We start from the raw sequence: 105,928 nt of genomic DNA on the forward strand, positions 1-105,928 counted from the left end.
AGATATACTATGTTCTTGGATTGGAAGAAACAACATTGTGAAAATGACTATGCTACCCAAAGCAATCTACAGGTTCAGTGCAATCCCTACCAAACTACCAATGGCATTTTTCACAGAACTAGACAAAAAATTTCACAATTTGTAATGGAAACACAAAAGACCCCAAGTAGCCAAAGCAATCTTGAGAAAGAAAAATGGAGGTGGAGAAGTCAGGTTCCCTTGGCTTCAGACTATACTACAAAGCTACATTAATCAAGACAGTATGGTACTGGCACAAAAACAGAAACATAGATCAATGGAACAGGATAGAAAGCCCAAGAGATAAACCCATGCACATATGGTCACCTTATCGTTGCTAAAGGAGGCAAGAACATGCAATGGAGAAAAGACAGCCTCTTCAATAAGTGGTGCTGGGAAAACTGGACAGCTACATGTAAAAGAATGAAATTAGAACACTCCCTAACACCATACACAAAAATAAACTGAAAATGGATTAAAGACCTAAAGGCCAGACACTATAAAACTCTTAGAGGAAAACATAGGCAGAACACCCTATGACATAAATCACAGCAAGATCCTTTTTGACCCACCTCCTAGAGAAATGGAAATAAAAACAGAAATAAATAAATGGTACCTAATGAAACTTAAAAGCTTTTTCACAGCAAAGGAAACCATAAACAAGATGAAAAGACAACCCTCAGAATGGGAGAAAATATTTGCAAATGAAGCAACTGACAAAGGATTAATCTCCAAAATATACAAGCAGCTGATGCATCTCAATATCAAAAATACAATCCAATACAAAAATGGGCAGAAGACCTAAACAGACATTTCTCCAAAGAAGATACACAGATTACCAACAAACACATGAAAGGATGCTCGACATCACTAATCATTAGAGAAACGCAAATCAAAACTACAATGAGGTATCACCACACACCAGTCAGAATGGCCATCATCAAAAAATCTACAAACAATAAATGCTGGAGAGGGTGTGGAGAAAAGGGAACCCTCTCGAACTGTTGGTGGGAATGTAAATTGATACAGCCACTATGGAGAACAGTATGGAGATTCCTTTAAAAAATTAAAAATAGAATTACCATACAACCCAGCAATCCCACTACTGGGCATATACCCTGAGAAAACCATAATTCAAAAAGAGTCACGTACCACAATGCTCACTGCAGCACTATTTACAGTAGCCAGGACATGGAAGCAACCTAAGTGTCCATCAACAGATGAATGGATAAAGAAGATGTGGCACATATATACAATGGAATATTACTCAGCCATACAAAGAAACGAAATTGAGTTATTTGTAGTGAGGTGGATGGACCTAGAGTCTGTCATTCAGAGTGAAGTAAGTCAGAAAGAGATAAACAAATACCATATTCTAACACATATATATATGGAATCTAAAAAAAAATGGTTTTGATGAACCTAGGGGCAGGACAGGAATAAAGACGCAGACGTAGAGAATGGACTTGAGGAGACGGGGAGGGGGAAGGGTAAACTGGGACGAAGTGAGAGAGTGGCATGAACATATATACACTACCAAATGTAAAACAGATAGCTAGTGGGAAGCAGCAGCATAGCACAGGGAGATCAGCTCGGTGCCTTGTGCACCTACAGGGGTGGGATAGGGAGGGTGGGAGGGAGACACAAGAGGGAAGGGCTATGGGGATTACGTATATGTATAGCTGCTTCAGGTTGTTATACAGCAGAAACTAACACACCATTGTAAAGCAATTATACTCCAATAAAGATGTTTAAAAAAAAAAGAGCGGACAGTGCTTCCAAGAGAACCTAGGCTCGCCTGTAAGATTGTAAATCCCCAGTCACCAAACTGTGTATAAGGGCTACTCCGTACCAAAAAATTTCAGCGCCTGCAGAAGATTGGCCTAACTCTGAAGGTCCCTCGGCCTCGAGTTATGATTCTTAGAGTCTGATTTTTGGTCCGTGCGATCCACGTATCAACACGCAGGGACGTACTCCCGGCGTGCAACCGGAGCGCCAGCAGACGCCAGCTCTCAATAACATTGATCCCAGGCTGCCTCAGGCTGAGTGGCGAGACCCCCGACACGCCTCCTCGGCCCCACCCCTCGGCCCCCGACGCCCTGGGGGGCGGGGCACGCAGACGCCGTGCGCTGCCATTGGCCCGCGCCGGCAGGGGAAATGGGGCCTGACTAGTCCGCGTCCCTCCTGTGTTGTCATTCGGCGGCGGCTAGAGGACGCGGTCAAGATGGCGGTGGTGGCTGGGTTGACGCGGAGACCCCTTGAGCAGGTCGGCAGCGGCTCTCGGGCCCATGACCCTGCGCGATCCCTGCCCAGTCTGCGTCCCCTCTGAGCGTCCTCTCTCTCTCTCTCTCTCTCTCTCTCTCTCTCTCTCTCTCTCCCCGCCAGGTCTCCGGGCTGCTGAGGAGGCGCTTCCACCGGACCGCGCCGGCTGCTCTGCAGGTAACTGGCCTGGAAGCTAGCCGGGCCGGCGAGGCCCCTCGTCCCGGAGCGGAGGCTGGGGCCGCATGTCACCCGCGCGAGGCCCAGGGGAATCAGATGTCCGATCTGAGGGAACTAGACTTGACGCTTCTTCCCAAACCCTCCCCCTTAAAATTTTTTATTGTGGTAAAATATACATAACAAAAATTACCCTTTTAAACTGTATATGCAGTGGGACTAAGTACATTCACCACGTTGTCCATTCACCACCAGAACTTTATCATCATCCCAAACAGAAACTGTACCCATTGAACAATAACTCCATTTCCCATTAGCCCGTGGTAACCTCTATTGTACGTTCTGTGCCTATTAATTTATTTATTCTAGGGACCTCCTATAAATGGAATCATACAGCATTTGTCCTTTTATGTCTGGCTTATTTCACTTAGCATGTTTTCAAGGTTCATCCATGTTGTAGCATGTGTCAGAATTTCATTCTTTTTTAAGGCTGAATGATATTCCGTTGTAGGCATACACCACATTTTGCTTATCCATTCACCTTTTTTTTTTTTTTTTTTTTTTTTTTTTTGCTGTACTTGGGCCTCTCCTGTTGCGGAGCACAGGCTCCGGACGCGCAGGCTCAGCGGCTATGGCTCACGGGCCCAGCCACTCCGCGGCATGTGGGATCTTCCTGGACCGGGGCACGAACCCGTGTCCCCTTCATCGGCAGGCGGACTCTCAACCACTGCGCCACCAGGGAAGCCCTGATTTTTTTTTTTTTAACATCTTTATTGGAGTAAAATTGCTTTACAATGGTGTGTTAGTTTCTGCTTTATAACAAAGTGAATCAGCTATACATATATCCCCATATCTCCTCCCTTTTGCGTCTCCTTCCCACCCTCCCTATCCTTTACGTGCCTTCATAATACAGAGTTCAGACTGTCTCTCATGGTCCAAAGGTTTTTCACCTGGCTTTATACCAACTTTTTTTTTTTTTTTGCGGTACGCGGGCCTCTCACTGTTGTGGCCTCTCCCGTTGCGGAGCACAGGCTCCGGACGCGCAGGCTCAGCGGCCATGGCTCACGGGCCCAGCCGCTCCGCGGCATGTGGGATCTTCCCGGACCGGGGCACAAACCCGTGTCCCCTGCATCGGCAGGCGGACTCTCAACAACTGCGCCACCAGGGAAGCCCTATCCATTCATCTTTGATGGACATTTGGATTGCTTCCACCTGTTGGATTTGTGAATAATGCTGCTGTGAACATTGGTGTGCGATTATCTGAGTCCCTGCTTTTCAGTTCTTTTGGGTCTATATCTAGAAGTGGAATTGTTGTATTATATGGTAATTCTGTGTTTTGAGGAATTGCCCTCTCTTCCCCTTTTTGTTACTGGAGGATTCTACCATCCTGTGTAGTAAAATAACTCCTACATCCTGAAGGCAAACTGTTTGGCAGTGCCTGGCACCTAGTGAGCACTCAATATGTAGTATTATTTAGGCTTCCTTGACTGTTCTCTGCCCCACAGTATACCAGATGTGGAAATAAAATTGCCTAGTACACTTTTCTATTTAGGAAGCCACCTATGAGCTGGTCTGGCCAGCAAGCAGATTTCTTAAGCTTAGGTGCACATCAATAAAGTGTTCAGTATACTTCTCATTTACACATCCAATCAAAGACTGGCTATGAGTGATAGAAGTGTTACTTTCTGAAGTTTTTGAACTTTTGAAGAGAAGCCTGTTCTAGTGATAGTTTTTACATTGTGTGCTGTGGGCAGCCTAGGTCAAGAGAGACAATCTCAATAGTATCCTAAGTAATGCTGTAGCTTATTGACTGCTTTCCTATACCTGTGACAGGTGACAGTTCGTGAGGCTATAAATCAAGGTATGGATGAGGAGCTGGAAAGAGATGATAAGGTCTTTCTACTTGGGGAAGAAGTTGCCCAATATGATGGGGCATATAAGGTAACCAAGATACATGAAAGCTATACAGAACTGAGGTGGCCATTTGCCCCCAGGACAATTAAAGGTAATGGGGTCATTGCTTAATTGTAGGTTAGTCGAGGCCTGTGGAAGAAATATGGAGATAAGAGGATCATAGACACTCCCATATCTGAGGTAAGCCTTTCATCAGGAAGCAGACCTTTGAGGGGCATGTCTATTAAAGTGTACTGTTCTAACTTTTGTGGATTTTTACTTATGTTTGCGTTTTACGTTCTAGATGGGTTTTGCTGGAATTGCTGTAGGTGCAGCTATGGTATGTAGTCCTCTTTATGAATCTTATCCAAAGAGACCACTTTCAACATGACTGTTTAAAAACATTGCTTGAATGTTGGGGGAGCGAAGTGGTGATTTGCCACTCTAAATTGCTGCTTCTAGTCTTTTTAACATCTATGTTTTTGATTTGACAGGCTGGGTTGCGGCCCATTTGTGAATTTATGACCTTCAACTTCTCTATGCAAGCCATCGACCAGGTTATAAACTCAGCTGCCAAGACCTACTACATGTCAGGGGGCCGTCAGCCTGTGCCCATAGTCTTCAGGGGGCCCAATGGCGCCTCAGCAGGCGTAGCTGCCCAACACTCACAATGCTTTGCTGCCTGGTATGGGCACTGCCCAGGCTTAAAGGTGGTCAGCCCCTGGAGTTCAGAGGATGCAAAAGGACTTATTAAATCAGCCATTCGGGATAACAATCCAGGTCAGTAGCGTGACGTGTTGTGGGTCTCTTTTGAACATTAAAGAACAAAAATGAAATATCTGCATGGAAGGAACCATTAAAGACTTCTAGTTAGGCTTAGATATATCATATAAAATGTTAGTGATTTACAGATATAGTAAAGATAGGAAAAAATGTGGTGTTCTTCTTATTTCTGACTATAATGGGGCCAATTAGATACCGGAGAAATTTGCTGCATACCTATAACACCGATTTAACCCCGTAGATAAAATCAGGATCACCCAGACTGCAGATGTCTGTACTTAAACCATCCTCAAGGCTACTGCACACGATAGGTATGAGGCTTCCTAATCAGCACAGTGAAACTTTTCACAATATGAATGATAGTGTTGCATATACATTTTTAGTTGTATAGTTACTTTCGTTTAAATATTTATATTTTGCAGTGGTGGTGCTGGAGAATGAATTGATGTATGGAGTTCCTTTTGAACTTCCCCCAGAGGCTCAGTCAAAAGATTTTCTGATTCCTATTGGAAAAGCTAAAATAGAAAGGCAAGGTAAGAGAAATTAGTATACATGTAAACATTATTTGTAATCCGTGCCCTCTATTTATGTTGGTCAAATTCAGTCTAGAAGTCACTGCCCTTTACTTTGACTAGGAAATTATAGGATGAGTTCAAGTTTAAAATGTGTCATGCCCTGATTGCACATATATTTGTTCTTTTCTAAATCTTGGTCCAGTAGATTTATATTTCATTTCTAGGAAGGCTGCCACATTCCTCATCTCGCTGGAATGTAGTTGAGTTTAAGATTCTAAAATGAAGAAGAACCATAGCTGGCTGCAGAGCAGGACAGTGTCTTTGGTTTCAACCTGACCTCTTATCTGTGACCACTTCGTTTCAGGGACACATGTAACCATAGTTTCCCATTCAAGACCCGTGAGCCACTGCTTAGAAGCTGCGACGGTGCTATCTAAAGAGGGAATTGAATGTGAGGTGAGTGGACATTCACTTGTTCTTAAAGAATCAGGGGACTTCCCTGGTGGCACAGTGGTTAAGAATCCGCCTGCCAATTCAGGGGACACAGGTTCGAGCCCTGGTTCGCGAAGATCCCACATGCCGCAGAGAACTAAACCCGTGCGCCACAACTACTGAGCCTGTGCTCTGGAGCCCGCGAGCCACAGCTACTGAGCCCATGTGCCACAACTACTGAAGCCCGTGCACCTAGAGCCCGTGCTCCACAACAAGAGAAGCCACCGCAGTGAGAAGCCTGTGCACCACAACGAAGTGTAGCCCCCGCTTGTTGCAACTAGAGAAAGCCCACACGCAGCAATAAAAACCCAACGCAGCCAAAAATAAATAAATTAAAATAAATAAATTTATTAAAAAAAAAGAATCAGAAAGGTCCCTTTAAGACCCAGAAAGAGGCGTTTGAGTTCTGTAACAAGTTAATTAGGTATAAAATCTTGCTTTGTCACTTAGTTCTGCATCTGCTTAAAGCTGGGAACCTACTTGCTTTTCAAATACCCAGCTGCCTACCACCTAGGGTCTGGATCTTTTTAGTATGTGTTTTGTCAAGTTAAGATCCAACCTTGGAGCTGGAGTTTGGGAGAAGGGAAAACTTAGAAGTCATCGAGTCTAACCCTTTCATAACCAGGAGGTACCACTTCCTAGTTACACTTGGGCATGTTACGTACTCTAAATCTCTGTCATCAGCTATAAAATGAGGATAATACATTTACTGTCCCGTCAGGGTGGTTGTAGAATTATACTTAGTGTAGTGCCTGGTACAGGGTAAGTAGTCACATGTTAGTTATTATTTTGATGAGGAGGAAGTTAAGGCCAAGGGATAAGTGAGTTCTGTAAGTGAACAAAGCTGCCTGTAGTAGAGATAAAGATTTTTGTTTTACCCTTTTGACATTTTGTTCATGAATGGGCAGATTATGTTTCCCTAGACCCAAAGATTAAAAGGAAACAAGAAAGGAAGTGGCATTTTGGGGATAAGACTATATTTGTGAGGAAGTGGCTCTGTAAAGCTATTTATTATCTGTTTAGGTGATAAATATGCGAACCATCAGACCAATGGACCTTGAAACAATAGAAGCCAGTGTCATGAAGACCAATCACCTTGTAACTGTGGAAGGAGGCTGGCCACAGTTTGGAGTAGGAGCTGAAATCTGTGCCAGGATCATGGAAGGTATTTCAGAGAAACTGATTCCAGAATAGTTAAACCGTAATAAACACTGTTACAGGACAAAACAACCAAAAGCTAGGGGTGGTCAAATGACTTGAATTTTCAACTTGTCAGCTTGGTATTTTTCCTTTGGGTGAATGTTTAAGAAAGCAAGACCAGAAACAATTCTCTGTAATTATCATTCCTTTCAGATTTCAGATTTCCTTCTTCAGATTTTCCTTTTCTGGACAGCCATACCTGCTATGCTGAGGTGGTGGTGCTCAGCTGGTTTTTCATGCCTCTCTCATTTGTGCTTCCTTCCCTCTTAGGCCCCGCATTCAATTTTCTGGATGCTCCTGTAGTTCGTGTCACTGGTGCCGATGTCCCTATGCCTTATGCAAAGGTTCTAGAAGACAACTCTGTACCTCAGGTTAAAGACATCATATTTGCAATAAAGAAGACACTAAATATCTAGCTTGGACTTGAATTTCAAGTCATTGGGATTTCCTTAAAATACTTAATGACATTTCATCTGGATTGTCCTATAAGACCTTTTGATTTGTAAAGTTATGTCTAAAGCAACAACACACATGTTTTTGTACTGGGAAGAAGTTTAAATATGTCTGTGGAAAAACTCTCCACTCTCCTGCCTAGGTTCCACGCTTTTTTTGTCTGTTACAATAGCCATGTTCTTTAAATAAGATTAATGTAAAATTTTACCCTCTCACTAGAAGGACAAGGTATAAATGTGGCAAGAGTCCTGATATCTCCAAAAAAAGATAACTTATATGTAAAAATAAAAGCATATAATCTACATTTACTGTTAGACTGTTTTGATAAGGAATAAAGGAATTCCTAACTATTCCTAACTATGACTAATTGTATTTTTATATTCTTGAGATAATAAATGTGGGATAGAAGTCTTAAAATTCTGTTAAGAAATTACTGCCATCAGGAACTAATCAGTAATAATTAATCTCCTAGACCGCATCACTTACTTAAAACAGGAACTTGCCCCCCGACTCTTCAAATGCCTAATTCTAGTAGGTTCTCTTTAAAGTTAAACCAAAATCTGTGTCAGGTATTTTTCCCACTGCCAACGAACACACGTTCTGCCATACACTGCCCTCTTCAGAAGTTGAGATGGAAAAGATAGGTTTAAATTAATTATAGAAGCATACAAGTGGTACCTAATTAAAACAAGAAGACAGGATTGTTAGCTCTTATTAATTAAGAGGGAAAATACGACACAAAAGAAAATAGAGATAGAATAGGTAGGGAGGAAACTTTAGAAATACTGTGTGAATCTTTTCTTTATATTTACCAAAGTTACTACAAAAAGTTCTCATTTAAAATATCTAGCCAAGCTACAAATAACACATTTTCTAGACATGGTTTATTTTAATAAAAAATACAGCTGAACATTTATCACAGATTACATGAAACTATACACAATGACATTCTCTCTGCATAGTAACCAACACTGATGTGTGTAACTTGAATTTTTAGATGGATTATTTATAATCCTTTAAAGTGCAATTTGTTTAAGGGTTTAAGCAAATCATAGGATAAAGGATCTTTCTAATAAATGAGTAACATTAAAAAGATATATTTGGATAAATCTTTGGAAAATCAGAACTGATTTTGCCAGATGTACTTGTGTTGTAATAATAACCCACCCCCACAAATGCCAAACTTGACTTAATTGCTGAGGGTTAAGAAGATCGTCTAATTGGCAAGAGCTTTTTCTGATGTCAACATTTTTTTGTCTGTTCGATACATACTAAAAGGAACTAAGAGTCTAGAGTAGTTCCTTTAGCAGCCCTGAGTTCTATAACCACAATGGAGTTCCTGTTTGAACTTCAGAGACTGTTAGGAACTTTCCCCATTCTACTTGAAGGGAAAATGAAGAACTCAGTTGCTTCTCTGACTCAGCGACATAACTATGCTTTGGGCTACAGTGTTAATGTCTAGGATGAAATTAAGGTAGCAAAAATGGGAGTTATCTAAGAGATAACCAGAAAACGCTTTAGAATAGAGAAATGAACTATGAGAGGAACATTTCTAGGAGCTGTCTGATGGTATAGGAGGGATTGCAACACGAAGGCCATTCACCACTGTCACTGTATATTGTCATTGTTTTTGTTTTTTGTCCACTTCCTTCTGTTGGTGGAAATAATTGATTCCAATATGCTGCTGCCACCAAAAGATGACCATTAGAGGAAGAGCAAGACTCCTTTACAACAGTAACAAAGGAGCAAACTATTTCTTAAGGCAGCAATGCCAGCCTGACTTTATTCTACTTGAAGACTATTTCCCTCTTGAAAAGCCTCTTACATGAGCATCTGCGAAGTCGTATGTGACTGTACTGGCTCAGCAATTATTCATCCAGATAGAGGGTACTTTAGGGGTTGGAGGTGGAAGGAAAAACAAAACAACTTTTCCCTCCAAGTGTAAACACAAAGCTTTAGCCGATCTTAGGAGCGCTATGATCACAGGTTTCGGCTTTCCTCAAAGTTCCTTTTTGGAAATTCTGGATGGAGCTGAGTAAGGCCCCTCGGCTCACGCCATTCACAGCCTGGGGCGGAAGCTGTGTGGGCGCCTCTGTGCTCGCAGGAGGCAAGGGAGCTGCTGGTGGCGGAGGCGCAGGTGGAGGAGGTGGGGGTAACGCGGACATCCCTGTGGAGGAAAGGGCACAGTCAGTATCTCCACACACCCTGTACCCGTGCTACCGCTCAGTCCTGGGCAGAAAGGACTTTGGTGAGACTGCAAATGTTTTCCCTCAAATGGGCCAATACACCTTGTACTGTGTGATTTTTTTTTTAATACTTGAACAAGAAACATAGAAGCATTAAAGGGGAATTAATTAAAAGTTGCCATTTCTCCCAAGTAATAGTCATGTGAGAAAAGACGGAACAAATATCACAGATTACATGAAACTATACATAGTGACATTCTCTGCATAGATGAGGCTCTACTTCCACTTCCAAACTTTAATCATGGTCCCAAAAGAAAAGTTCCATTAGCTACTTTTTCCAGGTTCCAGGCAGCTCCACCTATTCCTGAGCTAGCAACTAAAGATAGACATCTGTATGCATAGAGCTGGGCTACTGGAATATCAGTTACTAGTAAGGGATGAACGGTTCTTTAGCTGCTCCAACACACACAATATTTGAAGGACGTGATTTAACATAAAATGACAAATCACTTAGGATTCTCGGCAAGTAACCACTGTCTGCTGGGTTATGGGCTCCCCAGGGGCATCCGTCTTGAATAATCATTTCCTATTAGGTTGCATGAAAAAAACATAAAACGCTAATGTTAGCAATGCACAGCAAGGCGCAGAGGCCTTTCTCTCTCCAGCAATGGTATTCTCAGGGAGGAATCTTCCTCAAGCACCTGTGTTTCCACTGTGGCCCAACCCAGGGACAGGATGGAAATGCCCTAACCCTACATCTTTGCTGAAGTGTCAGGGGAGACTGGAATGCCGAGCTGTACCCTGGTGGGCAAGGAGAAGGAAACTGGACAGGTATCTGAAACCTCCCTTAGCTTTCAGAAACACGAACACTGGGTGCTCGAATTTTATAGTTCTGAATCAATGAATGAATTGTCCTCTTGGGACAAAATAAACACTAGGTAGAGAAAACACCCTGCTGGGACTTCCCTGGCTGTCCAGTGGTTAAGACTCCATGCTTCAGTGCAGGGGGGCGTGGGTTTGATCCCTGGTCCGGGGAACTAAGATCCTGCATGCCACAACTAAGAGCCCACATGCCATGTGGCATGGCCACAAAAAAAAAAAAAAGCCCTGCTTTAAAGAACTTGCCTGTGTCACAGCCGCCCCATTTCCTGTGACCCTTGCAGCTCCCCGTGACTCCACATCTCTTTCTAGTCTTACCCTCTACCCCACCCCAGTGCTACCACAGAAGACATTCTGCTAGACGGCTCCCCTACCACCTCCCTCAAACTGCTACTGAGCTGTGGTGATACTAGGTAAACATACCAACCGCTACTTGAGTTTATATGGATGAGTGGTCAGGATCATCCATAAAATACTTCAGTAAGTGCAACCATTTTACCAACTGTGATAGGCAATAGTTAAAGCATTGTATATCATAGAAAACCACTTACCTTCCTTTACATCTTTACCCAAACCTAAGGCAGCTGAAATTAAAGAATCATACAGATGCACACACTCATGCTCTGCAATCTTGGAATTCTCAAATAATCATATAGCAATACAAATAAACATTAAATACAGACAAATGAACAAAATGTAATTTTCACTGGTTCTGTACAATAACAACTAATGAATGAAGTTCTATTATGTTCTATGCCAAGGTGGATTATGGGGAAATGTTCCTGGCTTTAAGTTACAGGGTTACAGAGATAAAAAGAACTTCAAACCTGAAATGACTGTTGAGATGAAAAGAGCAGGGAGAGTAAGTGTGTGACATGAGCATTCCTCTGAAGGGGGTTCTTGGAAAGTGACCCGTAAAATACCGGGAGGAGGGGAGACGGCCTCTGAAGCCTCTTGGAACTCAACTGCAGAGCCCGGAGGACTGAGTGGGCGCCAGTGCCCTCCCAGCTGCCCCCTCCCCTTCCCAGCACTCTCACCCAATGGCCAGAAAAGGTCAGCAGAATCTGGACTTGACATGTACGGCCCAACACATACCCGAATGAGTGCCCGCATGTCTGCCTCCCAGCTTTGTGCTTTGACCCTGGCAGAAAAGTCAGTGCGGGTTATAGACGAGAAGACAGGGCTGCAGTAGCACTTTGTTCCACTAAAGGCATGGAATTGGCCATCCAGAGACTGCAAGTCTTCTAGCCTAGGATTCTCGGAGGCTAGAGATGGGCCTCAGGAACTGGACTTGGGTACAGGCTGCTATCTTGGCACAAAACTAAACTGCTTGGCCCTCGTGAGGAACCATCCCTCGACTTTGGCCTCATTACTAGGCACTCAAAATTAAAAGTGCAAATTCACTACCACAGAGTTTGGAAATTGGGGGGTGGTATTCCGTAAATGGATCTTCATCTTCCAAGTAAAGGCTGAAATTGTCTGAATGAATCGCTTTGAATATGTAGGCAGCATAAATAAATACACTGTCCAAAGTGCCACAGGGTAGCCTGTGACTATAATACGATGCTGAGGGCTGTGAGAAAGGAGACTATGCCCATCCAAGAGGAAAGAGCAGGTCACCTGCGGTCCCCTCACAGAGGGCCCAACCAGTCGTAAAGGGCGCGGTGTCCCATGAGGTCCACCTTTCCTCATTGGGCCTGCAACAACTAGGGCAGATCCTGATACGTATGATTAGGGCCAGGAGCAGCTCAGAACCCTCTGGAAGGGGAGAGGAGGTCCAGGTCTGAAGGTCAACACTGGAGGAGGCAAGAACACAGACCCAGGGGCTCACAGTCTCTGATTACAGGCCCCATCGATTTTTTTTTTTTAAGTTTTTCCTTTTTGCCTCTTCTGTCATCCACAAAATTCCTTTAAAGGTTCACTGGAGCTTAAGCTACAACACGTTGGTAATGATGTGGGAAGGGGGAATGTTAACAAGGGGCCAAATTCGGACTTGGCTCTTTTTCCTGGAGCAAACCTGGGAACAACTGCCTAATGCCCGGGCCCCCCACTCCCCAAATATGAGGGGGCGCCCCCCCAAAGGCCTCCTATCACCCTCATCCCCAGGCCGCAGACAAAACCAGATTCCGTGTCAGACTGATTGCCAAAAGAATTCACCCAGCTTTGAAAAACATTGGCCTGCAACACCCCAGGATGACGGATGCTCCGAAACAGCTTACCTCCCGTGATCACCAGGTCAGCCCTGATCTCTCCAATCTTACCTTCTCTTAGACAAAAACCCCAAGAGCCAACTACTCTACCCTCCCCAGAACCTCAGATGGGAGCCTGGAAATCCAGCAGAGGCCCTGGAACAGGCCACAGACTGTTGCAGCAAGAGCACAGGTTAGATCTGAGTAGGAATGTCTTGCCAGAAACATCCTCCCCAGCCCCACCAAAAGGACGTTTGAGGGTCCCCTTGCCTTGGGCCAACTCTGACAGTGGGCAGTCTACTAGTGTCTGCGGCCTGGGTTCCTTTGTGGTCTCCATACACATCAGGGGAGGCCACATGGCCGCCAGACCAACACCACACCTACCAGCTACCCTCGAGAGGGAGTGGAGGGCAGCGACCCCTGGAAGCAGGCAGGCCCCAGCTCTCTGGAACCGCCTTGGCCTCTTACCTCAGAAAGATGCGGAGGCTGTACTCATGTCCCAGCTCAAGCATTGTTAAGGATGCTTAAAAAAGAACTGTTTTTCCCTATTGTCAGTTATACAAGCCGTAAGTTGCTTCCCTGTGACCAAGAATGCAACTGCCCAGTGCCTTTTCCCCTTTGTCAGAGGAACAAGGAACCGACACGTTTGCAGCAACAGGGCTGTGAGGTGCTAGTTTCCAAAATTAAAAGATACCGAAATGCCATGCAGTTGATTTACAGGTTTTAGAGCTCTATTTTAAAACTAAAATCAGAGTGAAAATGAAGATTTTGAAGGTCATGATGAAAATGAAATGAATGTAAATGAAGTCACTTGGGTGCTTTTTAAAGATGCTGTATTTCATTTAAATATTCAGATAAGGAAATCGTCTCGAATCTGCTTTCCCATTTGTTCATCACTTCAGTGAGCTAGACACACTGGGTCCCATTTCACATACAGAAACAGAGCATCTTTAAAGTTAGAAAAATCAGTATAGCTTACTTTACCGAAAATTCACGTTCAAAATGGTGCATGCTCTACTGAAAACAGCAAAGAGAGAGAGAGAGAGAGAGGACACAAGTCATTATTCAGATTTTAGTGTCATTTAATCAAATAGTAAGAGACAGTAAAATATTAGTCTGAATCACATGCTGATTATTCTCACTGCCAAACTAGGATATACTTAAGTTAACCACAAGAAGCACTGGTTTGTAAACATGACTGTGACCCTTTTAGAACATGGCAAACACACTAACAGAGTAACTAATGAGTCACTTTCCTCTTCATTCTTTTTTTTTTTTCTTTCTTTCGTCTGAGATATTTTTAGTTACTCACAAGCACAGCACCCACTTAAGAAGACCCATCACAGTTTTACCTCCCCTGAAAAGCGGATGGGTACTGGGAGAGTACCTAGTGTACTAAATAAGGACAGTTTATCAAGAGGGGAGAAAAATTAGAACTCATCACTTCCCCTAGCAAGTCTTCTATGGTCTAAAATAGAGATCTGTCTTTTTAAAGTTGGGAAAAGCAAGAGCACAGGGAAGTCTAAGGTGGGGCCCCTGGGCAGGAGCATGGGGCCTCTCCCCTGAAGGCAGCGGGCTCCAGAGGCTGAATAGGGCAGTGAGCAGCATTAGCTGACCTAAGGCTAGAAAACCATTAAAAAAAAAAAAAAAAAAGGTGGGAATTCCCTGGCGGTCCAGTGGTTAGGACTCAGCACTTTCACTGCCAGGCCAGTTTGGGGAACTAAGATCTCACAAGGCCCGAGGCGCAACTCAAAAAAAAAAGGCAGGGCCTCCCTGGTGGCGCAGTGGTTGAGAGTCCGCCTGCCGATGCAGGGGATGCGGGTTCGTGCCCCGGTCCGGGAGGATCCCATATGCTGCGGAGCTGGGCCCGTGGGCCATGGCCGCTGGGCCTGCGCGTCCGGAGCCTGTGCTCCGCAGCGGGAGAGGCCACAGCAGTGAGAGGCCCGCGTACCGCAAAAAAAAAAAAAAGGCAAACATTTCTTCTTGTCTTCTTTTTAACTGACTGGATTCCAGGTTAATTGTGAAAGATAACCCTTTCCCTGACGGTGAATCCCAGCGTTCCAAACCAATGTGCCCCACTGCCCAGAGGAGAATCCCTTCAGCGAGGCCCACATGGGGCAGGGCAGGCTGACCACTGCCGACCTGGGGGGGCTCTGGGGGGATGCTGGGGACACTGCCTGCCCCACCCCCAGCAGCTGAGTACCCTGGAGAGGAGCTCACACACTTGGGCTTGGAAGCGGGGAGGAAGGCTGTGAGCCGGCAGGAGAGCAGAAGCAACACACTGTTCGGAGGACTACAGGGCAGACCTGTGTATCCTAAAGACGGAAACTGCTTTGTGTTTGTGTAGTTTTGAGAAAAAGAGGCAGTTCTTCGGGCCAGAGCCATCAATTTTGAGCCTAGAATGGGTTTCAGACTTTGACCTGGCTAGATAAATTCTGGAAGCTCCAACATTCTAAATGAATTCATCTCCTCTTGTGCCTTACTTATTCCTTTTCTTTGTAATTTATTTTTTTTAACTGTAGTTGACGTACAATATTATATACAATATTATATAAGTTACAGGTGTACAATATAATGATTCACAATTTTTAAAGGTTATAGTCCATTTATAGTTATTATAAAATATTGGCTATATTTCCTGTGTTGTACAATATGTCCTGGTAGCTTATTTTATGCATCATAGTTTGCGCCTTATTTATTCTTAACCCTCCTTCCTGTTATTCAAGTTCTCAGTCACTCTGTGCCCACAAGGCCCTGTTTTCCCTCCTCCAGCTCTCCAGATATGAAACTTCCCTCTCTCTCCAGTCATGCTCACAGACTGGGTTTCTACAAACTGCCAGCTCTCTCTTCAAAAGTATTGCTTAAAATGATAAACTTCAAGCAAGGAGGGCTAGAATTCTCTTGCAAGGCGTTCATAGCTTACTTGACAGTACTTTACTGCTTATAAAGCCCTGTTGTGTACATTATCTACCTCATAAAGACCAGACATTCTCTTAAAAGACAGCTTCAAAGTATGGAAATTACTTGTCCAAGGCCACCTGGAAAGTGGTGGAGCTACGACCCAAGCCTGGGGTTTCTAACTGTTCTCTTGGAGCTCTTTTCACGCCAGCCAAGCAGAGCATTTAGCAGCACAGGCCCTGTATGCACCTGAGAAAGCAGGCGCTCAGGAGAAATCAAGTAGATGGGCAAAGACAGAACCAAGTTTAAATCTTGGCTCTAGTATCCCCCACTTGTGTGACCTTGGTCAAAGTCCTTTAATGCCACTAGTGCCTCAATTTATTTGTCTGTAAAATGGAGCTATAAGTATAATCCCTGCTCATTGGATAGGGAGGTATTCATGAGGATTAAATAAAACAGTAACTATAAATCACTTAGAACAGTGCCTAGCACAGAATAAGCACTCAAAAGATGTTAAACACAATTATTAACAACAACAACAGTAATAATTTGGGTCTCCTGCTTACTAAGCTTTCCCCAAATACTCTTCTGCAAATCTTTTGTTTAAACACACACACACACACACACACACACACACACACACACACACACACACACACACACACACACAGATGGCAAGGCAACAGGTTTGTCTCCTCCCAAAGGGAGGGTAGGAGCAAATATCTGTGTGTCAATTAGGACCGTCTAAACCACTCAGCTCCATGAATACAGAGTGTAAACACTGGTTGGTGACACTGACCATGACATAAGTCAAGATAGTATTTTAAAGTTCTTGAAAGAATGATCTTCTAGAGGCAGGAAACAGAAACCTTAGCAAAAAAAGAAAGTGCTAGGAATATTCTCACTGGAAAAAAAAAAAAAAAGAGTTTTAGAGAATCCCACCCTACCTGATGGAATTGCCAGCAGACTTAAGGAAATATTTCTCCCATCAATTTGGTAAGGATTTCAAGAAGAGGCCCACGGCAGGGAAGTACAGTAAGAAACAGGAGAGGCCCCAGTCCTTACACAAATGCTGGAAAGGGCTCATGAGAGTAAGACCCCTTCGCTTAGAAACATCTGTCACTTCTGCCCCGTCTGAAAGCAACTGAGCTGAAAACCACCCTCACCTACCATGAATGTGCTTAAAATTGATGCTTTCAGGAAGAAAGGCAATGCTGTCAAACTGAACTTGCCTCAGTTGATCTACTGCTGAACAAACAAACAAACCCCACCAAAGGGTGGGGTCCACAGTGGGTTTAGAGGATGCTTGATTAGAACTGTGAGATAGTCTCCTCTGACTCCCACGCTTTTGCCTTCTACAGAGGACATAACCCAAACCCAGACACGGAAAGTGACTCACTCAAGGTCTCTCAGTAACTAACAGTGTCCTGAGAGCTTACTGTGTATCAGGCACTGTTCTAACTCCATGGGCATGGAACTCTCTGGATCCTTGTAATAAACCCACTAGGCAGGCACTGTTATTATCCTCCTTTACAAATAGGAAACTGATGCCGAAAGCTCAGCCTCTCTGTACACCACTGCCAAATCAAATCCCGGGGACAGAGTTTTGGATGAAGTAGAAAAGGATGGCTTTATTACTTTGCCAGGCAAATGGGGACACAGCAGGCTCCTGCCTGGAGAAACTATGTGTCCCCACCCCAGAGGATCTGATGAAGGGTTTGATAACAACAGGTCCAAGGGTGGAGTCTCTGACAAGATCAGGGCGTGTGCACTTGCACTTCCTTAATCTCATCTCAGGTGGTTTCCTGGCTGCTCCTCCCGTGATTAGCAACTCTTCCAATCTGCCCTTTGGAACTCAGGGAAGGTCATGGAGCCTGAAGTCTTGCCTACAAGAAACAGAGGACAAAAGGGCCTCCGAGCCCGGGAGTCCCACAGGGCCTCACTCGGTTTCAAAACCTGAAGCCCAGGGAGGTCAAGTATCTTCTCCAAGGTCCCAGAACTAGTGAGTGGTGATCCTCAAGTTTAGGTTCCACAGCCCAAGGTGTAGTTTCCAAGGGCTCCCAGATCCAGTTGTGTCTGAGATGCTACCTTTAGCAGGAATTGCTTTTCTAAACTAGCCCTTGAAAATGAAGAATTTTCCTTCATTTCTTGAGAAAATTGCATTTTATCATAAAGCTGGAAGACACTATGCTTGACTTAGTTCCCAGATAGACCATAAATGTGGCCTAGAAGACATAAATTGGAGTAAATGTGATTCCAGCAATAAGACAGGCAGCGTGCAGAGAGGCGGCAACATAGATGATGAGAAGCCTGGCGTCCTGTCCTGGAAGGAAAAGGACCAGTCTAAGCAGGGGCTTCCAAGCCAGAAGTTGCCACCCGTAGGCTGAGAGCCTTGCCCTCACCCAGCAGAGACCCTGAAGGCAGACCAAGTCCAAGGAAATCCACCCATAAGGATTTACTGAGCATCTCCCATGGGTATGGTAGCATGAGACTATCACTTGTTTGTAGCTCCCTGATGCCTTGTACAGAACAGAAGCTCGAGATGTCCCTTTGTTGGTGGACTAGTTTTTTCAGGTGGAGATTCTCTATTTAAGAAGGGGAACTACTGGGAGAAAAAGATTACCACGGGTGGACCCCAAGGAAAGCACTTGCTTGAATTGTATCTATCATTTTGGAGCTCCTGAGAGGTGCTGGCAATGTGAGGCCACCTCAGCTGGGGCCTTGTCTGCCTGCTCATCTCTGTGACCCAGAGCTTAGCACAGTGCTGGGCACACAGCAGCTCTCAATAAATGCATCTCCAGTAGCTGAATGAATAAACTCACCATGGGTGCCTCACTTAGGGCCTGAAATGCTAGGTTGATAGGCAAATACTAGCTATTATTTTTATGAGACGCGTTACAATAAATAACCAGCAGAGGTCAGAGTACAGGCTCTGGGGCTGAATCAATAATTTTATCAATAAAACATTAAAGGACATAAAGGAAAAGAGGGAGGCAGTACTTGCTGGGAACCTTCCACTTCTGCCAGGCATCGTGCTTGTGGCCTCACATATGTTTCCCTCTGAAACTTTACAACTCCCCTTCAGGATAGGGAACTATCCACCCAACTGCTCCCTCTCGCCTCAGATGAAGTTTTTTCCAACCTTGAGTCCAATTACAAAAGATTCCTCTTTTTCTTCTTTTTCTAAAAGTTACCTCATGTCATGCAAACCTGCTACTGTATGAGAATCCTCCCACTGAGAACTCAGGTCAATTAGAGGATTCATCAAAAATAATCCATATAGACTGAATTCTCCAAGGTGTTTAAAAATGAGCACTGGCAGGTAACTTCCCACATCCAATGCACACAGCAAAGTGCTCTGAGCTACCGGATAGACACCTCATTTGTTAAAGGAGGCTTCATGGATTCTCACTATTAATTCTCTCCAGTTTCCTTAATATGTCTAAGTGGTGTGAAATTAATATCCTATCTTCTAGAAAATGCCTCAGCGTGATCTGGGCAGTGGCTCCCCCGAAATTTCTGATCAGCTTATACAGGTCACCTCTACACAAGACAGAGAAGTCTATTTTCTATATTGATCAATATTTGGAAGCTTTCTTGTAAAATCTGCTGACAAAGTCAGACAGGAAATAGAATATTATCCCTCATCAGCCAGGTACTTTGCTATTAAAATAGGCCCTGGGCCCAGAACACTCGACAGCAAACTACCAGTAACCAGGCTCAGCCAGCAAGGAGAGACACCCACCAGACAGATGCGAGGCCTTCAAACCAGTCCCCTTACATTTGACTGTTATTTTGGGGGGTTTTTGGGGAAGGTCAGTTAGAAGCATTTGAGGGCTGTCGGGTAGTGCTCTTGGTAGCTCCTGGGCACCACTTTAAGCCTTAATGAATATGGTGTCATCAACTCATAAATCAACCCCAGCCCATGACTCTCCCTCCAGACAGCTGCAGCAGCTCTTCCAAGCACAGCCAGCCGACAAGCTCTGAGTGGCAGAACCGACTTCTCTGACATCCAGAACATCTGGTTCAGTTAAGAAGTGAAAGGAGATAGTAGTGCCCCAGTGTGTTTTTTATGAGGCTTGCAAAATGGTTAGGAGAGAGCTATTAGTTCAAAAAAGAAAGAAGAAAGATAGCATTATGAGGCCACTCCACAGAATTAGAGATAATTTTTATAAGTATTCCCTGAAATAAACTTTTTACATTTTTCAAACAGAACTCCCAGTATCTATCTGATTTAAGTCACAAAGGCAAAACAAAGGCTAGCTAGCCACAGAAAAATATTCAGGTGATGAAATGCAGAGCAGAATAAAGCACAAATAGTTATCAGGAAATCAGAAGCTCGGCGGGTAGTTCACTCCCATAGCCAGGCATTTCACCAGTTGTGCTCTGTGACAAAGCCGACACTGTGACTGGGCTCCCTGAGGAGAGAGCCCTGGCAGGACCGGGCCCCTGGGCAGCAGCGCGATTGTTTTGTTCAGCTGAGTGCGTACCCAGACAGGCTGTGATCTGAGGAGCCTGCGTGAGGCTTTTCAGCAGAGAGAGCGAGCTGGAGGTGGGGGCACTGAGCAGCCCTGAGGCCGACCATCCCGCTCCCCGTGAAATCCGACTTTAGAGACCTGGACCCTTGTCTCTCCCAAGTGACACTGCTAATCTGCACTCCCACTGGTTTCTCTGGAGGAGGCTGGTCCCCTCTGACCCCTGAAATGTTTGGGCCAAGGTGAGAAGAGAAAGCCCCACCCTCCTCTCGGGCTGGTGCAGAAGGGAAGGCAGGTTACTCCGCCTCCTCACTAACCTGCTATGGAGGGTGGAGTCGGCGATGACGGGGATGTGAGAGGTGAGCTGGCCCCAGATCCTGCTAAGAGAAAACACAGAGAGACCCTCATGGGGACCAAAGGAAGACATCTGGAGCTTGGCCGGAGCCGGCACCCACCACTGTCTGAGATTCTGCACTTGGCTGAGTGTGTGAGCCTTGTGGGAAAAAGCGAGGTGGGGCAGAGAATTCAGGGACGGGACCCCTGACCACAGGCGTCCAACCCGCTTCCTTCCCCGGGCCTCGTTGCCTCCCACTGCTCCCCACAGCCTGCCTGGTTTGCAACCAGCTTTGTGCAATCCAATGGCTTATGCAACTGGCTGCAGTGTCTCTTCCTGACCCAAGCCCTGTCCTTGGGTAATGAAGGACAAATGACAGTGCCACAGCAGTAGAGGTGACAGAGAGGTGCAGAGCAACCTGGTGGAGGCCTCTCCAAAAGAAGCGAGAGTTCCCCACCACATCCACCCAGGAATACTCTCTGGAGGAGTTCCATTTTACCAGCAGGCATATTCAATGGATTAGGATCCGCCTACTCAGTGTGTGGATTTCCCAGGCCTTTTCTTACCTGAAATTCAGTAAATACCATGATTTACATTTAAATAATGTGCATATTCCCATACGTTGCATGTTTTTTCTGGACCTAGTAACCTTTTTATATTTCAAATATTGCCAAATTCCCAGCATCTCCTCCATTGCTCAGAAATCCCCAGAATACGTCCTCCTGGCTTGACATGGAAGTAGCTCAATGAGCAGATGGAAGCTCCCACATGAGCCCCCTCCCTCACATGGCAGTCCTATCAAGGGATTACTAAAGCTCCTGGAGGGCTGAGGCCATGCCCCCTGAGAAGCCACTAGCTGTCCTGGGGCAGCCTCCCACTACCTCCCGCACACCCACAGGACGTGGGGGGCACAGCACGGACACTGAGCATGAGGAGAAATGTCCTAATGAAGCCACACCTCCCTCCAGCTGAATACCCTTCCACCATCTGCAATATCCTCTCGCCTCCCTGTAAAAGGGAGAGGCGTTTCACTGAAAAAGATGGTGAAATTCAACCCATCCTGATATCATACTGCTTGTAGTGCTAACACAGATTTTAAGGGGAAGAAGGTTTGAATTTGGGATTCCAGTGGGGTCTGGAGATGATCTATATATTTCCATCAACTGCTACTTTGCTTTCCTAAACTCCCTGAGGTGGTGTCTGGGAGTCCTTGGCATCCCATCCAGCTGCATCTGGCAAAGAGCCTTGCAGGCAGGCAGGGCCTCAGGAAGGTGGAGTACACCAAGCCAGGCTTTCTCTGCTTTATAAAGAAGTAGATGGGGCTTCCCTGGTGGCACAGTGGTCGAGAGTCCGCCTGCCGATGCAGGGGACACGGGTTCGTGCCCTGGTCTGGGAAGATCCCACGTGCCGCGGAGCGGCTGGGCCCGTGAGCCATGGCCGCTGAGCCTGCGCGTCCGGAGCCTGTGCTCCGCAACGGGAGAGGCCACAACAGTGAGAGGCCCACGTACCACAAAAAAAAAAAAAAAAAAGAAGTAGATGCTGGACAGAGTGCCTGCCAGGGTGACAGGCTAGTTGGAGACATGAGTCTCAGCCTAGTGATGACAATGACTGGCCTATGTCCATCCCATCAACAATGGAGAAAACAGACCTCCAACTCTGAAATTACCCGCCGGCCACAACAGCCTCCAGCCCCTTCTCCTCTCCCAGCCTCCATCCCCAAGGAGCCTGCCTTGGTCCTCACAGGGACCTTCAGGGCCTGGAGCCTCCCCTCCTTCTCTTCCCTCCTAGCTCTTCCCTCCAGAGCCCGTCTCTGGGTTGGCTCCCCAAGCAGTGGTGCTGGCATGATTCCCACCCTCCCTCTGGAGTCTATAATCTTCTCCCATCCCAACTCTTCCAATTTCAGCTCTACTCACACTGCCTGCATTCTCTGGCTATGGCTAGACCAGCCTTCAGGTCTTGCGAACCCCTCACTTCTTCTCTTGCCCCTGGAAGATGTCTTCCTCACTGACTTCCCTGAGAAGACCTGAGAAGGCATGAGCTGTGAACACCCTCAATTTCCTCCCCTCCTTCCACTTTTAAACACCTCTACTCTTCACCTACCCCTCCTGGCTCCTGACACCAGGAAGGGATGGATGGGTTTCCTCCAAGGCTGAGACTGACGGCTGGGCTCTTGATGCTAACCCTTTGACCCCCAGCCCCCTCACTCCCCCCAACAATCACTCTCTCTTTTGCATCTTCAACTTCTCCGTCTCTACTTGGTCCTTATCCTGCCTGGAAGTATATGCAGCTATCCCTCAACCTAAAAAAACCATCCCCTTCCTTTGGCCCTCCAGGGCTAAACCAAACCTGCCCCTGTTAGGATGAAACCTTCCCTTCTGTATGTGGAACTCTACTTCACAGACCATAAGGCAGAAAAACTAGAAGGTCCCAAGGGATCACTTGATCTGATTTCCAAAGATGGGGACATTAGGGCCCAAAGCCAGCAGGGCTGGGCAAGGGGCATCCAGGAGTGACAGCAAGGATAACCAACTCATGACACTGCACTCTGTGCCATCTTGGCCCTCCTGGAATGTCGCTTTTTGCGATCCCCACACACTACAGAGGCCTTTCCTTGATGCAGGAGGGCATATCCTTCTGCCACGTGGGGACCAAGCAGAGGGCAGGATTTAGGGCCATTTCAGTTCCTATAGGCTCTGCTGATAAACAGGAGGCCTTGCATTGTAAGTTGGGTGGGTTTTTCTTCCAGGGCTGATGCTGCTGTCAGCGAGGAGGCTGGTTACCCAGTAAACTCTGAGGTGCCTTCTAGCACTTGAGTCCTGTGAGCCTCTGAATGCTGGGGCAATCCTTCCCTGGGGACAGAGTTCTTTTGTTCTCTGCAATGGTCACCACACTGCCCAGGAGAACCCAAGAACCCTTGACTCCTGGTCCTAACCTTTGGGACCTGGGCCCCATTATAACCTATAACCACTTACCTGAATTATTGGAGTTGCTGTATTTTGCTGAATGCTCTTCACTATTTTCAAGAGCAGATCGTTTTGACTTCTTTAAAAATAAAAAATAGAGGAGGAAAAGCAAAGAATAAACATACCAGAATAAAAACATTTTCCAGGCACAGTTAGACTAGCTACACACAAAGTCATATTTGGCCTCATAACTTAATACAGTGAAGAAGCCACAAGCCAAAACTAAAGGGAGAAATAAAACCAAGAATGCTGAGTTTACTCTCTCAGGCCAATCATTCCCCGCAATTACATTAAGGCCATAATCAGCCCAGCAAGCCAGGAAGCTCTATGGTCCATTTCTCTGCTGATATTATATGGCTTTTCTTTCAGAAGCTGCAAACCAGTCATCTGGAAACGGTTTTAGCTTTCATGGAGATAAAGCACAGAATCTGTCATTAACTAAATGGGCATCATTAACCTAGAACTTTCTTCACATGTAGTCAGGAATTCGCAAGAAAGAATTCAGAGAGACACCGGACTTACCTTTCGAGCTAAGATCTTCCTCTTTTTTCTTTCTTCTTCGGATCCATGGTGAGACTGAGCTCTCGTCAGTCTTCGATGCTGGTGGATCTTTAAGAGACCACAATTCACCACAACTGTAAGCATATCCTACACTAATGAAAATCTCTAACATGTTTTGCCAAATCAAATCATTTGGATGAAAAATCTGTCCTTGCTCAGCCTGTCTGCCTCCAAGCTTGGGTCTGGATGTCTGGGAGAAGAGTGTGCCAGCAGATGAAGACCTTTCTCTCTCCCCGAGTTCCTTCCTGCCTTTCTCTCTCTTACGGAAAATGAGTGTGGTCCCCAGTGCCTTTAGAGCATGGAGCGTGTGTGCCCCACCACCACCCAGTCTGTCCCAATCATAAAGGATGACTGATCTTTGTGGACATGTTTGTTTCCCCCACAGGCTGAGCTCCTTGAGGGTAGGACTGTGAAGTACTCGGCTGTCTCGCAGCATTGAACATGGAGCCTGGTCCAGAGCAAGTATGCAAGAACTGTTTATGGAATGAACACTCAGTTAAGTAAATCACTGTGATCACCACAGCAGAGGATGGGGACACTAAAAGATCAAAAGGCAATGAGGAACTATTAGCAATTTACCTGTTTCTGTTCTTCAATTAGCCTCTTTTCTATACATTCTTTGGCAATTCTCAATGCCTCTTTTAACTTTGTGGGGATCTGAAAGAAGACAAAGTACATAATCTATTGAGTAAAATAGATGGAGAGTCTCTCAAGTCCCAGTTTGAATAAAAAACAGTTGCTAGTCAAGGAAGAGGACACCTGGAATGAAATCAGTTACAAGCTGTCCACTTGACTCCTATCCTGGCCACTTTTGGTATCCCCAAACACACTCACCTCATTAGCATGTTTTAGCAATAAATATATAAAACTAACACATAAATAAGCATGATGTATGTTTCAAGTATTTCAAGTTATTCTCAAGGAACCCCAAATTACCAAAACAATCCTGAAAAAGAAGATGGAAACTGGAGGCCTCACGCTCCCTGATTTTAAAATGTATCACAAAGCTACAGAAAACAGTGTGATACTGGCAATAAAGACAGACACACAGACCAATGGAACAGAGAGCCCAGAAATTAACCCTCATGCCAAAAGCACACACTGAGAAAAGGACAGTTTCTTCAATAAATGTTGCTGGTAAAACTGGATATCTACATGCAAAAGAATGAAGCTGGACCCCTACCTTACACTGTATGCAAAAATTAACTCAAAATTGGATTAAAGACCTAAACCTAAGACCTAAAAACATAAAACTCTTAGAAGAAAACATAGGGAGAAAGCTTTGTGATAATGGATTTGGCAATAATTTCTTGGACAGGACACCAAAAGCACAGGCAACAAAAGCCAAAATAGACAAATGGGACTGCATCAAGCTTAAATCAAGCTTAAAACTTCTGAACATCAAAGGAAACTATCAACAGAGTGAAAAGGCAACCTACGGAATAGGAGAAAATAAATGGAAATCATACATCTGATAAGGGGTTAACATCCAGAATATGTAAAGAACTACAACTCAAAAACAAAAACATAAGTAATCAATTAAAAAATGGACTTGTCACCAAAAATGGATTATGACACAATAAACCTGAAAAAAGAAAATAAAGAGCAGAAAATCAAAGGAAAAAAATGGCAAAGGACCTAAACAGACACTTCTCCAATGAAGATACACAAATGGCCAACAAGCGTATGGAAAGATGATCAATATCTCCAATCATGAGAGAAATGCAAACCAAAACCACAATGAGATAACACCTCACATATTAGGATGGTAACTATCAAAAAAACAGAAAATAACAAATGTTGGTGAGGATGGAAAAAATTGTACACTAATGGTGGGAATGTAAAATGGCACAGCAGCTATGGAAAATAGTATAGAAGTTCCTCAAAAAAATCTAAAAATAGAATTACCAGTAGATGATCCAGCAATCCTACTTCTGGGTATATATCCAAAAGAACTGAAAGCAGGATATCAAAGCATGCCCCATGTTCACTGAAGAATTATTCACAATAGCCAAGGGATGGAAGAAACCCACATGTCCATCGATAGATGAATGGATAAATAAAATGTGGTATATATACACAGGGGAATATTATTCAGCCTTAAAAAGTAAAGAAATACTGTCACATGCTTATAACATGGATGAACCTTGAGGACATTACACTGGGTGAGATAAGCCTGTCACAAAAGGACAAATCCTGTACGATTCCGCTTATATGAGATATCTAAAAGGTAAAATGTGTTTGCCAAAGGGCTGCGGGTGGAAAAATTGGGAGTTGTACTTAAGATGGTTCTCGAGTTTCGGTTTGCAAGATGAAAAAGTTCCAAAGATCTTTTACACGACAATGTGAATACACTTCACACCACTGAGCTGTACACTTAAAAATGGCTAAGAGGATACATTTTACATGATGTTTTTATCATAATTAAAAACAAAAAAATATATAAAGCTTACTGGAACACACACACACAAATTCAAGTAATTATAATATTTTATAACTTCAGAGGGATTTTCTCTGTGAAAGACTTATTTCCTCCCTCCCTCCCTCCCTCCCTTCCTTTCTTTCTTAAGACTTATTTTCTGAATTTCACAAGATTAAGTTTTTTCTTACTGGAAGATGCTGTTAACAAAAGCTTAGTGTGGTTCTAAGCTTGTCATTTCTTAATTTATTAGTTTTTCAAACCACGAGGAGTTCAGGCCTAGAAAACAGACACCCAGACCATGTTCGACTTTTTGTCTCTGTTATTCTTTTAAAAATTTAAGTTTAGGGGACTTCACTGGTCTGCCTTCCAGTGCAGAGGACGCAGGTTCGATCCCTGGTCGGGGAACTACCATCCCACATGCTGCGGGGCAACTACTGAGCCCGCGTGCCTCAACTAGAGAGCCTGCATGCCACAAACTACAGAGCCCACGCGCTCTGGAACCTGTGTGCCACAACTAGAGAGAAGCCTGCACACCACAACGAAGAGCCTGCGCGCCACAACTAAGATCCGACGCAGCCAAAACCAAATAAATAAATAAAATGAATATTAAAAAAAAATTTAAGTTTAAAAAAGTTTTGAGTAGGTAATACACAGTGATATGGTTCAAAACTCAGAAGGCATAAAAAGGGTATATCCACAGTAAAAAACATCCGACCTAGTCCCCCACCATGGAGGCAACCGACATCACCAGTCTCTTGTGTATCTTTCCAGAAAGAAAACAGACATACAAGAGATTAACACTGGTTTTTAAGATCACAGTGTCTTTGCTGCAGGCTCTCTGGCTTGGAGGAAGAACAAGGGGTGATGATAACCCCTGGGCTGGACTACTAGGGTTGAGGAGAGCATATTTATTTACAAGGCTGAATGCGTTTCCTGAAGAGTTTCAGTAACAAAGACATGAATTGAAAAGTTTTTTTTTTTCCTACATCAGATCCAAAGAAGCTATTATTGTCTCAGAACTCCTCTAACTGGCAAAACAGGACAGAGGAAAGCTTCTCCCTTGCCTATAAATCTTCTGACCCCACCCTGTTTGGGGTTTTCTTTCTTTTTTCCCCCTGCTAAATGTAATTTCTTCGTAAGAGTTTTACAGGTTTGGGGGGAATAGAGAGAGGAGAAAGAGAAATACCCTTCATCTCACTACCCAAAACAATGCTAACAGTGAGCGCCCAGCCCTGAACTAGGCGTTCTCAGGGATCATCTCAGTTGTCCAGTGACAACAGACAAGTTTTACTCACCAATTCTACACAACGAGTAAACGTAGACCCAAAGAATAGGTCCTTGCCCATATATCAGTGGCTCTCAAATGAGAGTGATTTTGCCCCCGTCCCCTCCCTAGGGGACAGTTGGCTGCATCTGGAAGCAGTTTTCACGGTCACACAGTTGTGGGGTGGAATGACAGTACTACTTGTATCTAGTGGGTACAGGCCAGGGGTGCTGCTCAACATCCCACAATGCACAGCAGAGCCCCGGCAACAAGGAACAGCTACCTGGCCCAAAGTGTCAAAGGTCAGGGCTGAGAAACCCTGCCTTAGATAAATGGCTGGTATCATGAAAGCAAAGCAAGGCATCAACCTGGTTTGGGGGAGTTCCAAAGCCCCTGCTCTTTTTTTTTTTTTTCCTTTTTTTAAATTGGGATATAGTTGTTTTTACAATGTTGGGTTAGTTTCTACTGTTTAGCGAAGTGGAGTTCCCTGTGCTGTACAGCAGGTTCTCATTAGTTATCTATCTTCTACATATTAGTGTATACATGTCAATCCCAATCTCCTAACTCATGCCACCCCGCTTCCTCCCTTGATGTCCATACGTTTGTTCCAAAGCCCCTGCTCTTTGCATAACACCACATAACACTGCCACTTCCCAGGATACTTCCTTCCAGTCCTTATTCTAGACAGAGGGTTTTTTTTTTTTTACACACTGTATTTTATATCCTGTTTTTTCCCCTTAGCCCAAATAATAATCATTTTCCAGGCTACTACAATCTTTATAAATTTTACTTTTATTAGATAAAACGCATTTAATCCAATACATGTACTTAAATTATTAAGCTATTCCCTCATTATAGGATATTTAGATTATTTGCAATTTTTCTTTATTAAAATAAAGAAGGCTGCTGGCCATTCCCGTTCCACAAGGATTAAGCTGCAACCCACTGCAATTGCCCCCCGAAGGTTCACCCTGGGGGGAATTCAGGGTGGAGAAAAACAGGAAGCATTCTGTGCTTTGGATATACAGGACCCTAGAGAGTTAAGATGCCTATCTAAGGAAAAATTCCAATGATCCCAAATTCTTGGCATCTTTCATACATAGAAAAACACTAAAATCATTAACTTCAGGTGTCTGTCTTCTGTGATTAGCAGTAATCTTTTTTTTTTTTTTTTTTTTTCCTCCTTTGCGGCATGTGGGCCTCTCACTGTCGTGGCCTCTCCCGTTGCGGAGCACAGGCTCCGGACGCGCAGGCTCAGCGGCCATGGCTCACGGGCCCAGCCGCTCCGCGGCATGTGGGATCCTCCCGGTCCGGGGCATGAACCCGTGTGCCCTGCATCGGCAGGTGAACTCTCAACCACTGCGCCACCAGGGAAGCCCTAGCAGTAATCTTTTTACGCTTGACTACATGTTTTTTTCCAGCAAAAAGTTCATATATATCCTGGCCCCTCCCCTGCCTCTTCGTAGTTCCTTAGAGCTATCTAAGAGGCTGTCTCCCGGCTACTGTCCTCAGTAAGGTCCCCAAATAAAAACGCTCTTAAGTGTGCATTCTTCCAGTCCACACTTATAAATACTGTACCTTCTTTTTTTGATTAAAAAAAGCGCTAACTTTCCAAGTACACATTCATGTCACAAACCAAGAAATGATATAATTTGCTTTACCTTAAACTGTGGCTTTTCGGAAGTAGTGAGCAGAACATCACTGAATAATCTGTAAAGAAAAGAAACAAACAAAAATATCTTTCTTAAACCAGGTGCACTCCCAGAACAGGATCAAAGCAGAATGAGACAGCTTTCGCCCATCAAGTCCCCCGCAACATCCCCCAGCCCCAGGCCAACCCACAATCTCGTGTTTATCAAACTCAAAGGAGTTTCCAGGCCACCCAAGGTGACCTCCAGAAACCCACCACTCCCCACCATCTCAGAGCTCTCCAGGGGGACTGGGTCAGCCGTGTAAGGGGGGTGATTTCCCCACTGAGGGGTGAGAGTCTTCTCATGCTACATAGTAAATTAACATTTTGAAAAGAAATTTGCACATTGTTTATTGTATTTATATTATTTTGCAAATAATATATGCAGTAGATATTTCTAAACAGAATAATTGGCTTTCCTTTTTTTTTTTTTTTTTTTGCCCCAGAGGAGGACAACATTTATTCTAGAGCTCAATATAATAAAGACATGAGAGTAAGTAAAAAGGGAATTGTTCTGATTGGAATCCAACGAGAAAATAATTTTCTTCTAAGAAAAGTAGTGTTTCTCATGCTCTCTTAAAAAGAAATAGCAGCTCTGGGAGAATATCAATTCTCTCTTCAAAAGTGTGTTTTTTGTTTTTATAAAGGGAGCTATTTATTATTTTTTTTAATAAATTTATTTTATTTATTTATTTTTTGCTGTGTTGGGTCTTCATTGCTGCGTGTGGGCTTTCTCTAGTTGTGGCAAGCAGGGGCTACTCTTTATTGAGGTGCGCGGGCTTCTCATTGCGGTGGCTTTTCTTGTTGCAGAGCACGGGCTCTAGGCTCACGGGCTTCAGTAGTTGTGGCACGCGGGCTCAGTAGTTGTGGCTCGCAGGCTCTAGAGCACAGGCTCAGCAGTCGTGGCACACAGGCCTAGTTGCTCCGCGGCATGAAGGATCTTCCCGGACCAGGGCTCGAACCCGTGTCCCCTGCATTGGCAGGCGGATTCTCAACCGCTGTGCCACCAGGGAGGCCCAAAAGTGTGTTATTAAAAACAATAGCATGAGGAATTCTGAACTGTTTTGGCTAAAACAGGTCAGAGAATTTAAATGGTTGTCTGGGCAGTGCCCAAAAGGCTCTAAGTAAGTCTTTCCTTGAACGGTCCCCCTTTTTAAAAAACAGGAACTACATCACAAGTAGACGTGACAGGGTTAACTTTTCCTCACAGCACTCCCTGGGTGGCCTGGAGGTGGAGACAGAACTCTCCCCTTCAAGGCCGAGGGTCCACTTATTTCCAGACAACACATTTTGAACTGAACAGAGTTCACACCTCTCCAAGTGCTGTCTCAAGGCTGAAGCCCACATGGTAGAAAGACTTAAGTGAAGAAAAATTATCTGGATTCACTTTAGAACTGGAAGACTGAGAGAAAAACGTAAGAGCTTTGGAGCAAGGGGTGCGACTACAAACCCAAGTAAATTAACGTGGATACAAGCTGTTCCCTAACTACAAATGCATATGTTCTAAAAGTGTGTGTGAAAATTGTTTTGTTTCCCTGACTAGATCTATTTTTCCTTGTTTACACTGTTATTAATGGTGGCTGGTTCAGGCGGCGAGGCACCAGTGTCAGTCAAACATTAGGAAGTCACATCCATGTGGCGGGGTCTTGGGCCGCTCTGTCCATCACAGCCTCCTCAGGGCCTAGGACGGCTTCGGAGCTGGAGTAGACTTTCCCTAACACAAGGAATCTGAAGTTATCACCGCCTCCTCTGACCTTGGGCTGTACGTACCTCAAGCTGTCCCGCTTTATTTCCCCATACAATTGTTTCCCAAATACATCTGTTTACAGAGCAGTGGGTAAGTCGCAAGGCACAGAGTATAAGCTGAATCAATAGGAAGCATAACTAACATTTAACAAGCTCTGCTTTAGTAACTGGCACTGTACTAGGAATCATCGCAATGAATCCTCCCAACAGCCCTCTGAGGTGGGGGCTATTATTGTCCCCATTTACAGATGAGGAAACTCAGCTTCCAGAGGTTAGGAAACCTGCCCAAGGTCACCCAGGTAGAAGTGGTAAGGCTGGGCCCACCCCCAGGTCTGTCTAACCTCAGAAACATGCTTCTTAACCACCCTGCTGCCTTTCCATGAAGGAACAGAAAACATACCTAAAGGAAAGGCCACAAAGCACTATTTCACCCACCTCACTTGACTATTCATAACGCTGTTTAAAGGAGAATGTCTCCTGAGCTCTACGCCCCAGCACAGTGCCTGGTACATGTCAGACGTTAGATACGTGTTACCCAGTGAGTAAATGAACAAACAAGTGCAGGGGAGGCCAGAGCCACGCTGCCCTCCTCCGAGAGGCCAGACCCTCCCCAGACAGCGGCTAGTGAAGCAGCCACAGCCGTGGGCCACGCGGTGCACTGAAACAGGGTGGCCCCCCTTCAGTACCTCCCAAGCGGGAAGTCCACATATACAACGCCAACATGGACAGGGAGAGACACACGTGAAGACGACACTGATGTGAAGAGAGAGCAGTCAGGCTATGGTGCAGAGAGGTCACAAGGAAAGGTCAGGACATCATGCGGCAAGTGACCGTCAGCAAGCAGGTCATGGTGACTCTGCGGGGACGCTGTTGAGTCTCTACCAGGACCAGACACTTGGGCTAGTGGTCCACACAGTTAGGAGGGTTACAGCCAAGGTGTGGGATTAACTTACGGCATCTGTAAGAGCCGGGAGACGGTGGGCATGCCATTTTTACAGGCTTCACAAGACAGCGTAGACTCCAACACGGCCACTTGAAATGAACAGATACACATTTTAGTTCCACAGAACATGCTGGCAAATCCACTTGGTGATGAAAAGTTTGACACCGCTTTGCAACAGCTGTCTGCGGGCTGATCAGGACAGTGTCAAAACTCTTCACGCACAGACAGATGGCATACGTGCCGGGGAGGGGGATGCTGGCAACACTGACACTACTGACGCCTCAAAAGAAATGGTTCAGGAACCACATGCTGACAGAAAGCTAAATATATTCCAGAGATAAGTGGAGGAGGGATTCAAGATATCATCCACAAATATGTTTGCTCTCTGAAGAGAGAAGTAAACACTACACAGAAGTAAACTTCTGAACTTGAGCGACATTTCTCTGCTTGCCTGCTTTTAGTCAAAACCATCACACGAAATGCCAACTGTTAGTATCGCACCATCCCACACCTTGGATGATGTAAACAAAAGCAGCCAGATTTTTCTACTTGCAGGTAACTGTTCAGTTTCAGCTGTTCTGTTCAAACTCAACCCAAAGAAGTCTCGGGGCCCATTCTCTGGAACCACCTCATTTGATACAAAACTAACACTGGTGGAGGGTTGCCCCGCATGCCTGGAGGGCACAGTGGTCCAAGACCTGCCCTGCCCTCCCCTCCCTCTGCTCTGGCAGTGAGTTCTGAGCTGGCTGTGGATGGGGATGAAAGGGTCCCCGGATGACTCTGCATCCGTCCCCACATCCCTTCTTCTTACAGGTGCCCACCCATCCCCGCACTCGCTTCAGCCCCCTGAGTAATGCTAGACGAGCTCCTGGATCCAAGGTGCCAGGTATCTGCATTCCTGTCTGCCTTTCCTAGGCCTGGGCTTGCCAGGCTCTCCTCTACCATGTGTCTAGCCTGTGGCTGTCCTCGCAGGTCTCTCTCCAGCCTTGGTCTGACTCCTGACACCAGCCTGAGTCCGTAAGACTGGCTGCAACTTTCCTGCTCCTGGCTCCTGCTTCTGTATCAGACTCAGTCTGGCCATACTTCTCTCTTCACATCCTGTTGCTTCCAAAATTCTAATGCATGTTATAAAATGTCCCCTGAGGTTTCAGATAGCCTGACAAATAGAAAAGCTATCTGAATTTTCAGGGAAATGCATTTAAGGAAGTCACTCAAATTACTTTTAGACGAGTAAGACTTTCTGGCTGTGGAACGTAGCAACTTCCTCTGGGTCTTCCCTGGACTCTGGAAAGAGGGTGAGTAGCTCTGCACATTACAAGGGCCCAGAAGGCCCCTCCACACCCCATACTGACCCACAGCCATAGACGGTGCAGGAGGGAAGGAGTCTACAGGCACTGAGTCTGGCGGTCGTCCGTAAGTCATTTCATACAGTAAGTGGCCAAAGCAGTGGACGTCCACACTCTCCAATGTCTGCAGAAGAAAAGACAGCAGCGGCATATTTGGCCTTTGCTTTGGCTTTGTGAATCCCAAGCCTCCTGCCCTGGGCTTCCACTAAGAAATATGGCCCGGGGGCAACCCCACTCACAACTGGTAGTGATGACCCAATTCCAAAGACTTTTGTAAAAGCTCACAAAACATTGCTCTGACCAAAGGTCTTGGTCCTACCCTTCATGGTATTCCAGTCACTGGTTCCATGCCCTCCTTGTCCCAGCTACCACCTCAACTAGCCTCTCGGAGAAACAGCAGTGCTGTGGGAGAACAGCGCCAACAGGCATGCCTACCCCAACTGTACCTGTCACTGCTTAGTGCATATCTCTTACAGTGGCAGATCATGCATCCTGCCATGGGGATAATTTATACCTAAATATAAACCTGCTGTTTCATGACTTTCAGCAACTTACATTGATTTTCCTGAATTGTGAGAAATAAGATCGGTAGAAGGAAGGAAGGCCCAACAAGGAATTCTCAAGGTCCAGCAGCCGGCAAGTGTCCCCTTCCAACATCACGTTGGAAGCATGAAGATGCCCATAAGGGAATCCCTTGTCATGGAGAAACTTTAGTACCTATTAAAAAATAGATAGAGGTCACATTCCCCCCCGCCCCAACTCGTTCAGATACAAGACAGGTTAAACTTTGCTTTTTCAGTCAATATATTTTGAAATAAAACCAAACCGGTCACTGGGGAGATTCCTAGAAAAAAAATTAAACAAGATAGCTGTGTTATCTTGGCACCAAGATGAAGATCAACCGAAAATAACACAAAAGTTGGTACTCACACAATAAAGTTCTTAAATCAGACACTAACTTAGGAATTTCCAACAGCTAAGCTTTTGGAACTTTGTTGATCTAAATTACTGCCTTAGTCTCAAATGTTTGCTTTTTGGGATACAATATGACAATGTCACCAGTTTATAAGCCATCAGACAACTTAAACTACTTTGGATATTGCCTGAGAACTTTCCCAAAAGAGTATGGTGAGGCTGGGTGAAATTCCAATGCAACTTAAACCAAAATTAAATAACTCTTACCTCTAATATTTGCCGCCCATATGTTTTTATTTGCTGAAGTTCAAGGCCTTGAATCTTCTTAGGGTTGCAGTACTTCCTTAGGAATGGGTCTTTTGGTTTTGCCTTTGGAAAGGAACAAAGAGCACATAAGAAGGCAGGAGACTGGTCGAATTCTACACACGGCCTCCCTGAACAGGCAGCACGCTAAGAGGCTGGGGGACACCAGATGAGTCCAGCTGGCAGGATGTGGGCTCTTAAATACAGCAGTCTGCACAGTTAATAGAAAGAGGCTGACCTGGGTTCCAGCCTTTCTCTAGTCCAGTGAAGATGCAGAAGTCTTGTATACTGTTAGAATTCTTCAGTATTGCTTTTTTTAACATACAGAAGTGTTAATTATAGTTATCATGTTGTATACTACATCTCTAGTACTTATTTATATTACTTATCTTACAGCTGTGAGTTTATACATTTTGACAGCCTTCTTCCACTTCCCCCTCACCGCCCCCCTCCCCACCTCTGGGGACCACAAATCTGATCTCTTTTTCTATGAGTTTGTAAAGCTTCTCAGTATATTTAAGAAAATTTTTTTTACAGCTTTATTGAGATAGTTCAACATTGCTTTGTTAAGTCAAAGTCATAAACTTTAAAATTGACCTAAGAGCAGCCTACAATGTAATGGATATAATCATGTAGTGTTCAACCTTCCCTCATGTGGAGAAAGGAATGCTCTTTAGCCAAACTGGGTAGTTTCTATTGCTAAGATAAAAATTAATTCCAGGGGCTTCCCTGGTGGCGCAGTGGTTGAGAGTCCGCCTGCCGATGCAGGGGACGCGGGTTCGTGCCCCTGTCCGGGAGGATCCCACATGCCGCGGAGCGGCTGGGCCCGTGAGCCATGGCCGCTGAGCCTGCGCGTCCGGAGCCTGTGCTCCGCAACTGGAGAGGCCACAACAGTGAGAGGCCCGCGTAATGCAAAAAAAAAAAAAAAAAATTAATTCCAAATAAAATTAAAATTAAATCCTCAGGGCCTAGCTTCTGGAAGCCTAGGGATCAAGCATTAATAACAGGTTCTTAAGGGACTTGAGAACTTCTTTATGACCATGAATTTGCACCACAAGTACCTTGTAGATCAGGTCCTTCAAAGTTCCTTTTTCATTAAACATTCTAATTAGCAATGCTGAGGATTCGTTAGCTGTGGCAAAGGTAACACGATAGATGTAAGGGTGCTGCCGAAACAAAAAAGAAATTCACATTTATCTGCATCAGCATCTACGCTCCTTTTAGATCCAGGATCTGGTTATGCAGAGTCAAGTACCAGGTGGATAGTTTAATTGCACATAAGTGCAGAATATTCCCGGAACACATGGCATTTTCAAGTTATTAGAGGTCAATCAGTAATTCATTTTTTAGATGAGAGAAGGAAGGTAAACTATAGTGACAATGGGTAAATGATGAGCTAAGCTCTCCAAGTGAAGGTGTCTGCTTTGGTACGAGTAGTCTCACAGTTCAGACAAAAGTGTGGTGCAAGAGAGAGAGAGTCTGCATTTTTGGAATGGTGGTTTTAATATTCTGCCTCTGTAAATTGGTAAGAAATACAGCCAAATCCTAGAACAGCCAAGTGGGAACCAGGATAAATGTGTCTTCACTCACAGCTTTGCCTAACATTCCACACTGCTGTTTAGTGACAAGCCTGGGAGTGTAACAGCCAGGAAAAAAGCAACAGCAGCCATCTTTCGGCATTATGGCCCTTTTTCAGGGCAGCTAGCATGAATCTTCCTGTCCCTCTACTGGAGTGTGCAATGGATGTCGACAAAGTGGGGTGGGGAGTAAGACAAATTATTTAATGACTGAAAGAAAAGTCCTCACATGACCTGGAGTTTTGGTTACATGGACCAATTGGCTTCAGGTATTACAGTGTCCATTAGCTCAAAGGAGTACCATGAGTATTTAAACCCTTGGGAGCTGGGCTGTGCAAGGACTTGATGAGCAGGGATTGAGTGGGTCGGGGGATGGAAGGGTGTGCCCAGGGAAATATAGTAAATTGATCATGAAGTTTCTCCTGATTATCACATCAAAGTGATTGCTGCTGATATTTTAATGGCTTTATTAAATATAATTCACATCCCATTATAAAGTGAACTCAATGGTTTTCAGTACACTCAGAACTGTGCAACTATCACACAATCTAATTTTAGAACATTTTCATCACCTCAAAATGAAACCCAATGAATACAATAAAAATCCTTGAGTCCATATTGATTTAAATAGACAAAGAAGAGAGAAGAGGAAGCTAGTCCTTACAGTAGAATGCCAACTAATAAATAGAAGAGGAATGATGGAATTAGAAAATCTCTGTGAATGCTAAAACTAGTAGATTTGATAAAAACAGTCTATTTATATAGTCTCAAAAAAATCTCCTTCAATTACTTATTAATTCTAGTTATTTATCTTATAAAAATAATTAAGGAAGGGTACAAATGTTTAGCCAAAATTGTTCACTATGGCTTTTTTTTTTTTAATAAGAGCAAAAAACTAGAAGTGATCCAAATGTCTAATAGATTAGCTGAGTGAACTGAGTTAGAGCCAAGGATAATTCTAACGCAGCCAGTAATAATGATATTATGCTATATTTATTCACAATAAAAGATGTTCATGGTATACCATTAACAACAACAAAAAATCAGGTTTTAAAACAATATCTATATCATTTTTCAAATATAATCATATAAAATTCTAGAAAAGTAACAACTGGACATTCTGGTTCATACTTCTGGTTGGTTGGAATTATGGGTAAGTTTTATTTTACTTTTGCTTTTCTGTGTTTTCTGAGTTTCTGTAATTAATATGCACCATCTTTTAATTTATTTATTTACTTTTGCTTGTTTGTTTGTTTGTTTTGGCCACGTCACATGGCATGCAGGATCTTAGTTCCCCCAACCAGGGACTGAACCCATACCCCCTGCAGCGGAAGTGCGGAGTCTTAACCACTGGACCGCCAGAGAAGTCCTGCACTATCTTCTTTTTAAAAAGCACATCCATTAAAAGAAATTTAGAATTGGGTGCTCACAGCCTGTGTGACACAACTAATCAAACTCAAAGACCACAGCATTTGTTTTTTGGCCAGGCATCACACCTCATTAAAAGCTTGGTTTTGCTAGCCTGACAAGACACTCTATCTTCAAGAATGAACTTGCCAGGACTTCCCTCGTGGCGCAGTGGTTAAGAATTCCCCCTGCCAATGCAGGGGACACAGGTTTGATGCCTGGTCTGGGAAGATCCCACATGCCACGGAGCAACTAAGCCCGTGCACCACAACTACTGAACCTGCACTCTAGAGCCCGTGAGCTGCAACTACTGAAGCCCGCACACCCTAGAGCCCGCATGCTGCAACTACTGAGCTCACGTGTTCCAACTACTGAAGCCCTCATGCCTAGAGCCCATGCTCCGCAACAAGAGAAGCCACCACAATGAGAAGCCCGCGCACTGCAATGAAGGGCAGACCCTGCTCGCCACAACTAGAGAAAGCCCGCGTGCAGCAATGAAGACCCAACACAGCCAAAAAAAAAAAAACTTTAAAAAAAAAAAAAAAGAAGGAACTTGCCAACCCAACTGGACAGGTCAGACTAATTGTGCTCATTCAAGGGTCCCACATCCTCATGCAAAAAACAGATAAAGAACATCAACACTAACTCAATTTTCTGGCCAGATTACTCTTTTCCTTAAAAATTTCTGCATATATTTTGAAATATACTCATGACATTCTTTCCACTGAAAGCCTTCGATTAGAATCCTTCATCCAGTTTACCTAAAACTGTATCAGTTCTGTTTTCTCAGGCTGGAAACAGCTCTTTCAATTCACTGATACAAACGTCCTTAACAAGAACAAGAGGCTCAGAGAAGTGGCTGCTTTCCTATTCTGGTATTTGCTTAAAACACAAAAACTACATTTACATTACCACATGTGTCATGGATTGTCTAGAGGTCATGAATGTCATTTAAATGGCCTCTGATCTATGGGAGTAGCCCTGAGCGCTCTCAGTCTGAAATGAAATCCACTGTACCTCTCCATTCTCAAGCCTAGACTATTTCCAGCTCTTCTGTCCATGGTCACTCATGAGAAAACATGAGAAAACACTGTGAATCTCTCATCAGCACCAAGAATAATAGAAGGACTTGTACTCACCAAACAGGATGGCAGAAGTTTGATTAGACACTGAAAATCTTTATCTGACAGATACTTGTCAGGACCAAGGTCAGCCTGCAAACATGGGAAGAAATATCAGGGTGCTGTCTTGGTCATCAAAAGAAAAACTCCTTTTAAGTCTTTCCTTTTTTCTTTTTTTCATGTTTCTTTCTTTTTTTTTTTGGCAGTGCCACATGGCTTGCGGGATCTTAGTTCCCCGACCAGAGATTGAGCCTGCGCCCCCTGCAATGGAAGCGCGAGAGTCCTAACCACTAACCAAAGAATTCTCGAGTCTTTCCCTTTTTTTAATCTGTCCAAATATATAACTGCAAACCAAAGATGAAAACCACATTAATTCTTGCTGTCTCACGGCCTTTCTGGAGAGATAGCATATAAACATACAAATACTAGGACTTAACTGTAATCTTACCTAATTCCATTAATCAAGTGTATCACTAGAACTCTCAAAGTGATAGATAAAACAAAGTATTACCCAAGTATTTTCTTTAAAACAAACTGCCAAACTGTCAACCCTAAAGAGGTTACAGAGAACTATTTTAAACTGTTTGTATTTTTTTCCAAATGTTTACTAGTTGATCAAATATAATCACATTGATACTACCAACTGCATAAAAAAGTGACTTAAAATGACTCTCCTTTGATGTGTGACTAAGGAGGCCTTTACATCACTCAGGAGCACAATACAATTTTGTAATTCTCTTGTCAATATCTGCTTTCATAAACCCATCTGAAGTCCTTGAAATGAGCCTGAAGCAAAAAAAGCTAGCTTACCCAGCTTAACACTAGCCGTTCCTTTGGCTGATTTTTAATCTTCATCAAGAAATATTTCTTCCTTATCCTCCAACCTGTCATAAAAGCAGAGATGTGTTTATAGCTACATGATTTTACACCGATATGTTCTGGTGACCAAGTAATTAATAAAAATTAATTTTGGAAATATTATTCATAGCTATACAGGCACCATTAAACAACTATTTGGTAATACTGACATGGTAAAAGCTGAACTAAAAAAAAAAAAAAAAGAAAAAAGAAATTACTCTACTCATGGAAAAGGGAAAACAGCACTTCAGTTTAGATTTAGTGAAAAAGATAAAACAAGAATGAATGATGGTTCTGACACTATTAGTTACTACCACCCAAATCTTCAGATGGAGCTTTAACCAAGATTCATTAAGTAATCAAAGTTAAGGACTGCATCCTAAAACTGTACGGAGGCAAAAAGAAAAAGAAATCACTTGCATTTCTTATGCCTTTCACCTGCATAAAAACTTTCTTGGGATACTTATAAGGAAGCATGACAAAGAACCCAGTTCTCTGATCTTTCTTAACAGAATGGGCATGCCAGTTTCTCACCTATGTCTTTCAATGGTTCCACCACCTCCCACTTTGGTTCTGATCGGAAGAACATGGAAACCTGTTGTAAGGCAATCTCTGCAAAGATATTTTAGAAACTCATTAGTCAAACATTATCAGGAAAGTGCCATACGCTTAAGATATTATTCTTGCAAATGAAATTCTTATGGTCTATGACCTTCTTGAAAAACTTAATTATAAAAAAATGAACACAGACTAAATAAAATGTGGGATTCTAGATTGGATCCTGGAATAGAATAAGATCATTAATGGAAAAGCTAGTGAAATCTGAATAAAACTATAGTTAATAGTAATGTACCAATGCTAATTCCTTAGTTTTGACAAATGTGCCATGCTTACATAAGATGTTAACATTAGGGGAAAATGGGTGAGGGGTATATGGAAACTCTGTACTATCACTGCCATTTTTTCTGTAAATCTAAAATTATTCCAAAATAAAAAGTTTATTAAAGAAAAGAAAGTAATTACTAATGGAATAATTACTTATTCTAGAAGATCTGAAATATGCAAACTAGTTGGCTTAACCCAAGAATTCAATATACGCAACAGACAACAACCCGAGCACAAAACTCAAAGCGTATTGTAAGCTCAGCTTGGAATAGCATTAAATGTTGCTCCAAAAAAAAAAAAAAAAAAATGTTGCTCCAAGTGATATTTATCCCACCTTCATTCCTCATGAAATTATAGCTTTCACCAACAAAGAAGCGATTAGCCTTAAATATATACATACTGGAAATAAAAGCCAGTGTTTTAGAAAAACATCCATGTACAGCAACAATATGGTTCTATGGTGGGAAATTACCGTATGCCTGTTTACTGGAAAAAAATCCACCCTTCTTTGTGTTTATTTATCATGAGAACGTTTCCCCCTTCTAAGAAGACAATGAAAAGAGGAAGTTCTTTAAAGTTCACTGTATAAAGAAATTATCAGAATAACTGTGTTTTTACATTTCCTGCAAAAAGCAACATCTATAATTTGCTATTTTCCCTCAATGTAGTGAGTGAATAAAGCCACACTGGATCCCTGAAAGCAAACAGCAATCCTGCAATTTCATTGTGGAACTGCTCCTCTGCCTAGCATTAGTTACATCCCAGGCACGAGGGATGTAGCAGAAATGTTTTCCATGTGTCAAAATGACCTAGTCCGGAATTAACTATGCCGAGAGCTAGGCAAACAATATCATTTTGATATATTTTACAGTGTATTATGAATTGAGATTTGGGGAAGAAAACAATCTTACTGACTCAATATGTAAAGTGTCAGTGTTGTCCACACATAAGAGAACATGAGATGACAGACATAGAACAGACTCCATTTACATTTGTTTTCACTACTCCAATGTGACAACGCATTTGGAGAGGTTCGGAGTGGCAGAAGCAGATGAATTTTTATAACCGACACTGGGAACTCTGAACCTCCTCTCTAAGTAATGCGGATATAAAATGCTTTTAGTATTTCCAAAATAACTTGAACATAAACTACTTAAAAAGATATTCTTTTACGTGAAAATCATAACAACTTTGAGGAGGATTATGAAAAATAATTTTCTAAATGGGATACAATGTCATTCTCAGAGACTGTAAAGGACAGTTGGTTCAAAACTAACAGTGACTCATAATTCCCCACAATATCATTATTCCACAATGTTTACTGTATGCTACTATACATTATACATTGTTTTAGGAGTGGGGGAAACAGCTGTGAGCAAGTGGAAAATGGCAGATTTGTTACTGGCAAATTAAGGACCAGAAAATAGCTTTTTTTACCTCTGGGGTCAGGGAATTGTAGACAGGACATTTTCTTTCCTCTGAACTATGATTTATTGTCAGTAAATCACATGACTACCATGCTCCCGATATTAATCCCTTCTCTCCCCAGATTCAGGTAACACACTTCAAACCTAAACATCTACTCCTCTGCTAAGAAGCCTTTATTGGGGCCCCATTTCCTTCCCAAATCAAAACCAAGCTTCTAGCTCTGGCTCTACCTTACCCTTCTGTCTCCATGCCCCACAGTGTATGAGCCTCACACTCTTCACTGAGATTTGCCTGCCAAGGCCCCTGAAGACTGGTCTACCTCCACCCCTTGGCATTTTCTATTCCTACCCAGCCATCCTTTGAGGCTTAGCCCAACTTTGCTGCTCCCCTAGCCAGGACTCCCTCCCTTCTTCCCTCCTCTGCACACTTTGGTGCTACATCTGTCCCTCTCCTATGGGATTCTGTCTCACATTAGGGCTACTGTCTTCCACTAGACTGTGAACTCTGGCTGGAAAGAAATATCTTAACAGGGCAGAGCCCACAGCCATACGAAAATACTTCTTACTCTCTGGGAGCACTGGCCCTTGCCTCTTGGCCTGGCTAACTTCTACTCACCCCGCAGATCTCTATGTAGGTATCACCTCTTCTGGGAAGCCTTCCTCCATCTTCAGATCTGGATCATCTGCACCCTGACCCTCACCCTCAAGGTGCTGCCATGTTTTTAACCTGCCATGGTCTTCACCTGTCAATCTCCCTGCAGAAGTGCCATGGGGTGGGCATGGGATTAGGAGACCAGTCCTCGGTGCTGTATTCGTAGCACCTGGCACATAGTAGGTACTCAATAAATAGTTGATGAAGTAAGAACTAAGGGATCAACACATGTTCAATGGATGTGGACACTCTCTCCCATCAGAACATGAAATCCATGAAAAGGAAGGCATTTGCCCTCCATTTCTCTAGCACTGACACATGGGAAAAGCTGCATGCTCAGTAGTTGCTGATAAACAAGCCCCAGACAGGAAATGCAAAGCGATGCTTTCAAGTCCATCCCGTGCCTCCCACAGAGCTCAGACTTCTCAGCTCAGAACGTACCAGCTGCCCCCACTGTGTGCAGCCTTTGACGTCCTAGATCCCAGCCCCGTGGGATGAGTAAAGGGAATAAACACTGACTCCTCCAATCCCACAACTGGGCTCCAGATCCCCCAAACTACTACAGCATGTGATATTGCAGTGGCCTGCACAGCGGATGTGGGCCTCCAGCCTCTCTGAAGCATCCTGCTCTTGTTCTGAATATAACCTCATCTTCCCTCCCACCCTCCCCTCCTGCCCAATCCCTCTCTCACTCCCTCCTTCCCTTCATCTTGGAGTTCTCTACTATCTGACCTGTTCATAGGATTCCTGGGCATTTAGGACTAGAAGAGAGCTTCAACACTACCTGGTCCACTGTCCCCACTCCCACCTCCTGTGTTATAGGTCGGGACCTCAAGGCCTATGACAGAGTGGAAATGCTGCTAATAACAAAGCTGGGACCAGGATGCAGATCTCTTGATTTCTGGTCCAAGAGACTTCTGCGTGGACATTAAAAGCTTCCTTACGGGGCTTCCCTGGTGGTGCAGTGGTTGGGGGTCCGCCTGCCGAGGCAGGGGACACGGGTTCGTGCCCCGGTCCGGGAAGATCCCACATGCCACGGAGCGGCTGGGCCCATGAGCCATGGCCGCTGAGCCTGCACGTCCAGAGCCTGTGCTCCGCAACAGGAGAGGCCACAACAGTGAGAGGCCTGCATACAAAAAAAAAAAAAAAAAGCTTCCTTACAGAGTCGTTTACGGGGGAAAGACAGCTACAGTGCAGTGAAGCACCTTGCTAACAAGATGAATAAGGTGGTGTGTGTGTGCGTGCATGCATGTGTTTCCCAACACAAACCCCTCATGACCGGGAGACACCTGTTTTCCCTGTACAGTAGCTGTCCTCAATTAGACTTCCTAATTCAAATGAACACCTCAAAACCTGCCCTCAACAAAGCACCAAGGACCTATATTTCCCTCTGTGAATCTGGTCATAAGGAAAACATAAGAAAAAGAAAAAAGGGACCAGCAATCCCAAGCTGGGGACCCAGGGAGGAGAGGAGGCAGCTGCTGATGTCCTCCGAGCTCCTAGACACCCATCCCCTGGGGAACGGGTGGTATCAACAGTTCCCCTCCAACAAAGCACCTTCGGGCTCAGTCAGAGCAACAGGCAGGAATGTGAGCATGGTGATTTCGGCCACATTTGAATGCAGAACTCAAATCCTGCTGCAGTGAAGCTGGGTGGTGAGCACAGACCATTTGGAAGCTGATGAGAGGTAGAGACGTTATCCATATTAAAGGGAAACTGGCTCTGCTTAGGGAAGTGCCAGAAGTTTGAGGTGTGCAGGGAGCCACGCTGTAAGTTTTGGGAAACCTGAACAAGTCTGTCTGGCTTTTTGGGGAATGGCTCAGTTAAGATGGTGTGGAGGAGGTGGCCTGGGTTTCCCTTTCCTGAGGCTGCTGGTGAGTCAGCATAGAGGAAAGACAAGTTCTGACATTTCATGCAAAGGGGGAAATAAATCAGCACTTCTCTGAAAACAGCATCCATCCCTTACTTTTTCATCAGGACTGTGCCCTCTAAATAGCAGCAGCTTCTTGAGCATTTGAGTTCTGGCAGGAGTCTCTGACAATTTTCTTATACTCCTGCCCACATCTGCTTTGGACTCCTGACTGTCTGCCATGCTGGGAGAGGGGAAAAATCAGGACAAGAGCAGCATGTGAGAGAGGTACAACAGAAGGAAATACAGGGACCAGACAACCTTCCAGGGGTTGAGGAGCATTTCAACTGGGAAACATTCAGACACTGGACACTCGTACAATCATACAAACGTGCAACCCTAGGTAAGGCGCTTCTTGGGGGGGCCACTCATGTATAAAACGAGAGGGTTCTACTGGAACTCATCAGTGAGTTCGGTAAAGTTGCAGGATACAAAATTAATATACAGAAGCTGGTTGCATTTCTGTATACTAACAACACACTATCAGAAAGAAAAAGTAAGAAAACAATTCCATTTACAATCACATCAAAAAGAATAAAATACCTAGGAATAAGTCCAATTAAAGAGGTAAAAGACCTGTACTTCGAAAACTCTAAGACCCTAATGAAAGCAATTGAAGAGGACATAAACAGATGGAAAGATATACCATGTTCTTGGATTGGAAGAATTAATATTGCTTAAATGACTGTACTACCCAAGGCAATCTACAGATTCAGTGCAATCCCTATCAAATACCACTGCATTTTTCACAGAGCTAGAAGAAATAATTCTAAATTTGTATGGAAACACAAAAGATCTTGAATAGCCAAAACAATCTTGAGAAAGAAGAACAAGCTGGAAGTATCATGCTCCTGATTTCAAAGTATGCTACAGAGTTACAGTAATCAAAACAGTATGGTATTGGCATGCACGTGCATACATGCACATGCACACACAGAGAACAAAGGAACAGAATAGAGAACCCAGAAATGAACCCATACTTCTATGAGCAGTTAATCTATGACAAAGGAGGCAAGAATACACTATGGAAAAAGGCAGCCTCTTCAATAAATGGTACTGGGAAAACTAGACAGCTACATGCAATAGAACCAAACTGGCTACTCTCTCACATCATATACAAAAATAAACTAAAAAATGGATTAAAGACGTAAACGTAAGACCTAAAACCATAAAACTCCTAGAAGAAAACATAGGTGGTAAGCTCTTTGACACTGGCCTTAGCGATATTTTTTTGGATATGTCTCCTCAGGCAAGGGAAAAACAAAAAGCAAAAACCAACAAATGGGACCTAATCAAACTTAAAAGCTTTTGCACAGCAAAGGAAACCATCAACAAAACAAAAAGGCCACCTACTGAATGGGAGAACATATTTGCACACAGTATGGCTGACAAGTGGTTAATATCCAAAATATACAAAGAACTCATACAACCCAACATCAAAAAACCAAACAACCCTATTAAAAAATGGGCAGAGTACTTGAATAGACATTTTTCCAAAGACAACATACAGATGGCCAACAGGCATACAAAAAGATGCTCAACACTATTAACCATCATGGAAATGCAAATCAAAACCACAATGAGGTATCACCTCATACCCATCAGAAGGGCTATCATCAAAAAGACCACAAATAAAAACCAAGTGTTGGTAAAGATGTGGAGAAAAGAGAACCCTTGTGCACTGCTGGTGAGAATGTAACGTGGTGCAGCCACTATGGAAAATGATATGGAGGTTCCTCAAAAAATTAAAAGTAGAAGTACCATATGATTCAGCAATTCCACTCCTGGGTATATATCAGAAGAAAATGAAAATGAAAATTAGAAAAAAATATATGCACCCCCATGTTCATTATGGCATTATTTACAATAGCCAAGATATGGAAGCAATCTAAGTGTCACAAGGGAATATTAATCAGCCACAAAAAAGAATGAAATCTTGCCATTTGCAACCACGTGGATGGATACAGTCAATAACTACATAATATCTTTGTATGGTGACATATCATAAGTTGACATCATCAACTTTTCATGATGATTATTTGAAATGTATAGAAACATCAAATCACAGTGTTGTGTAACAGGAACTAACGTAGTGTTGTAGGTCAATTATTCTTCAAAAACAAACAAACTCATAGAAAAAGAGATCAGATCTGTGGTTACCAGAGGTGGGGGCGAGGGGATAGGGGGATGGGGAATTGAATGAAGGTGGCCAAAAGGTAAAAACTTCCACTTATAAGATAAATAAGTACTAGGGATGTAACACACAACATGATAAATATAATTAACACTGCTGTACATTACATATGAAAGTTAACAAGAGAGTAAATCCTAAGAGTTCTCATCACAAGGAAAAAATGTTTTTCTATTTAATTTTGCATCTGTATGAGATGAGAGATGTTCACTAAACTTATTGTAATAATCATTTCACAATGTATGTAAGTCAAATCATTATGCTGTACACCTTAAACTTACACAGTGCTGTATATCAATTATATCTCAATAAAACTGGAAGGAAAACAACAACAAAAAAATAACATTAAAAAATAAAACGAGGGCTTCCCTGTTGGCGCAGTGGTTGAGAGTCCGCCTGCCGATGCAGGGGACACGGGTTCGTGCCCCGGTCTGGGAAGATCCCACATGCCACGGAGTGGCTGGGCTCATGAACCATGGCTGCTGAGCCTGCGTGTCCGGAGCCTGTGCTCCGCAACGGGAGGGCCACAACAGTGAGAGGCCCGCGTACTGCAAAAATGAGTGAGTGAGTGAGTGAGTGAGTGAGTAAGTGAGTGAGTGAGTGAGTGAGTGAGTAAGTAAATAAATAAATAAATAAATATATAAAATAAAACGAGAGGGTTAGTTTTGATACGTCTGCTCCAAGATCCCTCCTAGCTCTGACCCCCGGCAACTCAAGGTACTTCTGGTATAAGCTGCCTGAGAACAGGGAGCACATCTTCTTCACACCTGCACCCCAACACCCAGCCCTGCACCCAGCACGTGGCATAGGCAGAGCAGACAGTCAAGGTTTATGGAATGAATGGCATCATCACATGTGCACTACACCTTGATGCTTGCCCTAAGAGAACATTAGCAGACACCCTCAGGAAAAAATGTGGACAAACCAGTGAAGAGGGCTGGGTTGGGACTGATTTGATAAAAGTCAATCCAGGGACTTCCCTGGTGGCGCAGTGGTTAAGAATCCACCTGCCAATGCAGGGGACACAGGTTCGAGCCCTGCTTTGGGAAGATCCCACATGCCATGGAGCAACTAGGCCTGTGCGCCACAACTACTGAGCCTGAGCTCTAGGGCCCGCGAGCCACAACTACTGAAGCCCGCATGACTGGAGCCCGTGCTCCACAACAAGAGAAGCCACCACAATGAGAAGCCCGCGCACTGCAATGAAGACCCACTCAGCCAAAAATAAACAAATAAACTTAAAAAAAAAAAAAAGTCAATCCAGAAGGCCCATGATCTGATAATTCTGAGAACAAGCGAGGTAAATAAAGCATGGTGAAATGAAAGCCAAGCGAGATATACTCTGAAAGAATGCGAGCTGTCATGGGAGCCCCTTTTCTCCTATGTGAACCAAGAAACAAGTGGGGGAAGGATGCAAGCCTTGTAACAATTCATTGTTACTTACAGTAAATGTGAGTTTGAAATTAACTTTCCTTCACTTGATTGCATTCTAGAAATGCATTTTTCTTACAGGCACTTCCATTAGAAGATGGCAGGTACGTTCTAGGACAAGGCTTCTCAGACTTTAATATGCATGCAAACCACATGGCAACCTTGTTAAAACCACATCCTGATTCTAGGTTTAGGCTGGGGCCTAAATCCTGAGTTACTGACAAGCTTCCAGTGATGCCAGTGCTGCTGTCAGAGGACCGCACTGTAAGTAGCAAGTTCTAACAGTGGTTTTCAAACTCAGCAGGCAATTAGAATCTCTAGGGGAGACTTACAAATTAGGAACCCAATCCACAGAGATTCTGATTTAATTGGCATGAATGCAGCCTGGGCATCAGGATTTTTTAAAGCTCCCCTGGTGGATTATATTATGCAGAAAAGTTTGGTGCCTGACAAGTAGTCCTCTATTTCCCTCTATCTGACACAGAAATAAAAATGTCTCCCTCCAATTACTTCAAAAGCAGCCCCTCTATCTGACACAGAAATAAAAGTGTCTCCCTCCAATTACTTCAAAAGCAGCGTTCTGAGGACCTAAAATGGAGCCTGTAAACAATCTATTCTTTTAGCAAGGAAATCAGCTTATTAATAATACCCAGAGTTCCACTTAGACTCTAAGCATGGTTTAGCTTTAAAAAACCAGTTGAATTCTAGTCACTGGTTCAGTTCTACAACAGTTTCTATTGTTCTCTTCAAGGCCACGCCAGAGTGCATTAAATATTTAATCACTCATTCTGCTGACAACGGGCTTACATTACTGATGCTACCTTTGTGTGTGACTGGCATCCTTTCCAACTCAGGCCCCTGGCTGCCACCCACCCTGACCCAGGGAAGGTTTGGAAGAGAACTACCTCTTCTTTAGGCTTTGCACAGAGTGGATTTCAGCAAGCAACAGGGAAGACACAGAAAGAACACTTCTGGATCACTGTTGTGTTTAAAGTAATTCCCAGAAAAACCAGGCATAGTATATACTGTAAACACAAAAACAGAGCCAAATATAAATCAAATTGAGATTACTGTATAGATTATTGTGGACTATTTACTCTGTTTTGTCAGGGAAGATAATAAAGACAAGACTCTGTACACAGACAATAAGTTCTCCTCCATATTTTTCTAAACAGACATCACAAACATTTTAGAACAATTTTCTTCTTATATATCTAAGGTAAAAATATAATCAGGTAATTATTAGTAAATGAATAACACCCTGTAACAGATGTACACATCTCCCCATTTGGAAGGAGAATTTCTCCCACGTATATTATCTCCAGCAAAGAAAAGTGCCTCTTTTGTCCCAGGACTGTAGCTGATAGATCCCTCTACTTACCAGTATAGCTTGCAGAATAGTTGTTTGGATCTAAAAACTTCTTAACCAGCTCACAATTAGACAAGATATGATTTGTGGTGATAACGTTCAGATAGTTCTGAAGACCTTTCTGCCTCTCAGCTATGAACTCACGATCCATGTTACCAATCAATTTTTTGGGAGGAAGAGGTAGACTTAGGCCTGCAATCTTTAATTTAAAAAAAACAGTATTATACTCATGTCATCCCCAAATAAGATACATTATCAGAATCCTGAGCCATCATATTTCATTAGGTCTAAGGCATTTTAGGATGCATCCTAATTTGTCATACTATAAAAATGTGAAAAACCATAACAACTGAGAATTGATAAAATGCTTTATTCAGCGTAGCAACTTTAAAACTTAATTTTGTAATGTGGTTTTTTTAATCAAACATATACATGAACATAATTTCAAGAGTCAAACAGTTCTTTTTTTATTATTACTAGCAGTCCCACAGTGCTCCTACTACCACCTCCCAAACAGGTGACATATCCATTCCCCACTCCCCAGAGGCAGCCACATTCAACTCTTTCAGATGATCTTCTGGAATAGGGGAATGTTCACATTGTTATGTCTTGATTTTTCACTTTTAGGCATTATCTGTAAGTTTCTAATTATGGAAGATTAGGATTAAGTTCTCTTTCACAATCCTAATCTCATTCCATACACGTTCTATTACTACTCCTTCCAAAATAGTGATGTTATAATTTTATTTAGTGCAGTATTCATATTTACATTAGGTAAATGATATTCACAACTGAGCCAAAGAGCATGGTTATTATTCCTTTCTGTCAATTAGTAGTCTTTTTAAGTTTTCTATTCAACTCCAAACTCTCCGCCTAAGCCTTTTCTCAACACATTCAGATACAAAGATGTATCAATTTTATCTTCTTAAGGAGTACCTTCCAGAACCCACCAACCTGCTCCAAGCAGGACTGGTGGTCCCTATACCTGCTGCAAAGCTGGCATCCTGGGACATCCCTTCACCATCATGCTGAAGAAGCTTTTGCCCTTTCTCCTGCTGAACCCCATTTCTATATCCATACCTGCCCTTTTCTTAGATAATTCCCTGACTTTGTGTGGAGATACCCTCTGTCAGCTTCCTAAAAAGGGAGCAAGGGAGATAAATTTTTTGAAACCTTGCATGTTAAAAAAGTCTTTATTCTACCCTCACACTTGATTGATAATGAGTCTTGATATGGAATTCTAAGTTGGAAATACATTTCTTCCTCAGAATTTTTAGGAACTACATTATTGTCTTTTAGTTTCTGGTGCTGCTGTTAAAGGTTCAAGCAGTAGATTCTTCATTCTGGTTTTTTTCTCTCCCTGGAAGCTTTTAGGATCTTCTCTTTGACCTCAGTTTGTGAATTCCATGTGCCTTTATGTGGCTCTATTTTCATTCTCTGTGCCGAGTACTCGGCCCTTTCAATCTAGAAACTAATATCCTTACATTCTTTGGTATTTTCTTGTATTAGGTCATTATTTCTTCCTCTCCATTCCCTTTGCTTTCTTTTTCTAGAACTCCTGTTTTCCAATGTTGGACTTTCTGGACTGGTCCTCTATTCTTATATTTTCCCTCCCATTTTCCACCTATGTTAAACATTTTCTCCCTGGGATATTTCCTCTGTCTTTCAGCCCTTTTAAAGAGTTTTCATTCCTACTATTATATTTTTTACTTCTAAATACTTTTCTTTCCTTAATAGCATCCTGATGTAATGTAATACAATTTTTTATCTCTCTGAGATTATAAAAGACAATTTTTCTAAGAACCTGTGACCTCACTCTCTTTAGCTCTTTCCTCTTAGGCTGGACAGATCCTCCCAAAAGAATCTTCCAGTCTCCTGCCTGGAGGGTCTACGCCTGACTGCCAGTATTCTGGGAGCTGAAAGGAAGAAGAGGGCTTGGCTGGGGGCAGGGGTGGGGAGTAGTCAGGGTCTCCTGTTTGTTATGTAAATTTTCCAACTATGCCTGCATTCTCCAGTCCAAAGACTGTTCTACCCTCTCTAGGGAATAAACTCAGTTTTTCTACTGGAGGGAGAAGAGCAGCCATAAGTTGCTCAGATGGGGAGATTTGGTGATCTGACTGCTTAAACATACTTTCAACTCCTGATTTTAGCTTGACCTCAGCCCAGGCTGCAGGCAGCAGCTGGTGCTGTCAATTGCTAAATCTTTTGGAGGTTCTGTGGTATAAATTGGGACCCCAATGGGTTAGCCACCCTCACTGCCATCTCAGAATTCTGCCTTCCCATATCTGCTTAATTAGTTAGCTCTCATCCATTGGATTTTCAGTTTCAAATGTTTTTGTTGTAGTTTTCTCCTCTCCTATTCTATTTGTCCCTGAGGGTGTGTGTGTGCATGTGCATGTGTGTGTGTGTGTGTGTGTGTGTGTGTGTATAAGATCAATTTACTGTTGTTTTAGAGTGGCTTCAGGAGAGAGGAAAAGTAAATGCGGGTGCTCAATCTATCATTTTCCAGATCATTTAAAACTTTATGAGTCCCGGGCTTCCCTGGTGGCGCAGTGGTTAAGAATCCACCTGCCAATGCAGGGGACAAGGGTTCGATCCCTAGTCCGGGAAGATCCCACACAACTAAGCCCGTGCACCACAACTACTGAGCCTGTGCTCTAGAGCCTGCGAGCCACAACTACTGAAGCCAAGGTGCCTAGAGCCTGAGCTCTGCCACAAGAGAAGCCATCGTGATGAGAAGCCCGTGCACCGCAACGAAGAGTAGCCCCCACTCACCACAACTAGAGAAAGCCCGCGCACGGGAACGAAGACCCAATGCAGCCGAAAATAAATTAATTAAATAAATTAAAAAAAACAAAGTTAGCATATCACTCAATTATAAATGTAGGCCATAAACCTGGTATTATTAGCAATATCTGACTTTTGCCACTAAAAGAAATCACAAATATTTAAATATTAAATTATAGTGGCTGAAGATATCTTGAAATTAAAAAAACAAACAACAAAAAAACTTTATAAGTCCTTTTTCTTTTTTGGCCACACCGAGCGGCATTCAGGATCGTAGATCCCCAACCAGGGATCGAACCTGGGCCCCTGGCAGTGAAAGCACGGAGTCCTAACCACTGGACTGCCAGGTAATTCCCTATGAATCTATTTTTTAAACTTAAAAAAACAAAGTGTCAGATTGGTATCTTAATTTAATGAGCAAAACTGCTTTCAAAGAGCACTGCTAGCCTACACTTGTACGTAGATTACAGCTGTCCAAGTGGCATGTGTATTGACCAAGGGGAAGGTCTAAAGAGAAGGGCATCTTGAATTCAGACAAGCATGTCATCTAAATCATCCATGTGGATGAACCTAACTTAGCCTGTTCCACTCTGTTGTATTTTTCAAACAATGCTGAAGACCTTGAACTTGATATTGGGCAAGATGAAAAGGTTGGTTGACAATTCTAAATTGCCTATTTCTCCAACATATTTACGAAAATATGTCAGAACATACTTAGAGTGAATTTTCCACCATGGCAAAATTCATTGCCAGATGACACACTTCAATTTCAGGTTGTTTTCCTCACTCATACAATTAGGCTTTACCTAACAGCAGTTCCTTTATTAGCTAAATACAAAGCATACTTATGAAGAAAGCACATCACTCAGCTAGCACACATCCAAGCTAATCGTTTTATTATTATTATTGTTCAGGAGCATTATGTAATACAGGGGAATCAAAGGTAATATATTACTGAAAACATAACTGATTTCTTTTAAAAACTCCCTTATTAAGTTGTAGGATATAATCTCATTTGTGTGTGTATGTATGTGTGTGTGTATAAGCCCAGGCATATAGTTATATTATGCACCAAAAATGTCTAAAAGGACTCACACTACCTGCTTGAGAATAGCTACCTCTGGGAGTGGGTTGGTGAAATAATTTTTATTTCTACACTATGAAATGTTAACATTTCTCATTTACTACTTTTTTCAATTAAAAAAAAGAAAGAAAGAAAAAACCCTTTTCCTCATCAAAGTGATCATATACACAAGAAGGATTTTTTAAAAATTACTATCGGCCAATATCAGCCCATTTTCCTGCACTACCTGCCCAAGAGCAGACCCAGCTGAACCTCACACATCACTTGGAATGGACAGTCACATCTGACAACATTGGATTCAAACCCCAACAGGGCTATTTTTTTTTTGGGGGGGTGCTATTTTTCATTCATGAATTTGATAAGCTATCTGTTTCAAACTTTGTGGCCTCCAAGCTTGAACCAATCTTTTTTTTCATGCTTCATTTCTCTTTAGGAAAATGTATTGATCTGCCCAGACATCCCATCAGCTCTTCCAAATCAACAGGTGAAACAGAGTTCTTTGCCAACAGCTGTGATTAGAGTGTCCCTGCCATGTCAGTCTGCTAGACAGATGGGAGGTGTTTTCCTGCCCTGGTTTAAGATCTCACAATAAATATTCCTAAAAGTATTAAAACTATGCTGTGTGTGTTACTTTAAAATCTTGCCTTTGAGGGACTTCCCTGGTGGTCCAGTGGTTAAGACTCCATGCTCCCAATTCAGGGGCCCGGGGTTCGATCCCTGGTCAGGGAACTAGATCCCGCATGCTGCAGCTAAGAGCCCAAATGCCACAACTAAAAAGATCCCGCATGCCATAATGAAGATCCCACATGTGGCAACTAGAAGATCCTGCATGCCGCAACAAAGATCCCGTGTGCCGCAATTAAGACCCGGTGCAGCCAAATAAATAAATTTTTTTTTAAAGTTCACTAAAAAATAAATAAATTAAAAAAACTAAACTAAAATAAAATCTTGCCTTTGAAAGGAGATTAACATTCAAGAGAAACTTCTCTTTCAGCTTCCTCCCAGAATTTCTCAAATGCTTACCAGTCACAGAATATAAAATTCAGAACTCTCATGGCTAATTAGAAAGGAGGGAGAGAGAGTACTAGCACATAAAGTGATGAAGCCACTATGTCAGTGATTTCCTAGACACCTCCACAGGGATGGCTTCAAGCCAATCATCCCATTTTTTATTGTTCCCTCTTCAACGTACCCTATGTATTCCCTTCTTGAGTTCCTTGTATAAAGGAAAAGAGAACAAGAAGGCCAGCAGAAAAGTCCCCAAAGTTCCTCCATTCATAACACCTGCAGAGTGACAAAGCAAAGGGGGGATGACAGCCAAACTGGGGTCTGAAGCCCATAATCTGACCCATGCTAGCCTAACAGAAGCTTCTAAATTCCATGACAAACTCTATCAGTTTCAAGAAAACTAGCTTTTTGTCTGGAGGAAAAACCTCCTAACTCTGAATCTACTAGTCTCTCATTTCTGTTATCAGACCTTAACGATCTGTAAATTGTCTTCAACTACATTCTAGGGAGTGTTCTAGGGAGTTCTAAGCTCTCAACAGACCCTAATTTGTCCCCATTTCCCCCCAGTGTTCAGTAGTCTCTCCTACGTCAACAATGGGCAGTACAACCAAATCACAAAACATTTGTGCTACAACAGACCTGAGAAGTCATCTGGTTCAGCCCCTTGGCTTCAGACGGCGAGAGTGAGGAGAGAGAGAGGAAGTAACTCAGCCCAGGTCTCAGGGCTGGTAAGGGGCAGAGGCTGGGTCCCATGCCAAGTCTGAGGGTTCCCTGCCAGTTCCCATCACTGCAGCTCCTTCTTCTTTTTCTGTGTCGCATGCTATCTCCCTAGATGGTCACCAATTTGATGGTGCCTTTAAACTAAGGTGGTGATTTTTCTTCACTGTTACCACAAGATATGCTCACTACAAAAAGTTGGGAAAGTACAGCTTTTTTTCTGTTTTTCCACTTATATAGCTTGCATGTGTTTACTTGTACCAAACTTGGAAAGTACAGAACAGTATAAAGAATCAGAAAAAAACATAACCCATAATCCTGCCACCTGGGGATCCCCATTGTTAACATTTTGGCATATTTCCTTCCAACCTTTTTTCCTAAACATTTCAATGTAATTATTATATTGCATGTATAATTTTACATCCTGCTTTTTTTTTTTTTTTTTTTTTTTGCTTAGGTATGTTTCCTATTGGACTCGGACAACTCTGAATATGTGTATTATATTTCTCTTTTTTCAGCAGGAACTCATTTATCTGTCAGAAGGGTAATCAGACACTGGAATTCATGGTCACAATTTTATTCTGTGGTTTTGGAACCTTTTTGGTCTGTTTTATGGAGGTTGTTTTGAAATTATTTTGTTGCCAAAAAGCTGTATGTGCTTTCTTCTGTTTGTTTACTTGGATCCAGAAAAACCTCCCACTGAAGTGCTGTCTGGCCATATCCTGCCCAGCACAAGCCAACATCAATACATGTACATATTTGCATTTGAAATAAGATGCACAGTGAAAGTGCCCATTTTAAAAAGGAAAATTACACTGATGCAAAAATAAAATTCTATTATATTAAAAAGGCTATAATTGAATAGTCATGGAGATTCAACTTTATATCCCCAAAGAAAGAACAAATAGGAGATAAAATCCTCCTCCCCACCCCCCATTCTTGGGGGCTAGGCCTAGGCAATTTCAATTTCAGAAGTATTTTTCCCATGATTCTTACTCAGCCATGGCTGAACGGCATTGTACAAAATCACTCCCCCTTCTGGGACTTCCCTGGTGGCGCAGTGGTTAAGAATCCGCCTGCCGGGCTTCCTTGGTGGCGCAGTGGTTGAGAGTCCGCCTGCCGATGCAGGGGACACGGGTTCGTGCCCCGGTCTGGGAGGATCCCACATGCCGCGGAGCGGCTTGGCCCATGAGCCATGGCCATTGAGCCTGCGTGTCCGGAGCCTGTGCTCCGCAACGGGAGAGGCCACAACAGTGAGAGGCCCACATACCGCAAAAAAAAAAAAAAAAAAAAAAAAAAAAAAAAAAAAGAATCCGCCTGCCAATGCAGGGGACATGGGTTTGAGCCCTGGTCCGGGAAGATCCCACATGCTGTGGAGCAACTAAGCCCGCAAGCTACAACTACTGAGCCGATGTGCCACAACTACTGAAGCCCGTGCGCCTAAAGCCCATGCACCGCAACAAAGAGAAGCCCCCACTTGCCACAACTAGACAAAGCCCATGCACAGCAACAAAGACCCAATGCAGTCAAAAATTTTTAAATTAAATAAATTTATTTTTTTTTAAATGTAGACAGACAACATGTGTGAAATGCAGGACCATATGTCAATTACAAGAAGGTCTGCAGATACTCAGGCCAGTTCTACTGGAAGGAAAATAAGGCATTCATGCTTTCAGCAGTGTTGTAAATAATGTGAAAGTCTGGACTCTACAAATGCTATTTTTCCAAAGTCTGGTCAATAAAAAATGGCCTTTTGAAGGAAACAAAGCATTACGCTGCCCCCCAGGCAGCAGTCCTCCTGACCTTTGTGGACAGGATCAGAGGTCACTCAGAATGAGTGATGATGATAGCCAGTTCACCTCCCAGCTGGGCTGGTCGTAAGCCAAGCACGCTGGCTCAAGGGTTTATGCTACCAATTAAAGCTGAGATATGATACAAGCCCAGTGGTCTTCAATAACCCATGGCCCCTGAAGGCCAATCTACCAGGTGAAGACATGGGTGGTACTGCCAGTACCTATGGTGCTAACACTTCTCTAGGACCCTTTGAACATTACCAGCACTAGCTTTGTTTCCAGCTCATCCCTCTTTCCATTATGGCCACCAAGTTACATTTAAATCAAAGGGATTTAGAAATACATATTTAAGAGAAAAAAGTTACACTGAGGGACTTCCCTGGTGGCGCAGTGGTTAAGAATCTGCCTGCCAATGCAGGGGACATGGGTTCTATCCCTTGTCCAGGAAGATCCCACATGCCGTGGAGCAACCAAGCCCATGCGCCACAACTACTGAGCCCGCGTGCCACAACTACTGAAGCCCGCATGCCCTAGAGCCCGTGCCCCGCAACGAGTAGTCACTGCAATGAGAAGCCCGCGCACCGCAACGAAGAGTAACCCCCGCGCACAGCAACGAAGACCCAATGCAGCCAAAAAATAAATTTAAAAAGTAAAAAAAAAAAAAAAAAAAGTTACACTGAAAAAGGCTGAGTCTCTAGTTACTGCTGAGTGTTGTTGATCTGCAATGCTGACTATGCAGCCTTGTTTAAGAGAGTCTGGGAGTCCCAGCTCTCAGTGAACAACTCTAGCAACCCATTTAGTCATTCCTAACCTGCGAAAAGGAGATAACACACAGCATCCCATGATTGTGGTAAGGACGCAGTCTGGCACAAAGGTACCTAGCTGCAAGGTGACAATTATAAATGATGTTTATTCCCCAAAGTTTATTTTTAGAGTCACACATCATCTGTTTAAAGTATGAGCATATCTCCTTTGTTAGGGAAATTTGCTAATTTCTTGTTCCTAATATTGTTGTTTCCAACCAGTTTCTAAGATACCCCAAGCAATAAATGTGTGTCATTGGTGTTTTAAAATAATTACCTGCAAGCTGTTGTTCAGCAAATCAAAGTCACTGTATCTCCTAACAATCTGTAAGAAATAAAAGTGGTGTTTTGATTCAGCAAAGACCATCAATTTTCATTTCCCTATTTAATATTTATTGGCATTTTAGAGCCAAGGCACTTGCATTAAGGGTAGCAGGGCTTATATACCTGGTGCTTAACTTGCTTAACTCAGCAGCCCCAGAAAACAGACCAAGCAGTGCCCCCCGAGTTGGCTGGGCCATGGGAAACTGGTTAACGCTAGCCAAACTCGCAAGATGCCAACAGGTAAGAAAGAATGATGATGTATTTGTTTCCAGGGTGAATAGCCCTTTCAGTATTTTTTTTTTTTTATTAACCAGGCACCTAGAAAGATGAATTAATGATTTACAAAAAAAAAAAAAGTTTTAGTGAACATGAAATTAAAGTTAAAGCATGTGGACAGTCTTGAGGCCATTTCATCCTTGCCCTGGATAAAACTTGCCCCATTTGAGATCCAACCAGTCTAGAGATTGGACGCATCTGCAGGCAGAGAGGCCACACCGCTCTCTGATTCCCCGTTTCCCCTCTTGGCCAACAGTCCACATCCACTGTGTATGCATTCTTTCTTAGTTATGTTGATGCCATTGATTAGGCCATAGCCAAATTCCACTAGCTCTTCAGTCTCCGGGGAAGGAAGTTATTTTGCTTTCAAAAAGTTTTTTCAATCTTTATTGATGATTCTCAAATATTAGTGTGCATAAGAATTACTTGGAGATCACCTAGGAATTCAGGAATTTAAGGAGGTTAAGTATCTACATTTTTGTTAAGTATCTATCCCCCAGGACTCTAAAGCATTGGATCTAGAAAACTACATCAAGGGTTGATTTTTCTGGTAGGATATTGTCCTTGGGCCTGTTTGACAAATATACATCAGAAAGTTAAACATGAGGCCATCCCTGATAAGTGCAAAGGAGCAAAAGGTAGTACAATAGTTAACCACAGAGAATGTGCAAATTCCAAACCTGTTTTGTCAGGGATATAAGCGTGACCTTGGACCAGTTACTTACCTTTTGAATGTAAAATGGGGCTAATACTATCACACAGAACTGGCTTTAAAGGGCTAAGTGAATTAATGTGCCTAACAATAAATGCTCAACTGATGTTAAATATTATAATTATTCCAACAAAAAGCAGTTTGAATTTTCAGGCAAAGAAAAGACCAAGTATGGGTCACTGAGGTCAAAGACTGCTTAAGGTGAGAGGTAAGGTTCAACCTGGGCTATGAAGGACAAGGTAAGATTTTTGGAAGGCAGGAGGGTCATTATAATTACTAAAGCAGGAAAGAAATGGTCCCTGTACAGAATTCAGCCACCCTCTGCAAGTCAACTGGGATGGGAAGCACCTCTAGATCTATATAGTAAGTTCTGCCTCTCTGAGGCCACCTGTGAGGAAAGCAGGCCCTGGGGCTGTAAGCAGATCCTTACCTCTGGTCAGTGTGGGAACTAGCACTAGAAATTGTCCATGACTGGACTTGGGAGTCCATGAAATGCACAATGTCCAGGGCACTGTCTCACCCTTCTACCTGGTGGACTGAACGTTAACCTGCCTCACCCAAGCCATGGCTTCAGGTGAGGAGGTTTGAATTACTAGGAACAAAGCAAGTAATTTGCCTACCCCACTTACTCTGTGTCCAGCTGGAGAACAAATTCCTACTCTCTGTAGTAACATACACGAATTAAACCAAACAACTGGGAACATAAAAGACTTTTATAATACATGTGTTAGAGCTAAACGTTTATATCTAAAAGACATACGATTAATATAGTTTTTCCAGATTTTTAGATGCCCCAAGTCAGAATTTTGTTTAAACATTTTTCTAATGACAAAAAAAAAAAAAAAAAAATGCTTACCTGCCAGCTATTTTCTACAGAAATTCCTCTTTGTACCCGAATGATATATTCCTAAAAAAGAAGGGGAAAAGAGCCTCAATTATAAAACACCCAAATCATGCAGCTATATGGATGGACCTAGAGATTATCATACTAAGTGAAGTAAGTCAGACAGAGAAAAACAAATATCATAAGATATCACTTATATGTGGAATCTAAAAAAAAAAATTATACAAATGGACTTATTTACAAAACAGAAATAGACTCAGATATAGAAAATAAACTTATGGTTACCAAAGGGGAAAGTGGGGGCTGGGGGGGAGGAAATTAGGAGTAAATAAATTAGGAGTAAATAAATTAGGAGTTTGGGATTAAAATATACACATTACTATATATAAAATAGATAACTAACAAGGACCTACTGTACAGCACAGGGAACTCTACTCAATATCTTGTAATAACCTACAATGGAAAGGAATCTAAAAAAGAATACATATCTGAATCACTCTGCTGTACACCTGAAATTAATACAACATTGTAAATCAACTATATTTTAATAAAAACAAATTTTTAATAAGAAACAAAACAGAACAAAAAAACCACCCAAATCAGAGGATCAAAAATATTAAGTGAAAGAATCAGATAAAGTAGACTTCAGAGCAAAGACTACTAGAAACAGAGAGGGACATAAAGATACAAGGGTAATCTCGCAGCAAGACATAACAATCTTAAATGTGCGTGCACCAAATACCAGAGCTGCAAAATATGTGAAGCAAAAACTGATAGAACTGGAAGAAAAAATAAATGAATCCATGATTACAGTTGGAGACTTCAACACCCCTCTCTCAGCAATTGATAGAACAACTAAAGAGAAAACCAGTAAGGATATAGACAAATTCAACAATACCATTATTGATGAAAAATTAATCAATAAGATTCATAATCTTACTGAATATTAATTAATAATTAATAACCAATTAATCTAAGAAAGAAATGAAAACTTTTATTCGAGCCAACCAGGAGACAGTCTTTCAGAAAGCTCTGAGGACTGTTCTGCCTGTTAGAGGTCAAAGCACAGTTATATAAGTTTTTAAGACAAACGGTTATACATCAAATGGAATATCAACAGTTTACACAATCGAGATCTGCACGTACAAAGCAAGTCGTGGGTCATGGTGACCCTTTACGAGATTAAGAAGGAATGTTATCTCCTAAGGAAGTCTAGTTAATGCAGCCACACAATACATACTAAAGGGGAGGGAGGAAGCCTCAATGGGCTGAGAAAAATTTTATGCTTGAATTTTTCTTGTCTTGCCATAAAATATGTATTTTATTTCATTACCATCAACGAACAGATTAATCAGCATTTATAGAACACTCTATCCAACAATAGCACTCCATCCAATAATATTCTGCTATTCAAGAGGATATACAGATGGCATTTAAGCACAGGAAAAGATATTCAACATTACTAGTCATCAAGCAAATGTAAATTAAGACCACAATGAGATATCACTATATCTCTATGAGAATGGCTGAAACAAAAAATAATGATAACACCAAATGCAGGCTAGGATAACAGAGAAACTGGATCACTCATAAATTAATGGTGGGAATTTTAAATGGTACAGACACTCTGGAACACAGTTTGGCAGTTTCTTAAAAAACTAAAACATGCAACTATCATATGACCCAGCAACTGCACTCCTGGACATTTATTCCAGAGAAACAATAACTTATGTCCATACAATAACTCACACATGAAAGTTCACAGCAGCTTTATTGGTAATAGCCCAAAAGTAGAAACAAGCCAGATGTCCTTAAGCAGGTAAATGGTCAAACTTTGCTACATCCACACCAGGGAATATGACTCAGCAACAAAAAGGAATAAACTATTGATACATGCAACAAATTGGATGAATCTCCAGACAATTATGCTGAGTGAAAAAGCCAATACCAAAAGATTATAAACTACATGTCTCCATTTCTACAACATTCATGAAATGACAAAATTATAGATATGGAGAACAGCCTAGTGGTTGCCAAGAGTTAAGGCTGGGGTAGGAGGGTGTGGGTGGAAGGGAAACTAGTGTGGCTATAGAAGGGCAAATGAAGTGCTATGGTTTGAAGCTCTCTGTCCCCCCAAAATTCATGTGTTGAAATACTAACCCCCAAAGATGATGGTATTAGGAGGTGGGACCTTTGGGAGGTACTTAGGTCATGAGAGTGAAGCCCTCATGAATGGGATTAGTGCCTTATAAAAGAGGCTTCAGGGCTTCCCTGGTGGTGCAGTGGTTGCGAGTCCGCCTGCCAATGCAGGGGACACGGGTTCGTGCCCCGGTCTGGGAAGATCCCACATGCTGCGGAGCGGCTAGGCCCGTGAGCCATGGCTGCTGAGCCTGAGCGTCCAGAGCCTGTGCTGCGCAACGGGAGAGGCCACAACAGTGAGAGGCCCACGTACTGCAAAAAAAAAAAAAAAAAAGGTTTCAGAGGGGCCCTTGCCTCTTCCACCATGTGAGGATAGTCTGAGACGGTGCTACTAGCTATGAACCCGGAGGAGGACCATCACCAGAAGGCAACCATGCTGGCACCTTAGTCTCGGACTTCCAGCCTCTAGAACTATGAGAAATAAATTTCTGTTGTGTATAGGCCACTCGGTTTATGGCATTTGGTTATAGAAGCCTGAATGGACTAAGACATGAGGGATGTCTGAACCAATGGAAATGTTCTTGATTATGTATCTTGATTACATCAATGTTAATGTCTTGGTCGTGATACTGTACCAAGTTTTTCAAGATACTACCAATGAAAAAACTGGATAATGAATACATGGGATCTCTCTGCAACGCTTTTTATAACTGTATGAGAATCTACAATTATCTCAAATAAAAAATTTTAACCTTAGGCATTCAAAACTAGTATGGTAGAGTCAGAAGACTAAGATCCATGATTTTTACCACTCAAAGTTTGCATTTTATATGCATGGTCAACTAGAAAAGGCCATGGTTAAGAAAACAAGTAAAAAGGTAGAATAGATAAGCAGTGATGGCATTTTCCAAAGAAACCAAATCTAGTGACCCCCTAAGCTGCCTGATCATTGAAATCTTCCTGCTCCTGGAGAGGGAAGACAAGAGAGGGTGTTAAAAATACACATTCATAGGCCTTGCACCGGACTTGCTGAATCAGAACTCCTAGGGCAGAAACCAGGAATTAGAAGTTTTAATAGCCTCCCCAGGTAATTCTTACTAATCAAATAAGAAGGAAACAGAGACCTCGTCCAGCCTTCTGCTTATACACACAGGGAGTTATGATGAAGGCACAGATGAAATCATATAAAAAACATTAACTTGTTTTCCTCAAATGCTCAGAATTCTTTTAACATCTTTGGATGGTATGATTCAGGTATTACTCATAGTCACTACTCAACAAGTGCTTATCAACACAGTACTCAACAAATCCTTTCTACTGAATTAATTCTGATTTAAATAGGTTATTTAGAAAATAAAGCCAAATAAGCATTGTTAACTTGGTAACTGAATTTTAAAATAGATCTTATTTTCACTACCATTCATTTCCATTCTGTTTATTATTTTTTTATTTTTTACTTATTCTTAATAAATTTATTTAGTTATTTATTTTTATTTTTGGCTGTGTTGGGTCTTCGTTGCTGCGCACTGGCTCTAGGCACGCAGACTTCAGTAATTGTGGCGCGCGGGCTCAGTAATTGCGGCTCACGGTCTCTAGAGCACAGGCTCAGTAGCTGTGGTGCACGGGCTTAGTTGCTCGCCACATGTGGGATCTTCCCAGGCCAGGACTCGAACCCGTTTCCCTTCCATTGGCAGGTGGATTCTTAACCACTGCACCATCAGGGAAGCCCCCTCCATTCTGTTTAGTTTGCAAAGGTTGATAAAGTCCACATACGCAGGAATTTCTCCTGCTCTGGACTATGTTAAGAACAGTACATTCAACAATATCCACTCAATTTACGAGTGAATCAACTATGTACCTGGCACCCTGCTTAGCTGGTTTCATGTGGGGTTATAAAATAAATATTTCAAAATTAACTTGTGTACTACGGCAAATCTCTCAAGCAATATGCCAGTGCAATTATTTCTGAATACACAAAGATAAAACACTAAAAATATCTGATATTCTTGTATTTGGGGATCAGTCCATTAGCTTTGAAATTTTCTTCTTTTCTCAGGGTTGTCTTACTGGCAAATTGTCTGGGCTTTTACATTCTTATAGTAGAGCTAAAATCAGCACATATAATTGAGTACTTCCAAACAACTACACATAGACAAGCTGATGTTGAAGTCAGGGAGGAACTGTTACTTCTCAAAAATCACTTCAAGCATCCATTGCTTCACTATGATTTATAAGAGGAATAATATTAATTTTTAAAATTCCAGTTCAATGTTGAGCACTTGGTAGGTGCTAACACTGCTGTCCTGCTTTATATACTTTGGGTTTAAAGCTTAGACCTGTGTTTTACAAAGATGTTGCAGCCAACTGTAAACATCAATTAAGCACCTATCATGTTCCAATCCCTGTGCTTTGTTCATGCTGGGGGTATAATTCTAAACAGGAAAGGTACAGTCTGACTCCATTCCTTCCCTCTGTATATGCACAGTTTAGGGAGTTGGGGTTTTTTACCTTGGCTATAATACGGCACACAATAATGTTGGGGAAAAGCATTTGGCAAAAGGGAAGCAGTAACTACAAGACGGTGCCTGGGTCCTGATTTCAGACTATGATATCCCAAACTGACATCCTAATTAATGTTTCTGCCGAGACACTCTTTATGTTTATATCAGTGTTTCTCCAAAGAGGGTGGTTCTGCCCCAGAGGAGACCTGGCAATGTCTGGAGACATCTTTGGTTGTCACAGGATGAGGGAGTGCTATGTGCATCTGATAGCTAGAGGTCAGAGATGCTGATAAACACCTACGATGCACAGGACAGCCTTACAAGGAAGGACTACCTGGCTCCAAACGTCAACGGTGCTGAGGCTGAGAAACCCAATTCCAGGTGCATCGAGTAAAACAGGTCATTCCAGTCTATGGAGGCTGGGGATGCAGGGTGGTGGAGGGGTTACTTCTGTCATCATCTGCCCCCGGCTGCAGCCTACTGGTACTCCACACACCACACCGTTGAGAATATGTGCACACCCACCTAGAGGGCTCGCTTAATTACTGGTGGCCTCAAAAACCCCATTGTGTTTCTTCTGTAAAGACACATTAAGACACGTTAAGGCTCCAGTGTTGCTCTCAGGTCCCATCTGCCGTGTGGTTGCAGATACAGAAAGACAATGGGAAATAGGTACGGTGATTTTGCTCAGAAATACTTTCATTCCACTTGAATGGAGCAAGTTCATCCCTAACTACAAAACATTTTCATTTTTTTCGTTTGCTTGATACCACCACCCAGCCTGACCAAAAGTAAATACTTTCACCTCAAATCTCCAATTTGTCAAGTAAACATAGTACAGCTGTTCTACTGCTTGCAACCAGGCTGAAGCTGATTAAAGCAGAGAGAGGAGTACCCTGGAGACCAGTAGAAACGCGACATTTGAAGTCAGGCTTCCACCTCCAGAGTCGGAGTCACCAGCCCAGAATCCTCCGGTGAATCATTCCCATCTTTGCCACCCTCTCTGATGTGGAACAGAACCTGCAGTCTATGTAAGAGACAATAAACCACCAGGCATAGAAGGGAGAGCTAGGACCCCTGTAGGGCGGCTCTGCGTCACACAGACCTATGCCGGCTGCCCATCCCTGCCATCTGCTGCCACGTGCCCAAAGGGCCTTCTTCCCACTCCTCTTCACGACACCACACCCTATCTTGGCGGAGCAGGGTGGGCATTTTCGGCTAGTCAGGGTGGTTGGGACCGAAGTTGTTCAAAGTGGAAAGGCACTGGGACCATGTGATTTCTGACTTAAGTAAAGGAAGAGAAGAGAGAATTAACGTAAAATAAGCACTGATCTTGTGCCAGGAACTTTCCTAGGCCCCTTAACACTTCTCATCCAATCCTCACAGCTGCCTGGAGGGTAGATCTCAGCAAAATTAAGTGAGCTGTCCAGGGTTGCACAGCTAGGAAGCAGCTGACTGGGAACCGGAACCCCAGTCACTGATTCCTAGGACCCTCCAACCTGCCAGACATGGCTGGCAACCCCCAGGGACCTGGGGACGCCCCAAGCCTGGCTCCTTCTGCAACCCTGAAAGATGGGGGTCCTCACCAGTCTGGGGAACTCAGGTGGACTCATTCTGAGGGTGCAGGGGTAGGGACTGTCATTTCCACAACTGTTGATTAATGCTTCCAGTGCAGGCCATTTCCCCAGTAAGCATCCTCACTGACATTTTGTATCTTCCGAGTTTCTGAAAAGACACTTAAGATTTCACTGCACTGTAGCTGGCAGGCATTCAAAGATGCCTCAGTGTGATCAGATTTTAGAAAAACTAGGGAGGAAAACTTATTTTGAATCTTTCTGGCCCCAAGTCACTTTAGTGAGGGCACAAACACAGACCTCTTGGAAAGAAATGTGTAAAAGAAGCTAAAGCCAAAACTTAAGCCAACCTCCAAACCCACCTAACCCACGGCATTCTTCTCTCTTCCCTTTTGGCACAGCTATCAGATTTACTGAGACTCAGAGTACGGAGAGACAGGGCAGCTGTCTGGAGGTATTTTACCTGTCAGCATTCCCACATCTCTACCTCTAAAGCAGAGGGTTTCAACCCTCCTACATTCTAGAATTACCCAGAGAACTTAAAAAAAAACAAACAAAAAAACAACAACCATGCTTTGACCCTACCTGCCAGAGATTCTGATTTAACTTGTCTGGGCTGAGGCACAGGCATTAGTAGGTCTTAAAAGTTCCCCAGGTGATTCTAATGTGCTGCCAGAGGCAAGAATCACGGTTCTAAAACCTCTTAAATAGGAAGCAGCTTCACACTACAAAAAGAAACACCCTGTCCTGAGAGGAAGGAAACCAGTGAACCAAGCACCCACCACAACTCACAGCATCATCTCCGCCTTCCCTCAGCCCTCCAGGCCTCTTCGTAGGCACTCTCCTTTCTTCTTCGGTGTAGGAGGTACCTAACCTGAGCCCTCTAGGGTTTCCCGAATGGTCCCACGGTGGTGGACCCACTCACAAGATCCGCCAACGTCACCTTCTGGTGAACAAGGAAGAACAATAACTCTCATTTGCAGCCAGGGAGGGGCACTGAGTCTCTGAAAGCATAGATGCCTTGACTGGAGAGCAGTGGCTCTGGGATAGGAGGCCAGATCTGTGCGTCTCCAGCGCCCATGAGCCACACCACTCCCAGTTCGCTGCCAGACCTGCATCCTCCTGGCACTTTCCCTTCATAGGGAGGCCCGCAGAGAAGGCTGAGCACAAGTGACCTTGCCAGACACCCAACACTATGCTACTTCCCCACGCAGGAAACTTCTAGGGCTCCCACTGGCCACGGGATAAAACCCAAGCTCCTTAGCCTAGCTTCCATGCTCTTCCATCGCCTGCCTGAACTGTCCAAACCCTTTCTTTCTTCTTAATCCCTCCTCTACCCAGTCAGACCCTGCGTACCCTCAACACCCCTCACTTACTCCTCTCCCTTTGCTTTCCTACCTAATCAAAACCTGGGAAGGTCAGCTTTTTAACCATGTTACGGCTATCTTTGTCCCATGTCTGCCTATGTTTGAGGGGTGGGGTGGGGGCCGGGTTTCCTCTCCAACTGAACTAAGTTCTTCAAGGGCTAGAACACACATTTCTTCATATTCCAAATAGCCCAGCACAAGATCAAGCCAACGGGCAGAAGTGCAGCAAATGTTCAGTGATGGGTATTTGTTAACTGACCGCCTGCACCTTCGGGAAGGAGGCAGCATGTTGCTATCTTCATGTGCACCTATATGCAGGTAAAGTCTAACAGCACTCTCCAGAAAATCCCCACGGGTCTCCCACGCCCTCAGATTTTATAAAATCAATACTCAAACCCACGGTACCACACGGCACAAGAGCTGCGGCCTCTGGGCAGTGGGTGGCACCACCCTGCTGGACAGCAAGCTTTCTGAGGAAATTCTCATGGTTGCAGGACTTCTGCTCAGCCCACTGGCCACCTGCCTGGCTGCTTACAATCCTTAATATTCCACTTAGAATTAATGATTACTCCTTGCTCTGCTGAATATTCATTACTTATCGTTGTTTCATCTGCAGATTTTCAGGGATGGAACATGCCTTTGCTTTATTTTAATTGCTGTGCAAGTCAATAATGTACAAAACCTGCCCCCAAATGAATGAAAGCGTTAAGGGTTTTAAAAGGCATCTGAAGAATCACCACTATCTTAACCTGAGTTTTGGCAACTCAGGTTAAGTTTTTTATTTATTTATTTTTAATTTTGGCTGTGTTGGGTCTTCGTTTCTGTGCGAGGGCTTTCTCCAGTTGCGGCAAGCAGGGGCCACTCTTCATCGCGGTGCGCAGCCTCTCTTGTTGCAGAGCGCAGAGCTCCAGACACGCAGGCTCAGTAGTTGTGGCTCACGGGCCTAGGTGCTCCGCAGCATGTGGGATCCTCCCACACCAGGGCTCGAACCCGTGTCCCCTGCATTGGCAGGTAGATTCTAAAACACTGCGCCACCAGGGAAGCCCTCAGGTTAAGTTTTGAGTGAAGCCAAGTGTATCTCCTTTTCAACCAAGTGAGATAAATTTCATTTAAAACCTAACTGACTGAATCACAGAACCCTGTGCTTTAACATTATGCAAAACAAATTCTCTAGTTTCCACTCTGCGTTCACAGAAGGGGCAAGGAACACATCACAAACATGCTCTGATACCCACAGTGAGATTCAGCGGCTGTATTGCGCATGCCTCCTTCTCCAGGCCTTTTGAAGTCCACGCTCTCCTCTGTGGGACGGTCTCCTGCCCTGCCAGGGGAGCTGGCCTCCACTCTGACTTCAAAGACAGCCAGTGTTCTAGCCAGAAGAAATACTGCAAAGCGGCACTCCAAAATCCCTTGACCTGAGACACGACTACGGAATGGATGCGGCATTTTAAACGGCAGTTTCTGTAGCATTCTATAGTACAGAGACCCCTAAATGATGCCAAAGCAATTACATAATTTGCTAAGATGGGAACCCATGAATTCCATCTTACGTCAAAGCAAAGAAAATAAACCCTGGAAAATCTGAGGCTCAATTAAATAGTAATTAAAAATGAAATACAACCTTCGCTTGTTCAATAATCCTCACGTCTTGGGCCGACGCCCTGAAAGGGCAGAAACAGACACAGTGAACATAATCTCAGAGAACCACACCCGACATATTTAACTGGCTAGAAAAGACAAATACATAAACTCTCATCTGGCTGGCAATCAGGACTTTTATGTGGGTTCTGGTATCTAAGGCGGCCAACTCTTCATCCTAACACCCTGAGCTGGTTCCAACCTAAGTACCCGCCAGGACTGACGTGCTCCTCTTCCTTGGGCTAATTCTCTATCTACCCCCGTTTGCCGCTGCCCGGGGACAGGCCACCCAGAGTCCTTTTGGAGCCCGCAGCAGGAGCTGGCCACTACGTGGAGATCGGCTACGATGTGTGCCCCTTCCCCGCGTCACAACCACAAGGCCCCAGGGAAAGGGTAACGGCTCTCTGCCACTTACTAGTTTTGTGACCTAATTCCTCTGAGCCTCAGTTTACTCATCTGCAAAACCATACCTTTCCAACAGGGTTGTGGCAAGTATTAGGCAGGGTCGTGTACTCAAAACTTCCAGCACAAAGGCTAGCTTTGTAACTTAGTTTTCTTTTCTGCCAAGAAAATAGTGAAGGCAAGGTGTCTGCAGGTGAATCAGCACACACAAGCCAGCAGCACCAAGAGCACCGAGGAGAAAGAAGCAGCAGCCGTTTTCTCTGAACGCGGGAAACAATGTTATCAGTCTCTGATTGCTAACAAGGAGTACCATCCTTCCAGCCTCTATGGTCTCAGCTTCTATGCCCAGTTTTAAAGGGGGCTAATTGAAAAGCCTCTCCTGCTAAGATAACTTGGATATCAGCAATAAGAGGATTGGACAAGCTATTTATGGTTTATCTACATAGTGGAAGAATACACAAGCCTTTAAAAGGATGTATTGGGACCTCCCTGGAGGTCCAATGGTTAAGACTTCGCCTTCCGGTGCAGGGGATGAGGGTTCAAATCCTGACTGGGGAGCTAAGATCCCACATGCCTCACGATTCGCGCGACCAAAAAACCAAAACAAAAGCAATATTGTAACAAATTCAATGAAGACTTTAAAGGGACTTCCCTGGTGGCACAGTGGATGAGACTCCACGCTCCCAATGCAGGGGGCCTGGGTTCGATCCCTGGTCAGGCAGCTGGATCCCACATGCATGCTGGGGCTGGGGGTTTGCATGCCACAACTAAGGGGCCAGTCTGCCACAACTAAGACCTGGAGCAGCCAAATAGATAAATAAATCTTAAAAAAAAAAAAAATGGTCCACATCAAAAAAAAATCTTAAAAAAAAAAGGATGTATTAAAATGATTTTTCAATACATGGGAAAAGGTATATATTATAATGTTAACTACTAAAAAAGGATTAAAAATTCTGTGATAACATTGATCGGAAGAGGGAACTACACCAAATGTTAACAGTTGTTGTCTCCGGAGGTGAAATTACATGTGACTTAAGTTCTCTTAGCTATGGTTTTCTATTTTTCACTTTATCCTCAATGAGCATATATTACATTTGCAATCAGGAAAAACAATTTTTTAAGAAGTTCCTTGGTTTGTCACACATGTAGTTTAAAACATGCTACTTTAAAATAAGGAATCCCCAGACTTCCCTAGCAGAACAGTGATTAAGAATCCACCTGCCAATACAGGGGTCACAGGTTCGAGCCCTGGTCTGGGAAGATCCCACATGCCGCAGAGCAACTAAGCCCATGCACCACAACTACTGAGCCTGCGTGCCACAACTACTGAGGCCTGTGCACCTAGAGACCGTGCTCCACAACGAGAAGCCACCGCAATGAGAAGCCCACGCACCGCAATGAAGAGTAGCCCCGCTCACTGCCACTAGAGAAAGCCCGCGCACAGCAACAAACACCCAACACAGCCAAAAGTAAATAAATAAATAAATAAATAAAATTTTAATAAATAAAATAAGGAATCCTGAGTGATAAGGATTGAAATTATCTGAGCTTAGATAAGAGCACAGTATGTTAATGCTAAATGCAAGCTAGCATCTTTTTTCCTTTGGCAAGGGATCTTTTGGTCATTTTACAACTCATCAACACTTTTACTGTGCTGGGAAGACTGGAAAAACAGAAGATGAAAGTCAAATAAACGAACTCTTCTACCTGTATCAGGGATGCTAAAACATTTGGTGGGAAAAAAGCTTGAAACTATAAGTTGAAGTCAAGCTAGGCGAGTCCCTACTGGTTTCAGTAATTTATAGTAGAACTGGCCACCATCTCTAAGGAAAATGGAGGGCTGACTACACATAAATCTATTCTACCTGGCCTAAAATTGTCACTGTGCTCTTCCCTGAGACACGAGTTCCAGTTCATAACTAACCACATACGTGACTATTCACACCATGCTGCCATTTATCTCTTCAGAGCTGAAGGTAATAATTGCTGTTTATGGAGCACTTACTCTATGACTTCTGTTCCTCACCTTATTCCATCTCCCAGCAATGCGTGGAGGTAGATATCACTATTCCTCTTTTATAAGAATCCCAAGGCTCAGAGAGGGCAGATGCCCTGAACAAGGACACTTAGCTAGTAAGTGCTGAGAACAGACTCCACCCCAGGCCTGACTGACCCAGGGGCAGAGCAGTTCCTCGGTTCTACGGCCTTGGGCAGAACGCTTTCTCACCATCTACCCTCTCATTCTGAGGAACTGAGGTTGGCTGAACAGGCAGAACCAGTCCATCAAGTCAGGAAGAGGCTGGGAGAGAGTGGAGGCAAAGTAAGGAGAACCCAGGCCTGGGTGATCTGAGTTAATACAGCTGTGGGGCTCGCACAGAGCCTCCCAGCCCAGTCTCCTGACTTCAGTGCCCTGCACTTTGCAACCTAACCTCCTACTACACGTACACAGACTGTTGTCTACGTACATCTGGGCTGGATGTTACCTGGGCACTGCACAGAGACCATGTACAAATAAGAAAACTATTTTAAACAAGCCCCACTATGAACACTAGGCAGGTTCTGAAGCAGAAAGAAGCATTTTTATATGAACATGCCTAAAGTGGACACAGATTTACAGAGTACCCAGCAATCTGAATGGCAGTTGCACCAAAATAGAACAGGGTCTTTGACTAGGCCGTTCTGTTTCTACACTACGCTCCTATTAAACTCTAACAACAGCTGCACCATAAGTGAACCTCTTTCCTGTGCTCTACTGTTAAAAACCATGGCAGCTCTGGATCTCAATGGTCACAAAGCCCTGCTGGATGCAGACCGAAAGGTTCTACTCTCTAGCTCAGCCTTCCCCAATCAGGTCAGCGGTTTGAAGAAAATAATGACCTAAGGCTGTGAGGTCCAATATGGCAGCCACTATGCACATGTGGCCTGTGTGACTTAGGAACTGAATTTTAAATTTTATCAAATTTAAGTAGTCCAGTGGCTACAGTACCATTATAGACTACTTATTTGCAGATATAAACAGGTATTTATGAAAATGTAAGCATACTAAGCATAGTGTTAAAACTTGCTTTTTTCCCACTTAATATAACGTGAATTTTTTCCATTTTAGTAACTGTGCCTCTGGATATTTTTATGCTACATCTACATCTGTGCTGTCCAGTATAGTAGCCACAAGCAGTGTGTGGCTGTTGAGCACCTGAAATGAGGCTAATCCTGAAAGATACACACCAGATTTCAAAAGCTTCATATGACAAAGAGAATGTAAAATGCATTAATAATCTTTATATTGATTATATATAATCAATGACAGTATTTCAGATATAGTGGGTTAAGTAGGCTATATTATTTACATTAATTCCACCTGTTTCTCTATACATTTTTAATGTGGGCTACTAGAAATTTTTAATTTACACACATGGTTTGCATTATACTTCCACTGGACAGCACTGCCCTAAGGCCTCCACTATATGTAATGAATTAACTCCACTCCTAGCAGCCAGAATGGAAGAACAAGAAAATAGTCACCCAACTCAGTATCTGGTTCTGCGGCTCAGGGAAGGCCCGCTAACTTGTCCTTGGCTAGGCCTAGGCTTTATGGAGCCATCATACTGGTGTGGCCGTAATAAAAGATCAGGTTGGCTATGGCTCCCGACTGGTATCTCTTTCATTCAAAGCCCACTAGCATCATACAAACCTTCGTTCTGCTGCCGCCAGTCCTATGGCCTGGAGCAAGTTACGTACCCTCTTTGCACTTTACTTTCTTCCAACTGAAAAATGGGAATAATAACAAACTCAATTCAGAGTGGTTATGAGAATCAAATGAGAATCTAGAAAAGTCTGGCAATTTCTTATAAAGTTAAATATTCACTTAGCATATGACTAAGCAATTCCATTCCTAGATATTTACCCAGGAGAAATGAAAGTATGTCTACACAAAGACTTGTATGTTCACAGCAGCTCTATTCATAATCAGCCCCAACCTGGAAACAACCCAAAAGTCTTCCAGCTGGTGAATGGATAACAAACTGTAGTACATTCATACAGTAGAATACTACTCAGCAATAAAAAGAAACATGCAACAGCATGGAGGAAGCTCAAAGCTTTATGCTAAGTGAAAGAAGCCAGACACAAAAGACTATATCCTACAAGATTCCATTTATATATGACATTCTAGAAAAGGTGAAACAATAGTAAAAGAAAGCAGATCAGTAGTTGCCAGGAATCAGAGGGAAAGTACTGACTGCAAAGAGGACCAAGGAGATATTTGGAGTGATGAAAACGTTACACAGTGGTTACATTTACATTTGTCAAAACTTATCAAATAAGTAATGTAAAGCACTTAGCACAGGGAAGGGTATATAATAAGTGCTTAAACAATGTTAGCTGTAAGCATGACAAGTATTGTCTAAAACCAAACTTAGACTCATGATCTTCCTGGGAAGACCAGGTACCCCTTGCTTACCTTGTACTATTTTTCTAATCATTTCTAGTGCCTCTTTTTCCCTCCCGGCCCCTACCTAGCAGACTTTTCCTCTGATGTGCTCCTCCTTCTCTTTCTACCTTCTCTCCCTTCTGCCACTGACCTGAGATGTGGCCTTTCTAACTGCACTGCTTCGTTATCACCCTGGACTCTCTTCTCCCCTTCCCTCACCCTTTTTACTGAACCTCGAACACCACCAGCAAACTAAGCGTCCTAAAATACCACTTTCTGCCACATATATGCTCAAGCCCCCTCACTGCCGTTCAGATCCCTTAGCCTGGCATCCAAGGGGCCCCACAATTGGCTCTAGTCTCCCTTTTCCATCTTTTTTTTTTTTTTTTTGCTGTGTTGAGTCTTCGTTGCTGCGTACAGGTTTTCTCTAGTCGTGGCGAGCAGGGGCTACTTTTCGTTGCGGTGCGTGGGCTTCTCATCGCAGTGGTTTTTCTTGATGCGGAGCGTGGGCTCTAGGTGCAGGCTCAGTAGTTGTGGCACATGGGCTTAGTTGCTCCAGGGCATGTGGAATCTTCCTGGACCAGGGCTCAAACCCACGTCCCCTGCATTGGCAGGCACATTCCCAACCATTGCGCCACCAGGGAAGTCCCCCTTTTCCATCTTTTACTCCACACCAGAATCCTCCACAGTAAATCCTTGTGGGATGAATGAACAAATGAAGGCAGGGACCAAGTCTATCTTGCTTAGACCTACATCCCAAGTGCCTAGGATAGTGCCAGGAACGCAGGGGCATACTCACAGCAGTATCAGCTGAATGAACTAATGACCTCCTGCAGCCTGCAAATGCATCCTGACCTCAGAGAACATAGCTGCTCATTCTTTAGTTTTTTTAAACTGAGATGCTTATGGTGGATTAGTAAGAGTTTGGAACAAGATGAACAGCTAGGGGCTCTGGAAAGTGTTGCAGTATTTATGTGTTAAAGGCTATAAGTCTTCTGTTTCTATTTCTACTTAAAAAAAAAAATCTGTCAATAAATAATTATTTAAATATTTTTTTCCTTTAACTCAAAACAGGCAAAGAGCCTCCAAGTGTACATGCAAGAAGTATGGGAGGCACCAGAGATCAGATGAGGGTGTTCATCGTTTAGTTGGTTTATCATGGTTTCGACCATTACACAGCTTTTAAAATTATTTTGTTCTTAGTCATATATGTTTTCATTTACACCCATAATGGACCATGACTAAAGGCAGGCTTAAGGAATGCCAATGGCAAAATATGAGTTAGTAAGAAATTAGTGAGAAATACAGGAAGTGTGAATCATCATAAAAATGGTTATTCTGCAAATTGTCTGAAAAAGCTCTTTATCGGTGCCTTAAGTTGTATTCACCTTATCACAATTCTTACTGTCTGTAAGATTTCAGAAACCAGTATAATTCTGATCCCAAACATTAATATAATTTTCAAAAATGTGCTAATCTGAATAAAATATTTTTTAAATTTAAAATCACTTCCAGAGGAGGTTTTCACAATTCATTATTACTATGAAAATAGTTTGCAGGGCTTCCCTGGTGGCGCAGTGGTTGAGAGTCCGCCTGCCGATGCAGGGGACACGGGTTCGTGCCCCGGTCCGGGAAGATCCCACATGCCGCGGAGTGGCTGGGCCTGTGAGCCATGGCTGCTGAGCCTGCGCGTCCAGAGCCTGTGCTCCGCAATGGGAGAGGCCACAAAAGTAAGAGGCCCGTGTACCGAAAAAAAAAAAAAAAAAAAGAGTTTGCAAGTTAAAAAAGGCCTGGGGAGGGGCTTCCCCGGTGGCGCAGTGGATAAGACTCCACACTCCCAATGCAGGGGGCCCGGGTTTGATCCCTGGTCAGGGAACTAGATCCCAAATGCGTGCCACAACTAAGAGTTCGCATGCCGCAACTAAGGAGCTGGCAATCCACAACTAAGGAGCCCGCCTGCTGCAACTAAGGAGCCTGCCTGCCACAGCCAAATAAATAAATAAATAAATAAATAAATAAATAAAAAATATATATCAGTTAAAAAGGCCTGGGGACAACAGAAACTAACACAGCACTGTGAAGCAATTATACTCCAATAAAGATGTATTTTTTTAAAAAAGGCCTGGGGAGTGCTGATTTAGAACAAGTTCTCTGAAAGGCTCTGTTAAGCCTTTCCTAGTTCCCCCAGGAGGACCTGGGTGGAGCCACGCCCACTTTGCCCTCCCTGCTCCAGGGCAGACTGGCACCTTCTTTCTTTTTTTTTAAATTTTATTGAAGTACAGTTGATTTACAATGTTGTGTTAATTTCCGCTGTACAGCAAAGTGACTCAGTCATACACATATATATTCTTTTTCTTATTCTTTTCCATATTCTTTTCCATTATGGTTTATCACAAGATATTGAATATAGTTCCCTGTGCTATACAGTAGGACCTTGTTGTTTATCCATCCTATATATAATAGTTTACATCTACTAATCCCAAAGTCCCAATCCTCTCGGACTGGCACTTTCAATACCTTACTTCTTCTTTGGTTTAGAGGTCTGCCACCTCTACCAGGATATAAGCTCCTTATTTCATTCATCTTTTTACTTTAATACACAGCACAGTGCTTGGCACGCAGAAGACTCTTCATAAATGCTCATTAATGTTCCCAACATCTTAGAGGCTTTCTGACACAGCAGAAACTGTGTGCTTCATTCATAGAGCAGATTTCATCCAAGCCCAGGATATGCACCCACAGCCTGACTGCACTCCTCTTAGGGGAAAGGAAGACAGCTGGGCCACATAGAATATAAATGAATTTCTCAGGAAGCAGTGTTCTGAAAGATGGCAGCTGTCCCCTACCCCCACAAATGTCAATTAGCATGGTCACTTGTCAGAGGAAGTGGCAGGAAAAAGAACAACGCAGAGGGCGATTTTATTTTTCACTCTGCTGCCAGAGGTCAAGTGGTGCGAACTGACGTTGGGATTCCTTTGGCGATGAACAAAAGCTGGGATGTGAGGAGATGAAATGGGCATTGGCCAGGGGTCTCCTCCCTTCAGGCCTGGCCTCCGGGAGCTCCTCTGCCAGGCCCGCAGCTGAGCCCGTGACCTGTCGACTTGCCTCTTCCACCTCTTCTGCCACCTTTGAACACCAACAGCCAGCTCTGCTGCCAGGCAGGCCTGGTGAGGAGACCCTGTGCTATATCTAAGAGCCTGGCTGTCACAGCGTGTCCCTCCAGGGTAAAAGCGGAAAACAAGGAGGGGTGACAGGGCAGTGGGAGTGTTCTTTGAGATGTCACTGGGTTTTTTGCTATTTGTTAGCAGTCACAGTTGACAGTGAGACAAACTTTTAAATAAATAATTTTCCTTTTTCCATTCAACACCTAAAAAGTACTAGTGCCTAAAAAGTTACTAGTGCTCTAGAAAATACAGAGGTAATAAACTACAACAAAAACAGTGAGATCTGTGTGCTGAGCTCTGTTCAGAAAGCCCCGTGTGTCTGAGCTCAGTTAATCCTCACAGCAGCCCTAGCATCCTCTTACTATCCCCACTTCACAGATGAAGAAACTGAGGCTGGAGAGATTAAGCCAGATCATTAAGGCACTGCCCCCTCCTCAAGTTACTTACAGTTTCACGTGTGTTGGAAAGGGAGGGTATAAATAGAAAACAGGGAATAAGAAATAATCAGTGTGTAAAATGCTTGCAACTTTTGGACAAATAAAACTGAATGGGAATTTCAGAGGAAGGAAATCACACTCAGCTTGGTAGGTAAGACAGTAGGTAGCAGTCCACAGGAAGGGTTTCCTGAGCTGCGCCTTGAATAAATGCATTCATTCAACAAACTCACGCATTCAACAATACTTACCGAATGCTTACTATCTATGTGGCAGGAACATGGTTTGAAACTGAATCAAAATAGCAATAATAGACATGAAAGGCTGGATTTCAGATTAAAAAAAAAAAAACACCTCAAAGAGAAAGGCATTCACATGGGCAGAACAAGAGGTCCATGTGGCCCTTTCCATCTAAGGACTGGGAAGGGTCAGAGGTGTGCCCTCCAAGCACAGACCCACTTCTCCACCCTCAAAAGCCTGAGAGCGCCAAGAGCAGGGCCTCTCCCCACTGCATCCCTAGAGCTGACCACACTGCCTGGAAAGAACCGGAGCTCGAGAAGGACCCATGAGACAAATGAGCGCAAGGCTGCTATTGAGTGTGGTTATCTACCTGGTCACGGGCAGAGATGCCCAGAGCATGACAATGGGCCCCCAAACACTCCCTGTGCTCTGCTGGGTCAGTGGGTGCCATCGCACTGGCCAGACCCTTACCCTGACATTAGAGGTCTGATGTGAGCAGGCCCGCCTCGGGCTTCATTCCCCTCTGCTTCTGCAAAGAGCAAAGCCTGCAGGACTGAAGTCCCTGCCCAGAAATCACTTGTCCCCTGGGGAAGGGCAGGCTCAAAGGAAGGATGGATGAACAACACTCCTTCCCTTTCACATCTCCAGGTGGTCCTCAGACATTTTTTGATTCAGGACTGTCCCACAGCAATCCTCCATTCATTCCCTCCTCCCAGCACCCCAAAAAAGTCTCAGCTGAATTAATGAGGAGAAATGGCCTGTTTCTGACGAGCTATGTCAAAGAAATGTGGGCAGCCTTGTTTGGATATCATAAACAGAAGTGCTGTGATAAGAGGCAGATCCAAGGCCCGGGCTTTCCAGCACAGCGCCCTTTGCCCTTCCCCTGTGCACTCTGTCTACTAAGTCACCTGGCATGCACACCTACATGCCCCAGGCAGGCTGTGACTGAAAGCACCTTCACACTAACAGGACATAATTCATCTACTGTTCTAGATACAGCTGACCCTTGAACAACAGGGGTTTGAACTGTGCAGGTCCACTTACACGGGGATTTTTTTCAGTAAATGTGTACTGTGGTACTACACCACCCGTGGTTGGTTGAGTCCTCCAATACAGAGGGCTGGCTATAAAGTCACATGCAGATTTTCCACCACAAGGAGGGCTGGTGCCCTAACCCCTGTGTAGTTCAAGGGTCAACTGCAGTGGGTTTTCTTAAAGTAGGCTGTATGTAGGAATTCCCTGGCAGTCCAATGGTTAGGACTCCAAGCTTTCACTGCCAAGGGCACGGGTTCCCTGGCCAGGGAACTAAGATCCCACAAGCCGTGGGGCGTGGCAAAAAAAAAAAAGTAAGGGTATATGTGGTAGTGCAGTACATTTTTTAAGATGCACATCTCTCACCAATCGAAATAAGTAACTCTCCAAGTTTACAGTTTTCAAGATTATTCCAGTGATTCCAGCCTGAAGATCCACAGCCCAAGAGCAGGCTTCAGGTCAGTGAGGTTCTGAGAGGTCATATAAACGTGTGTATGACTGTTTATGGAGAATTTGTCCCTCTGATGAGATCCTTAAATGAGCTGGACCCAAAGAGCTAAAGGACTCAGAATATATCCCGAAGTTAGCATCCTGCAATGTTATAAAACTTTCCAGGGTGAGGGTTAAGGGGTTGGGGGCTTCTTTTCAGGGTAACAAAAATGTTCTAAAATTGAGTATGGCGACAGATATACAATTCTGTGAATATACTAAAAGCCATTGAGTTGTATACCATAAATGGGTAAACTGTATGGTATGTGAATTATATAAAGCTGTTACACAAACAACTTTCCAGGAAGACTCCTGTTACTCTGCAATGGATTCCCCAAGCTAACATTATGTTAATAAATACCTGTTAGCCACCAAAATGTAACTACTGGATTATTTGAAGACAACGATGACAACAGAATTCCCTTTTGCTTTCAACTGTACTCTTTTAGTAAGCAGGAAGAAACATGTGATATCTTGATGTTTAGCTAGAAATGGCCAAATTTACCTCAAATTTGGTGGTCAGAAAGTCAGCCAGAGACAAAATGGCCAACCTGCATAGACTCTTCCCCCTGCTGAGGTCGGAGTATTTACCCAAGGTGAAGTACTTGTTGCTTAGCCCTGAGTCAAAAGTTCCAAAATGAAGAAACGGGGCCCCAACATCACCTCTGAAGAAGAGGCACACCTTAACTTCCCCAAACCATGTGCACGTCACCCATGAAAGAAGTCACGGACAAGGATGACTTCCAGGCTCAGGGGAGAACAACGGGAAAAGCCTTATCGCTCTCCCTCCACAACGCCCCGCACACTTAAGCACTTATGAATTCTAAAACAACGTCTGGGTCCAGCTCTGCCCTTTTCAGGGTGGGACTGAAAGGAGCTTCATTTCATGTGAAACTGCCCGGAAACTGCTAGCACTACCTGCCTGCAGTGGAGAACAGAGGGTTTGTTTAACTTGCCCCAAATGAACCCATTTAGGCATCCAATCAACAACCTGTATTTTGAACAATCTCAAGATCACAACCCACATGGAAGCTGTGTACACATGGGTGGCTGTTTCCACTATTCCCCCGGGGGAGCAAAGCAAATTATCTTTTCACATAAAATAAACCTTAGCCCCAGAATCCTGCATTTCCTTCTAGTAACTACAGCCAGTTTCTTATTTGTATTCCCACAACAAGAAACCTTTCTAGTGGGATACTCCTCGAAAGAGGTGACGTAGGAGAATTGAGTCCTCAGCCCCTAAATCAAGCTGCGAAAAAATTGACTTCTTCAATAGGAAGAGAATGAAGAAGAGACTGACTCTACAAATTAACGAATTACCAGTCTCTAAGCTTCCAACTCAGTTTTCCAACTGTACCCATCATGGGTTTCAAGGACAAGCGGAGAAAAATATATAACCAAGTGGAAGACCAGCGATTAGATTCCCAGAAAATCACTACTGTTATCTTCTTACAATGTGTGCAAGTGCTGCAAGTTAACTATCATACTGTCTCTACTTGTCTAGGCACACATCTTCAAAAAAACTTTCAAAATATTCAGTATAAATTGGAATTTGAAAGAAATCTCCAAATAGCATCTCCAAAGGAAGCCGAGATGGATTCTGATATTGAGCACTGGATTGCCTTAAAATCTCAGGATCTCTAAGGCAACGACGTCTTCTGTGTTGGCATCCCATTTGAACAGGTATTCTAGTGATACGTGAATAGAGTTTAAAAGACTATTAAAAAAGGTCACTGATGGCGAGGCTGAAGCTCATTAAACCAAGCCACAAAAGGAACTTTAAAGTATCTATGTTATGACAGGTAAAGATTCTGGTTGACTTGTATACACCTTGGAAGACAGAAGATCTCAGGATCCCATAGAACAAAGCTCCATGAAAGCAGAAGCGGTTGAGTTCACCACCAGATCTCCAGCTTGTGCCTGGCACCCAACTAGGTGCTCAGTACATTTCTGTTGAAGGAATGAGTATTGTTGAATAAACAAACTGCAGGAATGCAGTTTCCAAAATCAAAGGTTCAAGGTGAGATCCATTTTCAGTAGAGATCTTAACATGAAATATTATCTTTTCCACAGACTTTTAAAATACTCTGTTATGCCTCAAATACTACTGAAATTATCTTTTGTTTCTCAAGAACAAAATGCACCAAACACAGAATCAATGGGCCCTGATTCAGATGAACCTCCGAGAACCTTTTTCCTTCCTAAAAAGGAGGAAATGGAGATTAAGAGCTATGGCACTACAGCACAGTCACCAACAAAAACCAGATATGCATATTTGATAACAACCTTCTCCAAAACTGGCAGCTTCCTCTGGTTTCTGTTTCAGCTAAGCAAGCATTTTTCTTCAGTCTACTGACTTTAAAAGTTTTCCCTTTCGTTTACTCAAGAAGTTACATATTTCCTTGTCTTCATTCTTAATGCTCCCAAAGTTTCCCACAATTTACCTGTGCGACTTTTTACCAGAATCCCTTTTGTCAGGAAAATCCTTCCCTTTCCACCCTCCGACTCCCCTTGCTGAAACCATCCCTAAATACTGTCCTTTCTTATTTTATGGAAGCTTCATTTCCTTGCAGCAGAGGCCTGGTCTATTTCCTGAAGCTAAATTATTTGGGCTCCATAAAAGTGATAATAAAATCATTCAAACCACATTCAGGCACAGAATCACCTACCAACCTGCACCTTCCGCCAGTTGCTTATCCTAATATGCCTTTCTGGTGGTGACCTTGTGTTCCCTTCATCCTTCTGGCATCTGTATTTTCCAATCCACAGAATTTTCCCCTCCCAAGTCCATAAATCCTAAATCATAGGTAACAAAAAATTTCCTGCTATAAATCCTGTTTCCCAAGACTAAACAACCTTGATAAGTGAAAGCAACCACGGACAGAAATGAGCTTACTTGCAATAAAAAAGCATTAATGTGTTTAATCCTTTGCATATATGGCGCCATAAAGTGAATAGATGGAAGAAAGAAGGAATGCACTTTACAAATACTTCATAAAGATTATTTCATGTGATCTTTGTAACAACTGTGGAAGACAGGCAGGGCAGGCATTTATTACCCCCATTTACAGATGACAAAACTAAACATCAAAAAAGGTTAAGTGACTTGCCCAACCAATGATATCACATGACTAGCATCAGCCCAAACCCATATTAAGGTCCTGCCTCTTCCAACCCAAAGGATGTCCACTATGTACCCTCTCTACAGGTTTCTGTCCTACAGCCAAGGAGCAACTTCCTAGAGATTAGGCATTTGAAAGGGAGGACGGTCCTCTGACTTTGGGGATACCATTTCCCTTCAGCTAACAAGCCAGAAAGCCATCTTCAACCTTGCCAACAGAAAACAATGCCTTTTTCTTCTTAGACCACTCTTAACAACTACTCTTTCCAAAACAATTTCCAACAGTTCCTGTACTAAACGGACTTACTCTTAAGGCACTAATAGTCCAAAAAGTTTGCATCACATATCATTTTCTCAATAAAGTTCAGGGCTGATGCAATACTTTCCACTCTTAGATTTTACAGCTAAAATGACAAGAACACAAAACAGTCAAAAATTATGCAAGACAATGCTGCATTTTTTTTACTCCACCACAACTACCTCTATGTGTCTCCTGTGAGTCACTGTCTGTGTTCAGTCATCACTATAGGAACTGCCATTCTCTACCCTAAATTATTTTACTTTATTTCTTAAAGAAAATCTCTGCAATAAAAGTGGAATCCTACTACATCTTTCACCACCTTGCTGCAGCACTCACCCCTTAACGCAGAACCTCAGATGTCATATTGCTCCAATTTTTATCACTACCATTTTACACAAACAGAAAAAAAGATGAAGTAAGGTTATAATTCATTTATTTATTCATTCAACAAACACATGAAATCCTATCAGACGCCAGGAACTGGGACCCAAAAATGAACACAAAAGTGTCCCTCCTCTCACAGCCTGGTAGAGACTAAACTAAAGAAGTAAATACAGAATAAACTGATCAAGGTTAAGGTGGAGGTGAGCACATGGCTTGGGGCAGTGGCCATCATGAAATGCTTTCTGGAAGAAGTGGTTTGTGAGCATTTACAAGCATCTCTCTCTGGACTTTCAGTACCAAATAAGCCTAAAAGACTCAACCCCACTCCTTGGTAATATTTACTGGTCAATAGTCAAGTAAAAAAATCTAATTAAATAGCAGAATTTATTCTTGACCCCCAGCCCTAAATTTCAACCCTTAACCCCTCCCTATTCCCTTAGGCACAGAGGCATTAACAAATTCTGTCCTATATGGTGCCTTCTCACAAGTCTGTAGAATTAAAGATATGCACAAGGAAAGAAAATGTACTTTAAAAATGTATGATCATTTTCCTAACTGGAAATGAACACTTTGAACAATCCAAGCCCTACAAAGCATGGCTGTCGGAAGAGGAAACTGAGGTTAAAAAAAGTCCCACTTTAATACAACAGAATAAAAGGTCTCTTTGAAGTCGCCAGACCAGCTTGAGCAAAAAGAGAAACAGAAGGCTATTGTGGGGCTTTAGCCTCCAGATGATGAACCCCAAACGCCCTGCAATGGTAAACAAACAAGCCTCTGAGCCAGAATCTGATTTGGGAACCTAACAAAACATTACAATTTAAGGAATCTCTCTCTCCCCATTCATTATTTCCCAAACAAAGTCCCACTGGCTGGCAGCTCCTGTGTTTTTGCTGGTTTGTGGGTTTACTGCTTGTAAATTATATTGTGCTTTTCAAAAAAAGGTACAGGTAAATGAAAACAACCACGGTTTTAAAGAGCCATAAAAGACACTATATGTAACAGAAATCAACTCTGCCTGTGTTTACTATGAGGACCTATTACTCCTTTATGCTACTCCAGTGGATTTTAAACTCAAATGACTGCTACCACTGCCTGCTAAAGAGCAAGTTAGAGGAGGGAAGGAGCAATTTCAAACACCTGCCTCAGCAGGGGCCCAGATTGCCTCCCTCACCATCTCCCCGTGCCTCGGTCAAACAGCTGACCTGGAAATGGGGCTGCAGACCCCGGCCACTGCTATCCCAAGTGGGCTCTAAAGTCACACTTCCATTTGGCCCGGCACACCCCCATCCCCACCACTGAGATCACCAGCCTAAAGGAGGGAAACTCAGCGGCCCCAAAGAGGAGGAGATGGCTGGCGGAGGGCAGAAATGGGTAAGAGGGTCTTGAGTGGTCACTTTACTCCGCCGGCCCGACGTGGGCCCGGGAATCCAACACCTCCCCCAACTCGGAGTCCCTTTCCAGGGCACCGACGAGCCCCTCCCACTCCTTGGCCCAAGGGGCTGCGGTTCCCACCCTCGACCCCTCCGGACTTCAGCGACCGCTTGGGCCCCGGGGACCCTGGCCCAGGAACGACGCTATGCCAGAGCCGTCTCGGCCTGGGCCGCCGACCCCTGCCCCGGGCCCCACCCGGCCGCCCGCAACCCTCTCAGGGCCCGGGGCCGCCCCGCGCCGCCAGCCCGCCCGCCCGGTGGGCCGCGCACCGTGTGGGACTGCAGGCTCTGGCTCGCCTCGATGGCTGCTGTCAGCGGCACCGTGTCGTCCAGCAGGACCTTGCCGGCCGGCGGCTTCTCCATGAAGGCCATCCCGGAACGCCCGTCCACCACCGCCTCGGGACCAGGGGCAGGAACCAGAGGCGCCGACTCCCGTCGCCCGCCGGGATCCGCCGCCGCCGCCGCTGTCAACACGCGCCGCCCCACGCGCCGCCGCCGCCCGCCGGGCCCTCGGGGTCCTAGCGCCGATCTTCCCCCTCCGCCGCTGCTGTCAACACTGGCAGCCCTTTGCGCCGCCGCCTCCCGCGGGTTCCTAGCGCCAAACTGTCGCAGTCACCGCTGCCCTGGACCCGCGCCTCCACGTGGCCGCACCGCAGACCCGGTACCCTTAGCACCGGGCCTCAGATCTCGGGGCAATTCACCCTAAGCCATCATCACCTCCAGAGGTCCTCAGAGCCGGAAACACCGCGTCTGGGGCCCTGCGGTCAGGAACCCTCAGGCACAAAGATCCCAAGCCTCTCGCTGATGGGCTTTTCGCATTAGGCCCTCAGAAGCTGGACTCTCAGTCTCTAGACCTTTACAACTGGACCTTTCCCACTCAGGCCTCCCAGGTCCAAGGACCCTAAGACCCAGAAAAAAAGGGGCTTCAGGATGTGACCCTCAGTCTGTGCCCTACAGACCCAGAAACTTTCTAAAACAAACCCCTCAGATTCAGGTTTTATGGGGAACGCATGAACCTGGCTCTTCAGACCCAAGAACCTAACAGCTGGGCCCTCAGGATTGGACCCCCGAGTTGGAGCCCTAAGACTCCAGCACCCTCAGACCCAGAGCTCTTTGAACTGGGGACCCTAAAAATTGGGTATTGGTCTACAAACTCCCAACCTCTACCCTTTGCCCCAGCTCTTAGCTCAGCCCACAAGGCCTTCAAACTTGAGAACTCTCAGCCTCAGGCTTGCGGTGGTCAGTCCCACTGTACTGGCTCCAAGAACTTCAAACCCAGAGCCAGAGAACTCTGCCACCAACTTCTCAGCCCCAAACTTACCCCATCTGCCTGAACCCAAGGCCATAATCCTGGCCCACCCACAGTGCTGTCTCCCAGGGCAGTGTCCAGGACAGTGGAGAGAGTTAGACTTGGAATTAGATGACCAGGATCTTCAGGGCTCCAGGACTTACCACCTGTGTGACCTTGAATTTGTTACCCAACTTCTCTGAGCCCCAGTCCCCATCTGCAAAATGGAGATAATACTTTTTGGAAGGGTTGATATGAGGAATGCAATAGGATGAGAAGGGGCTCAGCACATAATAAAACCTCAGACAATATTAGTTTCTTCCTTCCCCTACAGTTCAGAATGGAAGTTTCTAACTCTTAAATTTATCTTCCCTAACTTTCTACATTTCAGACAAGAGGACAAAATTTCTTGGAAACACCACCACCACAATGTGACATCACAGCACAAGCCCAGACAGTATCTAAAGGGTACCCTCCCCAGATCTCAAGCTTAAGGGGATTGTTGGGCAACTCCAAGTGGCCAAGTAGCCATGACACACTGACTTAGAGGCCAAGACTCAGTGGAGAGAGAGATATGAAGAGGGAAACATGGAACTTCATGATTACATCCTAAAATAATCAAAATTCTTCTGCATTCCATGTTTGTCCCAGTGTGTTTAAAAGCAGCAGTCTATTAAAACAAAACTATATATCACTTAGGGAGGGTTCAACTTTTTACTTCCATTTCTTTAAGGCAAATGGGTTATTTCATCACCAGAATCACAGAAACCAAAATTCTGCTTTAATCATTATTCCTATCACGTGGGCTGATCAAGACAAGGCTCTTCTCGCATACCGCTGGTAGGAGTATAAACTGGTCCAACCTTTCCAAAAGGCATTTATGCATTCAACAATTATTTACTGAGTACTTAAGCATGTAATAGGCCTGGCACTAGGACTGGGATTTGACAACACATATCAAGGGCTTTGAAAATGTTCTCACGCAGTAATCCCACCTCCAGGAGAGTATCCTAAGGAAACAATCAAGACAAGTGCAAATATATAGCACTCAAGGATAAATATCTAACAATAGGAGATTGGACAAATCATGGTACAATCATAAACAGAATATTTTGCGATGATTAAAAATGAGATTATCAAAGGATGTTGAATGATGTTGGGAAATGCTCTAGATATAACAGTAAGTAGAAAAAAGCAATATATACATTTTATGATCCCAAGATTTATTAAAAATATATTTTAGGAAAAACACCAGAAGGAAGCCCACCGAAGTATTAACTGAGGGTCTCTAGCAAGTGGAATCATGATGCTTTCTATTTTTTTGTTTTCTTGCACTTTTCAAAATGTCTCCAGTGAAGATATTTGTATGATTAGGAGAAAAATAATGGTATTATATAACTGAGTTGCAAAGGTCATCAAGTGACAGCCTGTTGTCTTCCTTACTATGAAAACGAAACTGAGAAACCAGATATTTGATGAAATGAAGCCACAGACTCTCAATCTAGCCTTTCTCATTCTCTAGAAATTCTTGAATAAAGTAAGCCTCTCAGAATAAATACTAAATAGATCCTCTGGAGACCTGTCCCCAATCCTATGACAGTCTCGCTATCCATTTGGCTTTTGAAGTGGTTCATACTGAAGGTGGGGCAACTCCCCAGTCCAGAGCTGATCTGAATCAAATCAACTTTGCTTCCAGTCTCATGCTGGGTAAAGCAAATGAGGTATGCAGTACCTTAGTTATCGCCACATACACTACTCAGGGCTGGCAGGGGGAAAAAAAATTTACATTCTTGTATGTTGCCAAATGTTTAGATGGCCCACAGGTTGTTTATCTAACAGCTTGACATTTGGCCAGACTGACTGAAGATAATGAGTTTTAGTGAGGTTGCTTCTAGACCTGGAAACTGCTCTACAAATCAAGACATAGAAGCTTGTGAAAAACTCAGTGCTTCCTTAGCAGCATCCCCTCCCAACTCAGAATGACTTTAAATATTCATCATCTGGATAAATCAAACAACGCATATTTGATCTTTCTTACTTCCCTTACGTGTTATTTTCCATCACATCGCAGAGGAATTTTGATCAGGGTTTATAAGGTCATATGAACTGTGGCCTACCTAAGAGCCACCCTAAAAACTGATTATAGCCTAGAAATCGACTGCTTGTGGAGCCTTCTATTAATCCTGTTCTATTTATGTAGTGTCCACACTTGTCTTGGGTTTTCTTACGATTTTGCTCCAACTCAAAATTTCTCTGAAGATGTCGAGAATTCTAGTCTCTGCTGTGTTTGTAATCCATATAAAGAAAAGCCAAGAACAAAGGAAGTGAAACATCTGGGACACTGGAGATGCTCAACTGCAGCCCAAGAGTAATTCCACAGCACTTGCATTCTGTTCAAATAGAACCAGTTAATAAATTATGCCAGTACATGAGGCATTCAGAGTGGCACAACTGCTCAGAGTGACTGTCAACCTTTGGTGGAGTATGTTTTAATATAAAAACTTAATAGATGTAATTTAGTAGCAATTTTCTTTGGGAGTAAATGGGTCTCTTCATCATACTCTGAGAACACAGAAGAAAAATGACTAATAATTCAGCACAAAATGAAAACCTGTGGTTACCTAAGAGGTACGAATGTGCATTTAGCAGTTTCTTCTTTTTCTAGCTGAATACACAAGATGAATGGTGGCTGTGGTGAGGCTTTCTCCCTGCTGCTACTTAAGATTTGCTGCTCAGAAAAAGAAATGAGTGGCACTTCACCAATATGGAAATGTTTCTAATAGAATATAAAAATCTGTTAAGCAATTTTCCAGTACATTAGACTGAAATTGCTTAAGATGGGTATATATTTCTGTGGCAATCAAACATTACATAAATTGCAGTCTTATAATGCCCCTATGTGGAAAGTGCTAGTACAATTTGGCCTCATATTTTAGTCAGTACTTTTGTACCCACTTCCACTTGTAACCAAAGCCACTTCGCAATTACCTGGGAGAGGACTTCCTGACTTGAGGGTCACCCATGCTTTCATTATGAAGAGTCATTCTTTCTGGCAACTTGTACAGAGCTGAAAATGAAAAAGCCAACCAGCTAGTTTTTGTTAGTCAGCTTTAACAGAGCACGAGAGGTCTGAGAAGCTTGGCTCTGAGTAAAAATAACAAGTCATTGTGTACAGAGAAGTATCCCTAACTTCTTGCCTGCTTCTCTATTCCAACTTTTTATTGGTTTACAAAGATCATTGGTTTACAAAGAAGACCATGACATCTACTGAGGACAAAAAAAAAAAAAAAAAAAAAAAAAGGAAATGCACATATTGAGAAGCTACTTTAAGTTACAGAGTACTAATCAGCTATCCGCCAGACCTGACATACATCCCTCCCCACCATACTTGACTTGTACATGATTTTTCATTTTTAGAATAACTCTTTCAGTAATTCTGCTCTGAAGACAAATAATCACTGAATGTCAGCTTAGAAAAAGTGTAGGCAATAGGTATGGGTAGAAGCCATCAAGTAACAGCAAAGAGGAAAACACTACAACTGTAGCAAGGGACTAAGATCTAGAACATTCTGAATATAAACAGAATTATATAGAATGGTGGTTCCAAATACTTTACTGCCACATAACAAGACATAATTATAGAAACTGAAAGTGTTCCAGTATGGGAACATTTTAAGACCCACAGTGTGATGGAAAAAATGCCCTGGAGCCAGGCAGGGCTGTTTGAATCCCAGCTCTACTGCATACTACCTGTACAACCTTGGGCAAGTCACACCACATCAGTCTGTTTCCTTGCCTATAAAATGGAACATTAACTTCATACAACTGTTTAAAGGACTAGATTAATGTAGAAAATTGGCTTATCATTGAAAGAATGGTAGCTTATAGTATTAATGATTACATCACACTCTACTTATGAACCCATGCTTCAGGACTGCTACTAAGTCCCAGAGAATGAGTTCTGCAGGAGTATAGTCTTAGCTTCAAGTCTCTATTTTGTGACTCAAGTTCCCCATTTTGTTTTTCAAAGTCACATCAAATTTTAGGCATGTATAGTGTTTCACCTATAAATACACCTCCTTCAGGTGTATCTAAACCTACACATGCTGCCCATTTTGAAACTCATGATAATGGCATCCTTGCTTCTCACTCTGATTTTGGCATTTTCATCTCACCAACAAACTAGAGTATGGTACAGTATTAAAGTTTAAAATACTCACTTTATTTATACACATCACTGCCCTCTAGTGACTAGAATAATTCCTTCTAGTAATCTAACCGATCCCCTTGATGTAAAAAAATAAATAAAAAATCTAGTTACTCATCCACCAGCAGGAAGAAAAAATCTTTTTCCAGGAAATGTTGGTTGATGCAACCAATTAAACCTGATCTTACCTTCCTGATCAAAGCATCTAGCTGTGGTCTGAGCCACCATCTAAAGCTACAGAGCACAGGTGGACCACCTGTATGTTCTACCATAGATTCTTGTCTTAATAGTGTTGGCTATGTAGGGCATGACGTTAGTAATAGCACATTAGGCACATTTCCTCTCTAATACCCCTCAACTCTTAAGAACTTGGCCTCCACAGTGTTCCTTAAATTTTTTACCTTATAATTTTTTAAATAAAAGCATATATTATTTATATAAGGGGGCACCCCACAGTATTTTCAAGGGAGAGAGAAAAAAATCTGGATTATTAAAATAGGAGCTTTGCATTCAAGATCTATTCCAAGTTTAGAATACCAATAGAGATTGGCTGACATCCTGAAAGACTGGTCTGTTCTCTAACTTTTGACCAGTTAGCACCAAACTCAGGAAAACCTCTAACCTTATTCACAGAAGAGAATGGGCAATAGTAGTAGCTACTGTTTATAAGCTAGACCTTGTGCTTAACTATTTGTATCTGTCACCTCCAACAATCCCACGTGGTAGGTGTTTTTATCCCTTTTTTTTTTTTTTTTTTTTTGCTATACGTGGGCCTCTCACTGCTGTGGCCTCTCCCGCTGCAGAGCACAGGCCCCGGACCACAGGCTCCGGACGCGCAGGCTCAGCGGCCATGGCTCACGGGCCCAGGTGCTCCGCGGCATGTGGGACCCACCCAGACCGGGGCACGAACCCGCGTCCCCTGCATCAGCAGGCGGACCCTCAACCACTGCACCACCAGGGAAGCCCCTTTATCCGTTTTATACGTGAGACCAAGAGAACTTATATAACTGAGTCCAAATCTGCACATAAGCTCTCCTCCGATAACAGGAAAACCATCTGAAGGGCAAGTGACACTGAACAAATTACCATCTTGGTGTAAACAGTAACAAATTACAATAAACTCTGACCCAGAAACTGCTGAAGAACAGAATCTAAGAATATTTACTAGTAAAAGATAGGTGTTCAAAGATGACCTATCTTCTATAGTTGCCTTCAATTATTAAATGCTAGCTAGTTATAAATTCAGTGAGAAACTTATTCTACACAGATATAGGTAGGTTTCTCTTATCCAAATGCAAATCTACTCAGGTTTGAAATCCTAAAAGTAGAACATTAAGCTAAATGATAACTCTCCCAATATATATATACTTTTTTAATGGCACTCATGGGAGCCTGGACACAATGTCCAACCTTAGAATCACCTATGATTTTCTTTTTTTTAATTAATTAATTTATTTATGGCTGCATTGGGTCTTCATTGCTGCGCGCAGGCTTTCTCTAGTTGCGGAGAGCGGGGGCTACTCTTCGTTGTGGTGCTTGGGCTTCTCACTGCGGTGGCATTCCTTGTTGCGGAGCACGGGCTCTAGGTGTGGGCTTCAGTAGTTGTGGCATGCGGGCTCAGTAGTTCACAGGCTCTATAGCGCAGGCTCAGTTGTGGCGCACAGACCTACTTGCTCCGTGGCATGTGGGATCTTCCTGAACCAGGGCTCGAACCCGTGAACCCTGCACTGGCAGGTGGATTCTTAACCACTGTGCCACCAAGGAAGCCCACCTCTGATTTCCTCTAGTCACTTTTTCTTTGGTTTTTTTTTTTGGTAGTACCCGGGCTCAGGAGTTGTGTCTCGTGGGCTCCAGAGCACAAGCTCAGCAGTTGTGGTGCACAGGCCCAGCCGCTCTGTGGCATGTGGAATCCTCCCGGACCAGGGCTCGAACACGTGTCCCCTGCACTGGCAGGTGGATTCTCAACAAGTACGCCACCAGGGAAGTCCCTTCTTTGGTTTTTTTTTGGCTGTATCACACAGCTTGCGGGATCTTAGCTCCCCGACCAGGGACTGAACTCGCACCCATGGCAGTGAAAGCCCAGAGTCCTAACCACCGGACCATCAGGGAATTCCCTATTTTTTCAGTTTTAAAAACCTAGACAGATGATAAATATACTTAAGCCTGTGTGATGCATAAGGCCAAAGCGTAAGTGGACAACAGAACACCCCTCTACCAGCTCCCCTCCACCAATGTGGGTTTATGGGTCCATCAGCCCCTCCTTGGTGAAGAACAGCAATCCCTGTTTTCCTCAGAGGCTGTTCAATAATAGTAATACTGATGCCTGAACTTGCATCTTTAAAGACATATTTCAGGATGTGGGAGCTTCTGGGACCATAACTTTAACCCAGCCTTCCATAACAGTCTTTTTACTTTCTAGTACAAAACATGACACCGCAATAATAGCAAGGAACCGCTTCAGCTTTTTCACTTCTGCAGAAGCTGTAACAACTTCCCCAACATATAAAGGGGCTGGAAAGTTAATTTCCTGGGAAAGAAATACACAGCCTGGCCCTGGCATTTTAGTACCTAGGAGAGCTGAAATAAGTCCATTGATCAAAACTCCATGTACAATCGTCTTTCCAAATCTGGTGTGTTTTGCAAAATCTTCATCTAAATGCAAAGGATTGACATCCCCTGTTAATTCTGAGAAGATAGCCACATCCCTCTGTGTGAAGGCCCTACTGAGTTCAGCCCGGTCTCCAACTCTGATGTGCACATGCTGTAAGTGCTGCCTGTTTAGCACTGCTTGGTTCAGGCAGATACTCCTCTGAAGCCTACCCCACCAAAGGCGATGGCTAGAAATTACTGGGAGCATCTTCAGAGGTCTCAAATTCCATCAACAGGAGCTTTTAGGCTGCTTCAGTCTTCAAATATTATGCTGGTGCCAAAATGTACTTTTGAGAGCGAGGAATACTTCTGAAATTGAAGACTATTCAATTCAATACTAGTTCTCTACTGTTACCAGATAATGCAAGGAGAAATGGAGAAACCTATAAGAGAAAGAAAAAGTTTAAGGCAGTATCAGGAGAAAACTGCACTGCAACACAGGACAATGTAGAAACGTGCCCTATTCTATAGGATAAGCCAAACTGAGGTAGTAGCACTTTAAAGAGCATCCTGAGAGCTAGCCTTAGATAAATAAGTGGTCATGATAAACTCAGAAAGAGCATCCCAATACATTAGGCGCTAGGCATTAAGCAACAAAAGTTAAGACTTTTCCACAGGTGTTCCAAGTTTTATCCCCAGTCCTCCCCCATACAATTTAAAACCTACGTGCTTTGTCTCACGTTTCTGTAATTAATGAAGCCCCGAATTTTCCCCTCCCAGCTGGATGATGTTAACCACACTAGATTTATGCAAGCGCAAAAATGAGACACATATTAATAAGTAGTTTGGTCTACTACTCAGCCTCATTTGGAATATGTGAAGGAATGGTCTTTACCTGAATCACTCTGAAAGCACATTTCTTGCCTTTATAGGATCCTAACAGGGTCAAAGCGCTCCACAATTTGACAAGACCACTATGGAAAGATCGAGAAAGCAGAAGTAAAGATTTGTCCCTGCAACATCTCCCTAGTACTTTTGTTTGTTATAGTCCAGAAAGTAGTTTCTACCAGAAAACCTATTTAAAATAAGAAAACTTTAAAAATAAAAGCACAGTATGTCAAAGGCAAAGAAAAAAATGAACCTCAATCAGGAATGTTTCTAAAATATACACTTCTGAGTTTGCAACCCTGACTATCAATTGGGAAACACTACAGTTGTAAGCAAATAACAAGTTTGGCTCTCTAGGGTGTAAGTTCCTGGTGGATGAATGTTCATATTCTCCCCAATTTAAACTTCCAAAAGCTCGTCGGAGTTCACAATGACAAAGTGCTTCTCATTCTCAGAAGAGAGCACCTTTGCTCTTTTTTTGCCATCCGTCTCTTTGCTCTGTTAAACCACAAGTGTTCCACTGTCTGTCGTACCTGCTGCATATTCTCAAGATGGCTGACAAGGTCTTCTCTTCGTAGGTTAGAATGTCCAAGGGTAAAGCAGCACCAACCTAAGTATGGAATAATGCTGTCAGCAGACTATTATCATCATTACTCTTGAACTCTAATAACTAATTCTGTCAACTGCTTTTCTTCTCCAAAAAATCAGTATGTTATTTAATGGACTGGAGTACTGGGCCTGCTTTTCTATAACTTCCCCCTGCCTGGAACATTCTTCCTGTACCTCTTCATATTGCTAAGGCCTCTTTACCTTTCTCAAGTCTTTGTTTAAATTGCTCCTTCCTTGATTCCCAAGATTAAGCTCAACTGCTTGCTACGCTCTTCCACATACAGGACCCACAGACTTCCTGTTTCAAGATATTCATCATTCTTGCCATTAATTGTTCAAGATGGTTTCCTACTAAAATAACCAAGACCATGAGGCAGAAGCCATGTCTGTTTGTTTACAACTACATCCCCAGGAACCAGGTTTTATACTTGACATACAGAGGGTGCATGGATTTTTTTTCCCTCATACTTTTTATTTTGAAAAATTAGAGTCACATGAGATTGCAAAAAAAATGTGCAGGAAGATTCCATGCACCCTTCACTTAGCCTCCCCCAGTGTCAACAACTTGCATAACTACAGTACAATATCAAAACCAGAAAACCGAAATTAATAAATCAGAGCTTATCCCAATTTTGCCAATTATACATGCACTCATATTTGTTTACACGTATATATGTGTAGTTCTATGCAATATTACCATACAGGTAATTTAAGTATTACCATTATCAAGATAAAGAGCTACAGCATCACAAGGCTCTCTCCTTCAACCCCCTTTACAGCCATACCCACCACTCCTCCTCATCCCTAAACCCAGGCAAACACTTATCTTTCTCTAGATTATATAATTATGATAATTATGTTATTTCAAGAGCATTATATACATGGAATCACCCAGTATATTACTTTTTGGGATTGGCTTTTTCACTCAGCGTTAATTCTCTAGAGATTCGGTCAATGTGTCAGGTGTATCTATGGTTTATTCCTTTTCATTACTGAGTATATTCCACGGTATGAATGTACAATAGTTTGTTTAATTATTCACCCACTGAAGGACATGTGGCTTATTTCATCTTGGGGCTCTTACTAATAAAGCTGCTATGAACATTTGTGTACACATTTTTGTGTGGACATAAGTTTTCATTTCTCTGGGATAAACAGCCAGGTATGCAATTGCTGGGTTGTACAGTAGTTTAAAAAAAACTACCATAGTTTTTTAAAGGAAGTTGCCAAACTGTGTTCCAAAGTGGCTGTACCATTTTACATGCCCACCAGCAATGTCTGAGTGGTTTAGTTTCTCGGCATCCTCACCAGCATTTAGTGTTATCACTATTCTTCATTTCAGTCATTCTGCCAAGTGTGTAGTAATGTGTCATTGTGGTTTTAATGTACATTTCCCTAATGGCTAATGATGCTGAACATCTTTCCATACATGTGCTTCTTTGCCAACTGTACACCATTTTTAGTGAAATGTCTGTTCATATCTTTTGCCCATTTTTAAGAATTTTTTTTTGTATTTTGGCTGCGCCGTGCCATGCCATGCGGCACGCGGGATGGTTCCCCAACCAGTGATAGGACCCGGGCCTCCGCAGTGAAAGCGCCAAATCCTAACCACTAGGCCACCAAGGAACTCCCACTTTTCCCCATTTTCTAACTGGCGTGTTTGGGTTTTTTTCTTTACTACTGAGTTTTAAGAGATCTTAATATATTCTAGATATTAGTCCTTTGTCAGATATGTGGTTTACAAATATCTTCCCCTCAGTCTGTAGTCTGTTTTTTAGCCTCTGAACCGAATCTTTTGCAGAGTAAAAGTTTTTAATTTTGATGAGTGCTTGACAGATTTTAATTTGATAGAATATATGTATCAGGAAATAATTTCCTGAGAATCATCTGTCTTTGTTCTCCCTTCAAAACTCTACTTGTTTTCAACTGAATGCGAAAACAGACTATTCAAAGCGCTGTCTGTGATAAGGAGCTGCACCAGAGTGGAAATCAACAATATCAGTGAGCACACTGCTTAGTTCAGCTCAGTTTTTTTTCATTGGAGACTGTCTCAGTAAAGGAAACAGGGTGCTCATTTACATTCTGGTACAAGCCACAACAGTCAAAAAAACCAAAAAAAAACCCCCAGCAGTTTGCAGGTTGCCAGTCTACACCATACTCTGGGTTGCACTACACTAAACATTTGTCTAACAAGTTCTTGTCAACTAGAAGGCATATGAGAACAAACCTACACAAAACTCATCACTTCTGAAAGTCTGCTTCTGCAATTTCAAATGTGGTTTTAAAGTTTTAAAATAATGTTGGGAAAAGTGTCCTTTCACTATGTCTTACAAAGACCTTAGGAGTGTTCAAACTACCAAGTGATTCCATACCTCTCCAAACAGGTCCTTCAGGGCTGAAATAAGCAGCTGTTTGAATTGTGCAGCATTCAGTCCAATGCCATGATCTTGAAATTCTCTGTAAAAAATATTTTTTAAAAAATGCATTGCATTAAATGTCATGCCATTCACATTCATAAAAAAGTAGTCAAAAATAAAACTCAGGAGACTGAACTTACAGGCAGACTTTCATGTAGTGGTGCTCAGAGGGATTTCTGTAAACTATTCTTTCATATGCGGCAGCTGGGGCTGGCATCTTTTCCAGTGCTGATCACACCTACATGAAGGGTCAAGGGGGCTAGAAATTACCAAGATACAAGCTATTTTTCACTTTTTTAATGAGAATTTGACCTATATGATTTTTTAAAAGAACTCTTAGTACAATAACTTATCTAATTCTGGTCAAACTGATGTTACCCATACAGACACAACGGAAGTTTCTATATTTTATATACGCCAGACCACCGTACTCTTATTTAATCCCAGCAAACATTTTCCCTTACTGAGTACCCAGCTCTGTGCTAAACACTTTACATGACTTAGGTCATGTCTTCAAAATGATCCCATGAGCTAAAAGCTATCAGTATTCCCATTTTTGAGAAGAGAACACTGAGGCTCAGCAAAGATAGCTAACACCTGCCCAGAGGCACACAGAGATTCCAACCACTCCTGAGCTGCCTCAAGACCACTCTGGCATGATGCCTATTCATACAAAAAAAAAAAAAAAAAAAAAAAGTAAAAAGCATAAAGGAGTAAAATCTGGGACCGAAGACCCTCTTCTTATTTACTCTCAGTCAACATAGAACATTAACAGAAGAATGACGGGTGGTAGTTCTCCTGGCCTCCCCCAACGTTTGATCTGCCTGTTCCCTGTCTAGAAGCCAGGCCTGTACAGGGCTATTTGGCAGGCTTGCAAAAGACTGAGTTTAAACAGCAAAGTTCTTAAGAGGAATTCTGGAATGGACACTCAAGCCATTTCTAACAGATCTGGAACCTTCAAGAACTCAGAACATGCTAGTCCCCCTGTAGAGAATCCCTGTCCTTTGGCTCCACTCCTACCTCACTTTCACTCTGGATAGCTCCTACTCATCTTTCAAATTTTAGCTTGAAGTTCACCTCTTCCAGGAATACTGCCTCTTCAGGAAGGTCTTCTGTGACACCCTAAGTTAGGTTCTCCTGTTACACAATCTCTTAATATTGTCTATTTGTTTAATATCTGGTTCCCCCACTAAAGGGACCAGGAAACTGAGACCGAACCAAGGAAAGGGACTTTTCCAAGGTCACATAGCTATAGACCAGCATTTACAAAAACCTCTCTGGGACCACTTCCAACTACTCCCAAATAATGACCTCAAGAAAAAATGAGAAGTCAGGGTCAAGAAGGTACATCCAACCATCCATTCAACAAACACGAGTATTTACTGAGTCTGGCACAGAGTATTCAACACTTTCTGAATACAGGATTGATCAAATGGTTGTAGTGTGAGGCCTGTATGTTCAAGAGTTATCTTTGGTTTCAGGACTGCAGCAATAGTTACCTGGTGCTTCTTTCCCCATCACCAGAGTCTCCCCGACTAAAGGAGCAAGGAGAACAGGACCCTCAATCATTCCATTCATTGTCCGGCACACGACAGGTGTTTTTTTTTTTTTTTTGACAGGTGTTTTTTAAGTGTTACGGACTACCCTAGAGGAGTTGGCTGCTTGAGGTAGGGGAGTGAGACTGGACTGAGGCTTAGGATGCCAATAACAACAAAGACTTCAGGACTACTCTGGAAATGGATAATGGTGATAGCTGTACAACAACGTGAATGTACTTAATGCCAATGAACTGTACAGTTAAAAATGGTAAATTTTATGTTATGTTTATTTTACAAAAAAAAAAAAAAAAAGACTGAAGGAGCAAGTGTTTATTGAGCAGTCACCTCTGACAGGGCTGAGCCTCAGGGTGAGTGATAGCTCTGCCTTCTTCATTACCTGATCTACTAGTAATAGGTGTCCCTGTTTCCCTCCCCAATCTAGTCTCTACAGCAGCCTGAGTGACCCTACTAAAAACCATCCAAGCCACATCATTCCTCTGCTCAAAACCTTGCAAAGATTCCCGTTTCAGAGTAAAGCCAAAGTGTTTACAGCCGTGATCTGTACCGCTGGTTCCTCCCACCACCTTGACCTACCGCTCTCCCCTGCTCAGTCCCACCACACAGGCCTCCTAGCTCTTTCCCTCCCGCCTCTGGGCCTCCCTCCTACTTTTCCACATGCTGTAAATACTCTTCCTCCAGATAGCCACATGGCTCATTCCCTTGCCTCCTTCATAGCTTTGCTTAATTTCATTCCTCCATTTATTCCAGTGGCATTTAGATCTAATGTCATCCCCCCATGCCCCTGCTCTACTTTTTCCTCATAGCATTCACCACCCTCTAACGTAACTGTGAAATTCATTTATTCTTTATTCGTACTTCCCTCCCCCGCCCTATTAGAATATACATTCTAAAAGAAACAGGCATCTTTCTGTCTTGTTCTCTGATGTTTCCCGAAAACCTAAAACAATACATCGCATACAGCAAGCATTCAATATATAACTTTGGGATGAAGTCAATGATTTAAAAAAAAAAAAAAAAACAGAATCCTCGATCCCGTACTGTTGGGCACTTAAGTCGTTTTCAACTTTTTTAGACTAACGTCCGCCATTGATTTAGCGCCCACCTGGGGGCTGGGCGCATGCGCTCTGCACACGTGACCCGTTCGGTCCTCTCGGCCACCCTCCGCGACTAAGACCGCGTTGTAGAGAGGCACGGGGAGGTTCGCGGCCCAGCCTCGCCTTCAGCCCTTGGCGTCCGCGGCCGGAGCGGTAGGTACCTTTGCCCGAACCTCGCTGCCCGCCGTCCCTCCGCCTTGCGCATGCGCCCCTGGCGCGCGCGTCCATACGTCACCAGTGCGGCCAACTGAGCTCACTCCCGGAAAACAGCCGCCCTGCTATCTGCCTACCCGCTCTCCGTCGGACTGGTCTGACGCCTCCCGGACTCCTTTTCCCTGCAAGAATCCACCAAGACTTGGAGCTCCCACGAAGCCTGCGGCCCGAACTCCGGGGTGTTTACGTTTCGCTCCTCTCTGTCCCGCCCCCGGATGCGTGACGTCTAGGGAGGATATGACGTCACCGCGCGAGGTTCTCCTAAGGACCCAGGCGTGACTGTGAAATCTGAGACTCGCCATGCTTAGTGCCCTCTAGTGCCCACGCTGCAGAAAGCCGAGTGCGCAAATGTCTGCATAGGGTAAGGGACTCAGGGCATGTTTATTGTGCCCGGGAGCGTGCTTCGTAATCATTCATCTATGCCTTCATTCGTTCAAAAAATTTATATCTAGCGTCTCTTCTGCTGAGCATCTCCTAAATAAAACAATCCCCAAGGGCAGAACCGGTTCTCAGTGTCTCTTGTGGCTCCCAGCGCATAGTAGGTGTTCTGTCTGGGTTGACATAAAAAAACCCAGATGGTCCTATTTCCGAATGTAAGCCAAGTTTCATCTATTCGTTTATTGAATAAGTACTTGCTGAGCCCCTATTATGTGCTAGGCACTGGGAACAAGACGATATGGCCCCTGCACTCGTGAAACATATCGTGTGTATTCAACAATCAAGTGCTTACTTTGTGCCAGGTACTATGCAAAAACCTTTATATATGTTATCTCATGGAACTCTCACACAGTCCTAAAGTTACTATTATTACGATCATCCCCATTTTACAGAGGTGGAAACTGAGGCACAAGAGGCTAAGTTACTTGCCCAAGATCACAGTTGTAAGTGGTGGATTGGGCCATCTGACTTTAGATGGTTCTCTCCACACTGCACCGTATTACCACCAATTGTGTGATATGAGTCAGGGGTATACATGGGAGAGGGCCTCGGGGCTGCCAAAACTTGAGTGTAAAGCCCATGAGGTTGGGGCCTTGTCTTTGTTGGCTCACCACTGCTATCCTGTGTCTGGCACTCAACTCCTACCGAGTCCCCCGAAAACTGAGTTCCCTTGACAAGTTTATGATTAGTCTCTCTATCCAAAACTTTATTCCCTTTATTGTCCCACCCCTGTTCCCCTCAGGATTGAAGGGTAGCAAAGAAAAGGGGGGATTGAAACCAAGCAGGACCCTGTGGAGCCTTCCCGGGTACAAAAGTCCTTCCATGTCTAACTACGAGAGAATTAATCTTGCTTGTTTGAGAATTCCAGGGGCTGACCTTAAGGAGGTGGAAGCGGACCAACCTTGGAGTAAATTACTGATTGAGTACACGTTACAAACACCGAGATGACACTGACCAGACCACTGCACGACCCATCTCGAGATGATTATTGGAGCTGACCGTGCTGTTCTGCACGTAGCCCCCTGCTTGTGCACTCCTGAAACTCCCTTTTAAAACCTTTGTCCTCTAACCCACAACTAGGAGATGGTCTCGGACATTAGTCCACCATTTTCGCAGGTTGCTGGCCTCCTGAATAAAACAAGTTTTTTCACCAACACTTGTTTCTCAAGTACTGACCTTTCAAGCGGCAAGCAGTCAAACTTGGGTCCAGTACCGGCCTCGTCCAGTTACACATATGTCCGTGTCTATGTGTGCACATACATACATATATACATAAGTATAATGTCTAGAAGGGTTCCAAGTGGACTGATGGAAGACAGGTGGGGCTGTGTGGAGGGTATAGGAGATGCTCACAATGTTTTAGCATTCATTTTGTTTGATTTATTTTAAAGTGACAGGGCATCACTTTTATAATACTGATAATTGTTAGATAAAATTCAGGACTTGCCCCTAATGGTCACAAGGCAGAGCCCTGGACCACACCCATCTGGATGCCTCTCCTTCCAACTTGGAAGAACAGACTCTTCCTCAAGATGTCAGCTCCAACCCCTACCCACCAAGGTAAGAGAGAGGGGACAGGGAGTGCAGGTTCACTGTCCCTTATCTGCAATCCTGAAATCCAAGAAAAATCCAGAAACCAAATCTTTCTTCATCTGGCATAATGCTTAATCCGAACTGAGGTGAAGCTCTTTATAGCTTTTGTCCCATTTGCTGTGGATATGCATAGAGCATACAGCAGAAATACGAATGCATGTGATCATGTAAAGCTGCCCCAGATCCCACTGGGGGTGTGCACAACGTATGGTATACATAAAATACCACCTCTGTAAAGTCTGAAAATTTCTGAATTCGGTATCACATCTGGCTCTGTGAGGTGTGGTAAGGGACTGCAGACCTACACTCACACTAATAGTTGCCCTTCAGCAACAGTTACCCAATCCCAGCCAGCTTTCACCTTGGGTCACTGGGATTGTCACCTTGGTGCCACTTTCTGCCCCCCAAGAATCCCTTCTTCTCCTCTCATCCCCTGCTGGAGCTTGGCAGCCTTCTACATGTGCCCTGAGGTTCCTAGTCATTGTCCTGAGAGTTTAGAGACCAAAGATCCAGAAACCATGGAAAGAAAGTTTCTTCCAGGAGCCAAGAGAGAGGGGCTGTCCTGTTGCTCAGAGGACATCCTCTCCCTCATCCTGACTAGACTTACGGTCCCACAAGACCCTCATCCCATCACAGGCACTGGCAACCCCAGGCCCATATCCTGATGATCTTCAGCCCAGAGAGCAACACTGGGCCGCAAGGGTAGCTGGGGATACCAGGACAGCAGCCCCAGCACCGCTGCCCTCTGGCCCTGACTGTGGCAGGTAACTTGAGGACATTTCCACTGAGCCATCTGTGACCACTCGCACTGCTTTTTTGCCTCCTTTCCAGGAATGGAAGGGTTGTATGAACATCGTCCAGTGTGGGAGGGATGAAAGGGGGAGGGAGAAGTGGCTGATGGGAAAGCCCAGTCTGTATGGTTAAAGGAGTGACGCTGGAAGATTTCAAAGATTGAAGGATCAGAAGAGTCAGGTTTCCAACTGTTAAGAGTATCTGTGTGGGGCTTCCCTGGTGGCGCAGTGGTTGAGAGTCCGCCTGCCGATGCAGGGGACACAGGTTCGTGCCCCGGTCCGGGAGGGTCCCACGTGCCGCGGAGCGGCTGGGCCCGTGAGCCATGGCCGCTGGGCCTGTGCGTCCGGAGCCTGTGCTCTGAAACGGGAGAGGCCACAGCAGTGAGAGGCCCGTGTACCGCAAAAAAAAAAAAAAAAAAAAAAAGAGTATCTGTGTGGGTGAAGGAGACAGACGGGTATGAGACAAAATGATGAAACAGAGATGGGGCAAGGGGTGGGGGAGGAGAGACAGAGACAAAAAGACTTGGAAAGAGACAGAGACTATGAGAGTTTTTTTTAAAAATGCTCTCAAACCCGGCCTAAGAGTTTTTCAGCAAACATTTCTGAAATAGACCCAATATATCGCTACTTTTTGAAAATTAATTAATTTATTAATTTATTTATTTTGGCTGTGTTGGGTCTTCGTTGCTGCGCACAGGCTTTCTCTAGTTGCGGTGAGCAGGGGCTACTCTCTGTTGTGGTGCGCGGGCTTCTCATTGTGGTGGCTTCTCTTGTTGTGGAGCACAGGTTCTAGGCACAAGGGCTTCAGAAGTTGTGGCATGTGGGCTCAGTAATTGTGGCTTGTGGGCTCTAGAGCACAGGTTCAGTAGTTGTGGCGCAAAGGCTTAGTTGCTCCACAGCTAGTGGGATCTTCCCCGACCAGAGCTGGAACCCATGTCCCCTGCATTGGCAGGGAGATTCTTAATCACTGCGCCCCCAGGGAAGTCCTAAATTGCTACTTTTAATAAAAGACTTGGTCAACCCAAGTTCATGTGCCTGAGGCACAGTGAGGCCAAACAAACTGAAAGGTCGGAGTCTGGAGCAGAGAAAGGTTTATGGCAAGGCCCAGCAGGGAGCAGGGGCAGCTCATGCTCAAAAGACCCAAACTCTCCAACGGCTTTGAGGGAAGAGCTTTTAAAGGCAACATTTGGGGTGAGAGCTGCAGGGTGGATGACTTTCTTCCAATTGTTTGGTGGTGAGGTAACAGGTGATGTTTCAGGAATCCTAATCATTAACCTTCTGGTTCCAAACTGTCTGGGGTCTAGTGCTTGTGCTTGGCATGTAGTCACCATCCTCCACCTGCAGGGGGGTAGGGTGGGGTCTTAGTTCCAGCAGAGCAACTCAAAGATATGTGTTGGATTGTTACGTATATCCCTCCAGGAGGAACTAGGACCGTGTTTTATTACTGAACTACTGCTTCTTGACTGCTTTTACTTTGTTTCTGCATTCCCTCACTTTCCTAATTAGTAACTTCTTGAATCTGCTCTTCAGGAACTCAGGGAGGGCCTAGGAGACTAAAGCCTTTTTCTACAAACAGGAAACAGGGAACACAGAAAGGCTTTTGTACCCCAAGGACTTCCATGGTGGACCAGTGGTAAAGAATCCGTCCTGCAATGCAGGGAGCCCGGGTTCGATCCCTGGTCAGGGAACTAGATCCCACATGCAGGGGCCCAAGGTGCGACCTCAGTGATCTGTGGTTGAAGCTGCCACACACTGGCCTGGTCTAGGTGAGCCAACAGGGCCCCAGGCTCTGCTGGAAATTGAGCAAGAGAGCTCCTGCCTGAACCGGTGAAAGCACTGTTTTTGCAAGACACCTTCAATCATAAACCAAGAGGCTTCTGTTTGTTACCTGTGTGAGCTTGGGCGAGACACTTTACCTCTCCATGCCTTGGTCTCCTTGGCTGTGAAATGGGCACAGTGTCCTATGTCCCTTTTAGGGCTGTGTGAGAGCTTGATAAGGTGATGCATGGAAAACACTTAGAATAGCGCCTGGCACATTTACATGATTCAGTCATGTAATTTACATGATTCAGCCTGGCCTGACATACATTACAATTTCCCAGTACTTTCTGGGGACCTCCTTTGGACAAAGCAAAAAGTAAGTTTCCCTGGGATGGGGAACTAGAAGATAGACTTACACACACGGGCAGCTCCATCCAATGTCTTGCGTCAGTCACTCCTGGTGTCACTTCTGCCCAGAACAAGACGCCCAGACTAACGGCAGATTGAGTTCTAAACACTGCTGGTACCTCAGCCTCTTCAACATCTGCCTGGAGGCTCCATCCTTAGCAGCCTAGACAACCCTGCTCCAGGCAGTGAGGCAAGAGCCCAGCTGTGATTGCTGGGGCTTTCCACTCTTATTTCAGAAGCTTCGGGCAGTCTTTGAGGGAGGGCTGTGATGATTGACCCCTTTCTTCTTTCTAAGACCGTCATTAAAGACACTCCAAAGGGCCCAGTGGGGCAGTAACCAGCAGGCTCTTCATAATCACAAAGGCAGGAAGTGGGGCTCAAGAGGGAGATGTGCTTTTCTGCTTTCGAGTCTTCCTAGCACCGTGGGACCAGAACTGCAGGGCCAAGAGAGAACCTTGAAAACCCACTTTGCAGGTTTGTCAAAAACAACTTCTGGGCTTCCCTGGTGGTGCAGTGGTTAAGAATCTGCCTGCCAATGCTGGGGACACGCGTTCAAGCCCTGGTCCGGGAAGATCCCACATGCTGTGGAGCAACTAAGCCAGTGCGCCACAGCTACTGGGCCTGCACTCTAGAGCCCACAAGCCACAACTAGAGAAAACCCGCGTGCAGCAACGAACACCCAATGTAGCCAAAAATAAATTAATTTTAAAAAAAACCTCTCAAGGGACTTCCCTGGCTGTCCAGTGGTTAAGACCCTGTGCTTCCACTGCAGGGGGTGTGGGTTCCAGTGATGCTTTCCAGCGACAGTGGAATGCTTTCCACTTCCAGGTGGGAGCCGTGTCCTGCAGACCTTGCCCACTATCCTTCCAGGTGGGATGGCCAGCACATGCCCCTTTCTGGATGACCCCACTGAGGGTGCAGTGCAGTGGCTCCTTTGGACCTGATTCTTAGTTCAACCCAGGACATAACAATTCCTGCATCTAATAGGCTTAATGATCTGGGGTAGTTATCCCAGGTCTGGGGCTTCTTCAGGGACCCCAAGGAAACCATCTCTCACTACCCAAACCTAACAAGACTGACTCCTCCCAGAGCCTTACTAGGCTCAGAATTTTTGGTGAATATGGGAGACTAGAACAAGCAACATGTCAAATATCTACTTTCTTTTCTACTTCATTGATTTTTGCTCTCATTTGTATTATTTCCTTCTATTTTTTTCTAGGTTTGATTTATTTACTTTTTTTTCTAGCTTCTTAAAATAGAAGCTTAAGTTATTTATTTTTTAGCCTTTCTTCTTTTCTAATATACATATTTCAGCCTATAAATTTCCCTCTGAGCACTGCTTTAGCTGC

General features: G+C 43.6%; 4 protein-coding genes across 18 annotated transcripts; 1 reads left to right on the forward strand and 3 right to left on the reverse strand.

Moving 5' to 3' along the window:
• Positions 1 to 2,242: 2,242 nt before the first annotated feature.
• Positions 2,243 to 8,138, forward strand: PDHB (pyruvate dehydrogenase E1 subunit beta; the record flags this gene model as incomplete). Of its 2 annotated transcripts, XM_079713653.1 has the most annotated exons (10): positions 2,243 to 2,284; positions 2,404 to 2,457; positions 4,288 to 4,395; positions 4,486 to 4,548; positions 4,652 to 4,687; positions 4,842 to 5,127; positions 5,553 to 5,663; positions 6,010 to 6,101; positions 7,161 to 7,302; positions 7,608 to 8,138. In XM_079713653.1, the coding sequence occupies 10 exons, from the start codon at positions 2,243 to 2,245 to the stop codon at positions 7,751 to 7,753; spliced, it is 1,080 nt and encodes a 359-aa protein (XP_079569779.1). In that variant the 3' UTR covers positions 7,754 to 8,138. The 2 variants fall into 2 exon arrangements, with proteins under 2 accessions (XP_079569779.1, XP_079569780.1); XM_079713654.1 differs by lacking the exon at positions 2,404 to 2,457.
• Positions 8,139 to 9,745: 1,607 nt separating this feature from the next.
• Positions 9,746 to 85,096, reverse strand: PXK (PX domain containing serine/threonine kinase like; the record flags this gene model as incomplete). 14 transcript variants are annotated; one of them, XM_079712912.1, is made up of 19 exons in its annotated part: positions 9,771 to 9,957; positions 11,403 to 11,439; positions 20,735 to 20,794; positions 23,724 to 23,793; positions 24,237 to 24,323; positions 24,855 to 24,932; positions 29,623 to 29,671; positions 32,351 to 32,429; positions 33,693 to 33,810; positions 34,242 to 34,403; positions 34,869 to 34,970; positions 35,966 to 36,070; positions 39,028 to 39,102; positions 39,820 to 39,893; positions 40,402 to 40,479; positions 49,744 to 49,930; positions 58,201 to 58,248; positions 60,092 to 60,142; positions 84,995 to 85,096. In XM_079712912.1, the coding sequence occupies 19 exons, from the start codon at positions 85,094 to 85,096 to the stop codon at positions 9,771 to 9,773; spliced, it is 1,749 nt and encodes a 582-aa protein (XP_079569038.1). The 14 variants fall into 14 exon arrangements, with proteins under 14 accessions (XP_079569036.1, XP_079569030.1, XP_079569042.1 ...); XM_079712911.1 differs by having other exon boundaries at positions 20,735 to 20,797; XM_079712910.1 differs by lacking the exon at positions 11,403 to 11,439 and having other exon boundaries at positions 9,746 to 9,957.
• Positions 85,097 to 92,569: 7,473 nt separating this feature from the next.
• On the reverse strand, positions 92,570 to 93,076 carry HTD2 (hydroxyacyl-thioester dehydratase type 2; the record flags this gene model as incomplete). The annotated part of the gene is made up of 1 exon (XM_079712787.1): positions 92,570 to 93,076. The coding sequence occupies one exon, from the start codon at positions 93,074 to 93,076 to the stop codon at positions 92,570 to 92,572; it is 507 nt and encodes a 168-aa protein (XP_079568913.1).
• Positions 93,077 to 93,194: 118 nt separating this feature from the next.
• On the reverse strand, positions 93,195 to 96,948 carry RPP14 (ribonuclease P/MRP subunit p14; the record flags this gene model as incomplete). Its single annotated transcript, XM_079713102.1, has 5 exons — positions 96,863 to 96,948; positions 96,678 to 96,762; positions 94,230 to 94,306; positions 93,704 to 93,782; positions 93,195 to 93,251 (listed from the first exon to the last, which is right to left on the reverse strand). Exons 1-5 carry the CDS (start codon positions 96,937 to 96,939, stop codon positions 93,195 to 93,197), a joined length of 375 nt encoding a protein of 124 aa, XP_079569228.1. The 5' UTR covers positions 96,940 to 96,948.
• Between the last annotated feature and the right edge of the window lie 8,980 nt (positions 96,949 to 105,928).

Source organism: Hyperoodon ampullatus (assembly GCF_949752795.1).
Source record: "Hyperoodon ampullatus genome assembly, chromosome: 10".
Classification (NCBI taxonomy): Eukaryota; Metazoa; Chordata; class Mammalia; order Artiodactyla; family Ziphiidae; genus Hyperoodon; species Hyperoodon ampullatus.